General features: G+C 46.9%; 1 protein-coding gene across 3 annotated transcripts; it reads left to right on the top strand.

Annotated features, from left to right (window-relative positions):
* Nucleotides 1-46,793: 46,793 nt before the first annotated feature.
* On the top strand, nucleotides 46,794-117,961 carry NSMCE1 (NSE1 homolog, SMC5-SMC6 complex component). 3 transcript variants are annotated; one of them, XM_063934580.1, is made up of 8 exons: nucleotides 46,794-46,818; nucleotides 56,180-56,297; nucleotides 73,564-73,685; nucleotides 87,960-88,037; nucleotides 94,305-94,451; nucleotides 114,636-114,752; nucleotides 116,673-116,793; nucleotides 117,597-117,961. In XM_063934580.1, the coding sequence occupies exons 2-8, from the start codon at nucleotides 56,186-56,188 to the stop codon at nucleotides 117,698-117,700; spliced, it is 801 nt and encodes a 266-aa protein (XP_063790650.1). In that variant the 5' UTR covers nucleotides 46,794-46,818; nucleotides 56,180-56,185; the 3' UTR covers nucleotides 117,701-117,961. The 3 variants fall into 3 exon arrangements, with proteins under 3 accessions (XP_063790650.1, XP_063790648.1, XP_063790649.1); XM_063934578.1 differs by lacking the exon at nucleotides 46,794-46,818 and adding an exon at nucleotides 46,868-47,025; XM_063934579.1 differs by lacking the exon at nucleotides 46,794-46,818 and adding an exon at nucleotides 46,941-47,025 and having other exon boundaries at nucleotides 56,185-56,297.
* Nucleotides 117,962-121,896: the final 3,935 nt, after the last annotated feature.

Raw genomic sequence — 121,896 nt, forward strand, 5'->3', positions numbered from 1 at the left:
GCCTTCCTACACCCCCGTACTGTTCTACCTTCCCACACCACATTACTGCGCTACCTTCCCACACCACCACACTGCGCTACCTTCCCACATCACATTACTGCGCTACCTTCCCACACCACATTACTGCGCTACCTTCCCACACCACCACACTGCGCTACCTTCCCACATCACATTACTGCGCTACCTTCCCACACCACATTACTGCGCTACCTTCCCACATCACATTAGTGCGCTACCTTCCCACACCACCACACTGCGCAACCTTCCCACACCACATTGCTGCGCTACCTTCCCACACCACATTACTGCGCTACCTTCCCACACCACCACACTGCGCTACCTTCCCACATCACATTACTGTGCTACCTTCCCACATCACATTACTGCGCTACCTTCCCACACCACCACACTGCGCTACCTTCCCACACCACATTGCTGCGCTACCTTCCCATACCACATTACTGCGCTACCTTCCCAAACCACATTACTGCGCTACCTTCCCACACCACCACACTGCGCTACCTCCCACATAACATTACTGCGCTACCTTCCCACACCACCACACTGCGCTACCTTCCCACATCACATTACTGCGCTACCTTCCCACACCACCGTACTGCGCTACCTTCCTGCACCACCGTACTGCGCTACCTTCCTGCACCACCGTACTGCGCTACCTTCCTACACGACCGTACTGCGCTACCTTCCTGCACGACCGTACTGCGCTATCTTCCTGCACGACCGTACTGCGCTACCTTCCTGCACCAAAGTACTGCGCTACCTTCATGCACCACCGTACTGCACTACCTTCCTGCACGACCGTACTGCACTACCTTCTCACAGCACCGTACTGCACTACCTTCCCACACCACTGTACTGTGCAAGTATGGAGCGTATGTCAAGCCACTACCCATTAAGTCCCGCTCTGGCATCAGCCCACGTCCACTATGCAGACACTAGTATGCAACTTCCCTGGTGTCTGAGTGCCCAACCAATACGCTGTCTCCGAAGTTCCGCTACTTGAATTCAGCCCCACCTGGCCTCTATTGGCCGGGAGGGGGCTACATCCTGCCTCCTTATGGAAGTTGAGGTTTCAAAAGGAAAAGAAAGACTCGGTGTTGGGGCACTCTTTCAAATAAAACTTAACTTTTAAGTAGTATGCGTTAAAATTAGAAATACACAAACAGACACACATATAATACACTGAGGGAGGTTATGAGTTAAGCCTTCCTCATATGATATCATGAATCTATAACCCAAATTTGGGAAGACAAATTGCAGATTCTAAAATATCAAAAACTGGGAGAAATACATTCTCCAAACATTTTAGGTGTTAGTGGCACCAAGGTGAAAATATCACAAATTCAAGATTGCAAATGACTGAAAATTCAGATATGTAACACAGTGGCATATAATGAGGAAAATAAGACTAAAATTTTGTCAGTTTTTGGGTTATAGATTCATGATATCATATGAGGAAGGCTTAACCCATAACCTCCCTCAGTGTATTATATGTCTGTCTGTTTGTGTATTTCTAATTTTAACGCATACTAATTAAAAGTTAAGTTTTATTTTAAAGAGTGCCCCAACACTGAGTCTTTCTTTTCCTTTTGAAACCTCGACATGCATCACTGACTCTGGGTGCACCACCAACTAAACTAATTCCTTGGATACCTATTTCAGGCATCTCTCATGTACATGTACTGTTGGTTTACAAGGGACAAACTTTACAAGAGCCCATTATGAAGATTATCCTAATAGTCCTGTGCGGCACCAAATTGAACTCTTTCTGACTATACATGCTGATTAAAACTTCAGCTTCAGGTTCCAGCACGGACAAGACAACTGTGTCCCAGAAAGCCATTAAGTGGCAACATACGTTTACACTAAACAGTCACACATATTTTCATTAGAGCGTACGTCGCTCATTCACTCGATATTAAAAAATTCTCATATTAAGTTTCGGTATGGCTTCGTTTAGCCTACGCAATGAATTGAGCAGTAGATATGCCTCATCACAGAATGTGGATGATATCTTTAACAGTGGAATAGACATGCCCTCAGATAACAAAGGGTGGGATTCTGAACTTTACAAACTAAGATCTTGTTTGCAGAAGAGGATGCGCTCTTCATGGGACATCAAAACATTGGAGAGCTACACTAAAAATAAAATAACTCCACGAGGCCTGAGACCCAAGATCTTTCCAACCTTTCAATTGACCACTGAAAGTTTAACAACAGAATGGGAAGGAGTACTGTTGAAATGCTCCCAAGACCTTATGGCCATTCTACTAAAGCACAATCATTTAGTGCTCAATGCCTGTGAAAAAGAAATCGAAGACCTAGGCATAAGCCTTGAGGAATGGGAGACCAATACCAAATTTCAACAAACTTTTGAAAAAATCAAGAAAGAACTTGAACCTTATGAACAAAAGATAATTAATAGAAAAAAACTCAAATTTGCCAGAGACATGAGGGATTTCAAAACAGGTGATATATTTCGTTGGAACAAGACACCTATACGCAAGTACACACATTTACATGACAGATACTCATCCTCTGAGGCAGAATCTTCTGGGGGAGAGGAATACTCGGACTCCGGGAATACGGAAGGAGATACTTATAATCACAGAGTAGAGTACACCAGTCACACATCGGCTAATTTTTTTAGGATCAGAGTGGAGGGGAGGAAGACAGAAAAATCGGCAAAGAGGAAGACGAGGAGGGGGAGCAAGAAACCAACGAGATCAAACCGAATAGGAACCCCGATACCCAGTCAGAACCAACAGGAGAAAATGACACAAGACAACAATCTTAAAATCATCAACCTTTCTGACAAAATTCTTACCAATGACCATATCACGCTGTTATGCAAAGGCTTATCCTTTTCACCCACACAACCTTTGAACCGTTCCTTATGGGAAAAAGACTTAAAACTCTTTGGGCGAAAACTACTTCTAAAAAAGTTCTTTTCAGCACGACAAGAATCCCCGCCCGATTTTGAGGCAGGACACACTCAACCTGGTAACTTATTCACCACAGAAGAGATGGAAGCGATAGCAGCATTAGAGGAACTTCACACTGGAGAAATGGAATCCACAGTGTCAAAGTCAGAAAAATGTCTTAGTGCACACTGCCATATTTGCACCGCACACTGGTCCGTGCTGCGCATGCGTACGCTCTCCCGTGGAAGCGCATACCCGCAATAGCGTGCACTCGCACGCGCAGTATGCGCATTTACGGTAGAGTTTATGTGATCGTAGCGTGCGACTCATTCGTTACAAAAGTTCACAATTAATGTAGTTTATAGATCATGTTCCCCTCAATAGTTTCTGTAAGTTTGGTTTAGATAGAATGTCCCTGAGCGGAGGAATCCCTCTTTGTATTGCACGAAGGGTCTAACAGGAGTCATACAGCAGTGTTTGATACCCATCGGAAGAGTATTTAATTAGCAATATTCCGGTGTTGGTTTGGAGCGTATTAATCGCTCGTGCGAATAGTTATGGACATAAGAAGTTTATGTCCATTTCTATGATTTGCACATACTCAGGTATGCGGCGGGAAACCCAGTTCCCCACCCACCTGAGCTGTTGGAAATCAGCACAGCCCACCTGTATGAATCAACCTATGACCTTTGGTTACAGTACAGGGCCGAATTCCTGTGTCCAATAAACTGTAGGATTGTAGGGACTAGGAGATTGCATTGAGTGTGGGGCATAAATAGGCAGGCCGACCACATCCAGCGCTCACTCTCTCATCAACGGTTATCTGCTGATAATCGGGAGCTGGATATCGAGGCGCTGGCGATCATACCCTTTGTGCGTAAGTTCTCTCCATAATCATTGTCTTTCTGCGAGCCAATCTCTCTCTCTCTCTCTCTATCTCTCTCTCTCCTCTTTTTCTCTTAAATACCTTATAGTATTATAGTATTGTATCGTATTGCATTTAGGTCAGTGTAGTATTGTCTTTTTGTATTTATTGTTTAGTTCTGTGGTTAGGAGGTCTCTGTTATATTGTAGTGTATCATATGTACTGTTATCCCCTTTTACAAGTATATTAGACATAATACAGTTAATAGGCCTTGGAAACCTAAACCAGTATCTGTGTATTTCCTATAGTGATAAGTGTTCATATGAGCGTCGGTGACGCTCATGCAGCTTTGTAGATAGTCAGGTTCCACAAGGTTGCACTTACACCCTGTACTCACATTAAGGTATTCAGTGTATTTCATCGGTATAAGGTTTAACATAAAGGTATAGTGTTGTGAGCGTCTGCATCGCTGGTGACCTCCTCGTGGTCTCTAGCGTACGCTACGTTACAGCGAATCTTTCCCCTAGACATAACCAATAACGTGTCCTGTGATCACTGGGCCGTGAGCGAACGTGACGCTTGAGCGTCTCGCCTACGGCTGAGCGATCGTTACGCAGATAGCGTACCATTACGGTACTTCTTAAGTAAACAGCGTACAGTGTTCTTAGCTTCATAAAGGGTTGTTTATACGACAAAGGAATTTAGCATTGTCAATTGCGGGCTCGTCCGGTCCTTTTCACATCTGCACTAGGTAGATCAGCAGACATTATCCCTCCAGCAAAGGGTGGGAGGTTGTCTCATAGTGCTGGCGGGATAAGCGTCTGCTTCGCTTAGGTAAAGAGTGCTGAAGGAATCCGGTAACCGGAAGTAAGAACAAAACGCTTGTGTCTTTTAAAACTGTTTATTTTTCTTTTGTCTTGCGTACGCATACATTTATCTGCATTTCTTTTTCAAATTTCGTATATCACTATTCCTGTTTGCCAATTTTTTTATAGTTGATAGAAAGTGCTAAAAAGAGATTTGCTGTTATTTAAAAGTAGAGGTAATAGTTAAAGTATAGAACAAACACACGGTTTGTCTGAGATACAAGGCAGTCAGTGTGGATTGCGGTAGATGATCAGGGATCATCTACATTGATAAATAAATATATTGTGTTACGGTGGATCCTTTGCATTGCGTACACGTGTCGCTAACAAAGACTAGCGTACGCAATCCAAAAGGCAGACGCACGCAGCGTTCATTACGCAACGTAGCGTCTGGTTACGCCCACGTAGCCCAAGTCACGAAAAGCGATAATTAGCGCAAAGCGATAATTAGCGCAAAAGCGATAAGTAACGCACAGCGGTAGATAACGCGACGCGGTAAATAACGCAAATCTATTTTTTGGAAAATCTGAAATTTAGTTTAACAGATCCTGCTCCTAATTGGTAACACTTTTGGCCTGAAGACAATTTCTGCGCAGAAATAGATATAGAAACAAAGTGTACATGTGTTGAGTGAGTGTGTTTGTATACAAAAGTTTATATAACTTTAAGGTGGAACCAAAAGGAAAGTCGGGTACTCGTCAAGGGACATACGTGTAAGTGACATATACGGTGGCCAGGGAGGCATCCCTGGTTAAATAATATTTGAGCATTAGAGTATAGCGGACCATAAGGTAACAAGACCAGGAGGTCATAAGGAACAAGACCAGGAGGTCGTAAGGTAAAAGGTCCGCTATAAAAGTCCAGTGGCACAACGCCTGGGGTGTTGGTGCAGAACCCATATAGGCCATAAGCTCTTGCTGAAGGAATCGCGGCCGGAAACATCGATTCCATTGATCTTTCAGTACATGACAAGTAGTGCTCGTGTACTGAACGATTGGACCACACGTAATTGTGTGCAGTAGTTAGTAATCTGACCTAAATACCATTAGAGTAAAGTGGTCACAAACGCTATTTGTACATTCTGACGTGATTTGTGTAATTTTTTATTTTTGGAAGGGAAGTTCGCTGGTCACTCAGGAACTATCTAACAACCCCAACTTTACTGGAAAGAGTAAGTGTCCTGCGGGTAACCCTCATATGTTCCAGTAAACTGAAGGTTCCATAGGGGCCCTGTATCGAGTACGCTGGCATCATAACGGTGTTTACAGGTCGTATTGGTCGAGGTGGGCGAGTGAGTGGGGTACTCGGTAAACCGCCACCGCCGGCCTACTGTGGAGTAATTTGGTTGTCTGTAAAGGCTTGCTGAAAACCTTGATACAGAAAATCCAAGGAGGACTAAGCAACACCTACAGACTATGGGGGCCAGTTGCTCAGGTAGGGGGCGATCAACCCTGGTTCAGGTTGATTCTGTGAACCGACCAGTTGGGTCGGCACGATATGTAATGTGTGAAAAATATGGAATTCACACCGAATCTTTATGTGATGAATGGGAGAGAATGACTGTACAAGACAGGGACAAGTTCCCAAGAATAGGTAGCTTCAGTCCAGAGGTGTTACAAAATTTAAGGAGGAGGATATGTCTCGTAAAATCAGCAAAGAGACGAATTCAGCATCATGATTATTTACAGTTATGGCACCAGGAAGGTGAGATACAGAGAGGTTTGGCTCTGGCGGCGGGATCTGGGGCAGTCAGGAAGTTGATTGCCACAGCTCCTCCCCCACCATACATTGCAGGAGAGAAGTTGATTGCGGAGAGAAACGCACAGGGTTGTAAAACACAAACTCTTAGTAACACTGTAAATGTTAATGATGTTAACCAAATAACTCATGCAAGTATTAACCCGTGCAAGATGTACCCTGTTTTGAACCTTCCTCAGGAGTGTGATCAAGAAGACGATTCAGCAACAATTTCAGCTCTCTCTCTTGCAGCCACCATAGCAGAGACCACAGTAGGCACAGCGACACCCACGAGATTAGTGAAAGCCCCTAGCGGAGGGATAGGTGAGGTCGTGTCAACGGGTAAGTACGGCACCATGCACTACACTGAAACAATTGTACCACAACAAGCTGTAGAATCTACACAGGAAGAGGCTGTTAGAATTGCTCCTGTAAGGGTAATAGCAGTTCCCAATGGAAAAACAGATGTGTCTGGAGCCACTCCCATAAGGAACATTGCCATGTACACTCCATTTTCCAGAATGGAATTAAGAACAATAGTGTCCGAATTTCCTGACCCCAGGAAGGATTTAGTTGCTAGCCAAAAATACATCAGGGATTTAGGTAACACGGTAGAACCCAACAACAAGGATTGGCAGATACTGCTAAGAGCTTGTTTACCTTCCAATGTTGATGCAACTCAGTTTTTAGCTGATTGTGCATTGGATAAAGATGTACCGCTTACAGACGTGTACAATAAGGATAATGTAAAAAGGATAAATTTACAGCTAAAAGAGTATTTCCCAGCCGTTGTTAAATGGAATAAAATATTTTCCATTAAGCAAAAGGAGTCCGAAACGGCAATAGAATATTTTCACCGGGCACTATTAGAAATGGCAAAGTACACTGGTATAGAAGACATAAAGACCAACCCAAACCATCGAGAAGTAGCAGTATCTGTACTGATGGATGGTTTGAAAGAAACATTAAAAGCTAGGGTACAGACCACGCAGCCATGTTGGCGAGGTCTGTCAGTGTCCACCTTGAGAGAGGCTGCTATTGATCACGACAGAAATATCACTAGGCACAGGGAGTCGCAAAGTGATAAGTTGATGTCCGTAAGTATACAGGCGCTGACCACAAGGCAGCCTGCGTATGTACCACCGAATCCTGTGGGTAAGGCAAGTGTAATAACATGTTTTTCTTGTAACAAACCAGGACATTTTGCACGAGACTGTAGAGTAAGAAATGTACAAAGATCTTTTCAACCCCCTAGACAACAACACCACACACGACATTGGGAGCAGGGTCCACAGAGGCGGAGTTTTGAGCCACATACAGGGGAAACAAAAAGATATCCCCCAAACAGAGACTGGCATGCCTCTGGTAGCTCCCAGCTAACTCCCTCACAAGTAGTTGCTGCCAGCGGGATTCAGGGAGGTCAGCATACCCAATAGGGGTGTGGCCATACCTGTAATCTGCAGCCAGTTAAGTTGATTGCTAGTCTTGGAAACGAACCAGAGATTGCAATCAATGTAGCCGGTAAAACTTTAAACTTTCTTGTAGACACAGGGGCGGCCAAGTCAGTGATCAATTCGACAGTGGGCATGAGAACCACTGGTAGGACAGTTCCAGCCATAGGAGTAACAGGAGTAGTCCAGCACTACCCTGTTAGCAAACCAGCCGAGATTACAATAGGGCCTTTGCATACCAAGCATTCCTTTTTGCTGGCTGCATCGGCACCGACCAATCTCCTGGGAAGAGACTTACTATGTAAAATGGGTTGCGTCATTTATTGTACTCCTGAAGGTGTATTCTTGGACATCCCTGAGAATCACGCTCAGGAAGTACGAGACATGTTAGACTCCCCATCAAAATTAATGTCACATTCCATTATGACAAATAGGAATCCATCCCAAATAGAAGAGATGACATCTCAGATACCAGAGTCGCTTTGGACAAAAGATGGACAGGACACTGGATTAATGGCAAACGTAGCTCCAGTAGTAGTACAAGTAAAAGATGGTAGGATAGCTCCAAAAATCCCACAGTATCCTCTGAAGCCAGAGGTGGAGTTAGGAGTTTTTCCCGTAATAGAGCGCTTGCTACAACAGGGCATTCTAGTAAGAACGTCCAGCACAGCAAATAGTCCCATCTTCCCTGTTAAAAAGAGTGGGGGGAGGGGTTACAGGCTAGTGCAGGATCTAAGGGGGATTAACAAAATAGTTGAGAGTCAGTTCCCCGTAGTGCCTAATCCAGCTGTCATCCTAATGCAAATTCCTCCCACTGCCAAATTTTTCACTGTTATTGACCTCTGCTCCGCTTTCTTTTCGGTACCTCTGCACCCTGACAGCCAATATTTGTTTGCATTCACATACAGAGGAGTCCAATACACGTGGACTCGGTTACCCCAAGGTTTCATAGATAGTCCAAGTATATTTTCTCAGGCTTTGCATGATTGTTTACAGTCTTTCCAACCGGAAAGTGGATCAGTGTTGATACAGTACGTGGATGATCTACTGCTGTGTTCTGATTCATTGGAGGCATCCCTGAAGGATACGAAACAGCTCCTGTTTCATCTTTCAGACACAGGTCACAAGGTCTCCAAAGACAAGTTGCAATTATGCCAAGCTAAGGTAAAATACTTGGGACACTGTCTAACACAAGGACTGAGACACCTGACCGCTGATAGAATCCAAGCCATTAGAGACATGACACTGCCACAAACCCAGCAACAGATCAGGACGTTTTTAGGAATGTGTGGGTATTGCCGTAATTGGATCCCAGGGTTTTCCATATTGGCGCTACCTTTGCAGGAAATGGTCTCTTCAAACAAACCTGATCGGATTTCGCATACAGACGAATCCGAAACAGCATTTGAGAGACTCAAACAGTGCCTAACGCAGGCACCAGCATTAGGTATGCCAGACTATGGGAAACCCTTTGAACTATACGGAACAGAAAGTGCTGGGTGCGCAGCAGGTGTACTAACACAAAAACACGGTGATGCCAGCAGGCCAATTGCATACTACAGCGCTCAGCTAGACACGGTAGCGCGATCCCTCCCCACATGCTTGCGTAGCGTTGCGGCGATAGCATTGCTAGTGACGAAAAGCGAAGATGTCGTGCTAGGCCACAACCTCACAATCCATACACCACATGCGGTATCGGCCTTATTGAATTCTGCCCAAACCAGACATGTCTCATCAGCAAGGTTTACGAGATGGGAATTGGCACTAATGGCCCCAGTAAACATCACCATAAGGAGATGCAGCGCATTAAACCCTGCAACATTTCTCCCAGGTGTGCCTGGACAGGCACAAAGGGTGGGAGGTGAGAGTGATGGGGAAGGAGGATTTAATGCAAAGGAAGATACACATGATTGTATGGAATATTTGACCCAAAATTTTACCGCAAGGCCTGACATCAGTGACAATCCACTAGAAGATGCAGAACTCACGTTCTACACGGACGGTAGTTGTCACAGACAGTCAGACTCGGGAGACTTGTGTACTGGATACGCAGTCGTAGATGACCAAGACACCATAGAAGCGGAACCGCTAGGCCCACCTCACTCAGCCCAGGTTGCTGAACTGGTCGCCCTAACCAGAGCATGTGAATTGGCTAAGGGTAAGTCTGCCAATATCTACACCGATTCTAGATACGCGTTCGGGGTAGTCCATGATTTCGGAGCGCTATGGCGTCTCAGAAATTTCATGACGGCAGCTGGTACACCGATAGCGCATGCAGCTCACATAAAAAGGCTTCTAACAGCGATACAGGAACCCGACAGAGTGGCTGTTATCAAATGTAAAGCACATACATATAGTCAAGACCCAGTATCCCTTGGTAACAGCCGAGCAGACGAAGCTGCAAAGCTTGCAGCTGCTACCCCCATACGGACAGACACCACACAACTGATGGTATTTAATACCATCAACACACAAAAGTTGTGTGAAATGCAGAATTTGTGTTCCACTCAGGAGAAGGCAGTCTGGAAGGCAAAGGGATATGGCCAGGAGTCCTCAGGGCTCTGGACGGATGGACATGGTAAACCAGTGGCCCCCAGGGCATACCTTCCGTGTCTGGCTGAAGCAGCTCACGGGCTGACTCATCTAGGCAAGGAGGGGATGTGCAAGTTGGTAAGAGCATACTGGTGCGCCCCAGGATTCTCCTCTCATGCTAGTAAAAGAGCAATGTCATGCCTTACCTGTCTGAGAAAGAATATTGGAAAAGCAATACCAACAGAACCATCCCATATCCCACCTGCCGGCGGCCCTTTCCAAGTAATACAAATTGACTTCATTCAATTACCCCCATGTAGAAATTTGAAATATGTACTTGTTTGTATAGATGTTTTCTCGAATTGGGTCGAAGCTTTTCCAACAGCTACAAATACCGCTATGTTTACAGCTAAGAAAATTGTGCAGGAATTTGTATGTAGATATGGTATCCCTAGAATCATTGAAAGTGATAGGGGTACCCATTTTACAGGTGATGTCTTTCAAGGAATGTGTAAGTTGATGGGAATTGATAGTAAGCTGCACACTCCGTACCGTCCACAGGCGAGCGCGAAGGTCGAAAGAGTGAACAGCACTATTAAAAATAAATTGAGTAAAGTAATGGCAGAGACAGGATTGACGTGGCCAGAAGCTTTACCCATTGTTTTGTATAGCATCAGAACCACTCCCAGGTCCCCTCTTAATCTGTCCCCTTTTGAAATCTTGTTTGGTCGACAACCGCATGTCATGATTAACCCTCAGGATGATTTGAAATGTAACAATGAAGTAACTGTAAAGTACTTGATTAACATGAGTAAGCAGTTGAAGAATCAAAATGATAATCTGAAGTTGGTGATTCCTGATTTACCAGATAGTAATTGTCATGACATTGAACCTGGGGATTATGTAATGATACGAAATTTTCTACGCTCAGGTTGTCTTATTGATAGATGGGAAGGACCATACCAGGTCTTATTGACTAGCACCACAGCATTGAAGGTTGCTGAGAGAGAGACTTGGGTCCATTCATCCCACTGCAAGAAGGTTGCTGATCCAGAGAAGTCCCGTGATAAGGAACAGACGGTAGAGGTTGTATCACTAGAGTGTCTGTTCCAGGAGGACTGAGGCGGCACCTGAGCCTTGAAGACCGAAAGCAGCTGTCGACTCCCCTCTCCCTTTTATTGTTTTCTCCACTTCCCATCCCCTCTCCTTTAAAATTTCTTTTTCCCCCTTCTCATTCTTCTCTATTTCCTCCTCAAAGATGGACTTGCCCCAAGAGACTGTGGTCCGGATTTTGATGTTAACCATGATGTTGACCAGAGCAGTCTGTTCCGGCGAGAGTACCATAGAGGTCGAAAGAGGTTCTGGAATGGGTTCCGATTATGATGATGGAGGTGTAGTTTTCCAAGATCAACCAAGCCAACAAGCAAAGGCGAGTATCAGAAAACGATCCGATAGAAGAAATTGTGATGGATTGTTAGCTGAGGAAAATTGTATCTGTAGGCTCTGTGATAATCTGGTTGAAGATGGATGCATAAAGAAATGTCAATCTAGTTTTAATATCCATATAGACCGGCATCCATTGAGTGACTATCACTCCTTAGTGGGTAACGTGTTAAACCAAACAGATTGTTGGGTATGCTCTCAAGTACCTCAGGGTCACAGTAAATCAGGGCTAGTACCATTTCCTTTAACGTTAGGGGAGGTACTTGAGCTAAGTGGTGGGAGACCGGTGGACCGGAGGTTTAACATCTCCAGCCCTCCTAGTTTGAAGCTCCACCAATACCATGTGGATAGGTCCCTCATATGTTTTAACATCTCCAATCCCAGAAAACCGGGAAATTGGGAAGTGTCATGGAGCAACCTTACCATGACCTTTTCACACAGAGCAGATAGAATGCCTACAGATACAGAGCTCGTACGCCACATAGCCAGTAGAGGAAAATCATTCCGGTATCGATATACCTTAGGAAATAGGATTACTAAAGTTGGAGAGGTATCACCAGGATACTGTGCACATATCGTACAAACTGATACGTGCATTAGACAGATGGAAGAATTAGGGTCAGGAGATTTCACCTGGAAGGTTTGTAACATGGTCATGTCCTTCTCCGTCCCTTATGTTCTCCCCGATGATGCATATTTCATATGCGGGAGAAAGGCGTACAAGTGGCTTGCCCCAAACTCTGAAGGATTGTGTTATATTGGAAAAGTATTGCCTGAAGTGATGACTGTTACACATGACAAAATGAAGGACATACACCGTGGTGCCCAAGCTCCTTATACTCACACTCATTACGAACACCGAGTTAAAAGACAACTGTCAGAAAGGTTAGAGCATCCGGCCTCTGATCTTATCCATGAATCCACCGGGATTCAGGTTCTGGTAGCGTTAGATTTCACTCGCACCGCTCGAGGTGTGATGAATTATAGATACATTTCCGCACTCGCCAATTTGTTAGATAATATCACTGAAATGTATGATGACACGTTTAGATACACTGGAAGAGAACTTCAAGCTTACAAAACAGAACTAGTTCAGCATAGGATGATTCTTAATTATCTTACAGCAGTAACAGGCGGATATTGTGTTACATTGGCAACACAGTACGGCATAAAGTGTTGCACGTATATCACAAATAGCACCGAGGATCCGGTAGAGGTCATAGACCAAAAGATGGACGATATTCTGCAATTAAAGTGGGAATTTCGTCGAAAACACAATCTCACCCTTGCTGCTGTAGGTAATGAGCTGACTGGTTGGGTGTCATGGTTGAACCCGCGAAATTGGTTCTCCGGTTTAGGAGACTGGGCTCAAGGAGTCATAATGGATGTTGGAAAGTTTCTCCTATGTATTTTGGGTGTCGTTATATCTATTGGATTGATATTTAGATGCGGGCAGGCTTTGATGAGGTGCAAGCAAAGTACGAAAGTGATGAGCTTAAGGAGTGAGGAAACTGTAATTAACCTGGATTTGATTTATGACCCAATGCTAGAAACCATGACGTAATGAGTATACGGTCCGCCTTTCACCCATTTCTATGTTTTCCTCCGAGGTACAAAGACCCACGTAGACGAAGGATTTGATGAGCCAAGGGGCCGACAACGGAAAGATGGAAAGAAGAAGAGCAGACGACCTGATAAACAAGATTTTGATGGACAATGCCATGGGTACCAGAGTTTCCCTAGGAACTTTAAAACCACGCTAGCCCAACATTTTTTGTAAATCCATGGACGTTGTATGCTTTACTCACGATTTATGAGCAAAAGCACAAAGAAGAAGACTCCAATCAACCGACACCAATCAAGACCTCAATCGACGAACGTACATTACCCTGACATAGAATATCATTGCATTTTTCGTAAGTGTTCTTTATCTTCATCTCTGCAACCCTCAGGCAATAACACACATAGTCGATAGGGAATACAGGCACAGATAGCAGCAACCACATACCCCCCCCAATTCATGTATCATCAACTAAAATGTGCATCCCCATTGTGTTACAACCACAGCCGAAATGAGCTCGGTAGAGTTTGACAGCCCATCCACAGACCTGTACCACAGGATAAGAAGGAATTCAAATGTATACTTCGCAATACCTCGAAGCTTGATTTACCACACGTACGGCACGATGATACATGACCCTCCAAACATGGACTCATACACACATGCTTCTACTTTCTCACTAGGTCATACTCTCTTCACACCTACTCCATTCTTCTTCCTTTCCCCACCATGGAAATCAATTAACCCCTGACTTACATTTTTCTCCTTAAATATTTTGTGGCAGTTATTATTGACTGCCAAAGGGTGGACTGTCAAAGTCAGAAAAATGTCTTAGTGCACACTGCCATATTTGCACCGCACACTGGTCCGTGCTGCGCATGCGTACGCTCTCCCGTGGAAGCGCATACCCGCAATAGCGTGCACTCGCACGCGCAGTATGCGCATTTACGGTAGAGTTTATGTGATCGTAGCGTGCGACTCATTCGTTACAAAAGTTCACAATTAATGTAGTTTATAGATCATGTTCCCCTCAATAGTTTCTGTAAGTTTGGTTTAGATAGAATGTCCCTGAGCGGAGGAATCCCTCTTTGTATTGCACGAAGGGTCTAACAGGAGTCATACAGCAGTGTTTGATACCCATCGGAAGAGTATTTAATTAGCAATATTCCGGTGTTGGTTTGGAGCGTATTAATCGCTCGTGCGAATAGTTATGGACATAAGAAGTTTATGTCCATTTCTATGATTTGCACATACTCAGGTATGCGGCGGGAAACCCAGTTCCCCACCCACCTGAGCTGTTGGAAATCAGCACAGCCCACCTGTATGAATCAACCTATGACCTTTGGTTACAGTACAGGGCCGAATTCCTGTGTCCAATAAACTGTAGGATTGTAGGGACTAGGAGATTGCATTGAGTGTGGGGCATAAATAGGCAGGCCGACCACATCCAGCGCTCACTCTCTCATCAACGGTTATCTGCTGATAATCGGGAGCTGGATATCGAGGCGCTGGCGATCATACCCTTTGTGCGTAAGTTCTCTCCATAATCATTGTCTTTCTGCGAGCCAATCTCTCTCTCTCTCTCTCTATCTCTCTCTCTCCTCTTTTTCTCTTAAATACCTTATAGTATTATAGTATTGTATCGTATTGCATTTAGGTCAGTGTAGTATTGTCTTTTTGTATTTATTGTTTAGTTCTGTGGTTAGGAGGTCTCTGTTATATTGTAGTGTATCATATGTACTGTTATCCCCTTTTACAAGTATATTAGACATAATACAGTTAATAGGCCTTGGAAACCTAAACCAGTATCTGTGTATTTCCTATAGTGATAAGTGTTCATATGAGCGTCGGTGACGCTCATGCAGCTTTGTAGATAGTCAGGTTCCACAAGGTTGCACTTACACCCTGTACTCACATTAAGGTATTCAGTGTATTTCATCGGTATAAGGTTTAACATAAAGGTATAGTGTTGTGAGCGTCTGCATCGCTGGTGACCTCCTCGTGGTCTCTAGCGTACGCTACGTTACAGCGAATCTTTCCCCTAGACATAACCAATAACGTGTCCTGTGATCACTGGGCCGTGAGCGAACGTGACGCTTGAGCGTCTCGCCTACGGCTGAGCGATCGTTACGCAGATAGCGTACCATTACGGTACTTCTTAAGTAAACAGCGTACAGTGTTCTTAGCTTCATAAAGGGTTGTTTATACGACAAAGGAATTTAGCATTGTCAACAGATATCCGCAGTAGACCAAAATGCAAAAAAAAATCTACCTTCTTTCCTCCGGAACATATTTCCGCTGAAATCAGAGTATTCCAAGAATTAGTGACTTGGACAGAATATATATCAAGTCCAAGACTAAATCTTTCCATGGAGACAACCTAAGCAAAACAGAAAGACGAACTTTGCGAGAAATACAGTCTTGGTCTGATATAGTGATCAAGCCCTCTGATAAGGGGGGCAATATAGTACTCTGGCCAAAATCCATGTACATAATTGAAGCCATGCGGCAACTGGGGGACACACATTGTTACAAGCAAATAACATTTGACCCTACAGACAACTTTAGGATTGCCCTCAATAGAATATTAGATCGAGCATATTCTCAAGGCACTCTGACTAAAGAAGAAATGGATTATTTAACTACTGCCAAACCCAAAACGCCAACGCTATACTTACTACCTAAGGTCCACAAAAACATCACCCTACCACCGGGACGGCCGATTGTATCAGGACAGGGTGGAATTTTGGAAAAACCCAGTACTTTTCTTGATCTGCACTTACGACAACACGTGCTAAACCTTCCCTCTTACTTGCGAGACACCACAGACGTACTCCAAAAATTACATGATGTCCAATTAGATGATGACCACTTGCTGGTGACTCTTGATGTGGAATCACTTTATACCAGTATCAACCACTCAACAGGTATAAAAGCCGTGAAATACTTTTTGGAAATGGCGGGGAATGATGAGTTTCATGCTTTGTTAATTGAACTATTGGAGTTCATTCTGACACAGAATTACTTTACCTTCAACGATCGATTCTACCTCCAAACTCGCGGCACAGCGATGGGCGCGGCCTGTGCGCCAACATATGCCAACTTATATCTAGGCTGGTGGGAGAGGGAGATTGTGATGCATCTCAACAATGAGAAATACACCCGTCATGTAGTTGCTTGGTGGCGCTACATTGATGACATCATCATGATATGGGAAGGTGATAAAAAGTTGTTACTAACATTCATTGAGGAACTTAACACCAACAATAATAACCTCAAACTTACACACCACATCAGTAAGGACTCGGTTTCCTTCTTGGACCTTATTATTTCTAAGGCTTCCAATGGTCAGATACAAACAGAATTATACAGAAAAGAAACCGCCACCAATAGTCTTCTACACCAAACGAGTGCACATTTCCCGCCAACGGTGGAAAATATTCCGAAAGGAGAGTTCCTACGCTTAAAAAGAAATTGTTCAGACTTGGCAACCTTTACACAGAAGAGTTTAGAACTGACGACAAGATTACGGGAACGTGGCTATAGTCATAGGTCCATCAAAAAAGCCAAATGGCATACCAGCCAAACACCCAGAGACACACTTATCTTCCCACATACAAAAAACCCACAAGAAACTGGAAAATCTTTGGAACCAGACAATAAGCTCAGATTTGTGGGCACTTTTTGTAGGGAATGGAGGGAGATTCAGGAATCTATCAACAGACACTGGCCGGTCCTACTATTGGACAATGACCTAGCAGACAACATAGGACAGAAACCATCCATGAGTTGGAGAAGATCTAGAAACCTCAAAGACAAACTTACCAGCAGTCATTTCATTAAGAACCCCAAAAAACAACCAACCATCAAGGGCTCCTTTCCATGTGGGTCATGCAAAGCATGCCCACACATGATCAAAACATCATCCATACTTGACCGATACGGAGAGGAGAGAACTATTAATCAATTTATCAATTGTAATGCAGTTGGGGTTGTTTATTGCATCTCGTGTAGCTGCAACATGAAGTACGTGGGCATCACTACCAGAGCCCTAAAACAACGCATCCTGGAACACATTGGTACTGTAAGAAATGCATCATCAGATACCCTCAAAATGAAAAAAATTACATCAATGGCACGACATTTTCTTAAATTTCACGAGGGCAACCCGAAAGATCTGAAAGCGTTTGGCTTAGAAAGAATAAGTCTAGGAATACGTGGGGGAGATTTGATGCAAGAACTTCTCAAACATGAATCAGAATGGACTTTCAAACTCGATTGCCTCGCACCAAAAGGCATGAATGAGTACATTAATTACGCTGTCTTCATTTGATTTCCTCCACTAATATTTACCCACCAAAAATCCACTTCTCACCACACATTATCTTCCCCATGCCACTTCCCTCACCCTCTCTCTCCTCCCCCCTTCCTCTCTTTACCCCTTCCCTATCCTTTTCTCACTCCAGCCCATTGTTACACTCACGTTCCCTCGTTCATTATAACCAGCACTACATTTTCAGCACAAGATATTAACACTCATTCCTAGTTCCTCTCTTTTCCACCATAGGTACTCTCTCCTTGCGCTCATTCCCACATTATACTCATTGTGCACGCACATCTTTACACTTTCCTATGATCATATCATCACAATTTACCCCTTTCATATCCACCAGACTATATCGACTACCTTTTCCCGCACATTTTCTTATCCCGTCACCACTAGTCACCATACACCCATTATACTTTCTCACCTCATTTTTCCTGATTTCACCTATTGGTTACGCAATACTGAGTCACCTTCACACTTGGTTTATAGATTCATGATATCATATGAGGAAGGCTTAACCCATAACCTCCCTCAGTGTATTATATGTCTGTCTGTTTGTGTATTTCTAATTTTAACGCATACTAATTAAAAGTTAAGTTTTATTTGAAAGAGTGCCCCAACACCGAGTCTTTCTTTTCCTTTTGAAACCTCGACATGCATCACTGACTCTGGGTGCACCACCAACTAAACTAATTCCTTGGATACCTATTTCAGGCATCTCTCATGTACATGTACTGTTGGTTTACAAGGGACAAACTTTACAAGAGCCCATTATGAAGATTATCCTAATAGTCCTGTGCGGCACCAAATTGAACTCTTTCTCCTTATGGAAGTCCCTACTCCCATTAGCTCAGTGGCGTCTATCCATACCCCACAGGCAACCCTGGATGCTCGTGAGCACTGGGTAGCGGAATACATACAGTAATACATTATGTAAACAAACAGCCTGCAGAATTCCACTCCACCATATATACACTGCTCTGGCCGGCGGTGCTTCCCTCCCTCTGCCGAGTCTATCACGGGCCCTGCTCGCCCTGCCTTTGTTATGCCACTGCCTCTAACCATGCCTCTATAGTGCCCAGTACTAAATATTGCAATTACCGTATATACTCGAGTATAAGTCGACCCGAATATAAGCCGAGGCACCTAATTTTACCACAAAAACCTGGGAAAACTTATTGACTCGAGTATAAGCCTAGGGTGGGAAATGCAGCTCTAGCCGTACACAGCCCTCATACTGCCAGATATGCCCCCACAGTGCCAGATATGCCCTCACACTGCCAGATATGCCCCCACAGTGCCAGATATGCCCTCATAGTGCCAGATTTGCCCCCACAGTGCCAGCTATGCCCTCATACTGCCAGATATGCCCCCACAGTGCCAGATATGCCCTCACACTGCCAAATATGCCCCCACAGTGCCAGATATACCCTCATACTGCCAGATATGCCCCCACAGTGCCAGATGTGCCCTCACACTGCCAGATATGCCCCCACAGTGCCAGATATGCCCTCACACTGCCAGATATGCCCTCACACTGCCAGATATGCCCCACAGTGCCAGATATGCCTTCATACTGCCAGATATGCCCCCACAGTGCCAGATATGCCCTCATAGTGCCAGATATGCCCCCACAGTGCCAGATATGCCCTCATACTGCCAGATATGCCCCCACAGTGCCCGATATGCCCTCACAGTGCCAGATATGCCCCCTCAGTGCCACATATGCCCCCCCCAAGTGCCAAATATGCTCCCCCAGTGCCAGGTATAAATTACCTTCCGCCGCTCCCGCGCTGTCTTGTGAAGGAGGGACACGGAGGGCACAGCGCGCGCCTCTCCTGTGTCCCTCCTGCGTCTCCGGCGACCGCGGCGGGTCGGTTAAATGAAGTGCCGGTTCGTGAGCCAATCCCTCCTTCCACTGACTCGAGTATAAGCAGAGGGGGCTTTTTCAGCACAAAAAAAAGTGCTGAAAAAGTCGGCTTATACTCGAGTATATACGGTAAGTACCTCTCTCTGTAGCCAGTCACAAATAACAGCTGCAGAATACTTCTCCAAGTTCACACAACTGTATGCAGCAACAAAGAAGCAGAAGGACCAGGCAGAGCCGGCGTCACCACTAGGCAGCTTTAGGCAGCTGCCTATGGGCGGCGCCCACTGGAGGGCGGCAGCTCACGCTGCTGAAGAATGCTTCCCTGACCCTTGCTAGGCTGAGCTCCTCCTCTTCCTTAAGAGGAATATGTCCAGTGTTACCGGAGAGGCGGAGAGGAGTACTGTAACAATAGCCGGCTGCTTACTCTATGTGCAAAGAGTATTAGAGGCGCTACCGATGGGTTACACTCACACTGTCAGAGCTGGCGGAGAACAGTTGGGCGGCCGCGTCATCCCTGCAGCGCTGACAGTGTCAGTGTAACCCATCGGTAGCGCCTCTAATACTCTATGCACATAGAGGAAGCAGCGTGCTGCTGGCTATTGTTACAGTTCTTCTGCTCCTCTCCGTGCTGACATATTCCCGCTGCGCACCAAAAGAACAGACTCTGCATATGGGAGTCCTGTGGGGATGATTATGTTGTGCTTTGTGAGGGAATGGGACTACACTGCAGAACAGACTGCGGGCAGCTCCCCTGCTGCTGTTCCCTGTCTGAGTGTATCACAGTCCCCTTCTTCTGCAATGGTGAAAAACACAAAGAAGCGCTGTCATTGAAAGTATTATACAATTTATTAAAAAATATATTTATATATATAATCACGAGTTAATGAATAAAACCTGGTATCCTGTAATTTGATAACACAGCATATATAATATAGCAAGCATCAATGATTATCAGTAGCAACAAATGATGAACATGTTAACAACTCCCCTAAAACCATATAACCACCTGTGCTTTAGATGGTAATACAGCACTTGTAATTATAAAGCTCCTTGCTGAAAGCTCCACATATGTATTATTGGACGTATAGGCTCATAAGATGATTTTATAAGTTTGGAAGTCCATCCGTAGTGTGAGTATATAGACAGTTCACATTTGTTTTGTCCACTTTATAAATATCTGCTCTCAGTACTTATTCCATATTTATAAAAGGCTTTTAGCGGGTGGCTGTTAATAAGCACAATTCAGTGCACAGCACAATGACATTTAAGCTTAAATCGCTATTTTGACAGTCTCGTGTTGTGCTTACCCCAGCCTCTGCTGAATGCAATTATCGGTATTTCTTTGAAGTGGTGGGCGCCGGCTGCCCACGCCGCTTAGCTGCGGCACCAAAGGAGTAGAGGAGAGCAGAATGTATTGGTGGACTGAGCACTCGGGACGGTGATCCAAACGTGAGGATCCAGACCGTGAACCGCTCACTTGCAGTGATGTAGCGGGAGCCGTCAAAGACGTGCCTGTAGCGGGAACCATTCGGGGACGTGCTTGTAGTCTCTGGTGATAGCAAGAAGCAGGATACCAGACTGGATACTAGGAGGAATGCTTGACGCGTTTCTCAGCCTCAATCCTGGGGCTGTTTCATCAGAAGTACCGCCTCCAGATCCTTGGGCATTTTTATACTCAAAGCCTCACTAATCAATGATACAGCTGTCTATAAACAATTAAGCAATTAGAGACTGATATAATGAATGCTCACAGGCTCCTATTCACATAGCAAAACTATCTAGAAATAATAAAAAGTTTTGTACCTCGCCTTTCAAATCATTATGCAATATTTAAAATAAATAAAACTAGACAATGAGGCAGGGGAATTTTTTAGCTAAAAAGTACTTATAATTTAATTAACATATAAATACACAAATAATACCTATAGATGTCTCATAGCCAAATGATTACCATATGTTTGTTTTATTGGAATGGTAGTGTCAATAATCATTATAATAAAAAATATATAATATATATATTCCTGGTAATATAAAATTCTGAAACTTAAACAAAATCTCAAAGGCCAATAAGGCTCCTCTAACGATTCTTTAATGATTCTTTAAAGCTTCAGGAAAAACAGCAAAGTGGAAGAACATTATTATGTTGATTTTTCAAGAACCCTTAAATAAAAATATCCAATTAGATAGAGATTGTATCACGCCTACATGTAAACATATGTGTACAGTATCATAAGTTTTTTATTTTTTATTTTTCTTAAAAAAGTGTAAAAAAAAAAAGGAGTGTAAAAAAACTGTACCCAATTAGAACTACTAATTAAATTACTACGAATCTATCTAACCCAGTATGAAATCAAGGGGTCTAGGTGGTGACTGGGGCTTCGCCAGTACTTTTCAGAACTTCCTCAATGTTCTAAATTGATAAATATTATAACCTATAGATCAAAGGAGAGATGGAATCATATTTGGAAACCTACTATGGGGGAGAGATAAGGTTTTTTTTTACTGGAAATGGTGGAAAGGGAAGGAGAAGAGCAATGTACCAGAGATGCCTACCTATAGCTTCTATTTACACAATTAAATATTGTTGAGCTCGATAGTATCGTTAAGGCCCACAGGAACCATAGTTCCAAGTTTATAGATCCAAAAGGCCTCCTTGCGACACAACTTCTTATATCTATCCCCCCCTCTAATTGATGGGGGGATCTGTTCAATAGCTTGTACTTTAATGTCCTTGAGAATCCCCTTAGGACATAATCCAAAATGGCAAGGTAAACTATGTGTTCTATTATCTTTAATAAGAAGCCTCCTATGTTCTAGAAACCGAACATTAAGTGTTCTTGTGGTACGGCCCACATATTGAACCCCGCACCCACACGAAATGACATAAATGACATAACATGATTGACAGTTGAGAAAAGATTCTAACTTATATGATTCATTATTACTGAATGATGTGATGGTATTACATCGATGTGCTGCATGATCACATGTGTGGTACCTGGGCTTGCCACATCTGAAAAACCCTTTTGGTTTCGGGTTTGACCCCAACCAATTCCCTGTAATCGCCTCTTTGGTGGAATCTGGTCTAAGCATTGTCAAAGTCGAAAAATATCATGCTACACGCTGCCATATATTCACCCCATGCGCTTGCCCGCTGCACGTGCACATTCTCTCCCGTGCGTGCACATATTCGCAATTGCGTAATGGAGCTTCTACGGCCGTGCGCATTGGCGCGTGGTATGTGCATTTATGGTAGAGTTTGTGTGCGTCTAGCGGGCGACTCAAATGTTACATAGTAAATCCAAATAGTATGTTTTATAGGTAATGTTCCCCTTAATAATAACTGTAAGTCTGTTTAGTGTAACTGGTCGCTGGACAGAGGAATTCCTCTTTGTATGATACGAAGGGTCAGACAGGGTTTGAGCAGTTGTGTTTGGAACCTAACTAAAGAACATTTTATTAGAAACAATCCGGTGCTGGTTAGGTAAAGATTAATCGCTCTTGCGTATAGTTATGTCTATTAGTAGTTTCTGGACATTTACTATATTTGCAGTTCATTATCCATGCGGCGGGAAACCTGAGATTCCCTCCCACCTGAGCAGTTCGATTTAGTCACAGCCCACCTGTTCAAACTAACCTATGACCTTTTGTTATAATGCGAGGAGACATTCCTGTGTCCAATGAACAATGAGATTATAGGTCCCTTTGTAGTGTACTGTACGCAGTGTATAAAAGAACAGCCAGCCTGGCCAGCTCAGTCTCTCTCTCCCCACAACGGTTTTTATCATTGACTAACTAGGGAGCTGGTACCAGGAATGCGCAGCGATCATTCTCCAGTGTGTAAGTAATTCTCTGTAACCAACTTATTCTCTGTTTGTATTTGCCATATTCTCTCTCTCTGTTATTGTATAGGATTAAGACGCTATTGTATATTTATGTGTAGTTATTCTGCTTAGATATTGATGTTAGCCTGTAGTGTATGAACTGTTAACTGTTTACCCCTTTTTACATAACTAGATATTGTTAGTAAAGGTGTTGGAACCTTAGCAAGGTATTGTGTGTTTATTACATGAGAAATACGGTTCACACAAAGAGGTTTTGTGCGATGAATGGGAAAGAATGACTGTGCATGACGGGGAAAAGTTCCCACGGGTAGGCAGTTTTAGTCCCGAGGTGTTACAAAATCTAAGGAGAAGGATATGTCTCATTTAATCTGCAAAGAGACGGATCAAATATTATGATTGTTTACAGTTATGGCAACGGGAAAGTGAAATACAAGGAGAATTAGCTTATACAGCTGACTCTCACTTTGGCAAGAAAAATATGGCAACGGGAGAGAAGGTGGTTACAGAGAATGGCACACTGGTGTATGATAAAAATGCACTTAGCAACTGTATTAATAATTATGGTAGTAGTAAATGTAACAATGATAAAAGTAAAACTGTTAAATGTACAACTGTTAACCTGTGCAAGTTGCACTCCATGTTAAACTTCCCTCAGGATTACAAGCAAGAAAGTGAGCCCAGCACGAGGTCGGCACCTTTTCCAGCAGCCATCATACAAGACATCCAGGTGGACGCGACCCAATCGGTAAAGGCAGTAGTCGAACCCCCTTACGGAGGGTCAGGTGAGGTCGTGTCCACAGGTACGTACAGTGTTATGTATCACGCACAAACAAATGTATCTCATATTGTAGAACCAACACAAGATGATGTAATTGAATTTAATCCTGTCAGGGTGATCACAGTCCCCAATGGGAAGACTGACGCTCAGGGAAACATTCCCGCCAGGGACAGTGCAATGCGCCGTCCCTGTTCCCGGATGGAATTGAGAGCAATTATGTCTGAATTTCCTGATCCTAGGAAAGATCTAGTTGCATGTCAGAGGTTTATTAAAGAACTAGGAAACTCCACAGAACCCACCAAGAGTGGCGGACAGTGCTGAGGGCATGTTTGCCTTCCAGTGTTGACCCTGCAGAATTTATTACTGATTGTAAATTAGACACAGAAGTACCTCGTACGGAGGAACACAATCAGGAATGTATTAAGCAGATCAACCGACAGTTAGGAGTATATTTCCCAGCCGTTGTCGAGTGGAAAAATTTTTTCTCCATAAGACAAAGGGAGGGGGAAAGTACTTCTAATTATTTCAATCGAGCACTGCGAGTAATGGCTAGAGATACTAGGATCACGGACATTGAGAAAAATGCACAGCATAGAGATATAGCGGTTAAGGTATTAATGGATGGTTTACAGGAAGTGTTGAGAACAAGGGTACAGACCTCTCTACCTAACTGGAGAGGTGTCTCGGTGGCTGTCTTGAGAGAGTATGCTATTGACCATGAATGGAACATCAAAAGACACCTGGAGTCACAGGGCAGTAAGCAAACGACAATCAGTAGACAAGCCCTGACAACGAAGCCACACCAGCTTAAGACCCAAACCCCTGTGAGAAATTCAAATGTGGTAGTTTGTTACCATTGTCACAAAGAGGGACATTTTGCAAGAGATTGTAGATCAAGAAGTAGACAAAAGTCATATCAACCCCCTAGACAACAACATAACCATGGTATCCAAGGAATCAGGGAAGTACAGGGAAAGCGGTTGATGGTGATGAGCATCCAGGCGTTTGAGTAGGCATCAAATCAACCAAGACCCCAGGTCACTGGCACTTGGAGGAAGCCCAAGGTTTGTTATTTGTGTAAAAGGGAAGGGCATTACGCCAGCAACTGTAACAGCCCACATAAAGTCAGACCCCCTAGACAAGAACACGAGCAGAGTCAGGATACACAAAAAATTGTAATCAGGTACCACATATGTAAAATTTTGACCAACAACTATAATTTGTGATCAGGAAAGTTGGTCATTTAACCTTGACAGTAAGCCTGAGGTTACAGTTAATGTAATTGGGAGGTCATTCCTTGTAGACACAGGAACGGCCGGGTAAACGTTGTAATTTATTTGTAAATGTTTCTTTTTCCCCATCTCTGACGTTCATCGGCAGAACTCAAACATCACATAGCTACTTGATCTTTGCAGAAGTCTACCTAACCCCAGTGTGACCTACCGACATCGGTGTGTCCTGGCCAGGCACAAAAGGGTGGAGTGTGGAAATACTGGTGGGGGAGACTGCGCAAAGATACCAATGGATGTGTTGGTGTGACAGCCTGATGGTGAACGGAAGATCTGACAATGTTTTTTTTTGTTTGTTGTTTTATGTAACACATATATGAATTGTTCTCTCTCTCGTTTGTTTTTTTTCCCCCTCTTCTCTCTCATGTTCTTATGTTTTAAAGATGGTATGTCACACATCAGTTAGACAAATGGTAATGCAAGATTTTTGCTCCTTACAGAAAGATCGCAGATTTGGAAGGAATATTGTATCACCGGAATGTTCGTTGAGTTAAGTGGTGGGAGGCCGGTGGACAAGAGGTTTAATATCTCTAGTCCTCCTAGTTTGAAGCTCCACCAGTATCATGTGGATAGGTCTTTAGTATGCTTTAACATTTCCAATCCCCGAAAGCCGGGAAATTGGGAAGTGTCATGGAGTAATCAAACCATGACATTTTCATATAGAGCCGATAGAATGCCCATAGACACAGAACTTATACGCCAGATCACCAACAGTGGAAAATATTTCCGGTATAGGTATACTCTAGGAAGTAGGACCATGCGAGTTGGAGAAGTATCACCAGGATACTGTGCACATATCGTACAACCTGATACGTGTACTAGACAGATGGGAGAGTTAGGGTTAGGAGATTTCACATGGAAAATTTGTAACATGGTAATGTCATACTCCGTCCCATATGTTCTCCCCGATTATGAATATTTCATATGTGGGAGAAAGGCGTATAAGTGGCTTGCCCCAAACTCAGAGGGATTGTGTTACATTGGAAAAGTACTGCCTGAAGTAATGACTGTAACCCATAACAAAATGAAAGATATTCACCGCAGTGCCCAAGCTCCTTATACTCACACTCATTACGAGCACATCGTTAAAAGGCACCTGATAGAGAGGACAGAGCACTCGGCCTCTGATCTGATCCATGAATCCACCGGGATTCAATTCCTACTCGCGTTAGATATCACTCGTACCGCCCGAGGAGTGATAAAATAAGAATTTACTTACCGATAATTCTATTTCTCGGAGTCCGTAGTGGATGCTGGGGTTCCTGAAAGGACCATGGGGAATAGCGGCTCCGCAGGAGACAGGGCACAAAAAGTAAAGCTTTACGATCAGGTGGTGTGTACTGGCTCCTCCCCCTATGACCCTCCTCCAAGCCTCAGTTAGGATACTGTGCCCGGACGAGCGTACACAATAAGGAAGGATTTATGAATCCCGGGTAAGACTCATACCAGCCACACCAATCACACCGTACAACCTGTGATCTAAACCCAGTTAACAGTATGATAACAGAGGAGCCTCTGAAAGATGGCTCCCTACAACAATAACCCGATTTAGGTAACAATAACTATGTACAATTATTGCAGATAATCCGCACTTGGGATGGGCGCCCAGCATCCACTACGGACTCCGAGAAATAGAATTATCGGTAAGTAAATTCTTATTTTCTCTATCGTCCTAGTGGATGCTGGGGTTCCTGAAAGGACCATGGGGATTATACCAAAGCTCCCAAACGGGCGGGAGAGTGCGGATGACTCTGCAGCACCGAATGAGAGAACTCCAGGTCCTCCTTAGCCAGGGTATCAAATTTGTAGAATTTTACAAACGTGTTCTCCCCCGACCACGTAGCCGCTCGGCAGAGTTGTAATGCCGAGACCCCTCGGGCAGCCGCCCAAGAAGAACCCACCTTCCTTGTGGAGTGGGCTTTTACCGATTTTGGCTGTGGCAGGCCTGCCACAGAATGTGCAAGCTGAATCGTACTACAAATCCAGCGAGCAATAGTCTGCTTAGACGCAGGAGCGCCCAACTTGTTGGGAGCATATAGTATAAACAGTGAGTCAGATTTCCTGACTCCAGCTGTCCTTGAAATGTATATTTTTAAAGCTCTGACAACGTCCAACAACTTGGAGTCCTCCAAGTCGCTTGTAGCCGCAGGCACTACAATAGGCTGGTTCAGATGAAATGCTGACACCACCTTAGGGAGAAAATGTGGACGAGTCCGCAGTTCTGCCCTGTCCGAATGGAAAATCAGATATGGGCTTTTGTGAGATAAAGCTGCCAGTTCTGACACTCTCCTGGCCGAAGCCAGGGCTAGTAGCATGGTCACTTTCCATGTGAGATATTTCAAATCCACATTTTTTAGTGGTTCAAACCAATGAGATTTGAGAAAGTCCAAAACAACATTGAGATCCCACGGTGCCACTGGAGGCACCACAGGGGGCTGTATATGCAGTACTCCCTTAACAAAGGTCTGGACTTCAGGAACTGAAGCCAATTCTTTCTGGAAGAAAATCGACAGGGCCGAAATTTGAACCTTAATAGATCCCAATTTGAGACCCATAGACAATCCTGATTGCAGGAAATGTAGGAATCGACCCAGTTGAAATTCCTCCGTCGGAGCACTCCGATCCTCGCACCACGCAACATATTTTCGCCAAATGCGGTGATAATGTTGCGCGGTTACTTCCTTCCTTGCTTTAATCAAAGTAGGAATGACTTCTTCCGGCATGCCTTTTTCCTTTAGGATCCGGCGTTCAACCGCCATGCCGTCAAACGCAGCCGCGGTAAGTCTTGAAACAGACAGGGACCCTGCTGAAGCAAGTCCCTTCTCAGAGGTAGAGGCCACGGATCCTCCGTGATCATCTCTTGAAGTTCCGGGTACCAAGTCCTTCTTGGCCAATCCGGAACCACTAGTATCGTTCTTACGCCTCTTTGCCGTATAATTCTCAATACTTTTGGTATGAGAGGCAGAGGAGGAAACACATACACCGACTGGTACACCCAAGGCGTTACCAGCGCGTCCACAGCTATTGCCTGCGGGTCTCTTGACCTGGCGCAATACCTGTCCAGTTTTTTGTTGAGGCGAGACGCCATCATGTCCACCATTGGTCTTTCCCAACGGGTTACAAGCATGTGGAAAACTTCTGGATGAAGTCCCCACTCTCCCGGGTGAAGGTCGTGTCTGCTGAGGAAGTCTGCTTCCCAGTTGTCCACTCCCGGGATGAACACTGCTGACAGTGCTATCACATGATTCTCTGCCCAGCGAAGAATCCTTGCAGCTTCTGCCATTGCACTCCTGCTTCTTGTGCCGCCCTGTCTGTTTACATGGGCGACTGCCGTGATGTTGTCCGACTGGATCAACACCGGTTTTCCTTGAAGCAGAGGTTCTGCCTGGCTTAGAGCATTGTAGATTGCTCTTAGTTCCAGAATGTTTATGTGAAGAGACGTTTCCAGGCTCGACCACACGCCCTGGAAGTTTCTTCCTTGTGTGACTGCTCCCCAGCCTCTCAGGCTGGCGTCCGTGGTCACCAGGATCCAATCCTGTATGCCGAATCTGCGGCCCTCCAATAGATGAGCACTCTGCAACCACCACAGAAGAGATACCCTTGTCCTTGGAGACAGGGTTATCCGCTGGTGCATCTGAAGATGCGACCCTGACCATTTGTCCAGCAGATCCCTCTGGAAAATTCTTGCGTGGAATCTGCCGAATGGAATTGCTTCGTAAGAAGCCACCATTTTTCCCAGGACTCTTGTGCATTGATGTACAGACACCTTTCCTGGTTTTAGGAGGTTCCTGACAAGTTCGGATAACTCCTTGGCTTTTTCCTCCGGGAGAAAAACCTTTTTCTGAACCGTGTCCAGAATCATCCCTAGGAACAGCAGACGTGTTGTCGGAATTAACTGGGATTTTGGAATATTCAGAATCCACCCGTGCTGCTTTAGCACTTCTTGAGACAGTGCTAATCCCATCTCTAGCTGTTCTCTGGACCTTGCCCTTATTAGGAGATCGTCCAAGTATGGGATAATTAATACGCCTTTTCTTCGAAGAAGAATCATCATCTCGGCCATTACCTTGGTAAAGACCCGAGGTGCCGTGGACAATCCAAACGGCAGCGTCTGAAACTGATAGTGACAGTTCTGTACGACGAACCTGAGGTACCCCTGGTGTGAGGGGTAAATTGGAACGTGGAGATACGCATCCTTGATGTCCAAGGATACCATAAAGTCCCCTTCTTCCAGGTTCGCTATCACTGCTCTGAGTGACTCCATCTTGAACTTGAACTTTTTTATGTACAGGTTCAAGGATTTCAGATTTAGAATAGGTCTTACCGAGCCATCCGGCTTCGGTACCACAAATAGAGTGGAATAATACCCCTTTCCTTGTTGTAAAAGAGGTACCTTGACAATCACCTGCTGAGAGTACAGCTTGTGAATGGCTTCCAAGACCGTCACCCTGTCGGAGGGGGACGTTGGTAAAGCAGACTTCAGGAAACGGCGAGGTGGATCCGTCTCTAGTTCCAACCTGTACCCCTGAGATATTATCTGCAGGATCCAGGGATCTACCTGCGAGTGAGCCCACTGCGCGCTGAAATTCTTGAGACGACCGCCCACCGCCCCCGAGTCCGCTTGAGAAGCCCCAGCGTCATGCTGAGGCTTTTGTAGAAGCGGGGGAGGGCTTCTGTTCCTGGGAAGGAGCTGCCTGTTGCAGTCTCTTCCCCCTTCCTCTGCCTCGTGGCAGATATGAATATCCCTTTGCTCTCTTGTTTTTAAAGGAACGAAAGGGCTGCGGTTGAAAAGTCGGTGTCTTTTTCTGTTGGGGAGTGACTTGAGGTAAAAAGGTGGATTTCCCGGCTGTAGCCGTGGCCACCAAATCCGATAGACCAACACCAAATAACTCCTCCCCTTTATACGGCAAAACTTCCATATGCCGTTTTGAGTCCGCATCACCTGACCACTGTCGCGTCCATAAACTTCTTCTGGCCGAAATGGACATAGCACTTACCCGTGATGCCAGTGTGCAAATATCCCTCTGTGCATCACGCATATAAAGAAATGCATCCTTTATTTGCTCTAAAGACAGTAAAACATTGTCCCTATCCAGGGTATCAATATTTTCAATCAGGGACTCTGACCAAGCTACCCCAGCACTGCACATCCAGGCTGTCGCTATAGCTGGTCGTAGTATAACACCTGTATGTGTGTATATACTTTTTTGGATATTTTCCATCCTCCTATCTGCTGGATCTTTAAGTGCGGCCGTCTCAGGAGAGGGTAACGCCACTTGTTTTGATAAGCGTGTGAGCGCCTTGTCCACCCTAGGAGGTGTTTCCCAGCGCGCCCTAACCTCTGGAGGGAAAGGGTATAAAGCCAATAACTTCTTTGAAATTAGCAGTTTTTTTATCGGGGGCAACCCACGCTTCATCACACACCTCATTTAATTCATCTGATTCAGGAAAAACTATAGGTAGTTTTTTCACACCCCACATAATACCCTGTTTTGTGGTACCTGTAGTATCAGCAATATGTAACGCCTCCTTCATTGCCAAAATCATATAACGTGTGGCCCTACTGGAAAATACGGTTGATTCGTCACCGTCGCCACTGGAATCAGTGCCTGTGTCTGGGTCCGTGTCGACCGACTGAGGTAACGGGCGTTTTACAGCCCCTGACGGTGTTTGAGGCGCCTGGACAGGTGCTAATTGATTGTCCGGCCGTCTCATGTCGTCAAACGACTGCTTTAGCGTGTTGACACTATCCCGTAATTCCATAAATAAAGCCATCCATTCTGGTGTCGACTCCCTAGGAGGTGACATCCCCATATTTGGCAATTGCTCCGCCTCCACACCAATATCGTCCTCATACATGTCGACACACACGTACCGACACACAGCAGACACACAGGGAATGCTCTTAAAGAAGACAGGACCCCACTAGCCCTTTGGGGAGACAGAGGGAGAGTTTGCCAGCACACACCAAAAGCGCTATATATGACAGGGATAGCCTTATAATAAGTGCTCCCTGTATAGCTGCTTTAATATATATATTTTTGCCACAATTTTGCCCCCCCTCTCTTGTTTTACCCTGTTTCTGTAGTGCAGTGCAGGGGAGAGCCTGGGAGCCTTCCTGACCAGCGGAGCTGTGTGAGGAAAATGGCGCTGTGTGCTGAGGAGATAGGCCCCGCCCCTTTTTCGGCGGGCTCGTCTCCCGCTCTTTAACGGATTCTGGCAGGGGTTAAATATCTCCATATAGCCCCCGGAGGCTATATGTGAGGTATTTTTTGCCAAAAAATAGGTTTACATTGCCTCCCAGGGCGCCCCCCTCCCAGCGCCCTGCACCCTCAGTGACTGCCGTGTGAAGTGTGCTGAGAGGAAATGGCGCACAGCTGCAGTGCTGTGCGCTACCTTAAGAAGACTGAGGAGTCTTCTGCCGCCGATTCTGGACCTTCTTCTCGTTTCAGCATCTGCAAGGGGGCCGGCGGCGAGGCTCCGGTGACCATCCAGGCTGTACCTGTGATCGTCCCTCTGGAGCTAATGTCCAGTAGCCAAAGAAGCCAATCCATCCTGCACGCAGGTGAGTTCACTTCTTCTCCCCTAAGTCCCTCGTTGCAGTGATCCTGTTGCCAGCAGGACTCACTGTAAAATAGAAAACCTAAGCTAAACTTTTCTAAGCAGCTCTTTAGGAGAGCCACCTAGATTGCACCCTTCTCGGCCGGGCACAAAAATCTAACTGAGGCTTGGAGGAGGGTCATAGGGGGAGGAGCCAGTACACACCACCTGATCGTAAAGCTTTACTTTTTGTGCCCTGTCTCCTGCGGAGCCGCTATTCCCCATGGTCCTTTCAGGAACCCCAGCTTCCACTAGGACGATAGAGAAATTATAAATATATATCTGCGCTTGCAAATTTGTTAGACAATATCACCGAAATGTATGACGAGACGTTCAGGTACACTGGGAAAGAGTTACAAGCCTACAAAACAGAACTGGTTCAGCATAGGATGATTCTCAATTACCTCACAGCAGTGACAGGCGGGTATTGTGTTACCCTAGCAACTCAATATGGAATAAAGTGCTGCACGTACATTACAAACAGCACGGAGGACCCAGCCGAGGTCATAGACCAAAAGATGGATGACATTTTACAATTAAAGTGGGAGTTTCGAAGGAAACACAATCTCACACTCGCTGCTGTGGGTAATGAGCTGACCAGTTGGGTGTCATGGTTGAACCCACAAAATTGGTTCTCTGGTTTAGGAGAATGGACCCAAGGTATTATAATGGACGTAGGGAAATTTATCTTGTGTATTCTGGGAGTCGTCATATTGGTTGGCCTGATATTTAGATGCGTTCGGACTTTAACGAAGTGTAAAGGTAGTACCAGAGTGATGAGTCTGAGGAGCGAAGACACTGTAACAACAACAACTAATTTGATTTATGACCCAACGATAGAGACAATGTTGTGATGAAAATGTGATTCCACAGTCCGTTTCTTTCACCCGTTTCTCCTTTGTTTTCCTCCAAGGTACAAAGACATCCGTTTGGAAGAAGAATTTGACAACCTCTTTTATACAGACCATTGATGAACTATGCTACAAGCCCCCAATATCCCTAGTGACTTTAACCTTTACGATAGCCCAATACTTTAGAGACTGTAACTTTATGGACAATGGAACAACTTTTGCTCGCTATTTATAGCAAAAGCACCGAGAGACATCAGACAACATGTACATCAAGACAAGACATCAGACAAGACCTCAATCGGCGACTGTTTATTTAAACTCACATAGTTTACGACTGCATTTATAACGATTGTTTCTTATCTTCATCTCTACAACCTCCAGGTAATGACACACATAGTCGATAGGGAATATAGACACATATATCAGCATTCACATGTCCCCCCCTTCATGTATCATCAACTAAATGTGCTCCCAATTTGTTGCAACCAAAAGCCGATAAGAGCTCGGTAGAGTTTGACAGCCCATCCACAGATCCCTGACATGGGATAAGAAGGATTCAAATGTATACTTCGCAATACCTTGAAGCTTGATTTAAAACACGTACGGCACGATGATACATGACCCCTCAAACATGGATTCATACACACATGCTTCCACTATCTCACTAGGTCATACCTTTTTCCCACCTTCTCCTCTCCTCCCTTTACCCAATCATAAAAAGGTATTTACATGATGACATATATTTTCTTTCTTTTTGAACTGTTTTAGGAAGTGGCAGTTATTGATGACTGCCAAAGGGTGGACTGTCAAAGTCGAAAAATATCATGCTACACGCTGCCATATATTCACCCCATGCGCTTGCCCGCTGCACGTGCACATTCTCTCCCGTGCGTGCACATATTCGCAATTGCGTAATGGAGCTTCTACGGCCGTGCGCATTGGCGCGTGGTATGTGCATTTATGGTAGAGTTTGTGTGCGTCTAGCGGGCGACTCAAATGTTACATAGTAAATCCAAATAGTATGTTTTATAGGTAATGTTCCCCTTAATAATAACTGTAAGTCTGTTTAGTGTAACTGGTCGCTGGACAGAGGAATTCCTCTTTGTATGATACGAAGGGTCAGACAGGGTTTGAGCAGTTGTGTTTGGTACCTAACTAAAGAACATTTTATTAGAAACAATCCGGTGCTGGTTAGGTAAAGATTAATCGCTCCTGCGTATAGTTATGTCTATTAGTAGTTTCTGGACATTTACTATATTTGCAGTTCATTATCCATGCGGCGGGAAACCTGAGATTCCCTCCCACCTGAGCAGTTTGATATAGTCACAGCCCACCTGTTCAAACTAACCTATGACCTTTTGTTATAATGCAAGGAGACATTCCTGTGTCCAATGAACAATGAGATTATAGGTCCCTTTGTAGTGTACTGTACTAAAAGAACAGCCAGCCTGGCCAGCTCAGTCTCTCTCTCCCCACAACGGTTTTCATCATTGACTAACTAGGGAGCTGGTACCAGGAATGCGCAGCGATCATTCTCCAGTGTGTAAGTAATTCTCTGTAACCAACGTATTCTCTGTTTGTATTTGCCATATTCTCTCTCTCTCTGTTATTGTATAGGATTAAGACGCTATTGTATATTTATGTGTAGTTATTCTGCTTAGATATTGATGTTAGCCTGTAGTGTATGAACTGTTAACTGTTTACCCCTTTTTACATAACTAGATATTGTTAGTAAAGGTGTTGGAACCTTAACATGGTATTGTGTGTTTATTACATTACTGAGGGTATTCGGAGCGTCTCAATCGCTCAAGCAGCTTTTGTATTAACAAGGTTAAGCAGCGTTATATCGCTACAGTATTTCAGTAGTAAGATTTACAGTACAAATTCAATCTTTCAGTGTGTTGCATACAAGGTTTACTGAGTGTCATCCCGTGAGCGTCTGCGCCGCTCGTGTTCCCCTCGTGGTCACGAGCGTCCGCTACGCTGGTAGCGTAGCATTACGGTAGTCGGCCGCCTATAGCGTGCTCGATACCCAGCTAAGCTGTGAGCAAGCGTGCCGCATGTGCGTCTCGACCACGGCTAAGCGTCTGCTACACTAAGTGCGTACCCTTACGGTACCCCATACGCCAATTGCGTACTGAGTCTCTTACCCACATATAGTGTATGTTATAAGATAAATATTTAGCTTTATCAGCATACTTGGTGCTAATTTAAGTTTTAGACTATCTGCTTTCCTAAAAACAACTTTCCGAGATTCCTGTATATCATTCTTCAGATATTTGTCAAGCTTCAAAAGACTATAATTTCTGTTAATGATACGTTTAATCTCCATAGCTGATGAATTGTATTTTGTCACAAAGGTCAGGGGATGTTTTGCATTAGTTTTCCTATGTATTGTAGAGTTGGAGTACTTATCTATCTTAGACGCAAGAAGCCCTTTTCTATCCATTAAACTAACTTCTGTAAATGTTCTTTCTAGCAGTTCTTTTGGGTACCCTTGTTTCAAAAAGGATGTAAACATGGCCTCTGCTTGAACAGCATAATCCGCATTATTGGAACAATTCCTGCGAACTCGCATAAATTGGCCCTTAGGTATGTTAGCCTTCCAGCTCCTGTGATGGCAACTATCAAAATGAAGATACTTATTACAATCCACATCCTTAATAAAAGTGACAGTGTGAAGCTGATTATCAATCACCTTCACCGTGATGTCCAAAAAATTAAGAGTGATATCGCTCACATTGTGTGTGAATTTTAAATTAAATTCATTATTGTTAAGGTTCTGAACCAAATCCGTGACTGTGGTATAATCCCCATCCCAAATAATAAATAAATCATCTATATAGCGCCCAAAGAAGACCAAGCGCGCCCCATGTCCGCCACCCCAAATGTGGCGCTCCTCAAAACGCCCCATATAGAGGTTGGCAAAACTCGGGGCGAACTTGGTCCCCATGGCTGTCCCCAGTGACTGCTGAAAAAATTGTGATTTAAACAAAAAATAATTATGTGATAATATGAATTGTATAGATGATAGTAGAAAATTACATAACGACTCAGAAACATTCGGATCTTTTTGTAAATAATGTTGCACTGCCAATATCCCCTTCTCATGTGGGATATTGGTGTAGAGTGCTTCCACATCGCATGTTATAATTTTATAAGTATCTTTCCAGACAATTTGATTTATTTTATTCAAAAAGTCGGAAGAATCTCTTAGATAAGATTGAAGAGACGTTACGTAACCTTGGAGATGTGCATCAACAAAAGAAGATAAATTAGTGGTTAGGGAACCTACACCAGAAATTATAGGTCGACCAGGTGGGATTGTGATGTGTTTATGAATCTTGGGTAAATGATAATATATGGGGATAACCGGGTGCAGAGAAAATAAAAAGTGCCATGTATCTTTTGATATAATGCCATCGACAAGAGCTGTATCTAAAAGGGTTTTTAACTCTTTCTGATAACCCGAAGTGGGGTCAGATGATAATTTCTTATAAAAGGATATATTATTCAACTGTCTATTAGCTTCAAGAAGATAATCCTTTCTACTTTGTATTACTAGACCTCCGCCTTTATCGGCTTGTCTAAAAACCAAATCAGTATCTGCTGTTAGTTTTTTAAGGGCTAATCTCTCCTTCCTAGTAAGGTTATCCCCATGGAATTTGCTCTTAATTCCTCTAGACTCTACTTTCTGACATAATTTCTTAAAATCCTCCATGGTGGAAGAGTAAAAGCTTTCCACGAATGGTCCCTGATATTGAAGAGGATAGAACTCTGATGGTTTCTTAAAAGATATTCCTTTATTGTTAACATCATATTTATACTTTCCCTTCTTCTGCAGCCTGCAATATAGTCGCCTTGGATTGGTCCCTATTATACATTTTTATGGGCAGAATCTCTTCTTCACTGGGACTCCTTCTCCTGCAGCCATAACAGTACCCTTATATTGCAAGCTCAGTACTTCATTCCTCTACTGTAGAAGAATTTGGATTTGAGGCTGTGATTTGGGGTGTGTGTGTGTATGTATATGCATATATGCATACATATATATATATATATATATGCATATATGCAATATATATATATATATATATATATATATATATTCAGTTAATATCCGGCACTCAATTACATAGCATAAATACATGCCCCGTTGCGCTCCGCTGTATATTGCATGGCAGTGAATGTATAAAGATTCAGTTCGGCTGCACTCAGGGGTAATCTATCACATTACACACATTACAACCTGTCTGGGGGTCCCCGCAAAATGTCACACATAGTGAGTTTTTCAAAATAAAATTTTTAGAGCCTGGGTGTGTGTTTTTTTTTCCAGGGGGGAGGGGGGCGGGGTGTGTGTGGGGGGGGGGGGGAGTGCAGCAGGCACATGTTTTGCCTAGGGTGCCGAAAAACCTTGCACCGGCCCTGGGACCAGGACTGACAGCAGCTGAACGGGCAGCACTTCTGATGACTCGAGGGGACACATTGCTAACTTCCAGGGAGTGGAGCTAATCAGGCCTATGGGCGGGACTTCTGGCTTCCCAAGGTAGGGGTGGCTCCAGCCTCAATGTGAAAGGTGTGGAGCAGCCGGGGGCAGAGTGTTTAGATTGCCTGAAGCTCTGTCCCCATGCTATGTGAGAAAACACAGCTGCAGGCTACCCAGGAGGTGGGGCTTATCACCATTATGGGCGGAGCTTATCACATCGTGGGGTCTGACTCTGAGCTGCCTTGCTTTCAGTTCAGGGCTTCAGGCAAGTTTGTTTGGCAACCCAGGGGAGGGGACTGGCTGTGCACAGCTGCGGGGCACAGGTGGTTCGGAGGTGATAGGGGGAGCTTTGGCTGGGAGGGAGGCATTTCCTGTTGCTGAGTGATCAGTGATGACAGGAGAAAAGTATTTTCTCCTGTCAACACTGGCTGGCTGCACTGTAGAAACTCTGTGGGCCTATTTTCAAGGGGGGGCCTGGAGCTGCAGCTCCATCTGCCCCATAGTTAATCCGGCCCTGGGGTTAGGCTGCAGGGGGGAAGATTAGAGTTAGGCTGCTGGGGGAGTTTAGGTTTAGGCTGCGGGGGATGGTTAGGGTTAGGCTGCAGGGGGGAAGATTAGAGTTAGGCTGCTGGGGGAGTTTAGGTTTAGGCTGCGGGGGAGGGTTAGGGTTAGGCTGCAGGGGGGAAGATTAGAGTTAGGCTGCTGGGGGAGTTTAGGTTTAGGCTGCGGGGGATGGTTAGGGTTAGGCTGCAGGGGGGAAGATTAGAGTTAGGCTGCTGGGGGAGTTTAGGTTTAGGCTGCGGGGGAGGGTTAGGGTTAGGCTGCAGGGGGGAAGATTAGAGTTAGGCTGCTGGGGGAGGTTAGGTTTAGGCTGCGGGGGAGGGTTAGGGTTAGGCTGCAGGGGGGAAGATTAGAGTTAGGCTGCTGGGGGAGTTTAGGTTTAGGCTGCGGGGGAGGGTTAGGGTTAGGCTGCAGGGGGGAAGATTAGAGTTAGGCTGCTGGGGGAGGTTAGGTTTAGGCTGCGGGGGAGGGTTAGGGTTAGGCTGCAGGGGGGAAGATTAGAGTTAGGCTGCTGGGGGAGTTTAGGTTTAGGCTGCGGGGGAGGGTTAGGCTGCAGGGGGGAAGATTAGAGTTAGGCTGCTGGGGGAGTTTAGGTTTAGGCTGCGGGGGAGGGTTAGGGTTAGGCTGCAGGGGGGAAGATTAGAGTTAGGCTGCTGGGGGAGTTTAGGTTTAGGCTGCGGGGGAGGGTTAGGCTGCAGGGGGAAAGATTAGAGTTAGGCTGCTGGGGGAGTTTAGGTTTAGGCTGCGGGGGAGGGTTAGGGTTAGGCTGCAGGGGGGGAGATTAGAGTTAGGCTGCTGGGGGAGTTTAGGTTTAGGCTGCGGGGGAGGGTTAGGCTGCAGGGGGGGAGATTAGAGTTAGGCTGCTGGGGAGTTTAGGTTTAGGTTGCGGGGGAGGGTTAGGCTGCAGGGGGGGAGATCAGAATTAGGCTGCGGGTAGGGTTAGGTTTAGGCACTAAGAAGGGGAATACGGTTAGGCACTAAGCAGGGAGGGTTAAGATTATACTATGGGGAGGGAGGGTTAGGCACCACCGGGGAGGGTTAGGATGTGTGAGAGGGAGGGGAGGGTTAAGGTCAGGCTGCGGGAAAGGAATGTTATTATTAGAGGGGTAGAGGGTTAGAACACTTACCAACAAGGTGTTGGGATTCTGCACATCGGGATGCCACTGTCGGTATTCTGGCCGCCGGGATCCCAATACCATCCTGCAGAGAATGTGTGCTAAGTAAACTGACAATTTAATTAGTTTTAAACACTTTTTTACATGAAATAAAAGAGAATTTGTTACATACTTATTTACATTAAGGGGGGAATTCAGTTACCCACACGGTAAGTACAGCATGTGAAAATGAGAGGTACAGTAGTCTCGGGCTTTAACGCCAAGGGCTATTCAATTTCATCCCAATTTTTCCAGATAGCCTGTTATTGGGCATTAACATGGGTTAATGGGTGTTAACCGGGGGAGTGAATAGGGGGAGATGTATTATAGCGACACGTATGGTGCTGCTATAGCTTTTCCTGCTTCACCTCTTTACCGAGGTGAAGCAGGAAACAGTACAGACCAGTGACGTGCAGTGAGGTGAGACTGAGCTTTTGCTGTCATACCGGCTAATTTAGACTGGATCTCTGCAGCGGCAGCAATCGCAGTCTGAATCCTTTTGTGGAGTGAGTACCTCAGGGTTGATTGACAAGCAGAGGCGGGAGGGGACGTACCAACGGCGTTCTAACGCCGTTGGTGGGGCGTTGTCTGGACAACGCAGGCATGTCCAGACCATTGCTGGGGCGGGACGCGGCGGCTGCGTGATGTCACACACAGCCGCTGTGACCCGGGACGTGGCGAGTAGCGGCCTGCCACTGCGCAGGAGCTGCGCTGGCAGGGAGCTACTCAGCGGGTGCAAAAGCATCGCTGCTGTGCGATGCTTTTGCACCCTTGCTGAAGGGTAGGGTCAGACATGCAGGGCGGACTAGCCCTGTGTTGGGCATCGCCCGCATGTCTGAGAAACTGATCGTAGATGTGCTAAATTTAGCACATCTATGATCAGACCTGAATTACCCCCATACTTCATTAAAAAACATCCCTGGTAACTTCCAGCTTTGGGGCTAATTGGATAGCCCCATGGGGTCAATTAGCCCGTGATAAGTTGCCGTGGCTAATTAAATTCCACCCTTAGGATCTTATTCAGCTTCATTAGCAGTTTTGCTAAGATTGCAAAACTGCTAATGAAAAAAATCAAATGCTGGCGGCCGCCCAACACAGGGCAAAGGCCACCCAGCATGCAAATGCCCAGCAGTGATGCGATTGCAATTTAATTGCGATGGTATTGCTGAATTGTGGATGCTCCCTGCCTCCGCAGCCTGGCTGCAAAGGCAGGTGCATCTCCATTTTTTAAATCGGAGCAGCTGCATGTGACGTCATGCAGCCGCACTGATAACGCTCTAGCCACACCTGCATTTTTGACCAAACACCTTCCCCCAATGCCGTCCACCCAATGCTCGCCGCTGTCAATCATATTGTGGTCGCAACCTTCCGGGATGTGACTGCAATGCGTGTGCGAACTACAGCACAGGTCGGGAGAATGTGAATGCAATGCATCTACGACCCATGCTGAATAAGGCCCATGGTGGTGAAAGTGTTAGACCTCTCTGGCCTCCCCTGGCTGTAGAGGATATCTGCAACGCTCACTGCGGTGGGACTTTTGAACTCCCTGTACATGCAGAAACTGTAGTTTCCACATTATATTTCAGGTGCCCATTCTCCACTGGAGTCTAAACTCAGCATTTTCAGAGCTTGACTGGGGGGATCGGCGCCATCTTCAGATCAGGCACCAGGCCGCTGAACCCTGTCCTTTATTACTGGGAGGAGGACCGGGGTGCAAAGGGGCACCTATTCGGAAGCCTCCATCTGCTCCAGCTCTCTCTGAGCGAGTGTGCGCAGGTGTGAACTACGTTTACACATGCAATATTAAACCGCTTGGCAGTGTAACCTTTCGGTCCCAACACCAGTCCAGAGCATTTATGATTTGCTCCGGCAGATTTATCTCTGCAGCAATTCATGGTGAGGAAGACACATAACATATCTGAGAATTAAGGTACTAATAATTAATGAATGGTCCCCAAAAATAGAGATAAGTAGTAAAATATAAGAATTTACTTACCGATAATTCTATTTCTCGTAGTCCGTAGTGGATGCTGGGGACTCCGTCAGGACCATGGGGAATAGCGGCTCCGCAGGAGACAGGGCACAAAAATAAAAGCTTTTAGGACTAGGTGGTGTGCACTGGCTCCTCCCCCTATGACCCTCCTCCAAGCCTCAGTTAGGATACTGTGCCCGGACGAGCGTACACAATAAGGAAGGATTTTGAATCCCGGGTAAGATTCATACCAGCCACACCAATCACACTGTACAACTTGTGATCTGAACCCAGTTAACAGCATGATAACAGAGGAGCCTCTGAAAAGATGGCTCACAACAATAATAACCCGATTTTTGTAACAATAACTATGTACAAGTATTGCAGACAATCCGCACTTGGGATGGGCGCCCAGCATCCACTACGGACTACGAGAAATAGAATTATCGGTAAGTAAATTCTTATTTTCTCTGACGTCCTAAGTGGATGCTGGGGACTCCGTCAGGACCATGGGGATTATACCAAAGCTCCCAAACGGGCGGGAGAGTGCGGATGACTCTGCAGCACCGAATGAGAGAACTCCAGGTCCTCCTCAGCCAGGGTATCAAATTTGTAGAATTTTGCAAACGTGTTTGCCCCTGACCAAGTAGCAGCTCGGCAAAGTTGTAAAGCCGAGACCCCTCGGGCAGCCGCCCAAGATGAGCCCACCTTCCTTGTGGAATGGGCATTTACAGATTTTGGCTGTGGCAGGCCTGCCACAGAATGTACAAGCTGAATTGTACTACAAATCCAACGAGCAATCGTCTGCTTAGAAGCAGGAGCACCCAGCTTGTTGGGTGCATACAGGATAAACAGCGAGTCAGTTTTCCTGACTCCAGCCGACCTGGAAACATATGTTTTCAGGGCCCTGACAACGTCTAGCAACTTGGAGTCCTCCAAGTCCCTAGTAGCCGCAGGCACCACAATAGGTTGGTTCAGGTGAAACGCTGACACCACCTTAGGGAGAAACTGGGGACGAGTCCGCAGTTCTGCCCTGTCCGAATGGAAAATCAGATATGGGCTTTTGTGAGACAAAGCCGCCAATTCTGACACTCGCCTGGCCGAGGCCAGGGCCAACAGCATGGTCACTTTCCATGTGAGATATTTCAAATCCACAGATTTGAGCGGTTCAAACCAATGTGATTTTAGGAATCCCAGAACTACGTTGAGATCCCACGGTGCCACTGGAGGCACAAAAGGGGGTTATATATGCAGTACTCCCTTGACGAATGTCTGGACTTCAGGAACTGAAGCCAATTCTTTCTGGAAGAAAATCGACAGGGCCGAAATTTGAACCTTAATGGACCCCAATTTGAGGCCCATAGACACTCCTGTTTGCAGGAAATGCAGGAATCGACCGAGTTGAAATTCCTCCGTGGGGGCCTTCCTGGCCTCACACCACACAACATATTTTCGCCAAATGCGGTGATAATGTTGTGCGGTCACCTCCTTCCTGGCTTTGACCAGGGTAGGTATGACTTCTTCCGGAATGCCTTTTTCCCTTAGAATCCGGCGTTCAACCGCCATGCCGTCAAACGCAGCCGCGGTAAGTCTTGGAACAGACAGGGTCCTTGCTGAAGCAAGTCCCTTCTTAGCGGCAGAGGTCATGGGTCCTCTGTGAGCATCTCTTGAAGTTCCGGGAACCAAGTCCTTCTTGGCCAATCCGGAGCCACAAGTATAGTTCTTACTCCTCTCCGTCTTATAATTCTCAGTACCTTGGGTATGAGAGGCAGAGGAGGGAACACATACACTGACTGGTACACCCACGGTGTTACCAGAGCGTCCACAGCTATTGCCTGAGGGTCCCTTGACCTGGCGCAATACCTGTCCAGTTTTTTGTTGAGGCGGGACGCCATCATGTCCACCTTTGGTCTTTCCCAACGGTTCACAATCATGTGGAAGACTTCCGGATGAAGTCCCCACTCTCCCGGGTGGAGATCGTGAACACTGCTGACAGTGCTATCACATGATTTTCCGCCCAGCGGAAAATCCTTGCAGCTTCTGCCATTGCCCTCCTGCTTCTTGTGCCGCCCTGTCTGTTTACGTGGGCGACTGCCGTGATGTTGTCCGACTGGATCAGCACCGGTTGACCTTGAAGCAGAGGTCTTGCTAGGCTTAGAGCATTGTAAATTGCCCTTAACTCCAGTATGTTTATGTGAAGTGAAGTCTCCAGACTTGACCACACTCCCTGGAAATTTTTTCCCTGTGTGACTGCTCCCCAGCCCCTCAGGCTGGCATCCGTGGTCACCAGGACCCAGTCCTGAATGCCGAATCTGCGGCCCTCTAGTAGATGAGCACTCTGCAGCCACCACAGAAGAGACACCCTTGTCCTTGGAGACAGGGTTATCCGCTGATGCATCTGAAGATGCGATCCGGACCATTTGTCCAGCAGATCCCACTGAAAAGTTCTTGCGTGAAATCTGCCGAATGGAATCGCTTCGTAGGAAGCCACCATTTTTCCCAGGACCCTTGTGCAATAATGCACTGACACTTTTCCTGGTTTTAGGAGGTTCCTGACTAGCTCGGATAACTCCCTGGCTTTCTCCTCCGGGAGAAACACCTTTTTCTGGACTGTGTCCAGAATCATCCCTAGGAACAGCAGACGTGTCGTCGGGATCAGCTGCGATTTTGGAATATTTAGAATCCACCCGTGCTGTTGTAGCAGTATCCAAGATAGTGCTACTCCGACCTCCAACTGTTCCCTGGACTTTGCCCTTATCAGGAGATCGTCCAAGTAAGGGATAATTTAAGACGCCTTTTCTTCGAAGAAGAATCATCATTTCGGCCATTACCTTGGTAAAGACCCGGGGTGCCGTGGACAATCCAAACGGCAGCGTCTGAAACTGATAGTGACAGTTCTGTACTACGAACCTGAGGTACCCTTGGTGAGAAGGGCAAATTTGGACATGGAGGAAAGCATCCTTGATGTCCAGGGACACCATATAGTCCCCTTCTTCCAGGTTCGCTATCACTGCTCTGAGTGACTCCATCTTGAATTTGAACCTTTGTATGTAAGTGTTCAAAGATTTCAGATTTAAAATAGGTCTCACCGAGCCGTCTGGCTTCGGTACCACAAATAGTGTGGAATAATACCCCTTTCCCTGTCGTAGGAGGGGTACTCTTATTATCACCTGCTGGGAATACAGCTTGTGAATTGCTTCCAATACTGCCTCCCTGTCGGAGGGAGACGTTGGTAAAGCAGACTTCAGGAACCTGCGAGGGGGAGACGTCTCGAATTCCAATCTGTACCCCTGGGATACTACCTGTAGGATCCAGGGGTCCACTTGCGAGTGAGCCCACTGCGCGCTGAAACTCTTGAGACGACCCCCCACCGTACCTGAGTCCGCTTGTAAGGCCCCAGCGTCATGCTGAGGCCTTGGCAGAAGCGGTGCCGCTTGCCCTTATGGGGACGAAAGGACTGAGGCTGAAAAGACAGTGTCTTTTTCTGCTGAGAGGTGACTTGGGATAAAAAAAGGTGGATTTTCCAGCTGTTGCCGTGGCCACCAGGTCCGATAGACCGACCCCAAATAACTCCTCCCCTTTATACGGCAATACTTCCATGTGCCGTTTGGAATCCGCATCACCTGACCACTGTCGTGTCCATAAACATCTTCTGGTCACGCATATATAGAAATGCATCCTTTAAATGCTCTATAGTCAATAAAATACTGTCCCTGTCAAGGGTATCAATATTTTCAGTCAGAGATTCCGACCAAACCCCCCCAGCACTGCACATCCATGCTGGGGCGATGCTGGTCGCAGTATAACATCAGTATGTGTGTATATACTTTTTAGAGTATTTTCCAGCCTCCTATCAGCTGGATCTTTGAGGGCGGCCGTATCAGGAGACGGTAACGCCACTTGTTTTGATAAGCGTGTGAGCGCCTTATCTACCCTAGGGGGTGTTTCCCAGCGCGCCCTAACCTCTGGCGGGAAAGGGTATAATGCCAATAACTTCTTTGAAATTAGCACTTCCTATCGGGGGTAACCCACGCTTCATCACACACTTCAATCAATTTATCTGATTCAGGAAAAACTACAGGTAGTTTTTTTCACACCCCACATAATACCCATTTTTTTGGTACTTGTAGTATCAGAATATGTAACGCCTCCTTCATTGCCGTGATTATGTAACGTGTGGCCCTACTGGAAAATACGTTTGTTTCTTCACCGTCGACACTGGAGTCAGTGTCCGTGTCTGTGTCTATGTCGACCGACTGAGGTAATGGGCGTTTTAAAGCCCCTGACGGTGTTTGAGACGCCTGGACAGGTACTAATTGGTTTGCCGGCCGTCTCATATCGTCAACCGACCTTGTAGCGTGTTGACACTATCACGTAATTCCATAAATAAAGCCATCCATTCCGGTGTCGACTCCCTAGGGGGTGACATCCCATTACAGGCAATTGCTCCGCCTCCACTAACATCGTCCTCATACCTGTCGACACACACGTACCGACACACAGCACACACACAGGGAATGCTCTGATAGAGGACAGGACCCCACTAGCCCTTTGGGGAGACAGAGGGAGAGTTTGCCAGCACACACCAAGGCGCTATAATTATACAGGGACAACCTTATAGTAAGTGTTTTCCCTTATAGCAGCTTAATATATATTTATATCGCCAAAATATGCCCCCCCCTCTCTGTTTTAACCCTGTTTCTGTAGTACAGTGCAGGGGAGAGCCTGGGAGCCTTCCCACCAGCGGATCTGTGTGGGAAAAATGGCGCTGTGTGCTGAGGAGATAGGCCCCGCCCCCTTCACGGCGGGCTCTTCTCCCGGTTTTTTCTGTAATCCTGGCAGGGGTTAAATAGCCCTGGGACTATATGTGATGTATTTTTAGCCAGTAAAGGTAATTACATTGCTGCCCAGGGCGCCCCCCCCAGCGCCCTGCACCCTCAGTGACCGCGGTGTGAAGTGTGCTGAGAGCAATGGCGCACAGCTGCAGTGCTGTGCGCTACCTTAAGAAGACTGGGAAGTCTTCAGCCGCCGATTTCTGGACCTCTTCTCTCTTCAGCATCTGTAAGGGGGCCGGCGGCGCGGCTCCGGTGACCCATCCAGGCTGTACCTGTGATCGTCCCTCTGGAGCTAGTGTCCAGTAGCCTAAGAAGCCAATCCATCCTGCACGCAGGTGAGTTCACTTCTTCTCCCCTTAGTCCCTCGATGCAGTGAGCCTGTTGCCAGCAGGTCTCACTGAAAATAAAAAACCTAACAAACTTTTATTCTAAGCAGCTCTTTAGGAGAGCCACCTAGATTGCACCCTTCTCGGCCGGGCACAAAAACCTAACTTAACCTAACTGAGGCTTGGAGGAGGGTCATAGGGGGAGGAGCCAGTGCACACCACCTAGTCCTAAAAGCTTTTATTTTTGTGCCCTGTCTCCTGCGGAGCCGCTATTCCCCATGGTCCTGACGGAGTCCCCAGCATCCACTTAGGACGTCAGAGAAATGCGTTTTAGTTATTTTATGTAGACTAAAAGTGCTAATATTACACTGGTGGTGAGGGCGGACTTGTGTGGGTGCAGCAGCTGCCTGGTGCCATCCACTGCTCTCTGTGTTACATAGCAGCACAACGCTAGCACAGTGTGTCCCCGGCGGTGTACTGTACCTGCAGTGCCCTCTAGTGACGGTATTTCATACTACACCCAGGTACGTTATTAGACTCGTTGGCGGCTTCGCTGGTAAGTGTTGTAGTTGCACGCATGCGTGGCGCGTAGTGACGCCTTTTGGGTAACTTTCATGCGTGAGCTGCTGATTCCCAGCCGGCGGCATCAAGCAGCGGTGTCTCCCGGCCGTGTGTCCGTACTGTACCGCGCTGTACACGCCCGAACTGATCCCCGGGATCCTTTACCTCGGGTGAGGTGTGAGTGACAGCTGGCTGTGTGACAGGATGTATATACAGCAGCAGGCAGGCAGGCAGGCAGTGCAGTGAGAGTTACTATGCTGTAGCTATGAGAGGTGTGTGGGGGGTGCTGCTGTAAGAATGAAAATGACCCACAATGTATGTATGTATATATATATATATATATATATATATATATATACATACATACATACACATACAGTTTAGTTATGCTAACCAGGGGGATCCCATGTACTGAACTTGAATCTATATAACTATACACACATAGCCCAGTGCGCCACATGTAGCGCAGCTGTAGGATTCCGGTACGTATCGTGCTGGTATGGCTCTTTCCGCTTTTCCTCTAGCTTAGTGAAGCAGGAAGCACTAGTGCTGAGATGTTCATCTCGGGGCCAGGAGAGCAGGAGTGCGATCCCTACCAGGCCCCCCACAGCGCATCAGCCTAGTGCTGATGCTCTGAGTCTACCCCCGGCTGGCTCACTGGGCATGTGCAAGATCTCGCGTGCAGCCTGGAGCTGGCCCTGCTGTGTATGGGCAGCAGCAGCTGTCGGTGCCAATGACCGGTCTTACATTGCCCTGCATATCGTCTTGCTATCTTACAGATAGCGCCAATAATGATGGGTGCATAGCGCCCCACAAACGCCAGAGTCATACATTGGGGAGAGGCAGTATCAGTGCACATAATGGGGCTAATTCAGACCTGATCGGTACAGCAGCGATCAGGTCTGAACTGCGCATGCACCGGCGCATGCCAGACAGCCGACGGCTGTCTTAGCCCTGCGATTGCCTTTGCCTGATTGACAGGCAGAGGCGGTCACGGGGCGGGCCGGCGGCGTTTAGCACATCTACGATCAGTTCTGAATTAGGCCCAATGTATGCTGATACTACTTCTCCCCCATAACGGAGGATCATACATCTGCCCCATAATATGTAACTGCTTCGGTGCCCTCTTTAGAAATGTAGTACAGCCAGCAGAGAAAAGAACAGCAGTACTTGGACTTGAATAAATGATGAATTATATTGTCACCAAAAAAACAAATGGTTATTTTTTTTTTTTTACAATATAAGTTCCGCTATATATAGATATATATTGTGTGTGTATAATTAGTCAATAAGAGGTGCAACTACAAGGCTTCTCAATAATTCGCAGTATTTGATCCTATTACAACTATTAATCCAACACTAAACAGTTTGGTCCTTGCTCGGACCTGAATAAATTGCCTGGTGAGTGCAACCCTCATTGACTAATTATATTTCTCTAACGTCCTAGTGGATGCTGGGGACTCCGTCAGGACCATGGGGAATAGCGGCTCCGCAGGAGACCGGGCACAAAAATAAAGCTTTAGGATCAGGTGGTGTGCACTGGCTCCTCCCCCTATGACCCTCCTCCAAGCCTCAGTTAGGTTTTTGTGCCCGTCCGAGCAGGGTGCAATCTAGGTGGCTCTCCTAAAGAGCTGCTTAGAAAAAGTTTTTAGGTTTTTTATTTTCAGTGAGTCCTGCTGGCAACAGGCTCACTGCATCGAGGGACTTAGGGGAGAGAAGTGAACTCACCTGCGTGCAGGATGGATTGGCTTCTTAGGCTACTGGACACCATTAGCTCCAGAGGGAGTCGGAACACAGGTCTCACCCTGGGGTTCGTCCCGGAGCCGCGCCGCCGACCCCCCTTGCAGATGCCGAAGATGGAAGAGGTCCAGAAGCAGGCGGCAGAAGACTTTTCAGTCTTCCTGAGGTAGCGCACAGCACTGCAGCTGTGCGCCATTGTTGTCAGCACACTTCACACAGCGGTCACGGAGGGTGCAGGGCGCTGGGGGGGCGCCCTGGGCAGCAATGTATAATACCTTTTTTATGGCTAAATATACATCACATATAGCCCCTGGGGGCTATATGGATGTATTTAACCCCTGCCAGGTCTCAGAAAAACGGGAGAAGAAGCCCGCCGAAAAGGGGGCGGGGCCTATTCTCCTCAGCACACAGCACCATTTTCCCTCACAGAAATGCTGGTGGGAAGGCTCCCAGGCTCTCCCCTGCACTGCACTACAGAAACAGGGTTAAAACAGAGAGGGGGGGCACTGATTTGGCGATATGACTACATATATTAAAATGCTATAAGGGAAAAGCACTTATATAAAGGTTGTCCCTGTATAATTATAGCGTTTTTGGTGTGTGCTGGCAAACTCTCCCTCTGTCTCCCCAAAGGGCTAGTGGGTCCTGTCCTCTATCAGAGCATTCCCTGTGTGTGTGCTGTGTGTCGGTACGTGTGTGTCGACATGTATGAGGACGATGTTGGGAGGCGGAGCAAATTGCCTGTAATGGTGATGTCACTCTCTAGGGAGTCGACACCGGAATAGATGGCTTATTTAAGGAATTACGTGATAATGTCAACACGCTGCAAGTCGATTGACGACATGAGACGGCCAGCAAACATATTAGTATCTGTCCAGGCGTCTAAAACACCGTCAGGGACGTTATAATGCCCATTTTACCTCAGTCGGTCGACACAGACACGGACACTGACTCCAGTGTCGACGGTGAAGAAACAAACGTATTTTCCTTTAGGGCCACACGTTACTTGTTAAGGGCAATGAAGGAGGTGTTACATATTTCTGATACTACAAGTACCACAAAAAAGGGTATTATGTGGGGTGTGGAAAAACTACCTATAGTTTTTCCTGAATCAGATAAATTAAATGAAGTGTGTGATGAGGCGCGGGGTTCCCCCGATAGAAAATTATTGGCGGTATACCCTTTCCCGCCAGAAGTTAGGGCGCGTTGGGAAACACCCCTTAGGGTGGATAAGGCGCTCACACGCTTATCAAAACAAGTGGCGGTACCGTCTCCAAATACGGCCGCCCTCAAGGAGCCAGCTGATAGGAGGCTGGAAAATATCCTAAAAAGTATATACACACATACTGGTGTTATACTGCGACCAGCGATCGCCTCAGCCTGGATGTGCAGCGCGGGGGTGGCTTGGTCGGATTCCCTGACTGAAAATATTGATACCCTTGACAGGGACAGTATTTTATTTACTATAGAGCATTTAAAAAATGCATTTCTATATATGCGAGATGCACAGAGGGATATTTGCACTCTGGCATCAAGAGTAAGTGCGATGTCCATATCTGCCAATAAGATGTTTATGGACACGACAGTGGTCAGGTGATACAGTTTCCAAACGGCACAAAGATGTATTGCCGTATAAAGGGGAGGAGTTATTTGGGGTCGGTCCATCGGAACTGGTGGCCACGGCAACTGCTGGGAAATCCACCGTTTTTACCCTAAGTCACATCTATGCAGAAAAAGACACCGTCTTTTCAGCCTCAGTCCTTTCGTCCCCATAAGCATATCTGCCCAGGGATAGAGGAAAGGGAAGAAGACTGCAGCAGGCAGCCCATTCCCAGGAACAGAAGCCTTCCACCGCTTCTGCCAAGTTCTCAGCATGACGCTGGAGCCGTACAGGACCCCTGGATCCTACAAGTAGTATCCCAGGGGTACAGATTGGAAAGTCGAGACGTTTCCCCTCGCAGGTTCCTGAAGTCTGCTTTACCAACGTCTCCCTCCGACAGGGAGCCAGTATTGGAAACAATTCACAAGCTGTATTCCCAGCAGGTGATAATCAAAGTACCCCTCCTACAACAAGGAAAGGGGTATTATTCCACACTATATTGTGGTACTGAAACCAGAAGGCTCGGTGAGACCTATTCTAAATCTGAAATATTTGAACACTTACAAAGGTTCAAATCAAGATGGAGTCACTCAGAGCAGTGATAGCGAACCAGGAAGAAGGGGACTATATGGTGTCCCGGGACATCAGGGATGCTTACCTCCATGTCCCAATTTGCCCTTCTCACCAAGGGTATCTCAGGTTCGTGGTACAGAACTGTCACTATCAGTTTCAGACGCTGCCGTTTGGATTGTCCACGGCACTCCGGGTCTTTACCAAGGTAATGCCCGAAATGATGATTCTTCTTCGAAGAAAATGGACGACCTCCTGATAAGAGCAAGGTCCAGAGAACAGTTGGAGGTCGGAGTAGCACTATCTCAAGTAGTTCTACGACAGCACGGGTGGATTCTAAATATTCCAAAACCGCAGTTGTTTCCGACGACACGTCTGCTGTTCCTAGGGATGATTCTGGACACAGTCCAGAAAAAGGTGTTTCTCCCGGAGGAGAAAGCCAGGGAGTTATCCGAGCTAGTCAGGAACCTCCTAAAACCAGGAAAAGTGTCAGTGCATCATTGCACAAGAGTCCTGGGAAAAATGGTGGCTTATTACGAAGCGATTCCATTCGGCAGATTCCACGCAAGAACTTTTCAGTGGTATCTGCTGGACAAATGGTCCGGATCGCATCTTCAGATGCATCGGCGGATAACCCTATCTCCAAGGACAAGGGTGTCTCTCCTGTGGTGGTTACAGAGTGCTCATCTTCTAGAGGGCCGCAGATTCGGCATTCAGGATTGGATGCTGGTGACCACGGAGGCCAGCCTGAGAGGCTGGGGAGCAGTCACACAGGGAAAAAATTTCCAGGGAGTGTGATCAAGTCTGGAGACTTTTCTCCACATAAATATACTGGAGCTAAGGGCAATTTATGATGCTCTAAGCTTAGCAAGACCTCTGCTTCAAGGTCAGCCGGTATTGATCCAGTGGGACAACATCACGGCAGTCGCCCACGTAAACAGACAGGGCAGCACAAGAAGCAGGAGGGCAATGGCAAAAACTGCAAGGATTTTTCGCTGGGCGGAAAATCATGTGATAGCACTGTCAGCAGTGTTCATTCCGGGAGTGGACAACTGGGAAGCAGACTTCCTCAGCAGGCACGACCTCCACCCGGGAGAGTGGGGACTTCATCGGGAAGTTTTCCACATGATTGTGAACCGTTGGGAAAGACCAAAGGTGTACATGATGGCGTCCAGCCTGAACAAAAAACTGGACAGGTATTGCGCCAGATCAAGAGACTTTCAGGCAATAGCTGTGGACGTTCTGGTAACACCGTGGGCGTACCAGTCGGTATATGTGTTTCCTCCTCTGCTTCTCATACCCAAGGTATTGAGAATTATAAGACGTAGAGGAGTAAGAACTGTACTCGTGGCTCCGGATTGGCCAAGAAGGACTTGGTACCCGGAACTTCAAGAGATACTCACAGAGGACTCATGACCTCTGCCGCTAAGAAGGGACTTGCTTCAGCACGTACCATGTCTGTTCCAAGACTTACCGCGGCTGCGTTTGACGGCATGGCGGTTGAACGCCGGATCCTAAGGGAAAAAGGCATTCCGGAAGAGGTCTTTCCTACCATGGTCAAAGCCAGGAAGGACGTGACCACACAACATTATCACCACATGTGGCGAAAATATGTTGCGTGGTGTGAGGCCAGGAAGGCTCCACGAAGAAATTTCAACTCGGTCGATTCCTGCATTTCCTGAAAACAGGAGTGTCTATGGGCCTCAGATTGGGGTCCATTAAGGTTCAAATTTCGGCCCTGTCGATTTTCTTCCAGAAAGAATTGGCTTCAGTTCCTGAAGTCCAGAAGTTTGTCAAGGGAGTACTGCATATACAACCCCCTTTTGTGCCTCCAGTGGCACTGTGGGATCTCAACGTAGTGCTGGGATTCCTCAAATCACATTGGTTTATACCGCTCAAATCTGTGGATTTGAAATATCTCACATGGAAAGTGACCATGATGTTGGCCCTGGCCTCGGCCAGGCGAGTGTCAGAATTGGTGGCTTTGTCTCACAAAAGCCCATATCTGATTGTCCATTCGGACAGGGCAGAGCTGCGGACTCGTCCCCAGTTTCTCCCTAAGGTGGTGTCAGCGTTTCACCTGAACCAGCTTATTGTGGTACCTGCGGCTACTAGGGACTTGGAGGACTCCAAGTTGCTAGATGTTGTCAGGGCCCTGAAAATATCGGTTTCCAGGACGGCTGGAGTCAGGAAAACTGACTTGCTGTTATCCTGTATGCACCCAAAAAACTGGGTGCTCTTGCTTCTAAGCAGACGATTGCTAGTTGGATGTGTAGTACAATTCAGCTTGCACATTATGTGGCAGGCCTGCCACAGCTAAAATATGTAAATGCCCATTCCACAAGGAAGGTGGGCTCATCCTGGGCGGCTGCCCGAGGGGTCTCGGCATTACAACTCTGCCGAGCAACTACGTGGTCGGGGGGAGAACACGTTTGTAAAATTCTACAAATTTGATACCCTGGCTAAAGAGGACCTGGAGTTCTCTCATTCGGTGCTGCAGAGTCATCCGCACTCTCCCGCCCGTTTGGGAGCTTTGGTATAATCCCCATGGTCCTGACGGAGTCCCCAGCATCCACTAGGACGTTAGAGAAAATAAGATTTTACTTACCGATAAATCTATTTCTGGTAGTCCGTAGTGGATGCTGGGCGCCCATCCCAAGTGCGGATTGTCTGCAATACTTGTACATAGTTATTGTTACAAAAAAATCGGGTTGTTATTGTTGTGAGCCGTCTGTTCAGAGGCTCCTACGTTGTCATACTGTTAACTGGGTTCAGATCACAAGTTGTACGGTGTGATTGGTGTGGCTGGTATGAGTCTTACCCGGGATTCAAAATCCTTCCTTATTGTGTACGCTCGTCCGGGCACAATAACTGAGGCTTGGAGGAGGGTCATAGGGGGAGGAGCCAGTGCACACCACCTGATCCTAAAGCTTTATTTTTGTGCCCTGTCTCCTGCGGAGCCGCTATTCCCCATGGTCCTGACGGAGTCCCCAGCATCCACTACGGACTACGAGAAATAGATTTATCGGTAAGTAAAATCTTATTATTCACCCCAGGACCTAATAGATAGCTATATATATATATATATATATATATATATATATATATATATATATATATATATATAGCTATTTATTACACACACACATACATCTTGTAGCCCACAGGTTCATTCATCAGGGTAAGCTGCTCCACTGTAGAGTGTCGGTCGGCCCTCACGCACCTTCGTAGCTGATGTTCACCTCTTACATCAATGGCACGTGGTGCTCCGCAGTTTCCACGTCGGTTATTCGCAATGGTGCCATTTGTCCAGTCACGATACACTTTCTCCTCAGCAGCACACGAACAGTTCCCAAACTGCGCTGTTCCAGAAATACTGCCACCCTTGGCCTGAAAGACGATAATCATCTCTCCTTGCAACTCGGATAAATCGCCCCTACTACCCATGCCAGCAACGAGTGATACTGTATGTGTACAGACGGTCTATCGCACACCTTATATACGCACCAAGCCAGCGCATGACACGTGACGTACTTCATGGGCTATGTGCTGCCTATGTCAAATGTAGGAGGTGGTCAAAATAACGTGACTCGACCATGTGTGTGTATATATGGATGCGTATATATATATATATATATATATATATAATATACACACGCACACACACACATATATTTGGATGTCCCTACACTGTGTGGTCCATAAATCCTCAGCAACATCTAATGTCCATATTCTGACCCGTGCTGTAGATACATTTATTTATGGCCTAAAGATATATAAGTGATTACATATCTTATACACAGGCTATATGCTGTAAAGGTCCATACACAGGGTGAGATTCGGGCTGTGCCCGATTCTCACTATGCGACAGAGGCTATGTCGGCATAGCAAGCACATAATGAGTGTGCTTGCGATCCTGACTATGATGGTCATTCCGAGTTGTTCGCTCGTTGCCGATTTTCGCTATGCTGCGATTTGTTGCTAAATGCGGATGTGCATGGTGCGCAGAGTGCATGCGCTAAGTTATTTTACACAAAACTTAGTAGATTTGCTGGTGTTCGTGCGGCGCTTTTTAGTCGCACTGCTGATCGGTGAATGATTGACAGGAAAGGGGCGTTTCTCGGTGGTAACTGAGCGTTTTCTGTGAGTGTGCTAAAAAACGCAGGCTTGTCAGGGAAAAACGCGGGAGTGTCTGGCCGAACGCAGGGCGTGTTTGTGACGTCAAACCAGGAACTAAACGGACCGAGCTGATCGCAATCTAGGAGTAGGTCTGGAGCTACTCAGAAACTGCAAGAAAATATTTAGTAGCAGTTCTGCTAATCTTTCGTTCGCTATTCTGCTAAGCTAAGATACACTCCCAGAGGGCGGCGGCCTAGCGTGTGCAATGTTGCTAAAAGCAGCTAGCGAGCGAACAACTCGGAATGAGGGCCTATGTGCGATTTTGGCTAAGTGTCAATTTTGACTATCTCTTCTATGAGATAGTCAAAATGGACTTGCCTGCACATCTAGGCTTGTGTTGCCGACTGCGCATCGAATCGGGATCGCAAGGTGACTTTCAATCTGCACTAACTTTTCTTACAATTTTGACTATATAGTCAAAATCGTAAGAAAATATCTCCCGTGTGTACACACCATAAGACTGCAATGGTGCTGTCTTTCACCTTCCAAGTTTTTGGTTTAACTAGTCACTACAATACGTAGTACATGGTAATTATATGGTTGCTGCTGTAATGCGCCAGTGCTCCTCCCCTGTTGAACTGCTGTATAAAATCGGCCTGCCAGGCTCATGTCACTAAATGATCAATTCCTACAGGCACATGGATATTGGAGAACAGCTGGTACTTTTTAGGTCAGGCCTGGTCAACCTGTGGCTCTCCAGCTGTTGTGAAACTACACTTCCCAGCATGCCCTGCCATAGTTTTAACGTTCCCTATTAGCAAAACTGTGGCAGGGCATGCTGGGATGTGTAGTTTCACAACAGCTGGAGAGCCACAGGTTGGCCAGGCCTGTTTTAGGTCTATTCCATGTACATTGGTGTATTTGGAGCCTGCTGCAACTTTGTCCATGAATTTTAGAGCCTATCGGAGAAGAAAGCAGCGTGCATATACTATACAAGCTTGCTCCCACTTGAATTTTGAACGCAGATGTTTTTTGAGGTCCGTTCTATTTTGCAGAGGCCGCTGTAAAGGTTCCTGAGGGAGGACACTATAAACAAATTTACATCTCTCACTATCTATTTTGCCATCAAATATGTTAATAAAAAAAAAATCTAAACTTTTATAATACTGCATGTCACTAGTAGCTGGTATAAGCATATATATATTATATAGGCTCTTTAAATTATGACAATATAGATTTCTGTTACATTTTTTACGTCATGTAATGACTTCTAATATTTGCTTTGAAATCCACAGAGCAGTATGACCATCAATGAAAGCCACCAGAGATTCCTGCAGGTGCTAATGTCCCATGGTATATTGGAGGACTCTGCAACAAGGGCGCTGCATAAGCATTGCTGTGATGTGCACAAAGGTCAGTTTGTGTCAATGTCGGTCACAGGGTTCCAGTTCTTTTGTATGAGCTGTGTGGACTTGATTCAGGACCAAATCATGAAATAAGAGCTAGTCAGCTAACTTGGACCCATGGTAAAGGTACAAGCTTTCAGACCTATAACAATGACCCCACAGTAAGGAAGTAACCTCAGAACATTTTCAGGCAATGTGACTGCTTTCTGGGCACAAGATAAACTTTCAGAATTAAGATATCCCAATATACACTTATGTCAGTAATGGAAACTGTAACTTATTTCTACATGTCTAACCACTTTGCAGCTGCTGCTACTCTGTTTTACCATAAAATACACTGAAAGGGAGTTTGATCAGAATTCTCATATAAGCACACACCCAATTATTAACGTTGATATTTCTTTTTCATCCACTAGGGGTCACTGGAGTACTCTTGGGGATATGGACGGCTTTAGCAGGACAGGCACTGAATATTTAAATTTAGTAACTCTCCTCCCCTCCATACTCCCAGAATACCTCAGTGTTTTTTCGGTGCTCACTGGAGTGACACGCACGTGTGGTTCTTCCACACATACTTTGATTTTTAACTATTTTTGCTTTTTCACCTTGAGCACATCCTTTCCCACCTTAGCAAGAAGCTTGGTTCGGGATAGTGAACGCTGCACGGGCAGCTACTGGCGTGTCGGTCCTCACTCAGAGCACCCTCACAGCCAACGACAGCAACTCTGTCTCTGAGCTGCAGGAAAGGCTGGACGGAGCTTACAGAAGAAGCCCCGTCATAGCCCCTCACTACAGGAGATCAGGTATGCTGGGGGGACAGGCGGTCAGCTCACGCTGCCGCCTCGCTGTGTGGGGTCCGTGCTTCATTTTCACCGCCGCCCGCACCCGCCGCTGATTACAGGCCGCCCGCCCCAGCCGCTCCAACCGCCGCTGTATTTAGACGGGGCTCAGCGCCCGCCACAGCCGCTCCTGCTGCCGCTGCTTACTGAGGCGCACTATCCGCCGCTCCGAGCGGCCGCACGTCACTCAGAGACGCCGGCCGCACTTCCAGATCGCAGCTCCCCGGCGCTATACGACACGCTCCCCGGCTCTCTGCATACACTAGCCGGCTCCCTGCACCCGCACTCGCTCCCGTCCACTGGAGAGGCAGCGGTACATGGAGCTCAAGGCAGGCAGCGCATCTGCAGGTGGAGTGGGGGGGGGGAGTGAATGCCCATAGCAGCAGCAATATAGGCACAGCTGCATGGGGTTACAAGGAATATTGCATAGGCTGTTAAGCCTATATTAACAGGGTTAGTTACAGGTTCTATATGGCTTTACACATGTCTTTATAACCTGACCTGTGATTAGGACTGTAAGCATGGAATAGGGGCCATTTTAACCATGCTTCCTGTTTCTGATTCCAGAACGTTCCTGTCCTACAACACTACTCCACCGGATGACGCAGGGGTGTTAGTGGGAATTTTGGATCAGGTTTCATATAGTACTGGCCACGTGCACTGCACTTCGGCCATATATAGACACACCTTAGTAACATTTCTTTTTCATCCACTAGGGGTTACTGGAGTACTCTTGGGATATGGACGGTTCCACAGGAACTAGGCACTGAATAAATTAAAATTTGAGACTACTCCTCCCCTCCATATCCCAAAGTACCTCAGTGTTTTTTCGGTGCTCACCGAGCAACAAGGCTTGTGGAGTTAGTACACAATTATTGAATTTTCAAGGCCACATCCCTTCCCCCCTTCCAGAAAGGCGAGGGTCCGGGATAGTGGAAGCTGCTGAAGCAGCTGTGGGTATCGGGCCTCTCGGAAAGAGCTCCCTCACCACCACGTGCAGGACGCCTGCAGAAAAGGCTGAAGGAGCTTACAGAAGAAGCCCCGTCATAGCCCTCACCACAGGGTCCAGGTATGTTGAACGGGGCGGCAGCGTGAGCTGGATGGGATACTGTGTGTGTGTGTGTGTGCCGCCCGCCGCTGCCTACAGCCGCCCGCCGCCACTTCCAGCGCCGCTGTTATGCTGCCTCCCCCGCCGCTCTGAGCCGCGCTGGCCAGTTGATTATGCATAGGCCGCTCCACGGCTCTATGCGGCATGCTCCCCTGCTCCGATGCCGCTTCCGGCTCCCTCTCAGCATAGCCGGCCTCCGTGTATAGTGAGGCGGTACACGGAGCATGGGGGGGGGAGGCACACTAATAATAAGCATACAGGTCTGATGTTACTATATTCAGGGTTCTATATTATATACAGGTCTGACGTTACCCGCAGGGGTGAAAGCATGTTCAGGCAGCGCTGCATAAATAGGCTTTTAAGCCTTTGTTAAACAGGAACAAATTATATGTGCAGGGTTAATGCAATATAAGGTTTATTAAATCTGCTGACATATTATAAGTCTGCACTTTGTGTTCTACTGTGAGCATGGGTACATATTAACCATGCTTCCTGTTTTTCCTGTTGTATTTCCAGAATTTCCTGTATTACATCTGTCCACCATTGAAGGCGCAGGGGTGTTAGGGGGAATTTGGGATCAGGCATATTGCTGGCGTGCACTGCACTTGGCCAGTTATATATATTTTAGAGACACCTTAGTGCTATTTACTGAGTCGCGCAAGTTGTCTGTCTTTGTATTTTGTATTGTCTGTCTGCATAATGAGTAAGACACCAGCAAAGTCCAAAAAGCAGTTTCACTGCAATGTCTGTAAGGGTGTATTTCCGGATGGATCTACCACATGTAAAGTATGTTTTGTAAATTCAGAAACAAATACAATCTCTGCTCCGGTTTCAAATCCAATTTCAACCCCGGACCCGCCATGGGCTATGTTAGCAGATGTCCTAGCTGGATTGCAATCAGAATTGGCCGCCTCTCGGCAGGAGTGAGAGGCGGCAAGATCTGAGTCTAGGGTGAGACCGCAAGAACTATCGGAGGGGTCTCAGCCTTACCAAAAGTCTAAATCCTCTTTGGTTAAGGGGGATAAGTTTAATTTCTCTTATAAATTACCGCTTTCTGCTATGTTACTTTCTGACGATTCTACGCCAAACCTCACTGTACAAGATGAGGTTGAGGAGGGCGAAGTAGACCAGCAGTCAGATAGTGACGATTTTGACAGCCCAGGCATTGATAATCTCATCAGAGCGGTGCGTCAGTCTCTGAAGTTTACAGAAACTGAGGAGCCTCTGACAAATGATGAGGTCGTCTTTACTAAACGACAGAGAACTCCAATGTGTTTTCCTGTTTCGGAATCTCTTAATAAAATGTTACTAGAAACAAGAAAGAATCCGGAAAAACGGTTGTCTATACCTCACAGATTTAGGTCTAGTTATCCGTTTCCAGACTCCGTAACAGCTACATGGGAGAATCCGCCGTTGGTGGATTCATCTGTGTCTAAACTTACAAAGAAATTAACCATGCCAGTACCAGGTACAGCAGCAGGAGTGCTGCTTAGACCTGGGTTGAGTGGCATTTGGGTAACTAAGGCGCTAATGGTATGGATAACAGAACTCAGGTCTGCCTTAACTGATGATCACCTTATACTTCTCGCTGATCAAATCTGGGAAGCTGCTGACTATCTATGTACAGCTTCTACTGACGTCTGTCAGCTCACTTCTCGCCTTTCATCATCACTAGTTACAGCACGACGAGCGCTCTGGCTACGTTCTTGGCAAGCGGAAGCAGAGGTCAAAAAAAGTATAGAAGCATTACCTTACGAGGGCGAGAAGGTATTCAGTCCTGAATTGGACAAATGGATTTCTGAGGCCACGGGAGGAAAGTCGGTTTTCTTACCATTACCTCGAAAGAGGTATTCTGGACCGGCGTTCAAATCCTTTAGACCTCAGTCCTTTCGCGGGCGTGGCAGGGGAACGGCCACACCTGGTAGACGAGGTCGGGGACGTGGTTTCCAACAAACCAATACCACTCGTCAGGATACTAAAGTCACCGGCAAGCCAGTGGCATGGCCGGCTCCCAGCCCATCTCGGATCTCCGATTGTGGGAGCTAGCCTTCAGTCATTCCAGTTGGCGTGGCTTCAGACGTCCACAGATGGGTGGATCCGCAGGACTGCCTGTGTCGGACGACAAGAAGGCGATTCTGCAAACTGCCATTCAGTCTCTGCTGGATGCAGCAGTTTTGATTCCGGTCCCTGTACACCAACAGGGTCAGGGTTATTATTCCAGTCTGTTTGTGGTACCAAAGCCGGATGGCTCGGTCAGGCCAATATTGAACTTAAAGGACCTCAATCAGCACGTCACTTACTACAGATTCAAGATGGAATCTCTGCGGTCAGTAATTGCAGGCCTAGAGCCACAGGAATTCATGATTGCGCTGGATCTCAAGGATGCATACTTACACATTCCGATTTGGCCACCTCATCAAAGGTTTTTGCAGTTTGCAATACGACAGAACCATTACCAGTTTCAGGCTCTACCGTTTGGCCTCTCGTCAGCGCCTCGGGTATTCACCAAAGTGATGTCTGTGATGATGGCTCATCTCAGATCCCTAGGAGTGATAATAGTTCCGTACTTTGACGATTTACTCATCAAAGCCCCGTCTCAACAAATCCTCCTTCAACAGGCATTGCTGACATACAATGTACTGGTTCACCACAAAAAAATCACATCTAATTCCGTCTCAACTAATTCAATTCCTAGGTATGGTTCTCGATAAGGTAAATCAAAGAATTTACCTACCCGAACAGAGAGTACAGGTCATTCGTCATCTGGTACAGTTAGTGCTCAAGCCACGCACAGTCTCGGTTCATTTGTGCATTTGCCTCTTAGGCACAATGGTGGCGGCTTTCGAAGCGCTTCAGTTCGGAAGATTTCACTTGCGTCCTTTTCAACTGGATGTGCTCACACAGTGGTCGGGCTCGCATCTGCAGATTCACCACAGGGTGAGGTTGTCTCCAAGGGCCAGAGTGTCTCTACTCTGGTGGCTCAAAGTACAGAATCTAACCGCAGGGAAACGGTTCGGCGCCTGGAATTGGATAATTCTCACGGCGGCCGCGAGTCTCAGAGGTTGGGGAGCAGTAGTTCAAAATTATCAGCTCCAGGGTCTCTGGGCGGATCACGAAAGATTGCTGTCTATAAATGTCCTGGAACTCCGGGCAATTTACAATGCGTTACGACAAGCAGTGCACATGCTGCAGGCTCAGGCTGTTCAGGTGCAGTCAGACAACGCGACGGCAGTCGCGTACATCAACAAACAAGGAGGAACAAGAAGCCGCATGGCAATGCGGGAAGTAGCTCGAATCCTCAATTGGGCCGAGTATCACCAGGTGATATTGTTGGCAGTATTCATTCCGGGAGTGGACAACTGGGAGGCGGATTATCTCAGCCGTCGGGATTTTCATCCAGGAGAATGGGCATTAAATCCAGAAGTGTTTCACATGTTGGTCCAGAAGTGGGGTTACCCGCAGGTGGACCTGATGGCATCTCGCCACAATCATCAAACGCCCCAGTACGTGTCCAGAGTGAGAGATCCAAAGGCAGTGGCGGTGGATGCTCTCACAATCACGTGGCCATACAGTCTCGTGTATCTGTTTCCACCGTTTCCGCTGCTCCCTCTATTGCTAAATCGGATCAAAAGAGAGTCCGTCACAGTCATATTAGTGGCGCCTCATTGGCCTCGGAGAGCTTGGTTTTCGGATCTCCGCGGTCTACTCACAGACGATCCTTGGCCGCTCCCACTACGTCCGGACCTGTTACAACAGGGTCCGTTCCTTTACCCCGATTTAGCATGGCTGCGTTTGACGGGGTGGCTGTTGAGACCGCCCTCTTAAGAAGAGAGGGCATTCCAGAATCAGTTATACCAACCATGTTACGAGCTAGGAAGCCGGTCACTGCAGCTCATTATTACAGAATTTGGCGTGCCTATATAGGTTGGTGTGAAGCTCAGAAGTTTCCGACATCGTCTTTCAAGTTATCCCGTCTTTTGTTATTTCTACAGATGGGGTTAGATGGAGGTCTGCGTTTATCCACACTAAAAGTGCAGATATCTGCGTTGTCAATTTATTTTCAAAGAAGATTGGCTCTATTGTCGTCGGTACACACCTTTATGCAGGGTGTCCTCAGAGTACAGCCTCCATTCACTCCACCATGGGACTTGAATCTGGTTTTAGATTTCTTACAGTCTTTTTATTTTGAACCCTTACAACAAGTGGATATTAAGTTTCTCACTTGGAAAAATTTTTTATCCTAGCCTTGGCTTCGGCAAGCCGTGTTTCAGATTTGGGTGCCTTGTCATGCAAGCCACCGTATTTAGTGTTTCATGATGACAGAGCGGAACTTCGAACGAATCCCGCTTTCCTACCAAAAGTAGTGTCCTCTTTTCACATCAATCAACCAATAGTAGTTCCTGTGTTAACAGAAGATTCTGGAACCTTGGATGTGGTACACGCATTACGCGTTTATGTATCCCGAACGTCTACAGTTCGTAAGACGGATACGTTGTTTATCCTCTATGATGCGGCCAAGTTGGGTTGGCCAGCTTCTAAGCAGACCTTATCCAGATGGATAAAACTGACCATACGTCAGGCTTACCTTCATGCTAGGTTACAGCCGCCTACATCAGTAACAGCTCATCCCACACTTTCTGTAGGAACGTCATGGGCAGCTAGTCGTGGAGCTTCTACGACACAGCTTTGCCGTGCGGCTACATGGTCTTCAGTGCACACGTTTGTGCGCTTTTACTTTTGCGGCATCGGCATCTAGCTTTGGCCGTCTAGTGTTACAGGTGCCAAACAGCTCTCCCGCCCACGGGGGAAACTTTGGTACGTCCCAAGAGTACTCCAGTGACCCCTAGTGGATGAAAAAGAAAATAGGATTTTGGTACTTACCAGGTAAATCCTTTTCTTTGAATCCATAGGGGGCACTGGCCGCCCACCCAGAGCAGTTTAACCTGGTTGTGGTAGGTTCAGAAAATCTTATGGTAACACACTCTTACCGACTGTTTCAAATTAGAAATTCTATCGGGTTGGTGTCAACTGTTAGTTGTCCGTATCGTTATGTGTCAACTTTATTGTTGTCCGTTTTGGTTATATGTATTTCTCCATTGTCAACCTCTATAGCTCCTGTTCGGCTCAGTAAAAAAACACTGAGGTACTCTGGGATATGGAGGGGAGGAGTAGACTCAAATTTTAATTTATTCAGTGCCTAGTTCCTGTGGAACCGTCCATATCCCAAGAGTACTCCAGTGCCCCATATGGATTCAAAGAAAAGGGTTTACCTGGTAAGTACCAAAATCCTATTTTTACTGAGTCGTGCAAGTTGTCTGTCTTTGTCTATTTGTATTGTCTGTCTGCATAATGAGTAAGGCACCAGCAAAAAACAAAAAAGCAGTTTCACTGCAATGTCTGTAAGAGTGTGTTACCTGATGGATCTACCACATGTACAGTATGTTTTGTAAATACAGCTACAAATACGATTTCTACTCCGATTTCTAATACGATTTCGTCCCCGCATCCTCAATGGGCAATATTAGCGGATATAATGGCTGGCTTGCAATCAGAATTGGTCGCCATGAGAGGGAGGCGGCAAGATCTGAGTCTCGGGTGAGTCCGCCACAGATACCAGAAGGTTCTCAGCCTTTGCCAAGGTCAAAGTCCACTTCGGGTAGAAAGGATAATTTTCATTTATCTTATAATTTACCAGTTTCTGCTATGTTGCATTCGACGATTCTATGCCAGACCTCACTGCGCAAGATGACCATGAGGAAGGCGAGTTGGACCAGCAGTCAGATAGTGAGGATATTGACAGTCCGGGCATTGATAATCTCATCAGGGCGGTGCGTCAGTCTCTGAAGTGTACAGAGACTGAGGAGCCTCTGACAAATGATGAGGTGGTATTTACTAAACGACACAGATCTCCAGTGTGTTTTCCATTTTCGGAATCTCTTAAGATGTTAATAGAAACACGGAAGAATCTGGATAAACAGTTTTCTATCCCTCGCCGATTTAAGTCTAGTTACCTGTTTCCAGAGTCTGTGACATCTACATGGGAGAATCCGCCAATGGTGGATTCGTCTGTGTCAAAACTTACTAAAAAGTTAACCATTCCAGTACCAACTGCTACTACGCTTAAAGACCCTTCAGAGCGTAAACTAGAAGCTCTGCTAAAGTCCATGTATACAGCAGCAGGAGTGTTGCTTAGACCTGGTTTGGTTGGCATTTGGGTAACTAAGGTGCTAATGGTATGGATAATGGAACTCAAGTCTGCCCTACAGGACGATCACCTTATACTTCTTGCTGATCAAATCTATGAAGCTGCGGATTATCTTTGTACAGCTTCTACTGACGTCTGTCAGGTCAGTTCTAGCCTTTCATCGTCACTAGTTACGGCACGACGAGCACTCTGGCTGCGTTCTTGGCAGGCGGAGGCAGAGGTCAAGAGGGGAATAGAAGCGTTACCTTACGGTGACGAGAAGTTGTTTGGTCCTGAATTGGACAAATGGATTTCTGAGGCCACGGGTGGGAAGTCTGTTTTCCTACCATTGCCTCCGACGGTACCTAGACGGAAATACTCTGGACCAGCGTTCAAATCCTTTAGACCTCAGCCCTTTCGAGGCCGTGGTAGAGGAACAACCACACCTGGTAGACGAGGTCGAGGACGTGGTTTTCAACAAACCACCACCAGTCGTCAGGACGCTAAGGTCACCGACAAGCCAGTGACATGACGGGCTCCCAGCCCATCTTGGATCTCCAGTTTTGGGGGCACGCCTTCAGACGTTTCATTTGGCGTGGTTCCAGACATCCACGGATGGGTGGATCCGCAATTTAGTGTTAAAAGGTTACAAAATAGAGTTCGACTGTCTCCCACCACTGCGGTTTTTCAAGACAGGACTGCCTGTGTCGGAAGACAAGAATGCGGTTCTGCAAATTGTCATTCAGTCTCTGCTGGATTCAGCAGTTTTGATTCCGGTCCCTGTTCACCAACAAGGTCAGGGTTATTATTCTAGTCTGTTTGTAGTACCAAAGCCGGATGGCTCGGTCAGACCAATATTGAACTTAAAGGGTCTCAATCAGAACGTCACTTACTACAGATTCAAGATGGAATCCCTGCGGTCAGTAATTGCAGGTTTAGAGCCACAGGAATTCATGATTGCGCTGGATCTCAAGGATGCGTACTTACACATTCCAATTTGGCCACCTCATCAGAGGTTCTTGCGTTTTGCGGTACAGCAAAACCATTACCAGTTTCAGGCTCTACCGTTTGGCCTCTCGTCAGTGCCTCGGGTATTCACCAAAGTGATGTCTGTGATGATAGCTCATCTCAGATCCCTGGGAGTGATAATAGTTCCGTACTTAGACGATCTACTCATCAAAGCTCCGTCTCAACAGATGCTCCTCCAACATGCGTTGCTAACATACCATGTGCTAGTTCAGCACGGTTGGATTGTCAACTTCAAGAAATCACATCTGATAACGTCTCAACTAATTCAATTCCTAGGAATGAATCTCGATACGGTGGATCAAAGAATTTACCTACCAGAACAGAACGTACAGAGTATTCGTCATCTGGTACAATTAGTGCTCAAGCCACGCAGTCTCGGTACGTTTGTGCGTTCGACTGTTAGAAAAAATGGTGGCGGCTTTCGAAGCGCTTTAGTTCGGAAGATTTCACTCACGTCCTTTTCAACTGGATGTGCTCGCATCTGCAGATTCACCAGATGGTGATGTTGTCTCCACGGGCTAGAGTATCTCTACTCTGGTGGCTCAAAGTACACAATCTAACCGCAGGGAAACGGTTCGGCGTCTGGAATTGGATAATTCTAACGACGGACGCAAGTCTCAGAGGTTGGGGAGCTGTGGTTCAAAATTATCAGCTCCAGAGTCTCTGGGCGGATCACGAAAGATCGCTGTCTATAAATGTCCTGGAACTCCGGGCAATTTACAATGCGCTACGACAAGCAGTGCACATGCTCCGGTCTCAGACGGTCCAGGTGCAGTCAGACAACGAGACGGCGGTCGCGTACATCAACAAACAAGGAGGAATGAGAAGCCGCATGGCCATGCGGGAAGTAGCTCGAATCCTCAATTGGGCCGAGCATCACCAAGTGATATTGTCGGCAGTGTTCATTCCGGGAGTGGACAACTGGGAGGCGGATTATCTCAGCCGTCGGGATTTTCATCCAGGAGAATGGGCATTAAATCCAGAAGTGTTTCACCTGTTGGTCCAGAGGTGGGGTTACCCTCAAGTGGACCTGATGGCATCTCGCCACAATCACCAAACGCCCCAGTATGTGTCCAGAACGCGAGATCCAAAGGCAGTGGCGGTGGATGCTCTCACAATCGCATGGCCGTACAGCCTCGTGTATCGGTTTCCACCGTTTCTGCTGCTCCCTCTGTTGCTAAAATGGATCAAACGAGATTCCGCCACAGTCATACTAGTGGCACCTCATTGGCCTCGGAGAGCTTGGTTCTCGGATCTCCGCGGACTACTCGCAGACGATCCTTGGCCGCTCCCGCTTCGTCCGGACCTGTTACAACAGGGCCCGTTCCTTTACCCCGATTTAGCGCGGCTGCGTTTGAGGTGGTGGCTGTTGAGACCGCCCTCTTAAGAAGAAAGGGCATTCCGGAATCGGTTATACCAACCATGTTACGTGCTAGGAAGCCAGTTACGGCAGCTCATTATCACAGAATTTGGCGTGCCTATATAGGTTGGTGTGAAGCTCAGAAGTTTCCGACATCATCTTTCAAGTTATCCCGTCTTTTGTTATTTCTGCAGACGGGGTTGGATGGAGGACTACGTTTGTCTACACTAAAGGTGCAGGTTTCTGCCTTGTCAATTTACTTTCAAAGACGTTTGACTCTTTTGCCGTCTGTACACACCTTCCTGCAAGGTGTCCTCAGAGTACAGCCTCCATTTATACCACCTACAGCGCCATGGGACTTGAATTGGTAAATTTTTTACAGTCTTCATATTTTGAACCCTTACAACAAGTGGATGTTAAGTTTCTCACTTGGAAAACAATTTTTCTCCTAGCCTTAGCTTCGGCAAGGCGTGTTTCAGATTTGGGTGCCTTGTCATGCAAGCCACCGTATTTGGTGTTTCATGATGACAGAGCGGAACTTCGGACGAATCCTGCTTTCTTGCCAAAGGTAGTGTCATCTTTTCACATCAATCAATCAATAGTAGTTCCTGTGTTAACAGAAGATTCTGGAACTTTGGTTGTGGTACGCGCACTACGCGTTTATGTAGCCCGAACGTCTCCAGTTCGTAAGACGGATACATTGTTTGTTCTCTATGATGCTGCCAAGATGGGTTGGCCAGCTTCCAAGCAGACCTTATCCAGATGGATTAAACTGACCATACGTCAGGCTTACCTTCATGCTAGGCTGCAGCCGCCTACATCAGTAACAGCTCATTCCACACGTTCTGTGGGAACTTCATGGGCAGCTGATCGTGGGGCTTCTACGACGCAGCTTTGCCGTGCGGCTACATGGTCATCAGTGCACACATTTGTGCGCTTTTACAAGTTTGATACGTTTGCGGCATCAGCATCTAGCTTTGGCCGCCTAGTGTTACAGGTGCCAAACAGCTCTCCCACCCAAGGGGGAAGCTTTGGTACGTCCCAAGAGTACTCCAGTGACCCCTAGTGGATGAAAAAGAAAATAGGATTTTGGTGCTTACCAGGTAAATCCTTTTCTTTGAATCCATAGGGGGCACTGGACGCCCACCCAGAGCAGTTTTACCTGGTTTGTGGTAAGTTCAGTGGATCTTATGGTAACACATTCTCACCGATTTGTTCAAACGTTCAAGTTATATCGGTTATGGTGTCAACTGTTTAGTTGTCAGTTACGTTATAGGTCAACTTTATTGTTGTCTGTTATGTTATAATGTTATATGTAATTCTCCATTGTTCATCCTCTCTATCGCTCCTGTTCGGCTCAGTTAAAAACACTGAGGTATTCTGGGAGTATGGAGGGGAGGAGAGTTACTAAATTTAAATATTCAGTGCCTGTCCTTCTAAAGCCGTCCATATCCCCAAGAATACTCCAGTGCCCCCTATGGATTCAAAGAAAAGGATTTACCTGGTAAGTACCAAAATCCTATTTTTGTTTTATTCTAATTGGCACATACAGTAGAGATTAGCGTGTGCTCATTAAGACAGTTAACCAAGTAAAAAAAAAAGATCCCTAATATCCCGTATAAAGTCATTAGTACGGCTGTGTTTCTGTGGGCCATAGTTTCTGATAGGTGCAACTGCAAACTAATTTAAAGTCGAACCAGTTTAGAACCAATCGCTATTACTGCACATTTTTGGAATCTTAATAGGCAAAATTCTTTTGGTGATCAGTGCAGTGGGAAATATGCTTCTGTCACAGGGAAAGGATTGGATATGTTCTATGACTTCTTTATGAATAAATTCTTATTTATACTAAAACAAACACTCCATTTAATCAGTGCAAGTGAAACAGGAACATAATTTCCTCCTGCTTCCTCTTTCTGGTGGTGTTCCCCAAGGTTCTGTCCTTGGTCCCCTTCTCTATCTCCACAACGCCTCCCTTAGTGATTGTATTAGCTTCTTCAGGCTTCAATACCTCCTTTATGCAGATTATACACAAATCTCCTCTCCTGACCTCCACCCTCCCTCACTGTCATCTCCAACTGTATTTTCTGGAAGTCCCAGAATTTTTAAGCTCAATGGGGTCGATTCAATTCTCCGACAGTTGAATAGCGCCGGGAATTAGCTCCCGGTGCTATTCAATACAGAGCCAAGTGACACTCAATTGTCGGGAATTCTTCTCTCACCCCTGGGGGATGTGAGAGGGAATCCGACAAAAGTGCTACCGCGAGGCTGATTCTGTTTCGCGAATCAGTATCGCGCTGGGGCGTTAAGTCGGAGAATGCCCGTTCTCCCGACAAATCAACCTGTTAAGTCCGGGAGAACATGCATTCGCTGACTTAACATGAGCTGAATTGAATAGCGACGGGAGCAAATTCCCGGCGCTATTCAACTGTCGGAGAATTAAATCGACCCAAATGGGGCAGATGTCCTTATTGTGCCTCTGTTAATCTTCCTACTTCATGTATTATCAACTTGGCAGCTGGAGTTACAGAGAGAAAGCTCCCCCCTCCAACAATCCATGCAAAACCCTTACATCCTAGCCAGCCCCACTGAGCACGTGCAAGATCTTTCACACATACTGTAGCTCATGTGCATCTGGACACCCAGATGTCACCGCAGGTAAAATACATACACCAGCAAGTAATTTTGCATATATTTGAAAAAACGATAAGCCCCAAAAGTGCACTTAACTTTTTGAAAAAAAATAACATCTGATTTCTCCGGCAGGGTCCACAGGTTATACACAGGATAACAATGGGATATGATGGAGCGTCAGCGCATTGGCACCAATCGTTCAAAGCTTTCTGGCCTCCCAGGATGCAACGGGCCCGTCCATATATCCCCGCCCACTTACTCAGGCAAATCAGTTTTTTGTTTGGTGCGCCAGGAGCCGGACCATGGTCAGAGGGCTGCTGTTTTTAAGCAGCCCTAAGCTTTCTTATTTTATTGTTATAGTCTTACTAGTTTTTTGAGTGATCTTTCTAAACAGCGTCTTATACGCATATTAGAAAGAGTCGCTCCAACAACTCTCCACCGGGTCGCGACAACCCTTACTCACGAGTACAGTGCTATTTCGGCGGGCGTCTCTGTCGGATATACTAGCAGGTCCATCAGACGTTACCAGGCTGTGGCCGGAGCATGGGGAGAAGGTAAGGCATCGGTTCCACTTAGAAGGGGAATACGGACACAGCCGCACTGTTTTGGGAAGGAGACTACCAAACAGTAGCTGACGCGCCGCCACCACGGGTGCTCCAGCGCTAGGCCTTAGGGATCTTAGGCTCCAGGAATAGCATGAGGCCGCGATCCCTAGGGTTGATGTCAGAAGGGTAAGTCAGACGCTCTCCTGGTCGCTCCTCCCCCCCGGTTCATGACCAGTTTCCGCCGAGTATCCTTCCATGAACTGTTTCCTCGCTTCCGTCTCAGACGCTACCACGAGGGGACCCGGTCACAGCATAGGCGGCTGTGTGACCGGTGCGTCTGTGTTCACTGATTGCTACCACGAGGGGACCCGGTCGCAGCATAGGCGGCTGTGTGACCGGTGCGTCTGTGTTCACTGAGCGCTACCAAGAGGGGATCCGGTCGCAGCATAGGCGGCTGTGTGACCGGAGCGTCTGTGTTCACTAGGTTCAGGGAGCGGCAGTGTACACTTGGAAGCGGGGTGAGTCTCCCTGTATCCCACTCTACTGAGTACGGGTAATACAGCACTAAATCTCTATCTACCTTTCTCTGACGTCCTAAGTGGATGCTGGGGACTCCGTCAGGACCATGGGGAATAGCGGCTCCGCAGGAGACAGGGCACAAAATTAAAAGTTTGACCACTAGGTGGTGTGCACTGGCTCCTCCCCCTATGACCCTCCTCCAAGCCTCTGTTAGATTTTTGTGCCCGGCCAAGAAGGGTGCAATCTAGGTGGCTCTCCTAAAGAGCTGCTTAGAATAAAAGTTTGTTAGGTTTTTTATTTTCAGTGAGTCCTGCTGGCAACAGGCTCACTGCAACGCGGGACTAAGGGGAGAAGAAGCGAACTCACCTGCGTGCAGGATGGATTGGGCTTCTTAGGCTACTGGACACTAGCTCCAGAGGGACGATCACAGGTACAGCCTGGATGGGTCACCGGAGCCGCGCCGCCGGCCCCCTTACAGATGCTGAAGAGAGAAGAGGTCCAGAAATCGGCGGCTGAAGACTTCCCAGTCTTCTTAAGGTGGAACCATATACTTTTAGGACTTTTTGGTGTGTCTGACCTATCACCCCTTCTTGTGAGGCTTAATCTAAACAAAACGTTGGACGTCTTACATACTACACATTGTTTTTTTTGTCTTGTTCTTTCTTTTCATACCACATTGAGGTCATATGAGATCCATCTAACGATTCATGTCTGTGGAAAAGGAAGAGTAACTAAAGATAGCTTTATAGGATTTATCCTACACCATCAAGTGTGAGTCTGGGTACGCTGTATATGAAAAATTGTATGCCTCAAAAGATACCTTGATGTGTCTCGTACACCATTCTCTTTTGTGAGTTTCGGGGTACGCTCCACATTCAAATAGTCATTCATCTACATTTTGCACCGTCCACCCTGAGGGTTCTTTCCTTTTTTGAATGCGTCAGGATACCACATAAAAGACACCTTGATACGTTTATATCTGTTTATGAATGAGTGAGTGGGGGTACGCCAGACTTGGTTCTACACGTATTTTTGAGACTGAAACAAATCTTGTGTGAAATACTACACATTGGTTTTTGTGTTCTTCATTTTTATATTTCATATTGAAACACACAAATTGAACATCATTCATTTGAGAAATCCGAGAAAGGAGTACTCGACCCTACGCTCTCAAAACAGGGACGTATATGTCTTTTCTTTGCTATAGGCTCTTGCGCTGAATGTACCAGGGAGGTTTTATATTTTTTTGCATGTCGACCTTTTGTCAGGTCGACCTAGAGTCCCTGTCAACCTACTTACTGTCGACCGATAGTGGTCGACCTAGAGACCGGTACCGTTTGCAGATAACATTGAGAAAAGTAATTTTTATCTACATTATCTGCTTTCATACATAACAAAGTTTATTGTTAAGTGTGAAATAGTGCTGGTTATAGCGCATTTGGCACTTACCACCTCTTCCTGCCTCTCCCTCAGTATGTCTAAGACTGAACTTCATCCTCCCACCTTACTCTTTACGTTATTTACACTATCATCTCTCTTGTCACACAAGTCTGCTGCCTGTGTGTCTCCCCTCTCTGTCATCCTCCACATTCATGCTGTCTTTAAATCTTTTTGTCTCACCTCCACAATACAGTATGTCCAGGATCAGACCATTACTGACCCTGGAGGCTACCCAATCTCTTATTTATCCCCTTCTCATCACCTACCTAAACTATGAAACCCGTACGTTGCTGCTCCATCATCTGGGAGGGAGCAGACTGGTTGATGCAGGAAAGTGGGCTTTTCGGGAAAGTGGGCTGTTCGGGAGGCATGGTGGCACAAACGCATCCCGTCCCCGCTATACAGTGCCAAGGGGTGGGGCTTCAATGACGCGTCATCAGGTTCCCATCGGACTGCCCACTTGTGTTAAGTTGTGGGCGACCAAGGTTCCCATCAGACTTGCCCACCTTACCGGGGGGCCGGGAGCGCCACCCGATTTTCGGGAGCCTCCCAGCTGTTCCTGGAGGGTAGGAAAGTGTTGTGTAACCTACTCTGTGGTCTTCCTCTTCCTCCTACCTCTCCCTTCCTAAATCTGCAGAATCCAGTTTGCGTTTCTCACCCATAAAACAGTAGTTCAGTTTTCTTTCTCTTACATCTTTGTCCTCATCTCAAACTATATGCCCTCTCCACTCTTTCTCTGATTGTAGCCTTGACTCCTCGCAAATGTACTCTTCTCACTTTGGCATTCAAGACTTCTGTGCTGCTCTCCTCTGGAACTCACTCCCTCGTCCAATCAGAATGTCTACCAGCCTGCAGAGATTCAAATGTACTCTAAAACTTTTCTGTTCATCAAAGCCCACTAGCCTTCCTCACACTCAGATCACACATCTCATCTACTCTCTCTCTTCCCAGGTTAACCCCCTTACCTCTTAGACTGTAAGTGGTCATAAGCACAGTGCATCACCCTCATGGTTCTCACCCTACACTATCCCTGTCGCCCATGCGATCTTATTCAGTCAGTTACTGACCCTTTCTGTCCGCCCCGCATGGGGTTAAGTGCTACTTTACCTATAAACTCTAATTTTGTTACATCATTATTACATTGTTTAATTTTTTTCCCCTGTACTGTTTGTTTGATCCTTTTCATATTGTTTGGGTTATACTACTGTACTGTGATTCTCCATGTACAGCTCTCTACCAACACATGGTGGCGCCATATAAATAAAAGAATAATAATAATTATTGAATTGAAGCTGAAGATTGTTCTTGGAAAGATTTTGCATTTATAGTGTCATCTGCATACAGCAGAAGCAGCTGAGAATGCAGACACGTACCTCTGTGATGTTGCTGGTTCCTAATTACTTAATTGGCTGCATTCTTGTATATATTTGATAACCACAGACAGAATGGCTGCACTGTGTGTATTTGACCGATGCACGCTAAGCTCGGGTTTGCTTCCTCTGTAGTTTTTAGTATACAGTATATTAATCTCCTTTAAAAATTGCTGCTGTAAATGAATAAACAGTATTATCTCATTCAGTTCATCCATTTAATTTCACATTTTCTTATGTTTCAGTTCACTACATGCACGACAAGTTGGATGATTTTGGTGGTGTGATCAACAACCATCTGCAGCCTCTGTTCATGCAGGTTAGGAAAGGAACGGATGAAAACAGCGGACAAAGATATTACGCTCTGGTATGCATAGTTTAAATCCCATATTACTTCCGTATTATTTCACAGATTGTGTTCTGCATTTATGTGTATGAAATAAGCCTACATAAATACAATAAGTTAGTGTAACCTAAATGCGTAAAGAAAGGTGTAGCTTGTGTAATTTGTGTTTATGCAGTGTGTACGGCGAATGTAATGTATCGTTACATCGCTTTGATGGGTTGCACCATTGTTTGGTGTGTTCCCAGCTTCACTCACTACTAGAGGACTGCTCGGTTTTACGTCATTTATGTTACGCATGAATCGTGGGATGGAGGGGGTAGTGGGGATGGTGTGATTACGATTTTCTTACATTGAACAGAGTGTAACTAGGCTTGCACTTTCCCACACATGTCCTTTTGTGAGAGAACATGACTGTGTCTGTTAATGCCACCTCTTTACCCTTCTGTCTTATTTACATAAACTGTTTCTAAATAATGGTGCAACTGTGGCGTGGTCACCACCTAATCTGGTATTCCCCGATTACCCAACTATTGGTGCAGACCTTACACCATAGCAGACACCCACTTCCTCGGCCAGTATGCCATTTACTTACATTTCTAACTGGTTTCATTTGTAAAAAAGTAGGCATTTGATGCCCAAGGCGACTCTGCATGTGTGGTGTGTAAATGGCTCTTACTGTGCTACTATGCATCTATTTTTGCCATATTAAAAATCAGATCCTGAAGTCAACACGCTTCTAAAGATGCATACTGTATGCTGCAAACCATCCAGGTGTTCAGACATCTCTCTGCAGCTGCTCCAGCCAAGGGAAGACTGGTCACTTTTCACTTACAGTATGCGCTGAGGTGAGAGAATGGAAAATGTTATAAGGGTGGGACATGATACATGCAGACGTGGACAAATTTCTTAGAACCTTTACAGATCATTAAAACGATGCTTCATATCATCTGCAAACTGATGAAATGAAAAGCTTTTGATTCATGTATATCTGCATGCCTTTGTTATGTCATAGAATAAAGCAAAGAAACTCAGAATAGAGAATAATTATTTATTCTTTTTTTTTTTTTTAAATCGTTTTATTGGTTTTTACAAACAAATGGAAAAATAAGCAAATTGCAATAGATAGTGAGATATATAGAGAAGAAAAATAGGAAGGAGGGTGCTAAGGATATACATCAGTTGCAAGATGTTGGACAATCTTTCCAACAAACAATTATTATAAACAATTACAGACATCAAAAAACAGACATAGAAAGATATAGAGAAGAGTGGATAGGGGTGGGAGTGGGTGAAGACAAAAAACAAAAAGGGGGGGGGGGGGTCGGCCAGTCGAGGTCATTTTCACCGATAAACTAAAGTAGATTTAGGAAAGCAATTACATTAGATAGTTGTCAGTGGCGGTTCAGCATTAAAGTGTAATGTCCAAGGTGTCCAAGTTTTGGTAAAAGAATCCGGAGAGTCATGAAGTGCAGCCGTAATGCGTTCCAGTTTGTATGTGAACCAAATGGCGTTAATAGTAGCAAGTAGAGTGGGAGGGGCTATGGACTTCCAATTTGACGCAATTTGGCATTTGGCTGTGCTCAATATGTGCTTGATGAGGGTGCGTTGGTGACGTGAGGTGTCAGGGATGGGACGGGAAAGTAAGGAATATAGGGGTGAGTCAGGTATAGTTATATTCGTGACATCTGAAACCAATTTATGGATTTGCCGCCAATATTGGCGGATAGATAGACAGGACCACCAAACATGCAGCAGGGTTCCTCGGTGCCCACACAATCTCCAACAATCAGCAGAGCAGGAGGGGTAAATAGATTTTCTCTAACGTCCTAAGTGGATGCTGGGGACTCCGTCAGGACCATGGGGTTTAGCGGCTCCGCAGGAGACAGGGCACAATAATAAAAGCTTTAGGATCAGGTGGTGTGCACTGGCTCCTCCCCCTATGACCCTCCTCCAAGCCTCAGTTAGATTTTTGTGCCCGGCCGAGAAGGGTGCAATCTAGGTGGCTCTCCTGAGCTGCTTAGAATAAAAGTTTAAGTTAGGTTTTTTATTTTCAGTGAGTCCTGCTGGCAACAGGCTCACTGCTACGAGGGACTTAGGGGAGAGAAGTAAACTCACCTGCGTGCAGGATGGATTTGCTTCTTAGGCTACTGGACACCATTAGCTCCAGAGGGAGTCGGAACACAGGTCTCACCCTGGGGTTCGTCCCGGAGCCGTGCCGCCGACCCCCCTTGCAGATGCCGAAGTTGAAGAGGTCCAGAGGTCCAGAAACAGGCGGCAGAAGACTTTCAGTCTTCATAAGGTAGCGCACAGCACTGCAGCTGTGCGCCATTGTTGTCAGCACACTTCATACCAGCGGTCACTGAGGGTGCAGGGCGCTGGGGGGGGCGCCCTGGGCAGCAATGTATTATACCTTTTCTCTATCGTCCTAGTGGATGCTGGGGTTCCTGAAAGGACCATGGGGAATAGCGGCTCCGCAGGAGACAGGGCACAAAAGTAAAGCTTTCCGATCAGGTGGTGTGCACTGGCTCCTCCCCCTATGACCCTCCTCCAAGCCAGTTAGATTTTTGTGCCCGGCCGAGAAGGGTGCAATCTAGGTGGCTCTCCTAAAGAGCTGCTTAGAAAAGTTTAGCTTAGGTTTTTTATTTTACAGTGAGTCCTGCTGGCAACAGGATCACTGCAACGAGGGACTTAGGGGAGAAGAAGTGAACTCACCTGCGTGCAGGATGGATTGGCTTCTTGGCTACTGGACATCAGCTCCAGAGGGACGATCACAGGTACAGCCTGGATGGTCACCGGAGCCTTGCCGCCGGCCCCCTTGCAGATGCTGAAATAAGAAGAGGTCCAGAATCGGCGGCAGAAGACTCCTCAGTCTTCTAAAGGTAGCGCACAGCACTGCAGCTGTGCGCCATTTTCCTCTCAGCACACTTCACACGGCAGTCACTGAGGGTGCAGGGCGCTGGGAGGGGGGCGCCCTGGGAGGCAAATGAAAACCTATTTTGGCTAAAAATACCTCACATATAGCCTCCGGAGGCTATATGGAGATATTTAACCCCTGCCAGAATCCGTTAAGAGCGGGAGACGAGGCCGCCGAAAAAGGGGCGGGGCCTATCTCCTCAGCACACAGCGCCATTTTCCCTCACAGAAAGGCTGGAGGGAAGGCTCCCAGGCTCTCCCCTGCACTGCACTACAGAAACAGGGTTAAAACAGAGAGGGGGGGCACTAATTTGGCGTTAGAAATATATAAAAAAGATGCTATAAGGGAAAACACTTATATAAGGTTGTCCCTATATAATTATAGCGTTTTTGGTGTGTGCTGGCAAACTCTCCCTCTGTCTCTCCAAAGGGCTAGTGGGTCCTGTCCTCTATCAGAGCATTCCCTGTGTGTGTGCTGTGTGTCGGTACGTGTGTGTCGACATGTAGGAGGACGATGTTGGTGAGGAGGCGGAGCAATTGCCTGTAATGGTGATGTCACTCTCTAGGGAGTCGACACCGGAATAGATGGCTTATTTAGGGAATTACGAGATAATGTCAACACGCTGCAAGGTCGGTTGACGACATGAGACGGCCGACAAACAATTAGTACCGGTCCAGACGTCTCAAAAACACCGTCAGGGGTTTTTAAAACGCCCGTTTACTTTAGTCGGTCGACACAGACACAGACAGGGACACTGAATCCAGTGTCGACGGTGAATAAACAAACGTATTCCTTATTAGGGCCACACGTTAAAGGCAATGAAGGAGGTGTTACGTATTTCTGATACTACAAGTACCACAAAAGAGGGTATTATGTGGGATGTGAAAAAACTACCATAGTTTTTCCTGAATCAGATAAATTAAATAAAGTGTGTGATGATGCGTGGGTTCCCCCCGATAGAAAATTATGGGCGGTATACCCTTTCCCGCCAGAAGTTAGGGCGCGTTGGGAAACACCCCTTAGGGTGGATAAGGCGCTCACACGCTTATCAAAACAAGTGGCGGTACCGTCTATAGATAGGGCCGTCCTCAAGGACCAGCTGACAGGAGGCTGGAAAATATCATAAAAAGTATATACACACATACTGGTGTTATACTGCGACCAGCGATCGCCTCAGCCTGGATGTGCAGAGCTGGGGTGGCTTGGTCGGATTCCCTGACTAAAAATATTGATACCCTTGACAGGGACAGTATTTTATTGACTATAGAGCATTTAAAGGATGCATTTCTATATATGCGAGATGCACAGAGGGATATTTGCACTCTGGCATCAAGAGTAAATGCGATGTCCATAACTGCCAGAAGATGTTATGGACACGACAGGGGTCAGGTGATGCAGATTCCAAACGGCACAAAGGTGTATTGCCGTATAAAGGAAGAGGAGTTATTTGGGGTCGGTCCATCGGACCTGGTGGCCACGGCAACTGCTGGAAAATCCACCGTTTTTACCCTAAGTCACATCTCTGCAGAAAAAGACACCGTCTTTTCAGCCTCAGTCCTTTCGTCCCTATAAGATCATATCTGTCCAGGGATAGAGGAAAGGGAAGAAGACTGCAGCAGGCAGCCCATTCCCAGGAACAGAAGCGTTCCACCGCTTCTGACAAGTTCTCAGCATGGCGCTGAGACCGTACAGGACCCCTGGATCCTACAATTAGTATCCCAGGGGTACAGATTGGAATGTCGAGACGTTTCCCCTTCGCAGGCTCCTGAAGTCTGCTTTACCAAGGTCTCCCTCCGACAAGGAGGCAGTATGGGAAAAAAAAAAAAAATTCACAAGCTGTATTCCCAGCAGGTGATAATTAAATTACCCCTCCTACTACAAGAAAAGGGGTATTATTCCACACTATATTGTGGTACTGAAGCCAGAAGGCTAGGTGAGACTTATTCTAAATCTAAAAATTTTTTGAACACTTACAAAGGTTCAAATCAAGATGGAGTCACTCAGAGCAGTGATAACGAACAGGAAGAAGGGGACTATATAGTGTCCCGGGACATCAGGGATGCTTACCTCTATGTCCCAAATTTGCCCTTCTCACTAAGGGTACCTCAGGTTCGTGGTGCAGAACTGTCACTATCAGTTTCAGACGCTGCCGTTTGGATTGTCCACGGCACCCCGGGTCTTTACTAAGGTAATGGCCGAAATGATGATTCTTCTTCGAAGAAAAGGCGTCTTAATTATCCCTTACTTGGACGATCTCCTGATAAGGGCATAGTCCAGGGAACAGTTGGAGGTAGGAGTAGCACTATCTCGGATACTGCTACAACAGCACGGGTAGATTCTAAATATTCCAAAATCGCAGCTGATCCCGACGACACGTCTGCTGTGCCTAGGGATGATTCTGGACACAGTCCAGAAAAAGGTGTTTCTCCCGAAAGAGAAAGCCAGGGAGTTATCCGAGCTAGTCAGGAACCTCCTAAAAACAGTGCATCATTGCACAAGGGTCCTGGTAGAAAATGGTGGCTTCCTACGAAGCAATTCCATTCGGCAGATTTCACGCAAGAACTTTTCAGTGGGATCTGCTGGACAAATGGTCCGGATCGCATCTTCAGATGCATCAGCGGATAACCCTATATCCAAGGACAAGGGTGTCTCTCCTGTGGTGGTTATAGAGTGCTCATCTTCTAGAGGGCCGCAGATTCGGCATTCAGGATTGGATGCTGGTGACCACGGAGCCCAGCCCGAGAGGCTGGGGAGCAGTCACACAAGGAAAAAATTTCCAGGGAGTGTGATCAAGTCTGGAGACTTTTCTCCACATAAATATACTGGAGCTAAGGGTAAATTTATAATGCTCTAAGCTTAGAAAACTGCAAGGACTTTTCGCTGGGCGGAAAATCATGTGATAGCACTGTCAGCAGTGTTTCATCCCGGGAATGGAAACTGGGAAGCAGACTTCCTCAGCAGGCACGACCTCCACCCGGGAGAGTGGAAACTTCATCGGGAAGTTTTTTCCACATGATTGTAAACCGTTGGGAAATACCAAAGGTGGACATGATGGCGTCCCGTCTGAACAAAAAACGGGACAGGTATTGCGCCAGGTCAAGAGACCCTCAGGCAATAGATGTGGACGTTCTGGTAACACCGTGGGTGTACCAGTCGGTGTATGTGTTCCCTCCTCTGCTTCTCATACCTAAGGTGCTGAGAATTATAAGACGTAGAGGAGTAAGAACTATACTCATGGCTCCGGATTGGCCAAGAAGGACTTGGTACCCGGAACTTCAAGAGATGTTTACAGAGGTCTTATGGCCTCTGCCGCTAAGAAGGGACTTGCTTCAGCAAGTACCATGTCTGTTCCAAGACTTACCGCAGCTGCGTTTGTTGGCATGGCGGTGGAACGCCGGATCCTAAGGGAAAAAGGCATTCCGGAAGAGGTCATTCCTACCCTGGTCAAAGCCAGAAAGGAGGTGACCGCACAACATTATCACCACATGTGGCGAAAATATGTTGCGTGGTGTGAGGCCAGGAAGGCCCCACAAAGAAATTTCAACTCGGTCGATTCCTGCATTTCCTGAAAACAGGACTGTCTATGGGCCTAAAATTAGGGTCCATTAAGGTTCAAATTTCGACCCTGTCGAATTTCTTCCAGAAAGAACTGGCTTCAGTGCCTGAAGTTCAGACGTTTGTAAAAGGGGTACTGCATATACAGCCTCCTTTTGTGCCCCAGTGGCACCTTGGGATCTCAATGTTGTTTTGAGTTTCCTAAAGTCACATTGGTTTGATCCACTCACCACTGTGGAATTAAAATATTTCACATGGAAGGTGAAGATTCTATTAGCCCTGGCTTCAGCCAGGCGTGTGTCAGAATGGGCGGCTTTATCATATAAAAGCCCTTACTTAATTTTTCATTCTGACAGGGCAGAATTGAGGACTCGTCCTCAATTTCTCCTTAAGGTGTTTTCTGTTTTTCACATGAACCAACCTATTGTGGTACCTGCGGCTACTAGGGACTTGGAGGACTCCAAGTTACTTGACGTTGTCAGGGCCCTGAAAATATATGTTTCCAGGACGACTGGAGTCAGAAAATCTGACTCGCTGTTTAGCCTGTATGCACCCAACAAGATGGGTGTTCCTGCTTCTAAGCAGACGATTGCTCGCTGGATTTGTAGTACAATTCAGTTTGCACATTCTGTGGCAGGCTTGCCACAGCCAAAATCAGTAAAAGCCCATTCCACAAGGAAGTGGGCTCATCTTGGGCGGCTGCCCGAGGGGTCTCGGCTTTACAACTTTGCCGAGCTGCTACTTGGTCAGGGGCACACCCTGACTGAGGAGGACCTGGAGTTCTCTCATTCGGTGCTGCAGAGTCATCCGCACTCTCCCGCCCGTTTGGGAGTTTTGGTATAATCCCCATGGTCCTGACGGAGTCCCCAGCATCCACTTAGGACGTTAGAGAAAATAAGAATTTACTTACCGATAATTCTATTTCTCGTAGTCCGTAGTGGATGCTGGGCGCCCATCCCAAGTGCGGATTGTCTGCAATACTTGTACATAGTTATTGTTACAAAAATCGGGTTATTCTTGTTGTGAGCCATCTTTTCAGAGGCTCCTTCGTTGTTATCATACTGTTAACTGGGTTCAGATCACAGGTTGTACGGTGTGATTGGTGTGGCTGGTATGAGTCTTACCCGGGATTCAATATCCTTCCTTATTATGCACGCTCGTCCGGGCACAGTATCCTAACTGAGGCTTGGAGGAGGGTCATAGGGGGAGGAGCCAGTGCACACCACCTGATCCTAAAGCTTTTATTATTGTGCCCTGTCTCCTGCGGAGCCGCTAAACCCCATGGTCCTGACGGAGTCCCCAGCATCCACTACGGACTACGAGAAATAGAATTATCGGTAAGTAAATTCTTATTGTAGTCTAGCAGGCACCAAGTACCATCTGTAATACAATTTATAAGAGTTTTCAGCTATGCGGACAGATATAGAACTCCTGGTAATTTCTTGTCTGATATCATCCCATTCCTCAACAGTTAAGGTTTCTCCCACGTCTCTCTCCCATGCCAATTCGTGACTTTCCTTGGGAGGGGAGTTGTGTGACAATAGTACCCGGTAGATGCGTGAAAGTAGTCCCTTAGTTGAATGCGGGCCTCGGCACCACGCTTCAAGAGGGGTCGCTATGATAGGGTGAGTGGGTTTAGTAAAAGTATTGTAGAAATGTCGTAATTGTAAGTACTGATAGAAAACTGAATGGGGGAGAGAGAAACGGGATTGTAAATCCGCAAAGGTCGGAAATGAGGAGAGAGGAGCTAGGTCCTGTAGAAAGAGAATGTTGGTGTGCGGTCCAATATCGGAATGCAAGATGATTTTTGCCCGGGGGGAATTGTGCGTTGTTCCATAATGGAGCTAAATAAGGGTTGTGAGAACGGAGTTGATAGAAACGAGTACAAAGATCCCATATCGAGAGAGAAAAACGTATCGTTGGTAAAAGTAGAGTAGAGTTTGGACGGGAGCGGGGCGGACACCATAGTAAGGTTGAGGCCGAATACATATGCAATGAGTGCGCCTCAAGAAAAGTCCACGTTCTTTGTGCGGGTGGCGAGTGCCAAAGAACACAAGTGGCCAGGTGTGTGGCTCGATAGTATCGAATAACATCTGGTAAACCGAGACCGCCCTCCGTACGGTGCTGCTGGAGTAGTCGCATTTTGACTCTAGGTTTTTTGCCAGCCCAAATAAAGTTAGATAGGTCTCGTTGAAGATTTTTCAGTATTTTAATGGGAATGTGAATCGGGAGGGTTTGCCATAAGTACAATAAACGCGGCAGTAGGTTCATTTTAACCGCCGCGATGCGTCCAAACCAAGAAATAAACCATTTGTTCCAAGCAACCAGATCAGATTTTATTGAGGAAAGTAAGCGTGGGAAGTTAGCTGCATATAGCGATGAGTAGGATTTGGTTAAGTAAATACCTAGATATTTGAGTTTAGTGCTTTGCCATTTAAAGGAAAAAGAGGATTGTAAGAGGCGAAGATCTTGTTGAGGTATATTAGGTCCAGGAACTCTGTTTTGTCAGTATTGAGTTTATAATTAGAGAAGGAGCTATATGTCCGAATCTCCTCAAATAAGTGTTGTAGGGAGGAGCACGGGTCGGTCAGGGTTAAAATAACATAATCCGCATACAAAGCAATTTTATACTCATGATTGTCCACTAAGATGCCTGAGATGTTAGGGTTCAGTCGAATTTTTGCCGCTAGTGGTTCCATCACCAGGGCAAAAAGCAGGGGAGAAAGTGGGCAGCCCTGTCGGGTGCCATTTCTAATAGGCAGAGGCGGGGAGGAAAGACCGTTAACCAGAATAGAAGCCGAAGGATTGCGATAGAGCGAGGTGACAGCATTATAAAAAGCACCATGCAATCCTATAGTCTGCAGGGTTTGTTGTATAAAGGGCCAGGCCACCCTATCAAAGGCCTTTTCCGCATCGAGAGCCACCACCAGAGTCGGGAGGGATTCCTTATGAGAGAGATGTATGAGATCAATAAGACGCCGAGTATTGTCCGCTGCCTGACGATTGGGGATGAAACCTACTTGGTCTGGGTGAATTAATGCGGGAAGATAAGGAGCGAGCCGATTCGCAAGGATTTTGGCGAATAACTTCAGATCCGTGTTCAGTAATGAAATGGGTCTATAATTTTTCATATCTAGCGGATCCCGATCGGGTTTAGGGATTACAATAATATTGGCTCTGGTGGTGGCTGCATTGAGGGAGCCCTCCTCCATTAGTGAGTTAAAGAGTGAGTGTAGCATAGGAAGAAGGGCGTGGGGATTTTTTTTATAATAGATTGCGGTGTAACCATCTGGACCTGGGGCGGAAGAGCGGCTGAGTTGCTTAATCGTAGCAAGAATTTCTTCGTGAGTGATAGGAGCATTGAGTATTTCAAGGTCTATCGTAGAGAGAGTCGGCAAATGACAGGAGGAAAGATACTGTTGAATACCAGAGGTGTGGTGCGGAGCGGTTGAAGTATCAGAAGAAAGATTATAAAGGGAAGTATAGTAGTCTTGTAAGTGAGAGGCCATCAATTTAGGGTCACAGGTTGTGGATCCATCAGGGCATTTCAATGCCAGTATACGATTGAGCGCACGTTTCGCATGCAACCGACGGGCTAGTAGAGCATCCGCTTTATCCGATTTTTCATAAAATTTCTGACGGATCCACAAGAGTGATTTAATCGTTTTTTTAGTAAGGATCTGCGACAACTGACCTTTCAGAGCGAGAATTTTTAGATAGAATTTTGCGTTTGGGAAAGCGTTGGTGAAGAAGAGTTAACGAAGTCAGCTCAGCCTCAAGATCAGCGATCCGTTTCGTTTCTATCTTTCTCTGGGCAGACGTAAGATTGATGAGAAGGCCCCGTAGTGTAGCTTTGTGGTGCTTCCCATAATATAGCAGGCGAGATATCAGGAGAGTCATTCTCTGTAAGATATTGGTGAATCGCAGTATCGATTTGAGACACGTTAGAAGAGTTAAGAAGAAGTGACTCATTTAGGCGCCACGTGCGCGTAGCTGAAGGGGTGTAAGGGGTAGCTAAGTCAAGCATTATCGCATAGTGGTCTGTCCATGTGGTCGGGACCACCTGGGCTCCCAGAAGGGTCTGAGTGGAGTCTCGATCTACAAAGATATAATCAATACGAGTATATAAGTCGTGTTGCGAGGAATAGTGAGTATAGCCCGTTGCTGAGGGATAAAGTGTTTTCCAGCTATCATATAGGTTGTGAGCTGTGATGCATGATTGTAGAAGTTTAGATAGCTTCGCATGGGGGGAAGGCCCCAAGCATGGGCGTGATCTATCCGCATGGGGGTCAAGGGTAGCGTTACAATCACCGGCCACAATAACCCAGGTATTCGAGAACTTAGCGAGGTGTTCAGAGAACGTCTTAAAGAAGGAACCCTGCTGCATGTTTGGGGAGTAAATTGATGCCAAGGTGATAGGTGTTTGATTGAGGGAGCCAGAGAGGATGACAAACCTACCATGGGTGTCAAGGACCGTGTCTCGAACAACCAAGGGGAGGTCTCGGTGGATCAATATAACAGTACCTCTACGTTTAGCTGTCATTGTAGAATAAAAGGCTTGGGGATAGCGTTTAGAGCTTAAAGACGGGTGGGGAGCTGTGAAGTGAGTCTCCTGTAGGAAAACTATGTCCGCCTTCTGTCGGGTGAAAAAGTGAAACGCCATGGACCGCTTAATCGGGGAATTGAGGCCATTGACATTACTAGATAAAATCTTCAAAGTCATGGAGGATAAAAATCAGTAAGACTCAGTAGGAAGAATAGTCCACGAAATGGCCACCAAGGAAGAACAAAGAGGGGTTAACAAAACAGGAATAGAAACGGGTAAATGTGAACATGAAAATGAACTCAAGGGATAGACCTTTTCCTAAAAGCGGGTTTGGTCTATGAGGGAAAGGGTTAATGCCGTGTAGGCAGTCCCTTCGGAATGGGGGGTAGCGCCAGTAACAGTAAACAATAAGAAGGAGGAGGAACATAGGGAAAAAAGGAAAATGCATTCTGCGAGCCAGTGTAAGGGGCGTGAAAAACTAGATCAGAAAGGAAAGAAGAGCAAAACGAGAAGAGGAGACAGTACAATTAACAGTTATACATACAATAATATCACATCAAAATACCAGAGTAGTATAATTTAAGATCAGCTAACTTTTCTAGAAGAAAAAAAAGAAACATCAGATTGGCGAAAATTGTAACATAAATGAAATAGTGGTATTTTATAATAAACATAGTATCCGGGGTGGGCGGCGAACGCCTAGAAGCTCGAGTCATCCCTCAGAACAGAATAACAGATTAGCCTTACCAATTCAAGGCATGGAACTAACATAAGAGTGGGATTACCCAGGGTCAACGTGTAGAAGTCCCCAGTATCACATAGTCCACTAAGCAACAAAAGTCAAACGTATAGAACAATGTAATCTGAAGGGGGAAAAGTTAGCATATGGAAACAAACGTAGCAGCAAAAATATGGATATTAACTCAACTTCTCATTTAGTAGACCATTCGGGTGTAGGCGCCAGAGGCCTCTTAGAGGAGGTGGTGGCGAGTTGATTTCTAATCTCGTCAGGGAGAGAGTCAGAGATGCCAAGGGACCTGAGGAGGTCATATCCCTGAGCAGGGGTTTTAATCGAGTGGTGAGAGCCATCTTTGGAGACATGTAGTTGGAATGGGAACCCCCATTTGTACTTAATGGAGTGGTCACGGAGAACCTTGGTGATTGCAGTAAGGTCTCGACGTTTCCGAAGTGTAGAGGGGGCCAAGTCCTGATAAATCTGAAGCTGAGTCCCAGAGTAAGCAACAGATTGGTGCTCACGAGCCGCCATCATGAATCTCTCCTTCGTTTTGTAATAGTGGAACCGTAGGATAACATCTCGAGGGGGTTGAGTGGGGTGAGGATGTGGGCGCAGCGCTCTGTGCGCTCTATCTAGAAGATAAAGATCTTTAGGAATCTCAGGAATCAGGGTCAACAGTAGACCATCTAGGAAGCCCAGGAGGCCCTCCATAGTAACACTTTCTGGTATGTAACGGATCCGGACATTGTTCCGACGGTTCCGGTTGTCCATATCTTCCAAATGGTCCCCATGGTGATCCAACTCTGCGCGAATCTCAGTCAACTCCTGTTCGACCACTGTTTGATACTGGCAGACTTCATCTAGTTTACGTTCCAGAGAGTCAGTACGGGTGCCTAAATCAGCAAGTACGTGTCTTGGTGTGAATCCAAGACGTTTCTTACGATGGAGTTTCAACTTGGGCGGTTTCTCCTCTTTCTGCAAGCAGGTGTGGATGTGGGCCTGCGCTTGGGCTCCATAAAAGTCCAGATTTCGGCCTTGCCCATTTTCTTCCAGAAACATTTGGCTGCCCTCCCTGAGGTTCAGACTTTCTTGAAAGGGGTTCTGCACATTCAGCCTCCCTTTGTGCCTCCTACAGCACCTTGGGATCTTAACGTGGTGCTGCAGTTCCTGATTGGTTCGAGCCTTTACAGGAGGTTGATGTGAAGTTTCTTACTTGGAAGGCGGTCACACTGTTGGCATTGGCATCTGCTAGACGTGTGTCAGAGTTGGGGGCATTGTCCTACAAGAGCCCTTACTTGATTTTCCATGAAGATAGAGCTGAGCTCAGGACGCGTCAGCAGTTTCTTCCGAAGGTTGTGTCGGCCTTTCATATCAACCAACCTATTGTGGTGCCAGTGGCTAGTGACTCATCAATTACCTCAAAGTCCTTGGATGTTGTGAGGGCTTTGAATATTATGTGAAGAGAACTTCTCGTCACAGACAGTCGAACGCTCTGTTTGTCCTTTATGATCCCAACAAGGTTGGGTGTCCTGCTTCTAAGCAGACGATTTCTCGCTGGATCAGGTTTACTATCCAGCATGCTTATTCTATGACAGGGTTGCCATGTCCAAAATCTGTTAAGGCCCACTCTACTCGTAAGGTGGGTTCTTCCTGGGCGGCTGCCCGGGGTGTCTCTGTTTTACAGCTTTACCGAGCAGCTACTTGGTCTGGGTCGAACACGTTTGCTAAGTTCTACTAGTTCAATACTTTGGCCTCTGAGGACCTTCAGTTTGTTCGATCGGTTCTGCAGGAGCCTCCGCGCTCTCCCTCCCATACTGGGAGCTTTGGTACATCCCCATGGTACTAATGTGGACTCCAGCCTCCTCTAGGACGTAAGAGAAAATAGGATTTTAATTACCTACCGGTAAATCCTTTTCTCGTAGTCCGTAGAGGATGCTGGGCGCCCGCCCAGTGCTACGTTTTCCTGCATTTGTTACATGGTTGAGTACTGCATTGTTACTTGGTTAAGTACTGTAGTTCAGCCATTGCTGAATTATTTCAAGCTGATTAGCTTGGCTTTCTGTTGTTATGTGTGAGCTGGTGTGAATCTCACCACTATCTGTGTATTTCCTCCTCTCGAAGTATGTCCGTCTCCTCGAGCACAGTTTCTACACTGAATCTGGTAGGAGGGGCATAGAGGGAGGAGCCAGCCCACACTAATAAACTCTTAAAGTGCCCATGGCTCCCAAGGGACCCGTCTATACCCCATGGTACTAATGTGGACGCCAGCATCCTCTACGGACTACGAGAAAAGGATTTACCGGTAGGTAATTAAAGTCCTATTTTATTCTCTTTAGTGGTCCGCAATAGAAAAGATTATCCATGCAGTATGTACTGTAATGTTTTTTTACAAACTTTTGTCTATAGCTTTTGAGCTGTGACTATCCAAGAGGTAATCGTTCCCTTGCTATAATGAAATAATCCTGCGTTGTTTGCATGTTCCAAAGATGTTACTTCCTTAGCATTTGCCTAAGCTTTGTGTTGCATTTCTTCATTCTCTTCTAGGTTAACCTTGCAGAAAATGAAGTGACAAAAATGGCTTTGGATTATGCCGAGAATGAGCTGGAATTATTTAGAAAGACGGTGAGGAATCCATTGTCAGTATTAGCTTCTAATGAAGTTGGCAGGCTTCCTTGTGTTTTGTACATGAACAACATTTTATAGAAAAGGTGGAGGCATTCTTTTAAAGTGCACGTAGTGGGGGGTAGAGTCTTCTCTCGAAGTACAGACCAAGTGCATTTTGCTTAGTGATATTATTGAATAGAGAGGTGCGATGTTGGGAGTGGTCCTTCTTGTGTGGAAGGTGCGCAGCCATTTCTCTAACGTCCTAGTGGATGCTGGGCACTCCGTAAGGACCATGGGGAATAGCGGGCTCCGAAGGAGGCTGGGCACTCTAGAAAGATCTTAGACTACCTGGTGTGCACTGGCTCCTCCCACTATGACCCTCCTCCAAGCCTCAGTTAGATTTCGTGCCCGGCCGAGGTTGGATGCACACTAGGGGCTCTCCTGAGCTCTTAGAAAGTTATAGTCTTAGAATTTGTTATTTTCAGTGAGACCTGCTGGCAACAGGCTCACTGCAGCGAGGGACTAAGGGGAGAAGAAGCGAACTCGCCTGCTTGCAGCCGGATTGGGCTTCTTAGGCTACTGGACACCATTAGCTCCAGAGGGATCGACCGCATGCCCAGCCTTGATGTTCGGTCCCGGAGCCGCGCCGCCGTCCCCCTTACAGAGCCAGAAGCAAGAAGATGGTCCGGAAAATCGGCGGCATGAAGACTCTGTCTTCACCAAGGTAGCGCACAGCACTGCAGCTGTGCGCCATTGCTCCTCTCACACACTTCACACTCCGGTCACTGAGGGTGCAGGGCGCTGGGGGGGGCGCCCTGAGGCAGCAATAAAAACACCTTGGCTGGCTAAAATACCTCAATATATGGCCCCAGGGGCTATATATGAGGTAAATACCCCTGCCAGAATTCCATAAAAAACGGGAGAATAGGCAGCGAAAAAGGGGCGGAGCCTATCTCCTCAGCACACTGGCGCCATTTTTCCCTCACAGCTCGGCTGGAAGGAAGCTCCCTGGCTCTTCCCTGCAATTACTACAGTACAGTAAGAGGGAAAAGAGAGGGGGGGCATTAAAATTGGCACTGTATACAGTATATTATATAAAAAGCAGCTATTAGGGACATAACTCAGTTAGTCCCTGTATATATATAGCGCTCTGGTGTGTGCTGGCATACTCTTACTCTGTCCCCCCAAAGGGCTTTTGTGGGTCCTGTCCTCGTTTAGAGCATTCCCTGTGTGTCTGCGGTGTGTCGGTACGGCTGCGTCGACATGTTGAATGAGGAGGCTTATATGGTGACAGAACAGAGGCCGATATATGCGATGTCGCCCCCTGTGGGGCCGACACCAGAGTGGATGGATAGGTGAAAGGTATTAACCGACAGTGTCAACTCCTTACATAAAAGGGTGGATGACGTAACAGCTGTGGGACAGCCGGCTTCGCAGCCCGCGCCTGCCTAGGCGTCTCAAAGGCCATCAGGGGCTCAAAAACGCCCGCTCTCTCAGATGGCAGACACAGATGTCGACACGGAGTCTGACTCCAGTGTCGACAAGGTGGAGACACATACACAATCCACTAGGAACATCCGTGACGTGATCCCGGCAATAAAAAATGTGTTATACATTTCTGACTTTAACCCACGCACCTCTAAAAATAAGTTTTAGGTTTGGGGAGAAAAAACAGTGTTTTGTTCCCCCATCAGATGAATAAATGAAGTGTGTGAAAGCGTGGGTTCCCCCGATAAGAAACTGGTAATTTATAAAAAGTTACTGATGGCGTACCCTTTCCCGCCAGGTGGATAAGTTACGCTGGGAGATATCCCCTAGGGTGGATAAGGCGCTCACACGGTTGTCAAAAAAGGTGGCACTGCCGTCTTAGGATACGGCCACTTTAATAGGTGCCTGTTGATAAAAAACAGGAGGCTATCCTGAAGTCTGTATTTACACACTCAGGTACTAGACTGAGACCTGCAGATAGTGCTGCTGCAGCGTGGTCGGTGACCCTGTCAAACAGGGATACTAGTTGGCAAACATAAAAACATATTAAAGACGTCGTCTTATATATGGGGGATGCACAGAGGGATATTTTGCCGGCTGGCATCCAAAATAAATGTAATGTCCATTCTGTCAGGAGGGTATTAGAGACCTGTCACTGGACAGGTGATGCTGACTTAAAAAGCGCATAGAGAGCCTTATAAGGGTGAGGAATTATTTGGGGATGGTCTCTGGGACCTCGTATCCACAGCAACTGCTGGGAAGAAATAATTTTACCTCAGGTTTCCTCACAGACAAAGGTACAGTCCTTTCGGCTTCAGAAAAGCAAGCGGGTCAAATGGCGCTTCCTTTCTGTACAGAGACAAGGGGAAAAAAGCTGCACCAGTCAGCCTGTTCCCAGAATCAAGATTCTTCCCCCGCCTCCTGTGAGGCCACACCATGACGCGGGTGCTCCACAGGTGTAGCCAGGTACGGTGGGGGGCCGTCTAAAAAATTTCAGCAATTAGTGGGCTCGCTCACAGGTGGATCCCTGTTTCTTTCAAGTAGTATTTCAGGGGTACAAGCTGGAATTCGAGATGTCTCCCCCCAGCCGTTTCCTAAAATATGCCTTGCTGACAACTCCCTCAGGCAGGGAGGCTGTGCTAGAGGCAATTAATAAGCGGTATTCCCAGCAGGTAATACTCAAGGTGCCCCTACTTCAACAAGGACGGGGTTACTATTCCACACGGGTTGGGGTACCGAAACCGCATGGTTCGGTGTGACCCATTTTATATTTAAAATCCTTGAACACAAAAATTCAAGTTCAAGATGGAATCGCTCAGGGCGGTTATTCCAAGCCTGGACGAGGGGGATTACATGGTATCCTGGGACATCAAGGATGCTTACCTGCATGTCCCCATTTACCATCCTCGCCAGGAGTACCTCAGATTTGTGGTACAGGATTACCATTACCAAGTCCAGACACTGCCGTTTGGACTGTACATGGCACCGAGGGTGTTTTATCAAGGTAATGGCCGAGATGTTGATACTCCTTAAAAAAAAAAAGGGAGTTGTAATTATCCCGTACTTGGACAATCTCGTTATAAGGGCGAGGTCCAAGGAGCAGTTGGTAGTCGGGGTAGCACTATTTTGGAAAGTGCTACAACAGCATGGTTGGATTCTAAACAGTCCAAAGTCACAGCTGGTTCCTATGACACGTCTACTGTTCCTGGGGATGGTTCTGGACATAAACCAGAAATAGTGTTTCTCCCGGAGGAGAAAGCCAAGGAGTTGTCATCTCTAGTCAGAGACCTCCTGAAGCCAAAATAGGTAGCAGTGCATCATTGCACGCGAGTCCTGGGAAAAATGGTAGCTTCCTACGAAGCAATCCCATTAGGCAGGTTCCATACAAGAACTTTTCAGAGGGACCTGTTGGACAAGTGGTCCGGATCGCATCTTCCGATGCATAGGCTGATAACCCTGTCTCCAAGGACCAGGGTATCTCTACTGTGGTGGCTGCAGAGTGCCCATCTTCAAGAGGGCCGCAGTTTCGGCATACAGGACTAGGTCCTAGTGACCATGGATTCCAGCCTTTGAGGCTGGGAGGCAGTCACACAGGGAAGAAATTTCCAGGGACTTTGGTCAAGTCAGGTTATTTCCCTACACATAAATATTCTGGACCTGAGGGCCATTTACAATGCCCTGAGGCCGGCAAGGCCTCTGCTTCAAAAACAGCCGGTACTGATCCAATCAGACAACATCACGGCAGTCGCCCATGTAAACCAACAGGGCGGCACAAGAAGCAGGATGGCGATGGCAGAAGCCACAAGGATTCTCCGATAGGCGGAAAATCATGTGTTAGCACTGTCAGCAGTGTTCATTCCCGGAGTGGACAACTGGGAAGCAGATCTTCTCAACAGACACGACCTCCACCCGGGAGAATGGGGACTTCCTCCAGAAGTCTTCCAATAGGATTGTACACCATTGGGAAAGGCCACAGGTGGACATGATGGCGTCCCGCCTCAACAAAAAGCTATAAAAGATATTGCACCGGGTCAAGGGACCCTCAGGCGATAGCTATGGACGCTCTGGTAACACCGTGGGTGTACCAGTCGGTTTATGTGTTCTCCCCTCTGCCTCTCATACCAAAGGTACTGAGAATAATAAGAAGGCGAGGAGTAAGAACGATACTCGTGGATGGCCAAGAAGAGCTTGGTACCCAGAACTTCAAGAATTTATATCAGAGGACCCATGGCCTCTGCCACTCAGACAGGACCTGCGGCAGCAGGGGCCCTGTCTGTTCCAAGACTTACCGCGGCTGCGTTTGTCGGCATGGCGGTTGAGCGCCGGATCCTGAAGGAAAAGGGCATTCCGGAGGAAGTCATTCCTACGCTTACTAAAGCCAGGAAAGAGGTTACAGCAACTCATTATCACCGCATATGGCGAAAATATGTTGCATGGTGTGAGGCCGAAAGGGCCCCAACAGAGGAATTTCAACTAGGTCGATTTCTGCATTTCCTGCAAGCAGGAGTGACTATGGGCCTTAAATTGGGTTCCATTAAGGTACAGATCTCGGCTCTGTCGTTTTTCTTTCAAAAAGAACTAGCTTCAGTACCTGAAGTTCAGACATTTATAAAAGGAGTGCTGCAGAGTCAGCCCCCGTTTGTGCCTCCTGTGGCACCTTGGGATCTCAACGTGGTGTTGAGTTTTCTTAAAATCATATTGGTTTGAACCACTAAAAACCGTGGATCTGAAATATCTCACGTGGAAGGTGGTTATGTTATTGGCCTTGGCTTCTGCCAGGCGAGTATCAAAGTTGGCGGCTTTGTCTTGTAAAAGCCCTTATTTGATTTTCCATATGGATAGGGCAGAATTGAGGACTCGTCCCCAGTTTCTCCCAAAGGTGGTGTCAGCGTTTCACCTGAACCAGCCTATTGTGGTGCCTAGGCTACTAGGGACTTGGAGGACTCCAAGTTGCTAGACGTTGTCAGGGCACTGAAAATATATGTTTCCAGAACGGCTAGAGTCAGAAAATCTGACTCGCTGTTTATCCTATATGCACCTAATAAGCTGGGTGCTCCTGCTTCTAAGCAGACTATTGCTCGTTGGATTTGTAGTACAATTCAGCTTGCACATACTGTGGCAGGCCTGCCACAGCCAAAATCTGTCAATGCCCATTCCACAAGGAAGGTGGGCTCATCTTGGGCGGCTGCCCGAGGGGTCTCGGCTTTACAACTTTGCCGAGCAGCTACTTGGTCAGGGGCAAACACGTTTGCAAAATTCTACAAATTTGATACCCTGGCTGAGGAGGACCTGGAGTTCTCTCATTCAGTGCTGCAGAGTCATCCGCACTCTCCCGCCCGTTTGGGAGCTTTGGTATAATCCCCATGGTCCTTACGGAGTTCCCAGCATCCACTAGGACGTTAGAGAAAATAAGAATTTACTCACCGGTAATTCTATTTCTCGTAGTCCGTAGTGGATGCTGGGCGCCCATCCCAAGTGCGGTTTATCTGCAATACTTGTACATAGTTATTGTTAACTAAATCGGGTTATTGTTGAGCCATCTGTTGAGAGGCTCTATTGTTTCATACTGTTAACTGTGTTTCATATCACGAGTTGTACGGTGTGATTGGTGTGGCTGGTATGAGTCTTACCCGGGATTCAAAATCCTTCCTTATTGTGTACGCTCGTCCGGGCACGGTACCTAACTGAGGCTTGGAGGAGGGTCATAGTGGGAGGAGCCAGTGCACACCAGGTAGTCTAAGATCTTTCTAGAGTGCCCAGCCTCCTTCGGAGCCCGCTATTCCCCATGGTCCTTACGGAGTGCCCAGCATCCACTACGGACTACGAGAAATAGAATTACCGGTGAGTAAATTCTTATTTTTTACTGTAAAGGGACATCATATTAGCGTCATCTCTGTGCTGGCAGCGGTCGGGGCTTGCCCTGTACCTTTTAATCAATGCTTCCGTTCAGTTTTATGTTCTCTTTATCCAACGTCACAAAATAAATATAAAAGCTTGCCCTTATATCCCCTCACTTTCTTGATTAATTTAAGCCATGTACTGGGCTAAATGAAGCAGTATTTTTTTGCAAATGCAACAGTAACATTTACAGAAGAGGGCATTATACATTTATGGGACGCTTTCTTTTAGTTTGTGGTGGGATCCCCCAATATCATAGTAATTTTGTATTTTGATGTGTTGGATGGACTAACTAGATAGAGTTGCTTTATACACCCACTGCGCTTTATAAATGAGGCCCTGAGAAGCTAATTTTCATTTCTATCTGGTTTTCTTCTTGTTTGTCCATGTCCTGAGCAGATGGACCTGATTATAGACTCTGACAATGGGTTTGCATCTTCCACAAATATTCTGAACCTCGCTGACCAACTTCAAACCAAGAAAATAAAAAAGAAGGAGGCCGAGCAACTACTGCAGAGTTTTGTGCAAGAAAAGTGGCTGATTGAGGTTTGTTGTCCAATGCTGTTGGTAACAGATTTAATTGTCACACGTTCCGGGACTAGCCCCAGAGAGTTGGATTTACCATTACAGGACATTAGAAGAACACATTTTAGCTAAGTGAATGTTACATTCACTTAGCTAAAATGTGTTCTTCTAATGTCCTGTAATGGTAAATCCAACTCTTTGTCACATTACAGGACTTGTTAGGGTATAAATTTATTGGCTTTGTTCATTAGCATACATAGTTATAGACATCTAGTGACTGTGGTATGGAGACCCTAGCTTGTGAAAGCTTTCAATGTGCAGTAGTTCTGTTTAAATGTTTACGACCGCGACATCACCAATATTCCCTCCTACCCAGAGACGTGCACAGGAAAATTGCTGAGGTTAGGTATTCCTTTTTTCTTCTGCAGGGTCCACAGTAGTATCCACAGGATATACCTTGGGACATTAGGTAGCAACAGCGGAATGGCACCAACAATCAAAGCTTTTCAGACTCCTAGGATGCAACAGGCCACTCTCCTATATCCTCGCCTCATTGCTCAGGCATTCAGTTTTTTGTTTGGTGTGGCAGGAGCCGGACCACGGTTTATTGGGCTGCTGATTTTTTGCTGCCATAAGCTTTTTATTATTTTATTTTTATAGCCTTACATTTTTTGAGTGATTTTTCTAAAAAGCGCCTTATACGCACCATAAAAAGAGTCGCTCCATCAACTCTCCGCCAGGTCACGACATCGGTTATCTTCGAGTACAGTGCTGTTTCGGCGGGCGTCAGCTATGGATGTACTAGCAAGACCAAATTTACGTTACCAGGCTGTGGCCGGAGAACGGGGAAGAAGGTAAGGCGACGGTTCCGCTTAGCGGATGGAGACGCAAGACGCAATACTATTTCGGGCGGAGAATACCGAACAGTCACTGACGCAGCTGCCACCTTGGGTGCACCAGCGCTTGGCCTCGGGGATCATAGGTTCCAGGGATTAGTGTGAGGCCGCGATCCCTGGGGTTGATATCAGCAGTGGGGAGTAAGACACTCCCTTGGTCGCCCCTCCCTCCCGATTCATGACCTCTTTCCTCAGAGTTTTCCCCGCTTCTGTCTGAGACGCTAGAAATCATACTAACCCAGGCTCAGCGTGGTGCGGCTTTGTCCCTGGTGCGTCGGTGTTCACTTGGGTGTCGGTGTTCACTGGTAGCGTCCTGACCACTCAGCAATGATCGATACTTGAAGCGGGGTTAAGTCTTCCTGTATACCGATCTTCTGAGGCAGGTGATACAGCACTGAGTCTCTACCTACCAATGGGGTACTGAGTAGTTGTATAAGTGCCTGATGCATATGAGTCTTGTAAACTGTTACTGCTGTATCTTTCGCTGTGCGTCTGAATACGTTAAAAGTTCTAAATAAGGTAATGCAGTAATATGTTTTTCCTACACACCAAATGTATTCTGTAGTTGAATATGTGCTCATATTGCTAATGTATACTAATGTGACTGTTTGCTAGTGTGGCTGCTGACTTAAACTATGTCTCTGTCAGTTTTGCTTTTCTCTTTTATATTTGATACTCAATGTTGGTGCAAAGCAGGGAGGGATCTGATTGTATGCCACTTCACAAAGTTAAAGTGAATACTGTCACAAATTGTGTAGTTTACACCATACGTGTGTGTGATTTAAATTGCCATGTCTAAGTGAGGCAAGGGTGAAGAGGATACACTCTATAGCAGCACCTACATTAATAACATGTTTGTCCTGCAAAGCAGGGTTAACCTCTCAAGATCTGGTAGAAAATGGGTTATGTGCAAATTGTTGTAGTTTCCATCAATGCCTCCTTAATAAACCAAGGCAGGCACAGGTTCCGGCTGACTCTCCATGGGCATCGTTTGCTCAAACGTTATCCAATATAGCGGAGTGAATGATGCCAGCTTCTGTACCAGGTATAGGTTACCCTATTAACCTTTACGTGCAACATTTCTCCTAGGTTATGACACATCCATCCAGTTCAGGAAGCTGCAGCTTTTCAACAAAAACAGACGGACAGGCCTATAGAAAGAAATTCACATAGACATGAAACAACATCTTCACAGTCTACACATGTTTCGGAAGAGGACACTTCGGATGATGATGCCGATTCCTCACTTTCTGGGTCTGCATATAGAGATAATGAATGTCTCAGCTCGGTAGATATACCTGAGTTTATTAATGCAGTAAAAGCCATTCTAGCAATTGCTTCAGCTAAAAGCATTTCGGATTTATGTGCGTTATCCTGTCGCCCTCCTTTTCTGATATTTCATCCAGATAGAGCAGTTCTACGAACTAGATCTGGTTATCTTCCTAAGGTGGTCTCTAAATTCCACCTTAATGAAGATATTGTTCCGGCTTTTCAGGGACCGGATCTCTCTGCAGGAGATGCATCATTGGACATAGTCCGTGCTTTAAGGATCTACGTGGATCGTTCCAGTGCCACTAGAAAGACAGAGGTTGGCCTGCTGACAAGCAAACACTGGCGAGATGGCTTCGGATGACTATTTTGGAAGCATATTCTCAAGCTGATCTCCCTATCCCGGCTGATGTCTCTACCCACTCTACTCGTAAGGTAGGTCCTTCATGGGCAGCACAACGTGGTACCTCAGCTGAACAGATATATAGGGCAGCCACATGATCTTCCATTAACACATTCATTAGACATTATGCCTTTGATACCTTTGCCTCTCAGGATTCTACTCTCTACTGAATTCTGCTTTGGGACATCCCGAGGTATATCCTGTGGATACTACTGTGGACCCTGCAGGAGAAACAAGTAGTTATGGTAGACTTACCGTTGATGACGCTATTTCTCCTAAGTCTACAGTATCCACCGGGATCCCACCCTGACACACCTGATTTGAGGATCCTTACACTTGCTAACCTCTTCCTTCGTGTACGGAACTGTGTGTATGTTCTTCTCGCCTGATTAGGGATCTCTATTATGCTCTTGTCTTAAGCTTTGGGAAAACAACTGAATTGCCCGAGCCAGGAGGTGGTGATATAGGAGACTGGCCCGTTGCATTTTGGGAGGCTGAAAGCTTTGATCGATTGGTGCCATTCCACTGATGCTACTTATATCCCAGTGTTATCCTGTGGATACTGTGGACTTCGGAGAATTTGAAATAGAGTTATCGACGGTAAGTCTACCATAACTACTTATTCTTGTTTTTCTCAAAAAATAATTATATTTCTCTAACGTCCTAGTGGATGCTGGGGACTCCGTAAGGACCATGGGGAATAGACGGGCTCCGCAGTAGACATGGGCACTTTAAGAAATAATTTAGGTTCTGGTGTGCACTGGCTCCTCCCTCTATGCCCCTCCTCCAGACCTCAGTTTGATACTGTGCCCAGACGAGCTGGGTGCTTTTCAGTGAGCTCTCCTGAGTTTGCTGAGAGAAAGTATTTTGTTAGGTTTTTTATTTTCAGGGAGCTCTGCTGTCAACAGACTCCCTGCATCGTGGGACTGAGGGGCGAGAAGCAGCCCTACTCTCTGAAGCTAGGTCCTGCTTCTTAGGCTACTGGACACCATTAGCTCCAGAGGGATCGGTACGCAGGATCTCGCCGTCCGGTCCCGGAGCCGCGCCGCCGTCCCCCTCGCAGAGCCGGAAGACAGAAGCCGGGTGAGTATGAGAAGCAAAGAAGACTTCACAGGCGGCAGAAGACTCCGTGTTCTTCACTGAGGTATCGCACAGCATGGCAGCTGTGCGCCATTGCTCCACACACCTACACAATACTCCGGTCACTGTAAGGGTGCGGGGGGGGGGGGGGTCCTCTTTTGGCAAAGTTAAGCATATATACAGCTGGGCACTGTATATATGTATGAGCCCCCGCCAAAAAATTGCATATTTAAGCGGGACAGAAGCCCGCCGCCGAGGGGGTGGAGCTTCTTCCTCAGCACTCACCAGCGCCATTTTTTCTCCACAGCTCCGCTGAGAGGAAGCTCCCCAGGCTCTCCCCTGCAGATACACGGTAGAAGAGGGTAAAAAGAGAGGGGGGGCACATAATTAGGCGCAAAAAGCAATATAACAGCAGCTACTGGGTTAACATTAAGTTACTGTGTTATTCCTGGGTTTATAGCGCTGGGGTGTGTGCTGGCATACTCTCTCTCTCTGTCTCTCCAAAGGGCCTTGTGGGGGAACTGTCTTCAGAGAGGGCATTCCCTGTGTGTGTGGTGTGTCGGTACGCTTGTGTTGACATGTCTGATGAAGGCTATGTGGAAGCAGAGCGGAAGCAAATGAATGTGGTGTCTCCGCCGACGGCGCCGACACCTGATTGGATGGATATGTGGAAGGTTTTAAATGATAATGTTAATTCCTTGCATAAAAAGTTAGAAAAAGCTGAAGCCTCGGGACAGTCAGGGTCCCAACCCGTGCCTGATCCTATGTCGCAGAGGCCGTCAGGGTCTCAGAAGCGCCTACTATCCCAAACTGTTGACACAGATACCGACATGGATTCTGACTCCAGTGTCGATTACGATGATGCAAAGTTACAGCCAAAATTGGCTAAATCCATCCGTTATATGATTATAGCAATTAAGGATGTGTTGCACATCACAGAGGAAACCCCAGTACCTGACAAGAGGGTGCATATGTATGGAGGAAAGAAGCCGGAGGTAACCTTTCCCCCCTCACACAAGCTAAATGAGTTATGTGAAAAGGCTTGGGAATCTCCAGATAAAAAACTGCAGATTTCCAAAAGGATTCTTATGGCGTATCCTTTCCCGCCAACGGACAGGTTACGCTGGGAATCCTCCCCTAGGGTGGACAAAGCTTTAACACGCTTATCCAAGAAGGTAGCCCTGCCGTCACAGGATACGGCTACCCTCAAAGATGCTGCGGATCGCAAACAGGAGGTTACCCTGAAGTCCATTTATACACATTCAGGTACCTTGCTGAGGCCGGCAATCGCGTCGGCCTGGGTGTGTAGTGCTGTAGCAGCATGGACGGATACCTTATCTGAGGAAATTGATACCTTAGACAAGGATACTGTATTGTTGACCCTGGGGCATATTAATGACGCTGTACTATATATGAGAGATGCTCAAAGAGACATTAGTCTACTGGGTTCTAGAATAAATGCTATGTCGATTTCTACCAGAAGGGTCCTGTGGACTCGGCAATGGACAGGTGATGCCGACTCAAAAAGACATATGGAGGTTTTACCTTACAAGGGTGAGGAATTGTTTGGGGAGGGTCTCTCGGACCTGGTCTCCACAGCTACAGCTGGAAAGTCAAATTTTTTGCCTTTTATTCCCTCACAGCCTAAGAGAGCACCGTATTATCAAATGCAGTCCTTTCGATCACAAAGAAACAAGAAAGTCCGAGGTGCGTCCTTTCTTGCCAGAGGCAGGGGCAGAGGTAAGAAGCTGCACAACACAGCTAGTTCCCAGGAACAGAAGTCCTCCCCGGCCTCTACAAAATCCACCGCATGACGCTGGGGCTCCACAGGCAGAGCTAGGCCCGGTGGGAGCACGTCTTCGAAATTTCAGCCACAAGTGGGTTCACTCCCAGGTGGATCCCTGGGCGATAGAAATTGTGTCTCAGGGATACAAGCTGGAATTCGAAGAGATGCCCCCTCACCGATACCTCAAATCGGCCCTACCAGCTTCCCCCCACGAGAGGGAAATAGTGTTAACTGCAATTCACAAATTGTATCTTCAACAGGTGGTGGTCAAGGTTCCCCTCCTTCAACAGAGAAGGGGTTATTATTTGACCATGTTTGTAGTCCCGAAACCGGACGGTTCGGTCAGACCCATATTGAATTTAAAATCCCTGAACATATACCTGAAAAGGTTCAAGTTCAAGATGGAATCGCTGAGAGCGGTCATCGCAAGCCTGGAAGGGGGGGATTTTATGGTGTCTCTGGACATAAAGGATGCATACCTTCATGTCCCCATTTATCCACCTCATCAGGCGTACCTCAGATTTGTGGTACAGGATTGTCATTACCAATTTCAGACGTTGCCGTTTGGTCTCTCCACGGCACCGAGAATATTTACCAAGGTCATGGCGGAAATGATGGTACTCCTGCGGAAGCAAGGGGTCACCATTATCCCGTACTTGGACGATCTCCTCATAAAAGCGAGATCAAGAGAGCAGTTGCTGAACAGCGTTGCACTTTCTCTGGAAGTGTTACGGCAACACGGCTGGATTCTGAATATTCCAAAGTCGCAGTTGGTTCCTACGACTCGCCTGCCTTTCCTGGGCATGATTCTAGACACAGACCAGAAAAGGGTTTATCTCCCGATAGAGAAAGCTCAGGAACTCATGACACTGGTCAGGAACCTATTAAAACCAAAACAGGTGTCAGTACATCACTGCACTCGAGTCCTGGGAAAGATGGTGGCATCATACGAGGCCATTCCCTTCGGTAGGTTCCATGCAAGGACTTTTCAATGGGACTTACTGGACAAGTGGTCCGGATCACATCTTCAGATGCATCAGTTAATCACCCTATCCCCCAGGTCCAGGGTGTCACTCCTGTGGTGGCTGCAGAGCGCTCACCTTCTCGAGGGCCGCAGATTCGGCATTCAGGACTGGGTCCTGGTGACCACGGACGCCAGCCTCCGAGGTTGGGGAGCAGTCACACAGGGAAGAAATTTCCAAGGTCTGTGGTCAAGTCAAGACACTTGCCTTCACATCAACATCCTGGAACTAAGGGCCATATACAACGCCCTACGTCAAGCGGAGACCCTGCTTCGCGACCAACCGGTTCTGATTCAGTCAGACAACATCACCGCAGTGGCTCATGTAAACCGACAAGGCGGCACAAGGAGCAGGGTGGCGATGGCGGAAGCCACCAGAATTCTTCGCTGGGCGGAGAATCACGTAAGCGCACTGTCAGCAGTGTTCATCCCGGGAGTGGACAACTGGGAAGCAGACTTCCTCAGCAGACACGACCTCCACCCGGGAGAGTGGGGACTTCATTAGGAAGTCTTCGCACAGATTACAAGTCGGTGGGAACTGCCACAGGTGGACATGATGGCATCCCGCCTCAACAAAAAGCTACAGAGGTATTGCGCCAGGTCAAGAGATCCTCAGGCGATAGCTGTGGACGCCCTGGTGACACCGTGGGTGTTCCAGTCGGTCTATGTATTTCCTCCTCTTCCTTTCATACCCAAGGTGCTAAGGATAATAAGAAAAAGAGGAGTGAGGACAATCCTCATTGTTCCAGATTGGCCACGAAGGACTTGGTATCCAGATCTGCAAGAAATGCTCACAGAGGACCCGTGGCCTCTTCCTCTAAGACAGGACTTGTTGCAACGGGGCCCTGTCTGTTCCAAGACTTATCGCGGCTGCGTTTGACGGCATGGCGGTTGAACGCCGGATCCTAGCAGAGAAAGGCATTCCGGATGAGGTCATTCCTACGCTGATAAAGGCTAGGAAGGACGTGACAGCTCAACATTATCACCGTATATGGCGAAAATATGTTGCTTGGTGTGAGGCCAGGAATGCTCCTACAGAGGAATTCCAGCTGGGCCGTTTCCTTCACTTCCTATAGTCCGGAGTGAATTTTGGCCTAAAATTGGGTTCCATTAAGGTCCAGATTTCGGCCCTATCCATTTTCTTTCAAAAGGAGTTGGCTTCTCTACCTGAAGTTCAGACGTTTGTAAAGGGAGTGCTGCATATTCAGCCTCCTTTTGTGCCTCCAGTGGCACCTTGGGATCTTAACGTGGTGTTAAGTTTCCTGATATCCCACTGGTTTGAACCACTTAAAACGGTGGAGTTGAAATATCTCACGTGGAAGGTGGTCATTCTATTAGCCTTGGCTTCGGCTAGGCGTGTGTCAGAGTTGGCAGCTTTGTCACATAAAAGCCCCTATCTGGTTTTCCATGTGGATAGAGCAGAATTGCGGACCCGTCCAAAATTTCTGCCGAAAGTGGTTTCATCTTTTCATATAAACCAACCTATTGTGGTGCCTGTGGCTACTACTGACTTGGAGGATTCCGAGTTGCTTGATGTGGTCAGGGCTTTGAAGGTTTATGTAGCCAGAACGGCTAGGGTCAGGAAACCAGAGTCGTTGTTTATCCTGTATGCACCCAACAAGCTTGGTGCTCCTGCTTCAATCGCTGGATCTGTAACACGATTCAGCAGGCTCATTCTGCGGCTGGATTGCCGCTGCCAAGATCAATTAAGGCCCATTCCACTAGGAAGGTGGGCTCTTCTTGGGCAGCTGCCCGAGGGGTCTCGGCATTACAGCTTTGCCGAGCGGCTACTTGGTCAGGTTCAAACACTTTTGCAAAGTTCTACAAGTTTGATACCCTGGCTGAGGAGAACCTCTTGTTTGCTCAATCGGTGTTGCAGAGTCATCCGCACTCTCCCGCCCGTTTGGGAGCTTTGGTATAATCCCCATGGTCCTTATGGAGTCCCCAGCATCCACTAGGACGTTAGAGAAAATAAGATTTTACTTACCGGTAAATCTATTTCTCGTAGTCCGTAGTGGATGCTGGGCGCCCATCCCAAGTGCGGACTTCTTCTGCAATACTTGTATATAGTTATTGCTTCAATAAGGGCTATGCTATGGTTGCATCAGGGTTTGACCTAATGCTCTGTTATTTGTCATACTGTTAACTGGTTGTTTTCACTTGTTATACGGTGTGATTGATGTGGCTGGTATGAATCTTGCCCTGGATTACCAAAATCCTTTCCTTGTACTGTCAGCTCTTCTGGGCACAGTTTCTCTAACTGAGGTCTGGAGGAGGGGCATAGAGGGAGGAGCCAGTGCACACCAGAACCTAAATTCTTTCTTAAAGTGCCCATGTCTACTGCGGAGCCCGTCTATCCCCATGGTCCTTACGGAGTCCCCAGCATCCACTACGGACTACGAGAAATAGATTTACCGGTAAGTAAAATCTTATTTATTTTTTAGTAGTATATGGGCGCTGGGGTGTGAGCTGGTATACTCCCTCTGTGTTATCTCTACAGGCTTCCCTGTGGGTCTGTCCCCTTTTGCCAGTGTGAGTGTGTGTGTGTCGGTACCGTGTGTCGACATGTCTGAGGCTGAGTGCTCCTCCCCGGAGGAAGTTACTGGGGGCGCAGAGAAGGATTTGGGAGTGACTCTGTCGGCACAGGTGAATATGTTGAGTACATTGAATGCAAATGTGGCATTATTGTCTAACAGGCTGGATAAATCTGATTCTCAGGCACAAACGTGGAGAAAATCCATGGAGGACGCCTTGTCTCAGGTACAGGCCCCCTCAGGGTCACAGAAACGTTCCTTTACCCAGATGGCAGATACTGATACCGACACGGACTCTGATTCCAGTGTCGACTTTAGTGAAACCAGTTTACAGCCAAAATTGGTAAAGAGTATTCAGTACATGATTGTGGCTATTAAAGATGTTTTACATATTTCTGAGGAACCTCCTGTTCCAGATACAAGGGTTTGTTTATTTAAAGGGAAAAAGCCTGAGGTGAAGTTTCCCTCCTCTCATGAACTGAACACTCTTTGTGAAAAGATTTGGGAGTCGCCTGACAAAAGGTCGCAGATTCCCAAGAGAATTTTTGTGGCAAATCCTTTCCCCCCTGACGACAGGGAAAAGTGGGAGTCATCTCCCAATGTGGACAAGGCTCTGTCCCGACTGTCCAAAAAAAGTGGCGCTTCCGTCTCCTGACACGGCTGCCCTCAAGGATCCTGCGGATCGCAAGCAGAAAACGACATTAAAGGTCATTTATGTCACTACGGGTCGGCATGGGTGAATAGTGCTATTGCTAAGTGGGCTGATAATTTGGCATCTGACATGGATACCCTTGATAAGGATAACATTCTTTTTACTCTTGGTTATATCAGGGACGCTGCAGCTTACCTAAAGGATGCGGCGAGGGATATTGGCCTCTTGGGATCAAGGGCCAATGCCATGGCAGTCTCGGCCAGGAGGGCGCTGTGGATTCATCAATGGAATGCTGATGCAGACTCCAAGAAAGCTATGGAAGCTCTCCCTTTTAAAGGTAGTGTCTTGTTTGGTGACGGCCTCGCTGACCTGGTGTCTACCGCTACTGCGGGTAAGTCATCTTTTCTTCCTTATGTTCCCGCACAACAGAAAAAGGCGCCCCATTATCAGATGCAGTCCTTTCGGCCTAATAAATACAAAAAAGGAAGGGGCTCGTCCTTCCCCCGCTTCAAAAGTTAGAGGAAGGGGAAAGAGATTGCCTGTTGTGTCTGGCGCCCAGGACCAAAAGTCCTCCCCCGCCTCTGCCAAGTCCACCGCATGACGCTGGGGCTCCCCTACGGGAGTCCGTGCCGGTGGGGGCCCGTCTCCGAATCTTCAGTCAGGTCTGGTTTCAATCGGGCCTAGATCCTTGGGTCTTAGACATAATGTCCCAAGGGTACAAACTGGAGTTTCAAAAGATGCCTCCCCCCCCCCCCCCCCGACGATTTTTCAAATCAGCCTTGCCTGTTTCTATTCCAGAATGGGAAGTAGTAAATGCTGCTATACAAAAGCTGTGTCAACAGAGGGTCATTGTCCCTGTACCCCCGTCCCAACGGGGGGAAGGGTTCTGTTCGAGCCTCTTTGTCGTGCCAAAGCCGGACGGCTCGGTCAGACCGATCCTGAACCTAAAATCCCTCAATCAAGTTCAAGATGGAATGTCTTCGAGCTGTGATCTCCAGCCTAGAAGGGGGGGATTTTATGGCGTCAGTCGACATAAAAGATGCCTACTTACACGTCCCTATATATCCTCCTCATCAGGCCTTCCTGAGATTTGCGGTGCAGGAATGTCATTACCAATTTCAGACGTTGCCGTTTGGGCTTTCCACAGCCCCGAGGGTCTTCACCAAAGTGATGGCGGAAATGATGGTACTCCTACGCAAACAGGGTGTCACAATTATCCCGTACTTAGACGATCTCCTGATAAAGGCGAGATCAAAGGAGCAGTTGCTAAGAAATGTGGCCCTTTCCCTGATGGTTCTGCGACATCATGGTTGGATTCTAAATTTGCCAAAGTCTCAGTTGATCCCGACAACTCGGCTGCCCTTCTTGGGCATGATCCTAGACACGGAACTAAAGAGAGTGTTTCTTCCGGCGGAAAAAGCTCTGGAAATCCATTGCATGTTCAAGGGGTTTCTGAAACCGGCAAGAGTGTCGATTCATTAATGCACTCGAGTGCTAGGGAAGATGGTTGTGGCTTACGCAGCCATTCCGTTTGGCAGGTTTCATGCCCGGGTGTTTCAGTGGGACCTGCTGAACAAATGGTCCGGGTCTCACCTGCACATGCACCGGAAAATAAGTCTATCTTCCAGGACCAGACTTTCTCTCCTGTGGTGGCTGCAAAGTTCTCACCTTCTAGAGGGACGCAGGGTCGGAATCCAGGATTGGGTCCTGCTGACCACAGATGCAAGTCTCCGAGGCTGGGGTGCAGTCACACAAGGAAGACGTTTCCAGGGAAAATGGTCAAGCCAGGAAACTTGTCTCCACATAAACGTTCTGGAGTTAAGAGCCATTTACAACGGCCTTCTGCAAGCGGAACACCTTCTTTGAGGTCTACCTGTCCTGATTCAGTCGGACAACGTAACAGTGGTAGCGTACGTAAACCGCCAGGGCGGAACAAAGAGCAGAGCGGCGATGGCGGAGGCCACAAGGGTTCTCTGCTGGGCGGAAAAGCACGTGAGCGCTCTGTCAGCAGTCTTCCTTCCGGGCGTGGACAACTGGGAAGCAGATTTCCTCAGCAGACACGATCTCTATCCAGGAGAGTGGGCTCTTCATCAAGAGGTATTTGCAGAAGTGACAAGGCGTTGGGGAGTTCCTCAAATAGACATGATGGCGTCTCGCCTCAACAAGAAACTTCCGAGGTATTGTTCCAGTTCAAGGGACCCCCAAGCCAGTGCAGTAGACGCCCTGGTAACTCCGTGGGTGTTTCAGTCGGTATATGTGTTCCCTCCACTTCCTCTCATTCCAAAGGTGTTGAGGATCATAAGACGAACAAGGGTTCCGGCAGTACTCGTCGTTCCGGATTGGCCACGGAGGGCCTGGTATCCGGATCTTCAGGAATTACTCATAGAAGATCCTTGGCCGCTTCCTCTCAGAGAGGACTTGTTACTGCAGGGACCATGTGTATTTCAGGACTTACTGCGGCTGCGTTTGACGGCGTGGAGGTTGAACGCCAAATCCTAGCTCGAAAGGGTATTCCTGGGGAAGTCATCCCTACTCTCCTTAAGGCTAGAAAGGAGGTCACGGCGAAGCATTATCACCGTATTTGGAGAAAATATGTGTCGTGGTGTGAAGCCAAGAAAGCTCCGGCGGAGGTGTTTCAGCTAGGTAGTTTCCTCCATTTTTTGCAGGCAGGCGTGTATGCAGGCCTGAAATTGGGTTCCATCAAAGTGCAGATTTCAGCTTTATCTATTTTCTTTCAAAAAGAATTGGCCACCCTTCCTGAAGTTCAGACTTTCGTGAAGGGAGTGCTGCATATCCATCCCCCGTTTGTGCCACCCGTGGCACCGTGGGATCTTGACGTGGTGTTGCAATTTCTTATGTCTCACTGGTTTGAACCTTTGCGAAAGGTTGAGTTGAAATTTCTCACTTGGAAAGTGGTCATGCTTTTGGCCTTGGCGTCCGCCAGACGGGTGTCGGAATTGGCTGCTTTGTCTCACAAGAGCCCATATTTGATTTTCCATGTGGATAGAACGGAATTGAGGACTCGTCAACAATTTCTGCAAAAGGTGGTTTCTTCATTTCACATAAATCAACCTATTGTGGTACCTGTGGCTTCAGAGGCCGTGACGGTGCCAAAATCTCTCAATGTCGTGAGAGCTTTGAAAATGTATGTTGCCAGAACGGCTCTGGTTAGGAAAACGGAGGCTCTGTTTGTCCTGTACGCTTCCAACAAGATTGGAAATCCTGCTTCCAAGCAGACTATTGCACGGTGGATTTGTAATACGATTCAGCACGCTCATTCTATGGCTGGATTGCTATTGCCGAAGTCAGTGAAGGCCCATTCTACCAGGAAGGTGGGCCCATCTTGGGCGGCTGCCCGAGGGGTCTCGGCACTTCAACTTTGCCGAGCAGCTACGTGGTCGGGTTCAAACACTTTTGCTCAGTTCTACAAGTTTGATACCCTGGCTGATGAGGACCTTGTGTTTGCTCAATCGGTGCTGCAGAGTCGTCCGCACTCTCCCGCCCGGCCTGGAGCTTTGGTATAGACCCCATGGTCCTTTTGGAGTCTCCAGCATCCTCTAGGACGTAAGAGAAAATAGGGTTTTGATACCTACCGGTAAATCCTTTTCTCCTAGTCCATAGAGGATGCTGGGCGCCCATCCCAGTGCGGACTGTTACTTGCAGTTGTATTGTTAGATGTTGTTTCGATTACACGAAGGTTGTGTATCGGTTATGTTCAGCTTGTTACTGTTTTTCGTTCATACTGTTCTCTGATATTCCTGCTAATCCAGTTGTACGGTGTGTTTGTGGTGTGAGCTGGTATGTATCTCACCCGTAGTGTGACAAAAATACTTTTCCTCGAAATGTCCGTCTCCCCTGGGCACAGTTCCTATAACTGAGGTCTGGCGGAGGGGCATAGAGGGAGGAGCCAGTTCATACCCATTCAAAGTCTTATAGTGTGCCCATGTCTCCTGCGGATCCCGTCTATACCCCATGGTCCTTTTGGAGTCCCCAGCATCCTCTACGGACTAGGAGAAAAGGATTTACCGGTAGGTATCAAAATCCTATTTTATATATATTAGAGACAGTGGTGCGGATAGTGTAGGGCAGCCATTCCCAGCCTTGGTCCTCAAGGCACACTAAAGGTTCATACACATTTTTGCCCAGCGTGTATGCACAGCGATGATCGCTGACATCGCTGGGCTGAAAAGCGTTCAGTGCATAAACACACAGCGCTTTTCCCCCCTGCCCAGCGATATCAGCGGGGGTGAGCGGCTTTCCATAGCAGGACGCTCGCCACGCTGCGGGCACACTAATTTATTCTCCCTCTATGGGTGTCGTGGACACCCACAGAGGGAGAATATGTCGGGATTGTGCCGGTCGGGATTCCGGCGTCGGGATTCCGACCGGCGGGATCTTAACCGCATCTCCTTGTCACATAGGAGGCTTGTCATCTACCTGCCTTGTAACACATTTCTCCCACACCAAGAGGTAGCTATACTAAACTTTCTAAAACAGACAAGTGCTGCTGTTGTCTCTAGCAACTAATCACATTCTGTCATGTTCTAGAATCCACTAGACAAATAATAGCTAGAATCTGAATGCTAGGGGCAACAACACCACTTGTCTGTTTTACAAGCTTTAGTATATCTACCCCCTAGTGTCTGCCTTATCACACTACTTCTCTGTCTTGTGGTCAGGATTGAGGTGGCTCCCAGGTAGTAAAACATTGGAGACCTCATTTGCTATGCTAGACTGTGACCGGTTCTGCAATGACAGTCTGGCATTGTGCAGCTGATTTATTCTGATTCCACTGACACCAGGCACTGCAACCAGGAAGGACAGATACAACAGGACCCTGCAAGGCTAATAATACCAAAATGTTTCTGTCCTGCTTTAAGCAAGACATGAGTTGTGTATGTATAGTGTAAGCCAACTATAATACACGTGTCATTATAATGCATCACCCAGAAGAGAATGGCCAGTGAAAATATTAATTTAACTGGCGTTTCTCATACGTCCTAGAGGATGCTGGGGTCACTTCAAGAACCATGGGGTATAGACGGGATCCGCAGGAGACATGGGCACGGACTTTAAGACTTCCAAATGGTGTGACCTGGCTCCTTCCTCTATGCCCCTCCTCCAGACTCCAGTTTAGAATCTGTGCCCAGTGAGACTGGATGCACTCTGAGGAGCTCTACTGAGTTTCTCAGAAAAAGACTTACGTTAGGTTTTTTATTTTCAGGGAGAACTGCTGGCAACAGTCTCCCTGCTTCGTGGGACTTAGGGGAGAGAAGTCAGACCTACTTCTGTGAGTTTAAAGGCTCTGCTTCTTTGGCTACAGGACACCATTAGCTCCTGAGGGTCTGAACGCTGGGTACACCTAGATGCTCGTTCCCAGAGCCCGCCGTCACCCCCCTTGCAGAGCCAGAAGTCAGAAGACAGGTGAGTAGAAGAAGATCAGAAGTCTTCAGTGACGTCATTCTGAGGATCGCACGCTGCGCGCCATGTTCCCACTACACAAGGCACTACAGGGTGCAGGGCGCGGGGGGGGCTCCCTGGGCAGCATATAAATCCTCATTTTGACACTGGCAAGAGGGGACATTAGTGCCAAGGCACTGTCCTAACCCCCGCCAGTATAAATATTTGTTGAAAATTGCGGGAAGGAAGCGCGCCATTAAGGGGCCGGAGCTTCTTCCTCACAGCACACACACACACACACACACACACACACACACACACACACACACACACACACACACACACACACACACACTGCTGACAACTGCAGGGTGCAGGGGGGGTGCCCTGGGCAACATAAATCCTTGTTTATGGCAAAAGGCACACTGTCCTACCCCCGCCAGTATAATGAACTATTGATTTAAGAACGGGTGAAGCACGCCATTACGGGGGCGGGGCTTCTTCCTCACTAAGCCAGCACACTAATCAGCGCCATTTTCTCCTCACAATAGAAACGCTGGTCCTCCCTTCACTACTGACATGTATCAGGGTGCAAAGGGGGGGGGGGGGGGGGCGATGTATAAAAGTGCTGCAGGTATGTTTTCAATGATATGTTTCACAGATGGGTGTACTTGGCCCTGGGGTGTGAGCTGGCTTTTCCTTTCTGTGTCCATCTGACAGAGGTCTGGTCCCTGTAAGTCCCAGTGTGTCTGTGAGTGTGTGTGGGACATGTCTGAGGCAGGGAGTTCCTCCCTGGAGGAAGCCATTTTAGGGACACAGATGTAAGGTGGTGATGCTTCCGACACACCAAGAGCCTGCATGGGTGAAAGAAATACGTGGTAGTATGCATCATATCAAAGATTAGATAAGGCTATATCTAATGCTGCATGCTGGATATGTAGAAGATGTGTTTTGTCAGAATTCTGTTCTTCCATCTGCAGGCGACCCTCTCTGGGTCACATAAAGTCCTTTTACAAATGTTATGACTACTGCTACCGACACGGACTCTGAGTCCTGTGTCGCCGATAGTGGTTCCAGGGAAATAGATCAAATAAGACTCCCTCCCACGAGCTTAATATTTTCTTTCCCAGCAGTCACCCCCTGTGTTAGATAGTGCACTGTCTAGGGTGACAAAGAAGGTAATTCTCCCTGCACCTGACACGGCTTCACTAAAGGAGTCGGCGATCCGAAAAGTGAAAACTATATTAAAATCCATTTATGTTGCAAAGAGTGCACTGCTCAGGCCCACTATTGCTTGCGCGTGGGTGTCTCAAAAAAAAAAAAATGGTAAAGAAGCGTGTCATCAGAAGTTGACACGATTGATAAAGATGAGATACTCCCTAAGTTAGGAGATATCAAAGACGCTGCCGCATACATGCTAGGAGCAATGAAAGATATTGGGCTTTTGAGTTCACAAGCCGCTACCAGGGCAGTATCGGCTCGGCGGGCGTTGGGGATTTGACAGTGGAACGTGGATGCAGATTCCAAGAGAAATATGGAGGATCTCCTATACAAAGGTGAGGCCTTATTTGGTGAGGGACTGGAGACGTTGGTCTCGGCCGCTACCACAGGTAAGTCTGCATTTGTGCCCTCTGCACCTGCACTGGCAAAAGGATCACCCTCACATGCAGTCCTTTTTCGGCCCAGTAGGTACAGCGAGAAGATGTCTACAACGGCTTCAGGTTACCAAGAACAGAAGTCTACCCCTGCTTCTGCCAAGTCCACAGCATGACGCTGGGGATCCCTCGCGGGAGGTAGCTCGGGCGGGGGCACGTTTAAAAACTGCTCAGTCAGGATTGGAGTCAATCTGACCTGGATTCCGGGCTGTTAAAAATAGTGTCCCAGGGGTACAAACTGGAGTTTCAAGACGTTTCCCATACCGAATTGTAAAATTGACCTTGCCAGCGTCTCTTCCAGAAAGAGAATCACTTATAACGGTAATTCAAATTTTATGTCAGGACCAGGGCATAGTCCTGGTGCCTGGGTCACAACAAAGGAAGGGGTTTATTCAAGCCTCTTGGTAGTTCCGAAACCGGACGGCTCGGTCTGACCGATCCTGAACCTAAATGAAACGGTTCAAGTTCCAGATGGAATCACTGGGGGCAGTGATTTCCAGTCTGGAGGAGGTGGATTACAGGGAGTCAGTTGATGTAGAGGATGATTACCTGCATGTTCCCATTTATCCTCCTTACCAGGCTTATCTGAGATTTGCGGTTCAGGATTGCCATTACCAATTCTAGATGTTACCTTTCGGTTTTCTCCACGGCGCCAAGGGTTTTCACCAAAGTGATGGTGGAGATGATTGTCCTCCTGTATCAAGAAGGAGTCAATTTAATTCCTTATCTAGAAGATCTCCTGATAAAGGCGAGATCCAGTGAGTGGTTGGTACAAAACATTGCGCTCTCCCTGTCCATACTCCAACAACACGGTTGGATCATATATTTTCCAGGAAAGATTATTTGTTTTTCGGAATGATTCTGGACAGGGTAGTTCAGAGAGTTTTTTTCTTCCGGTGGAAAAGGCTCTGTAAATCCAGAAAATGATAATACTAGGTTTGAAACCATCAAGAGTGTCGATCCATCAGTGCAAAGATGGTGACGGCCTACGAGGCCATATAGTTTGTCAGGTTCCATGCCAGGGTATTCCAGTGAGACCTGTTGGTAAAGTGGATCCCACCTACACATGCACCGGAAGTTAGTCCTGTTGTCGAAAGCCAGGATTTCACTCCTGTGGTGGCTACATAGCTCGCACCTATTAGATTGACGCAGGTTCGGAGTTCAGGACTGGGTCCTGGTAACCACGGATACAAGTCTCCGAGGCTGAGGAGCTGTCACTCAAGGAAAAGCTTCCCCGGCAAATGCTAAAGTCAGGAAGCCTGCCTTCGCATGAACATGCTGGAATTGAGAGCCATTTACAAAGGTCTTCAACAAGCGGTACATCTTCTTCAAGATCATCTCGTGCAGATCCCGTTGGATAATGTAACAGCAAGGCGGAACGAAAAGCAGAGCGGAAATGGCAGAGGTGACGAAGGTCCTCCTCTGGGCAAGAAGACATGTAAGGGCTCTGTCGGTAATTTTCATTTCAGGAGTGGACAACTGGGAAGCAGACTTCCTCAGCAGACACGATCTCCAGCCGGGAGAGTGGAACTTCCACCAAGAAGGCTTCGCAGAGGTGACAAGTCTTTGCGGAGTTTCTCAAATAGACATGATGACATCTCGTCTCAACGAGAAGCTTCAGAAATATTGTTCCTGATCAAAAGACCCTCAGACAATAGCAATAGATGCACTGGTGACCCAGTGGCTATTCCGGTATGTGTATGTATTCCCTACACTTCCACTGTTCCCAAAAGTTCGAGGTTTTGGGAAAAATTTAATTGCCCAGACTGGCCTAGGAGGGCTTGGTGCCCAGATCTTTAGGAGTTTAAAAAAAAAAATGATCATGGGCCTCTTCCTCTTCGCGAGGACCTGCTACAGTAGGTGCCGTGCGTGTACCTGGACTTACCGCGGCTACGTTTGACGGCATGGCTGTTGAGAGCCGGTTTTTAGCCCGAAAGGGTATTCTCAAGGGAGTCATCCCTACTCTTATTCAGGCCAGGAAAGGAGTAACGTCTAAACGTTAATACCGTCTCTGGTGAAAATAGGTGTCTTGGTGTGAATCCAAGAAAGCTTCAGCGGAAGAGTTTCAGTTAGGGTGTTCTCTACATTTTCTACGGGCTGGAGGGAATGCAGCATGAAATTGGACTCCATTAAGGTCCAGTTTCCAGCATTGGCAATTTTCTTTCGAAAACTATTGGCTTCCCTTCCGGAAGTTCAGTCTTTCGTGAAAGGTGTGTTGCGCGTCTACCTTCCATTTGTGCCTCCAGTGGCATCTTGGGTTCTTAATGTGGTGTTGCAGTTCCTTCAATCACGTGGTTGAACCTTTACAGTAGGTGAAGTTGCTGTTTCTCACTTGAAAAGCGGTCATCCTGTTGGCCTTGGCATCTGCAAGGTGGGTGTGTGAGTTAGGGGCCTTATCTCACAAGAGCCCTTATTTGATCTTCCATGAAGCTTGAGCTGAATTGAGGACACGTCAACGTTTCTGCCGAAGGTGTTGTCCTTTCTTCTGCAGGAACCGACCTATGGTGGTGCCTGTGGCTACTGCCGCCTTCGCTGAGTCAAAGTATCTGGCTATGGTTAGAGCTTCGAAAAATGATGTCGCCTGGACGGCTCTGATTAGGAAAACAGAGGCTCTGTTTGTTCTGTATGTTCCCAACAACTTTTGGTGTCCTGTTTCCAAGCAGACCATTGCGCGCTGGATCTGTTGTGCGATTCAGCATGATCATTCCATGGCTAGATTGCCGTTACCGAAATCGATGAAGGCCCATTCTAGTAGAAGGGTGAGCTCGTCCTGGGCAGCTGTCCCGGGGTTCTCAGCATTGCAACTTTGCCGAGCAGCTGTTTGGTGGGGTTCAAACACTTTTGAAATGTTTTACAAGTTTGATACCCTGGCCGCTGAGGACCTCATGTTTGGTCAATCAGTGCTGCAGAGTCATCCGCACTCTCCCGCCCATTCTAGAGCTTTAGTATAACCCCATGGTTCTTGAAGTGACCCCAGCATCCTCTAGGACGTATGAGAAAATAGGATTTTAATACCTACCGGTAAATCCTTTTCTCTTAGTCCGTAGAGGATGCTGGGCGCCCGTCCCAGTGCGTACTGTATCTGCAGTTATTGGTTGTGGTTACACACAGGTTGTGTTTTTTGTCAGCATATTGCTGCAAATTCTTTATGCCGTTGGCTTGTGTTCTGTTGAATACCACGTTCTGCGGCATGCTTGAGGTGTGAGCTGGTAAGATGCTCACCGTGGTTTAACAATAAATACTTTCCTCTAAATGTCCATCTCCCTGGGCACAGTTCCTTAAACTGGAGTCTGGAGGAGGGGCATAGCGGGAGGAGCCAGGTCACACCATTTGAAAGTCTTAAAGTCCCTGCCCATGTCTCCTGCGGATCCCGTCTATGCCCCATGGTTCTTGAAGTGACCCCAGCATCCTCTACGGACTAAGAGAAAAGGATTTACCGGTAGGTATTAAAATCCTATTTTTCCAAGTGATTTGAATTGCAAATGTTCTCTTTTCACTTGATTTACTAGAAAGATGGGGAGTACAGCCTACACCTGCGCTGCATAATGGAGATGGAACATTACATACAGACAACATACCAGGACATAGTCAAAACTTGCAATATCTGCCATAATATCGCTATTCAGGTAATATCCTTGTCCTTAGGAAACGTGTGTTTTCTTTTTTAACACAATAAAAGTATGATACCTGCTCCCGCACAAAACTATGGGGGGCCTAGGAATTGCGGGTACTGTCACTAATGGCCTGTGTACCTTTGCTGAAAAGTAGGACAAAATTGTATTTACAGTACTTATCAATTAAATATAAAGTTCTAATTATAAGGAGAGTGTATTATGTTGGTACACTTTGAACCAAGATGCTGTTAGATGTCCTAATGACCTCTTTAGTATATTTAAATCGAACCAAACCACATTCATCAGTGTTGTGCAAAGTGCAGTGGCCGTCTCATGGATAATAATGCCCAACTTACAGCCAGTTTTGCTTCAGCACTGATGGGAGATGGGAGGCGGGCCAGGGGGCGGAGCTGTGGGAGGAGGGGCCTGTGGGGACAGGCTTGTCTACGTTTATGCATACTGTGGGTTATTCATATGTGGAAGCAAACCAAACAAGCAAGCAACTGGGCAAAACCATGTTACGCTAGAATTGGGTCAGATTTAACATGTGCATAGAGATTTAGGTTTGGGTGGGGTCTGTCTAAACTGAAATCTAAATTGAAGCGTAATAATAAAGCTGTCTAACATTTGTGGGGATCCGGTCAAGATCCCGGTCACTACTCAGAATGCCGACATATGCATCCCGAATAAAGTTACCTGCCCAGTGCCGGAATCCTGACCGCCGGGAACCCGAACGGGGCAAGTGCTGGATTCTGGATACATAAGCCGCAGAGGAGGGGGGAGGTTAGGTTTAGGCCGCGGTGCGAGTTTAAGGGGTTAGGCTGCAGCCCAGGTGTCATTAGATTTAGGCTGTGGGGAGTGGGGGAGGGGGGTTAGTTGGGCGGGGGGGAAGGTAAGTATACTTGCCTTCCCCGTTGGGATTTTGTTTGTCGGGATGCCATGGTCTGTACTCTGGCTGCTTGCATCCCGAACGCCATTTGTTGGCTACATGCAAAAGCAGCCAGTTTTTAAAAAATATATAAATGTATTTCCCTCCCTTGCATTGCAAAATGGTTTGTTCCAGATACAAATGAACTGTTTGTGCTTTTTCTGACTTGATTCCATATCCGGCTCTGGCTCACTACAGATGTAGCCATGCTCATCTATGATCATAATGCAAATGCATTGTACTACGACTGGCTGCAGTTGGTGTTCGCTCCATAGGCTTTAATGGAGCTCATAGGCTCACTAGCCACGGGCACACTAGCCACGCCGGCGCTGCTCGTGGCAATGATGAGCGTGGCTACATCTGTATGTCCATCTTTAGAAAGAGATGTCTTTTCATGATTATTGGATTCACCTGCCTTTTAGGTACAATGTAGTTCATTTTGTGTATTTAACCAACATTGGGGCAGATGTATTAAGCCTGGAGAAGTGATGAAGCAATTATCAAGCAGTGATAAGTGCAAGGTGATATCGTACCAGCCAATCAGCTCCAATGTGTAAATTAACAGGAGCTGATTATCTGATGCATTATCGCCTTCCAATTATCACTTCTCCAGGCTTAATACATATGACCCCATGGCCAAAATGTATTAAGCCTTAAAAAGTGATAAAGTGGAGACAGATAACGCGTGATAAATGACCAGCCAATCAGCTTCCTGTCATTTTTCAAACACAGCCTGTGACATGGCAGTTAAGGAGCTGATTGGCTGGTCATTTATCACTTGTTATCCATCTCCACCCTATCACTTTTTTTTAAGTCTTAATACATTTGACCAATGTAATCTAAATAGGTGAATATATTTGTGAAATACCTTATGGGACAGTTGAATTAAATATCAAGAAATGGTAGAATGTTCTATAAATCCAAAGGAGGAGGATGTTTGCTATTACTAAACTCATAATACACTGTAACAATTTAAAAATACTGTTTTATTGTTGTGTACTCAGGGCCAGATATGTGAAAACTGTGGTATCAAGATTCACCTGAGCTGTGTGGGGAAGTATTTCAGAGGTCACGCAGAGCCACGCTGCCCTCAGTGTTCAGACCCGTGGATGCAGGAAATTCCACGTATGTTCATTACTTGCAGCCACAGCAAATGTCATACAGTTGTTTGTGTAACCATTCCATCTTTGGCTTGTGCTTATCTTGTGTGTTGGTTTTGTATGCCCTCGATACGGGATGCGTTCAGCATGCTGGCAGATATGTGACCGACGCCGGAATCACAACACCACTCAGGAGAAACACCCCGAAAATGAGTATCGTGATAGGGCCCGCGGGGGGGGGGGGGGGGGAGTTTGAAGGTTAGGCACTAGGGGGGTGACTAGTCATAGCCGTCACCCCCCGTCGGTTAGCCATAGCTGCCACCCCTGAAGGGTTAGCCATAGCTGCCACCCCAGGAGGTTTAGGGTATGGAATGGGGGAAGGGTAGAATACTTACCCCATTTGGTGTCGGGATTGTCAATAGTGGTCATGTGACCACTGGCATCTCGACTGCCGTGATAACTTACCCAATCCCTTGATACTGTGTGTGCTCTTCTAACACAGGCTTATTGTATTTATGTGTTAGTGCCATTTGGACACCTCCACTCTATTGTTTTTTCATCTCCTGCTCTCTTTAATTACTTTTATGTGATACATGGTGTGTCTCTGGGGTCATTCCCTAGTTGCCTAATGTACATACACTGTATAGAGCTTTACTGTTGTTTGGGAACCGTGACCATGTAGAGAAGAGCACAAAGTAAACTTTAGCGAGGAATCATTGGTCTATTGTGTTTATTTATAGACAAATGACAGAGAGCATGATACATAGCTCATCTATATTTAATCAGGTTGTATATCTTTAATAGTAATTGTCAAATTGTGATTCACAGGGTTATCACAGACGGATACCCAAATACCGTCCACATCCCAGAAGGCACCCCCCAGACCTGGAAGAAGAAACAACGCATCAGTTGCCACCAGGTCAAGACGATAGCGATTACCTGTGAATGGCACGCACATGTTATTAGAAAATGCTGTATGATGTATCTAGTAGGCATTTGAAATACTTTTGTACTGTTTTAATATGTTAAACATTTATACAAAAAAACTATTTGCTGTCTGATACGTCTAGTGTCAGTTTTCTGAAACAATATGTACTTTTCAAGAAAACATCTGTTTAAAAAAGTTGTTTACTATGTTATTACACTGTTGCTATATAGACCATTTATTAAAGAAAAAAAGATTGAGACCATGATTGGGGATATTTTTTGCAGCATTCACAGGCAGTTTGAACCAATTTCTTGTCATATAAATTGAATAGCAGTGGCCTGTTCGGCAGTAATTGGTGGGGCAGTTTATTTTTTTTTTCTGTCAGCCACTAGGGGACACTGGCACAACTTCAAGACTGTGGGGTGATGATGGGGGCTAACGGGGAGCTGGCACTTGAAATAATCTAAGAAGTGAAACAGGCTCCTCCCCCTCTATCCCCCATCAACCCTCAGTTTTGAATTTGTGCCGAGGGAGCCGGTCACTGCTGACTGAGCTCCTGCTCAGTTATATTACTTCACTTTATTTAATTTTTCTCTGCCATCCATAAGTGATACTGGGGTTTACTTAAGACGATGGGTATAGAAGGGGTCCAAAGGAGACGTTGCACTTTAAATTTCTTCAACTGGGTGTGCTGGCTCCTCCCCTCTATGCCCTTTCCCACAGGCAGTTTAGAAAAAAGTGCCCTCGGGAGAGGATGCACACTGTGGGAGCTCCAGAGGATTTTTCTTCAGTTTCTTTTAAACTTTATCATTTTCGGTATACTGTCTGGACAACAGTATAGGGGGGACGATTACCGGCCTCTGTAAAGCGTCAGAGCCGCTTCCTTGCTGCAGGACCATTGTCCTGAGAGGTTGTTTGTTCCGCGGGGCACTGCGCCTTGGCGGTCACAATGGCAGTACGCCACACACCCCTAACATAGTCTGAAGGTGAGAAGAGTGGTGAGTACAAACTGGGGGCCCTGCTAGGGTGGGTCCCCCGGTTCTTGGTGCTGCGCAACGCAGGGGCGGCATACGGGATCCTCGATGGGGGGACCCGCTATAGCTTCCCTGTGTAAACTGGCAGCGGTAGTGCAAACTAGCAGCCATTGTGATGTTTGCACAGTGTAAGGAGACATTGGCAGTATAAAAAAATCTATGTAGCTCCAGCGCCATTACAGAGGGCGGAGCTTACTCAGTGGGACCAGCGGCATATTGGCGCCTTCCTCTGCCCATCGCTGCAACAGCAAGGACACACAGCTCCTCTATACAAGGGTGTATAACAAGGGGGAGAGCCGCTATTGTACACAATCTAGCATCCTAAATAGGACAAGTAATCCAGTTTTCTCTGACGTCCTAGTGGATGCTGGGACTCCGTCAGGACCATGGGGAATAGCGGCTCCGCAGGAGACAGGGCACAAAATTTAAAAGTTTGACCACTAGGTGGTGTGTACTGGCTCCTCCCCCTATGACCCTCCTCCAAGCCTCAGTTAGGTTTTTGTGCCCGTCCGAGCAGGGTGCAATCTAGGTGGCTCTCCTAAAGAGCTGCTTAGAAAAAGTTTGTTAGGTTTTTTATTTTCAGTGAGTCCTGCTGGCAACAGGCTCACTGCAACGAGGGACTTAGGGGAGAAGAAGTGAACTCACCTGCGTGCAGGATGGATTTGCTTCTTAGGCTACTGGACACTAGCTCCAGAGGGACGATCACAGGTACAGCCTGGATGGGTCACCGGAGCCGCGCCGCCGACCCCCTTGCAGATGCCGAATAGAGAAGAGGTCCAGAAACCGGCGGCAGAAGACGTCTCAGTCTTCATGAGGTAGTGCACAGCACTGCAGCTGTGCGCCATTGCTCTCCGCACACTTCACACCAGCGGTCACTGAGGGTGCAGGGCGCTGGGGGGGGCGCCCTGGGCAGCAATGTAATATACCTATTCTGGCTAAAATATATCACATATAGCCCCTGGGGCTATATGGATGTATTTAACCCCTGCCAGGTTCCAAAAAAACCGGGAGAAGAAGCCCGCCAAAAAGGGGGCGGGGCATATTCTCCTCAGCACACAGCGCCATTTTCCTGCCCAGCTCCGCTGCGAGGAAGGCTCCCAGGACTCTCCCCTGCACTGCACTACAGAAACAGGGTAAAAACAGAGAGGGGGGGCACTTATTGGCGATATTTATAATATTTGAGCTGCTATAAAGGGAACACACTTATTAAGGTTGTCCCTATATATATTTATAGCGCTTGGGTGTGTGCTGGCAAACTCTCCCTCTGTCTCCCCAAAGGGCTAGTGGGGTCCTGTCTTCTATCAGAGCATTCCCTGTGTGTCTGCTGTGTGTCGGTACGTGTGTGTCGACATGTATGAGGACGATGTTGGCGTGGAGGCGGAGCAATTGCCTGTAATGGTGATGTCACCCCCTAGGGAGTCGACACCAGAATGGATGGCTTTGTTTATGGAATTACGGGATAGTGTCAGCACGCTACAAAAGTCGGTTGACGACATGAGACAGCCGGCAAACCAGTTAGTACCTGTCCAGGCGTCTCAGACACCGTCAGGGGCTGTAAAACGCCCTTTACCTCAGTCGGTCGACACAGACCCAGACACTGACACTGAATCCAGTGTCGACGGTGAAGAAACAAACGTATTTTCCAGTAGGGCCACACGTTATATGATCACGGCAATGAAGGAGGCTTTGCATATCTCTGATACTGCAAGTACCACAAAAAGGGGTATTATGTGGGGTGTGAAAAAACTACCGATAGTTTTTCCTGAATCAGAGGAACTGAATGAAGTGTGTGATGAAGCGTGGGTTACCCCAGATAGAAAACTGCTAATTTCAAAGAAGTTATTGGCATTATACCCTTTCCCGCCAGAGGTTAGGGCGCGCTGGGAAACACCTCCTAGGGTGGATAAGGCGCTCACACGCTTATCAAAGCAAGTGGGTTACCGTCTCCTGATACGGCCGCCCTCAAGGATCCAGCTGATAGGAGGCTGGAGAATACATTAAAAAGTATATACACACATACGGGTGTTATACTGAGACCAGCAATCGCCTCAGCCTGGATGTGCAGTGCTGGCGTGGCTTGGTCGGAGTCACTGTCTGAAAATATTGATACCCTGGATAGGGACAGTATTTTACTGACTATAGAGCAGTTAAAGGATGCATTTCTTTATATGCGAGATGCACAGAGAGATATTTGCACTCTGGCATCAAGAGTAAGTGCGATGTCCATATCTGCCAGAAGAAGTTTATGGACGCGCCAGTGGTCAGGTGATGCGGATTCCAAACGACATATGGAAGTATTGCCGTATAAGGGGGAGGAATTATTTGGGGTCGGTCTATCGGATCTGGTGGCCACGGCAACGGCCGGAAAATCCACCTTTTTACCCCAGGTCACCTCCCAGCAGAAAAAGCCGCAGGCTTTTCAGCCGCAGTCCTTTCGTTCCTATAAAAACAAACGAGCAAAAGGACATTCCTATTTGCCCCGAGGCAAAGGAAAGGGTAAGAGACTGCAACAAGCAGCTCCTTCCCAGGAGCAGAAGCCCTCCCCGGCTTGGGACCTTACAAGCAGACTCAGGGGCGGTGGGGGGTCGCCTCAAACATTTCAGCGCACAGTGGGCTCACTCGCAGGTGGACCCCTGGATCCTGCAGGTAGTATCTCAGGGTTACAGGTTGGAATTCGAGAAGTCCCCTCCTCGCCGTTTCCTAAAGTCTGCTTTGCCAACGTCTCCCTCCGACAGGGCGACGGTATTGGAGGCCATTCACAAGCTGTATTCTCAGCAGGTGATAGTCAAGGTACCCCTCCTACAACAGGGACAGGGGTATTACTCCACGCTATTTGTGGTACCGAAGCCGGACGGCTCGGTAAGACCGATTCTAAATCTAAAATCTCTGAACCTGTACATACAAAAATTCAAGTTCAAGATGGAGTCACTCAGAGCAGTGATAGCGAATCTGGAAGAAGGGGATTTTATGGTGTCCTTGGACATCAAGGATGCTTACCTTCATGTTCCAATTTGTCCTTCACACCAAGGGTACCTCAGGTTCGTGGTCCAAAACTGTCATTATCAGTTTCAGACGCTGCCGTTTGGATTGTCCACGGCACCCCGGGTCTTTACCAAGGTAATGGCCGAAATGATGATCCTTCTTCGAAGAGAAGGCGTCTTAATTA

The sequence above is a fragment of the Pseudophryne corroboree genome, chromosome 7, assembly GCF_028390025.1.
Source record: "Pseudophryne corroboree isolate aPseCor3 chromosome 7, aPseCor3.hap2, whole genome shotgun sequence".
Lineage (NCBI taxonomy): Eukaryota > Metazoa > Chordata > Amphibia > Anura > Myobatrachidae > Pseudophryne > Pseudophryne corroboree.

What these genes read in the sequence shown, in the direction of transcription:
- NSMCE1 (XM_063934578.1), top strand. Translation starts at nt 46,909, where the DNA reads ATGCGTGAGCTGCTGATTCCCAGCCGGCGGCATCAAGCAGCGGTGTCT. An exon ending in AAGAAAAGTGGCTGATTGAG is followed by an intron (nt 94,452 to 114,635) that starts GTTTGTTGTCCA and finishes TTGATTTACTAG; the next exon opens with AAAGATGGGGAGTACAGCCT. An exon ending in GTGGATGCAGGAAATTCCAC is followed by an intron (nt 116,794 to 117,596) that starts GTATGTTCATTA and finishes TGTGATTCACAG; the next exon opens with GGTTATCACAGACGGATACC.